Here is a 143011-nt window from a genome sequence, read left to right on the forward strand (position 1 = left end):
TGTTTTGTGTGCAATGTCAAAAACAAGCTTGGTCAACAAAACTTTAGCGAGACAACCTCCACAATCCACGTCAGCACTTTTCTGTAAACTCCACACTACCTCCTTTTGGCCAAGATTGTCATATGATCAAAGCACGGTTAAACAAAATACTATTACAATCCATGGCAAATTTGTAAAACTTAAGGTCTGGGGGCCAAATCTGGCACAAAACATCTTTGTGTGGCCCGGCAAAATAAATCAACGTCACGTCTTCTCTCTCTTTTTTTTTAATTATATAAACCTTACCAAATACCTCAATCTCAGTTCCGAATATTTTTTAAATCAGCAGAGTTACCATTTTTTTCACAGTACTTCAATACCCTAATCAAAGTGAGTGATAACCCTAAGGAATGCAAACAGCAGAGTCCAGAGGTGAGGGTGTGTAATGTATGTCAGGGATGCTCCCCACAGTCTTATCGCAATAATTGCTGTCCACTCAACAATGTCAAATAATCCAATCATTGCGACACGCGCAGGTTGACCGTGTTAATCATTCAACTGCCCGGTTCAAAAATCTAGCAGGAAATACCAGATCGCACTGGTCAGGTGTGTATAAAGGCAGTGGAAGGTTAAAAATATTTAAAAGGCTGTATTTTTTATAATCAACACCCTGTTTTGAGCCAATAATTGACAACAGTTGTGTATTTACAAGTATGATTGACCAGAATTGCGTTATTACGGGTTATATAGTATTTTAGGAAAAAACTCAAGTTAGCAAGTCTAAATTCAGTTTAAAAGCAACTGAAAGTGTTTTTGTTTTGACTTTCCTGCACAAAAATGTAACAGTTGGGAATCAAAAATAATGCTCAAAAGAGTTACCTGCAAAATTTTTAAAAGTTGCATTTTTCCTCTCCCTTTCAACTGGTACTATGGTTGGAACAACATATTGATCTGGTGGTATATCGTGATACTTTGTAGCCCAATAGGTTATCAGCATGCTCCCATAAAGAAACGAGCTATTGTTTTAAATAGATGTCACTGTTTAATAACTGGAACTAGCAGGTTTCTAGCAAAACTTCCCCCTGAAATTGTGCCTGTTAGCTCACTGCTTCCAATGACAGCAATAGACTAGCGTTTCCCAACCAATGTGCACGGCATATTAGAGTGCCGTTAGCAATGGTTAGGTGTGCCATAACAATTTACAACGATTGATAAATTGTAAAAAAAAATCTTAAGAGTTATGAGATTAAAATCGAACCTCTGAGAGGGTAAAATTGAAATAGGACGAACATTACATCATAGATTGTAATATTACAAGATTCAAATCGTACAATGTTAAAATTTAAGTTTATTTTCTTACTTATATTTATGTGCCATGAAACCCAAGTTGTTTCGTGGGCTTCAATTTTTGTCTGTGAATACAATATTTCTTTGCATAATGTTAGAAGGTTGAAGAAATAATAAGAGTATAAAACAAGTTGTGATGTTACAAAATTTGTTTTTCCCTCCCTGTTTTTACGTTACGTGAAATGGAAGTTGTTTGGTTTCAAGGCTCTCAACTTTTGGCAAAGTAACGTCCGTGTGAGCACAACATTGTTTTTCACGCCATATTAGGATAAGTAATATTGGTGAAAGCCATTAAATTATGAGATAAAAAAACGTTACATTACGTGAAATGGAAGTTGTTTGGTGTCCGTTGACATCAACTTTTGGTGACATTAGGTTGGTGTAAACATTTTGGATTAGTTTTTAGGGTTTATCTGATTGTTGCTGATAAAACTGATGAGAATGACTATCGTCAATATATGTAACATAGTTTTAAATTAAAATATTTTCAGTAGTGGTGTCCATAGAGATTTTTTTTTTAATGCAAAAAGTGTGCCGGGCTCAAAAAAGGTTGAAAGGCACTGTACAACAATCTATTTTGACCATGAGGGGCGAATGAAACTATTTGTATCCAAGTGTAAAAGGTACGGAGAATTTAGGTTACCTTGGCGACAAACGCTAACTTTGAGTACGCCCGTGCCCAGACAGTCTCCGGCAGGAACGCAGAACCCTTCATTGGCCGGGTTGTCTATGGGGCTCATGAGGACGTCACTGGGTGGCGCGAAGCGGTACGCCTGGATGCCTTTCACTTCCACATCCTTGACGTAGGCCAAATGGATAGACCTGCAGAGAATTATCAACACACTCAGTTTGGGAAGTCATTCGATCATTCTACTCCATGGTGCGTCCACATTTTTCACACAAATTCCGAGAAATGTCTATCAGCAAGCTATCCAGGAAAGTATCTATTTCTGGTTCTCTGACAGCAAACCGGGGAAGGGGGAGGACATCGGTTAGAGGGCACGTACCTGCAGAGATCAGCGGCAAAGATGTAAAGGAGTTCATTTCTGCTGATGAGCGGGTGGAACACAGCACCGTCTGTGCCGTTGATCATGTTGCTTTGGTTTGATGACCAGAAGGTCATCTCCCTACAGTCGAAAAAACAGATAGCAAGTTTGCATACTAATGTTGATAGATTCACTTTCATTAAAAGAAAGACGTCAAATCCATTTGATCGTAGACGGCGTTCACAAAACGATCGCATCTCTGGCGTTTGCAGTTGTCTAGAACCTCCCACAACACCTATCAGATTTGTACCCATAAAAGATGACAGCTTTCCCCCTCAAGTACTTTATTATTGATTTGACATTAAACTCAGCTCCCAGAAATCTCAATCCTGAAATTAAAACAATCCAAAGAAGAAGCGGAACTGACTGATTTCCTCTCATTTTTAACCTTGAAATAATTTTTCAATTTCATTTTGGGATTGGGATTTACGCCAGATTTTGATCTTTTATATTGTTTTTATAATGTTTAGAAAATATTGCTGGCTTTTTCTAAATGTATTTTTTCATCTTGATTTAACAGCGATGGCAGTTTTAGTTAGTTTGTGATATTCAAATGAAGCAGGCATGTGGTGTCTTTCTGACACACACTAGCTTGCTGTAAAATGGATTTTACGTAGTGTGACATGCGCTTGATTTATTGGCGCCTTTTCAAATCAGACGACCTGGATCCATTTAAAAGTACAAAGTTACAGCGGATAGCCAAACATTCCTTTTGCAACCTTGTTCCACTTTTGAATCCTGGGGGGCAAAGGACCCCATCGAGAAGTTGTGTAACTGCACAAATACAGAGAATTGCTAGGTGCAACTGTGGAGTAAAAAGAACGATCTGGTCATTCCACAGTTGGAGGACCTTTGACATCCCACCCTTCACATACAGAAACATGCAGTGTCTGGGTGATCTGAAAAATTAAACAGAGGGTGTCGCCCACCTCTGGCCCGGAGTCAGCTGGAATAGGCTCCAGCACCCCCCGCGACCCTGACGAGGATAAATTGATTCAGAAAATTAGATGATCCTCTGAGCAGTCTTTTGCCTAAGCAGAAAAATTCAAACAATTGCTGTGTTTCTGAACATTGACATTTTCTACTCTAAGATCAAAACCCTGCAAATTTGAGTTAAACGGGCTGATCCGTTATCCAGCTGGAGGAAAATTCCAATTTGGACCTTATTACTCAAAACCATAAGCATATTCCCAAATGATTAATGCCTATCCCCATCAATGACAGTAAATAAGTTAAACAAACTAGGTTCATTCAGTGAAGACTTAATTGACTTCTATGTACAGCTAGCTTCTAAGCCGGAGGGGGGGGGGGGGGGGGGATACATTAGAACCAATTTTTATCACAGGGACTTCCATACTCTTGTTATTGTGCCAATGCCAGGTATGTGATGTCTTCAATCAAAAGAAAATGTCAGCTTTGATCTAATCAAGTCTTTAATATTGAAATCTTTAATAGAAAAAAAAAGGGCTTTTGTTTTTAAATGTTCAATAATTTCAACACCAAAACATCTTATGATTCTAGAAACATTCTGAAGTCTTACCTAAGGCCGTTCCATGTGTCGATTTTGCCATAGTCCATGTAGTCTTGCTCACCAGTGTTGAAGACAAACTCCCCTTCGTGGGTTCCGTTTTTCTGCCAAAAGAGAAGCAGACGTGTTCAGACACCAAGCGTATGCTGCCGACGCACTCAGTCAGAACACGTTTGCCTCCGAGCGCTTAATGAGCAGCCAAATAAATGCCGCTTTGTGTCCGGGTGACGCCAACCACCGACTCAGCCCCCTCGACGCTCCAAATTTGAGGCGGGTGGGGGTTGGGGATTTTGCGGGATCAGTGGCATTTACCTTCCACATGAGGCCAAAGTACTCGTCCACATCGGGCTTCATGGAATGGATCTTAGTGAGGATGGGGTCCCGGAAACCCCAGAGGTACTCGTGTACCGTGCGTGTGGTGAACAGCTCGGCACCCAGGCTTTTGATGTAAATGGAGATGAAGCTACGTAGGAAGAAGGAGTACGAGTTGAGCTCGTTCATCACCACCTAGCGGTGAGGGAAACGTAGAAGGTCATCTCATATCCAAGTTAGTTACACTCATTCACTGTCCTTGGTGTTCTTATGTGCTTGCACTGGAATGGCTGACATTGAATCATCACTATCACGTGTTTGTGCCAATAATTGAAGGACCACTGCCAGCTCCTCCTGGTCCAAATGGATGGTTAATTTTTTAAATTTGGATAAAAGGCAGAATCAAGAGAGAACCAACCACCCCATTGACCACAAGGTATAATGAAGCATTATAATTGTCTATTTTCGTAAAGAAAAAATATATATAATTTCTATGTCAAAACAGTCATGAGTGGATAAAATGTCAAAATTCACAAATTTGATTTAAAAAAAAAAAAGATAACCACAACTTCAAGACAGTTTCAGGCCATTTTTACACCCACCTGAAACATTTTCCAAATAATTTAAAATCAATATAAGAGCCACACATAAAATTCTGTTATTTTAAATCAAATATTAATCTCGCAACCACACTGACTATTTTAAATACGAGGGAATTCATTACAATGGACAAGACTATTTTTTATTTCTATACAGATAACAGAAAAATAAGTTACTTCCCCTGTTTTTAATAAATATACAACAATAAGAAACATGAAATTATTTTTTTAGAACTATGGAAAAGTATTTAAAAAACATTTTATGAAATGGTATACTGATAGCAAAACAAATTGTTTACCCATAAATTTAACAGAAAATATAGAAATGTGATTTAAAAAAAATATATATATATTTTGGCATCTTAATAAAAAAAATTAGCGTAAAAATAAATAAATAGATACAACAATATACACATATATGTCCACCTTCCATTTGAAAATGTGAAAACTGGTTCTATTGTCAATTTAAAAAAAATAAAATCCTTACCACTAAAGGGATGTTGATGGTCCTGAGGATATCCACTTGGGGGTCGCCCACCGACTTCTCCCGCACGAACACGAAGGTTTTAGGGTTGAGGGCATACACTTTGGTACCGTTTTCCAAGAAGGTGACATTCTCCCTGGGCCGATACTCTCTGGAGCGGCAAATGACAGGTCGCAGGTCAAATGCCGTTCAACAAGAAGAATACATACGCAGCTTGGTATGATGACAATTAGGCTTTTGTCGAATCAATGATGATGACAAAGCGTATGTCTGATTATTATACATTATATACATTATATACAAGAGCCCTGAAGGACATGGTATTGATTACCTACCTGTAGGTGTAAGGTCCAATTTCCTGGACGACAGCCTTGCCGCCCGCTAGGAACACTTTGGGGTTGGTGACGTTGAAGAAGTAATACTCCATGTAGACAGGTGGGGGAGGGTTCTTCCAGGACTCGAACATTTGGCTCTTCTCCGTTAGGGTTATTTCCTATAGAAAAGGAAGACTTAATGTGGACCTTCGTTTGGAAACAATGTTAACATTTAGATTGTACGTATTGACGGTGCTCCACATCCATTTTGATTGGGAGATGCAAATGACAATTCTTAGGCTAAATGGGATGATATGAAAATTGGCCCTACATAGATGGGCGCACTGAGGCCATATTGGTTGATTCGATGACGAGGTATTTATGTTATGCTTCTGCCACGAGTTTAAATTAGGGCCTCCAATCCATTTGAGTTGCAAATGTGCATGAATCCATTGCCAACCCTACCTAATAGATGAACGAATTGGTGTCACGAGCCCAAACATTCATTGGTAAAACACTAATGATATTATAATTTAGTCATTTTATCATAAAATAAATAGCTCCTATGTCCTATTTTAGAGATTAAAGCATGATCAGAAAATCATAATCTTACAATTACTATCATTCAAGAAAATTTTGGGCCAAACACCATTCTGATGTTCAACCCAATTGCTGGTCTTATTTTGAAAGGCATCTATTTTCCATTGTTGTTCCCATTCCCACATGATCACTCAATGCCAGCCATGCAGGAGTTAAGGTTAAGGCAAGTGTGACCAACCCCGGTCATTGGGGTCTCCTATCCAGTCTGTTTTCAGTCTCCGTCCTCTACCACACCTGAATTAAATGGTCAACTTATCAGTGAGCTGTCCAGAACTTTGCCACCAGCCCTGATTATTTGATTCAAGTGTGATGGTGAAGTGAGACATGAAAAACAAACGGGAATGGGGGAGGGGGGGGGGGGGGGCCTTGAGGACTGGTCTTGGGCACCCTTGCCTTAAACTTAACCTTGACTCCTGATTGGCTGGCATTGAGTGATCATCTGTGCCTTGCCATTGACCTAGATAAACATCCAAACCATTTGGAACTCCAAGCCCCGAATGGATTGGACAAATATGGCCGCCAATGAGTTATTTGCTTCTTCCCTGCCCTTTCTGCCAAACACAGGATTAGAAAGAAAAAAAAACACTAAGGCGATATAAACGCACATCCCGGCAAGTGTGAACAAGAACCTGTGTGAAATGAGCACGCCTACAAATGCTGGCAGGTTGGTTGAAATCAGAGGAGCAGTCAACACAGGTCATGTTGGGGTTTTTTTTGTGTCAGAGTCAAAGAACAAATATGTCAGCAATAAAGTCACCATTCACTCGTCAATGCTAATGTACACAGACCACAAAAGGTTATTTTTAACCATGTGATTGTAATTGATGAGACATCCTTTGCTTTGCTGGAAAAGCCAAGGCTGCGTAGATTATACTGTACATTGTCTCTCGTAAGTACTTGCCGCTAAAGGCGTGGCCGTTGTTTCCTGTCAAGGAAAATTTATTTGGAAACATTGGAGAATGTTAGCGGACAAGAGATTGTTTGTATGGTGGCTTGCATCCTCATAACAACACTGAGGCATCTCAGGAAACAACTAACCAAAATAATCGGTCAGTTTTCCTGTTTAACTAGGATTTTTTTTCAAAAAGGTATTTTCATTGATTATATACATAGGGAAAATTTTATCTTTTCTCCCCCCTGCAAAAAACAATCTTGATATTGCTTTTATCAAAACTCTACAAATACACAATTCTATCAATAATTTCGTAAGGGCGTATTTCCTTTTTTTTAGTATGGTATAAAAAAATAAATGCAACATTTCATTGAATGTCTGGAAAATCTGGAAATTTCACTTAGGAAAAAAAAGGTACATTTTCCTCAGTTTTTTTTAATACAATACTAGTAAACAAGTGTATTGATAGCCAATACTCTGTTCATCTTTCCTCTATTAGTATGATATTAAAACAGTTCTAGAATTAAAGGACATTTCCTCACTGCAGTTTTTTTTTTTAAACTACAACAGACATTATGTTTCCTGGTTTGTAAGATATTTAAAAAAATATTTTTGTAAAATATGATAAATTACGTTATTTTTATCAAATTACAATGCAATTTCAGAAGATTTTAACTAGCATGGTTGGTAGTGAGTAAGTATATACACACAAACTACCATTTAACTCATTGCTTGCTATTGACAATGGTAGATACATTCATTTAAATTGGGAGGCCTGGCTTAGATTGATCATCTTTGAGTGCTCCTCTCTTTTAAAGCAACTCATGTTCATTTAAACACCATCAATGGCAGCTAATGAGTTAACAAACAAGTTTAGTTTGAATACAATTGCCCTGACATTCTGCCTTTTCTGATGCATCAGCTGCGGGCTTATTTTGTCAGCCTTTTTTTATTTTTTTAAATGTGCTGCTGTCGCAAGTTTGCTCTTCTACCACAATGAGGAACTCTACACTTAACTTTATCTATGAAGGACTTGCACAACAACAGTGACATGATAATAGACAAAGGAAAAACTGACAAAATGGTTTCTATAACTTACTGCTATAAAGGTTCAGCACTGAAAAAGTTAAAGTGAAACGATGATGTCACACACACTTATCAGTAGTAATGACTGATCACAGCACAAATCCTTGGATCCTTCCAAGGTTTCTTTAGCGGTGTGTAACATTTTTAGAACATCTTTAATCATTCACACCCAAGGACCCTAGTGGAAATTTAAAGAGAAGCTAAACCCTTTTATGTTAAACAAATATACGCCAAAAAGCCCTGCAACTCTAATGAGGATAAAGCGGTTCAGCAAATGAGATGAGACGTCAAAAAGTATTGGGGGGAATACATATGTAGAAATCTCTTTGAAAAGAACAAGAAATAGGAAATAATAGATTTAAGAAGAAAAAGGTTTTAAAAACGTATGTTTGCCCATTAACATTTAAAAATATAAAGCAAAAGAAAAAAATGATTAAAAAAAAAACACAAAGACCATTTTAGGCGAGGATACAAAAACATTTTTTTTCATTTGAATTGAAATTAGTCTTTTAAATAAACTTAACCCAATTTAATTATATTTAATATTTTGAGCTTCTTTTTTTACAATATGTCTGTATTCAGGATATTTTTAATCACTCCCATTTTTATGAACTTGTGTATATTTAACTTGACGTCGAATCCGTGATAAGTGACACTAACTCATACCAGAAAGAAAATTGGACACTATGATTTGACAACAGGCATTGTCAATGATGCCGAGAATTGAATGTAAATTTGACTTAGTGAATTTCTTAAAAAAATAAAAAATAAAAAAAAATTAAAAAGCTGCAGTAGGAAACTGTAAACGCGGTCAAACCGTCGGATTGACCGTGTTTACAGTTTCCTACTGCAAACATGGGGAAAAAATGCCTTCAGAGGTTGAAATTCCTCACATGATTTATGCTTCCTTCCACGCCCTACGGCAAGGATTTGCTAACTTTTTTAGGCCTCGAGACGCCGTTACAAGGAAGGACTTTTCCAAGGACTCCTTATTTGAGCTGTAATCAGTCATCATAATCATACAGAAAAAGAAATCAAAACAATAGTCTTATATTTGTGAAAATAAATTGCAGAAAAAACATTTTTTTCTCCCCATAAAACTATATTTTGCAACAGTTAAATTTCGATGTGATAAAAAAGCCATAATATTAAAGACAGAGGTATTATGGTTGTTTCAACAGTATAAAAAAAAAACTAAAAATTTAAAATATGTTGTCTTTCATTCTTACAAAAAAAACATAACATAGCAAATGGCAAAAGTGATGATCGTCGAACATCCATATCATATAAAATATCTTAATGTTCATACATTGTTTAACTTGGATTTCATTATAAAAGAAAGGCTTTCATTTATTATCATAAATCACCCCACTTTAATACCCGCAAATAAGTTAAGGCTGGATTCTTTTGGCCCGATTTTACCTCTAATTGGCATGTTATTATTTCCAAGTACTCACCAATATGGATCACGTCATTTTTGTGCTATATTGGTATAATAAATAAATTGCAGTGTTACCTCATTAACTGCCATTGAATGAGTCTATGAGGGAAGACATACTATTATAGAAGTATATTTAAAAAAAATACAACATCCTCATAACGTTTCCTTGTCCTCAGCAATGACTTCTCAACAAAGATGCGATTAGTGTTCTTTTTTCCCCCTTCGAGGTCCTCAAGGATTACGCGTTCCCCCACTAAGCAACTCCTCATTTAAAGATTCTCAACGGGGGAAAATTAATTTCCAGTAGAGGGAAGCTGGCTGGTTGGCTGCTTTGCTTCCTCCACAAGTAGTCCAGATGAGCTGGCGTTTAAAACAGCCACTGCTCATTCATGTTGCCAAGAGGAATGCCAGCAATCCCCAAAAGGTCAAAAGGAGTTGACGGGTATGGCAAAGTACCATATATATAGTGGCATCAACCTCCATTTTGTCTGTCAAAATGAGCGTGATTTTTTTTCAAAGTGTACTCAAATATTGGTGTGTTTTGAAGGTTCACCGTGTCCCAAAATCAACAAAAAATGAATTACGGACAAGAAACTAGCCCTCAAGGTAAGAAAATGTGAGCAGTGAACTCCCTTCCCCCTAGCCTTAGGCTTAAGCCCCGCCCTGGCCACCCGGCACATGACAACACGACTACGTTCATTCATTTTCTTTCAACCCTTAAAGCCATTAAAACTTTACTGCACCTTGAGGGCAGGCTTCCCTCGTACTTAGTTAAACATTTATCTGGTATGCATTAATCCGATGGTTGCCACTCAATCAACCCTACTAGTCAAAATGGATTGAACGTCTCTCCCCGTCCACTGCATTGGATTGGATAACTTTATTCATCCCATATTTGGGAAATTTCATTTTGATTTTCACAATTTTTCATAATGAGCAAATACTACTAAAGACAAAAAATGCCCGAGGAAATGGTTACCAAATTAAATCATTCATTCATTCATTAACCACACAGGTTATCGTCACAAGGGCCACGGGGGGTGCTGGAGCATATCCCAGCTAACCACAGGCACCAGAAAGCATACACTAAATTTGTTCCCAGCTAATCGCGTTGCACAAGAAGACAAACAACCCGTGAACAATTATTTGTGAATAATAGCATTATGTATATAAACCACTTGATTATAATTGGGGTCCATAACCAATGTATTTCTGTTTTCATTCATTTTAATGATAATCTTGAAAATGTTTTCATTCATTCAAAACATGATATCCACTAAAAAATTGAAAAATAATACACAGTAGTTTTCAGACAATAATACTATCATCATCGGTGTCACTAAAACATTGGCTTTTTCATTTAAGTAGTATCAAAAACATTATCTAGTAAATAATTCAAAATTTCAATCACAATGAGAGTAGTCTATGGATCTCTGCGGCTTGTGTGCGTTCGTTTGGCTATGATTGACGAAAAAGTACATTTCTGACTCTTTGTAATCCTTTACAACTTCATGGTTGGCAAATTAACTCAGTGGCTGCCATTGGTGGAGATGGAGGGCCAATCCATTTAAACTGAGAAGATTGGGAGCCTACATTCCCAGTCAATGGCTCTGAAACCTGATCATTTATTGCAATTTTTCTTCATTTATAGATGCCTCATCAAAAAAAATTGGTTCCAAACACAAATAAAAGAACATGCTTTAATATCTATGCAGCAACTATTTGAGACCCCTACATTTGATTTTTCTTTCATTTTCTGAATCACTTCAAGGGTCAAAGGGGTGCTGGAGCCCATCCCAGCTGACTTGGGGCCAGTGGCGGGGGCCACCCTGAATTGGGTGTTATTTTTTCATCCATTCATTCATTCATTTTCTGAATCACTTATCTTCACTAGGGTCATGGTGGGAGTGGGTGGTGGTTATGTAGCTTATTCCAGAAAACTATGGGCATTAGGCAGGGGACATCATAAATTGGTGGCCAGCCAATCGCAATTTGGGATAATTAGATTTAATATATTGATTCATACATTTGCTTTATCCTCATTAGGGTCACAAAGGGTGCTGAGGCCTATCCCATCTGACTACAGGCCAGAGGCGGGGGACTCCCTGAATCGGTGGACAGCCAATCGCAGGGCACAAGTAGACAAACAACCATTCACGCTCACACTCGTACGTCAGCGCAGTTTAGACTGTCCAATCATCTTACCATGCATGCCTTTGGAATGTGGGAAGAAACCAGAGTACCCAGAGAAAACCCACACAGACCTGGGGATAACATGCAAACTCTACACAGGTGGACCGACGTGGACCCCCACTGTGAGGCCGACCACTCATCCTCCAGCCTGCCCCACTGATAAATTTAAAGCGAAAATTTAACCAATAGTACACCCTTGCAGGAACCAAATTGGTGAATTGAACCTGCAATGCTTCTGGACCTTCTTTTGGGGTCCTCTCAAAATCAGCCATAGACAGCCAAACATAAGAACTAAATTCAAACTCTTTAAATGAGTTTATGAGGGCAGAGCATATACAAATGTTTATTCGCTGTCAGCCGTCCCACTTCAAAATGATTAAAGCTCAATGGTAGACAATGTTAAGAGCTGTCGGAAGAAAAATCATGCTTGGGTGGACCGCTAAAGATGCATTTTTCTGTCTTTTCGAGGACATAAACGAGTGTTGAATGGGAAGAGTCATAGTATGAGGCAATGTGTCAGTGGGTCATGCTGCCTCAGCCAATCTGAACCGAAAAACATTGCATTCAAACGTGGCTTAAAAGGGGTCAGAATCCAAAAGAACTAACCTTTTTCAAGCGGTTGTGTATGGTAGTCTGGAAGACTTGAGCCACCACCAAAGCGATCCCCACGATTAGGAGGTGGGCACACACGATGCCGGTGGCGTAAATGGCACACGATCTCCGGGTCATGACGGCAAAAAAGTGGAAAAATGGTCGTTTGGAAGCGTTTTTTTAGGAGAGGGCGAAACAAGGGCGTCCCTGGAGAAGAGATGAGAAAGCGGGGTGCGTTCGATTATTGTCCGGATTTCTCTGTTCTCGTTCCTCACCCGAACGTCCCCGTGTAAGGCTTGGGAGGTAAGGTGGCGTTTGTAGCGGGGTGAAGCGTGTTTTTGAAGCGGCTTGATGACGAGGAGGAGCCGATGTTCCAGCCCCTCGCGGTTCCGCTCTACTGGAATGAAGCCGGTAAGGCGGAGCGCCGTGTTTTTGGAGGCTGAGCCGGGCGGGGCGTCGCGGACTTCGAACAAAAACACACCCACTATCTACTATTTAAAAGTGATGCTGCTGCTCGTATTTTCTTTTTTGACAAACGTCGTACTAACGCCACGTCATCTTTAATCCTTTCATTACGCTTCAACAAGTACATAGCTTTGTTAGTCAACCCCCCACCCCCCTCCAACTTAAACATGTCATCTTTAAAGCCTTGGAATGGAAGCAGTAGCAATGTAGCGGCGTTCACGTTACTTCAAAAACCTTTATTTTATTTTACAAATTCAAAAGCATTATTTTATCAAGTACGGGTATTAATGTTCCTTTGTTACATGAGAAAAAAAAGTTACTATCTTTCGAGGATCAATCGGCGTGACGTCACAACCCCGGCCTACGACTGCTCCCCTCTGATGGCTTTCGTCTCGCGCATGCGTACGTTTCGGCCTCCCATTGGTCAACGTTCACCCGGACCACCGTCTCGACACTGGCCCCTCGGCACGTTGATTGGTTGGAGGCTGGTGGGCACGATGTCGAATTTGATCGACTGATTTCGGGGCGGAGCTGATATTTAAAGGGGGAAGCTAGCGGCGTGAGAGCCGGCAATGGGTGCGTGCATAGCGGGGAGGAGGATGCGAGGATGCTCACTGATGTTGAATGTAGGGGGATGCTTTGGGGCTGCTGTTCCGTCAGTTTATTTATTATACAAGTTTTAGTTGACATAATTTTAATCATTGAGTTGCAAAAAATCAACAACAAGGTATATCATGCCTTATATAATGTAAACTAAGGAAACACATCATTAACATTCCTATGTTGTTTTATCTTGAACGCAACACGACAATCCAATGACAGAGATCGATGTCCAATTCATTCTGAAGGGGGTGGTGGGTAGCCATCAATTGCAATGGACATACTGGCTTACTGGCAGACAAATAGTTGATACAGTAATGTAGCAATGCATTTATAAAATGAAATCAAATGGAATGTAACAGAATCATCAAATTTAATAACAAATACTTAGTTCAGGAATTAAGTATTAACCATATAGGGGCACATTTTTTATCTCAATTATAATCATGCATCGTTTTTGTATGAACCATGATCGTACTTTTCTAATGTTGTACTTCACTTTCTTTATTAATTATTATAGTATATATATATATATATATATATATATATATATATATATATATATATATATATATATATATATATATATATATATATATATATATATATATATATATATATATATATATATATATATATATATATATATATATATATATATATATATATATATATATATATATATATATATATGTATATATATATATATATAAACATATACACACATACATATCTATATAGTATATATTTTTTAAATGTCAACAAAAGCAACAATTATGAATTAAAAAGATTAAATATAAGGGCTCTCTTTAGCCCCTCCAAAACACACTGGAGTTGATTTTTTTCTCTCCTTAAATTTATTGATTTATTCATTCATTTTCATCAAGACACACAGTCTATCAGTTTTCAACTGGTTTACATTCATTCATCTCATCTCATTTTTCTAAACCACCTCATACAGGTCCTTTGGGGTGCTGGAGCCAATCCCAGCTGTCTCCGGGTCAGAGGCGTGGGACTCTCTAGATTGGTCGATAGTCAGTCCTAGGGAACACAGAGAGACAAACAACGACTCGTAATTATACTGCCACAAGCGGGAATTGAGCCCGCACCGAAGTCAGGCGAGTGAACAGCTACTCCATGAGGTAGCACTTGGTTTATATTGCAAATGGCCAAATAACAATACAAATCATTCTTATTTGTTATGTTATTTTAGCTAATTGACGACAATCAATGTCCAATCTATTTAAACTGGCAGGCATGGCTGTGAACGCTAATCTTTTAGTGCCAGGGATGGTGCCAGATTTTGAATCCATTTTGGGTGGGAGGTTGCAAATGAACAAGCCATTAAATGAAGCAAAACAAAAAAGAACAACAAAAACAATCATTATACAAACTTGTCACACCAAAAGTTGATTTGTAACTGAATGTGCAGGTCATAGTTAAGATTCTATCCTAATGATGCTATTTCTAAGGCCACATTCTCTATGAACAAACTCCTCATGGCCTTAGCATGCATTTAAATGCACCTGCTATTTATCCTTGATGTGTTATTTAGGGTACAAATGTGTCATTCGGGAACCAATGCGTCCTCGTTCTGACGCTAACATGTTTGTCTGCTTTGTTTTGTCAACCCTGGAAAAGCAGAAAACATGTCACAAAGGTTGAGAACATGTTGTCATTCTTTTTTCACCAAAGGACATTTTGCGGTGAGGTCAGAAGCCAACCGCCAATGCCCGAAGGGTGGGATTAACGCGTACAAGGAATGGGATTCATATCCCCTCCAATCAGAAAGTCTCTTTGTTGCACAGCGTGTGAAATGTGTTGGAGATTGGAACCCTGATACAAATGGCAAAAAATTCCACAGCTCAAAGTCCAAAACATAAACATGGATATTAAACCATCAATTTGTCACCAACTGCAATATTGATCCTTACACTGAAAAAATGATTAAATTAATGGAAAAAATGGTAAATTGCATTATAGTTGTAAGTATTTTAAGTAGAATTTGTATTGCCCACTTCAAACAAATGTAATTCAATGTGCTTTCATCATTCATTCATTTCCATTTACCGCTTATCCTCACAAAAGACTACATTTCATGTATAAATGAATGCCGAAAGCTGATTAATTTCTCTCATTTCCTCTTCTGAACCACCTATCCTCATTAGGGGGGTGCTGGAGCCCATCCCAGCTGACTTCGAGCCAGAGTTGGGGGACACCCTGAATCAGTGGCCAGCCAATGGCAGAACACCAGCATGCAAACTCACTCATATCGAGCGGCAATTTAGAGTTTCCAATCAGCCTACCATGCATGTTTTGGGAATGAGGGAGGAAACCAGAATACCCGAAGGAAATCCACGCAGGCCCAAGGAGAACAGGCACAGGTGGAACGACCTGCATTTGAACCCAGGACTCTGGAGCTGTGAGGCCTACGCGTTAACCACTCGCACCACTGGGCCACCTACAGTTCATTAATTTTGTTCAATTAATATTCTGACATGCCTATTTCCCAAAAGATCTACATCTTCCATGTGGAAAAATTTAGCTCCTGCTCTAAGTATTATTTCCACTGTATATACCCTTTAAAAACTGTTAAGTAAAGGTTAATTCATAAACAAAGTTCATCAAGAGAATTTACAACAATAATTTTTTTTTTGACTCTACCGAAATTTCGGTACTATAAATCATGTTTTTTTTTATAGTTTGGCTGGGCCTGCTACTTATGTTTTTTTCCCTCTCTCTCACCACGGAAAGCCAGTTATGTTTTTTTTAAATAGCTATAGTTATCTAAAAAACTGTTATGTAAACAGATTCCTATTCAGCCAGTTGTAATCCATTTTACTCTGTTTGTTCAATGTTTCTGATAAATAAATTACCCCACAACTATATATACATAAATAAATAAAGAAATATATATATATATATATATATATATATATATATATATATATATATATATATATATATATATATATATATATATATATATATATATATATATATATATATATATATATATATATATATATATATATATATATATATATATATATATATATATATATATATATATATATATATATATATATATATATATATATATAGTTTTTGGGGAGGGGGTCTTATAAGACCTTATCACTCTCCTGCACAGTGTGTTCTAATTTTGATTCATTATTTTTAACATATTTGTGCCAATCAAATCCATTAAAATTAAATTAAATATTTAATAGAGTTGAATATATGAATATTCCAAGGTATGCCTTCAGGGGTTGAAGAGGGTAATCCAAGCTCTTAACAGATTAAAATGTAATTTTTTCTAGAGTAAAAAAAAAATTAAGTATTAAGTTTAGTTATTTTTAAGGGAGATTAGTAGAAAGTAGTCATATTGTGAAAATCTTCGAAAAAATACTATTTTCAAACGTTTCAGTCAATCAAAGAACAATAGAAAAAAACGTTGGTGGCTTCCACAGGGTGCTAATGTGCTTTTCAAATTATTTTCTAGAAATTAAAAAGCAAAGGACAAATGTGCCACTCACTGTATGGACACGCACACTGTCATAAAAGAAAAGACATCAGTTTCACTCAACCGAGCAAACACAAAAAGCAGCCCTCAAAGCGTTTTGGGATTTTCTTCTAGACAAATGAGCGCAACTGTTATCCCCCCCACCCCACACACACACACATGCCGAAAGGTCTCTTGTGCGTTGCTCTTGTTTGAACAGATGCCGGACGGACCGACCCCTTCCCCCCATTTTCGGCCCCCGAATAGCCGGCCCCAGCACATGAAGTAACTGTGGCATTGAAAGTTCAGTATCCAAAAATGAAATGAATTGAATAAACCAAAAAATCAATGCAAGTCATTTTAAAAAAAATTGACGCTGAAAAATAACATCCAAACCATTTTAACCCTTTCAGGACAGTGGTCACTACAGTGGAAACCTATTAAAAGTTATCATTACCTTAACTGACTTACCGCCAGCCCAGGTCACATAGTAGGTATGTGTGGTGGTTGTTACTAAAAAAAAAAGGGGGGAAAAGACCTGGTGCGTCCAATCCAATCTGGAAAAGGCTGGAAGTGATCGTTCAATCACTTCTAGTCGTTCATCCCAGTTAAAAAAGACTTTTGCCATCAATGGTAGACAAAAGGTGAGAATATGTGAGGTAAAAAATAATAATAAATAAAATTCCCATTTCTGAATGAATATTTTTCTTCATTCTTTCATTTATTCCTTCATTTTCTGAACTACTTATCTTCACCTGTGCCATGGTGGTGTTTCTTTAGCCTGTCTGAGCAAACTATGGGACTAGCTAGGCAGGACACACCTTAAATTGCAAGGACCCAATTTTTTTACAGTTTGTTTTAATTGATTGATTCATTCATTAATTTTCTGAACCGCTTTATCCCAACTAGGGTCGTGGAGGTGCTGGAACCTATCCCAGCTGAATCAGTGGACAGCCGATCGCAGGGCACAAGGAGACAGACAACCATGCACACTCACAACCATACCTAGGGGTAATTTAGAATGTCCAACCAGCCTACCATGTATGTTTTTAGCCCTGGTAGGACATGCAAACTCCACATGGGTGGACCGACCTGGATTTGAACCCAGGACCCTAGAGCTATGAGGCCAACGCACTAACCACTCAGTCGCGGGGCAACCTTTGTTTTAATATATTACTTAAAAAATCAAATCATCTATTCAGAATAACTTACTCTTTGTTAGTCCCGAATTTATTTTAGATTTAAAAAAAAATAAAAAAAATTGTCCTGTTGGCCACAATTGGCCCTTGGACTACAAGTTCAAGACAAATGTCCTATATGAATATAGTAAAAAAACATTTCAGAAAAAAAAAACTATTCATGCATGAATGGGTTTGGTTATTTAGCAGGACTTGATGAAGGATGTGATAGTCGACAAGGTGCATCCTCTTAAATTTAGGTGTAGATGCAGGAAATAATTGTTCATTTTTCTTGACAATTTGCTCTGGACTCAGCAGGACACCTGTGATGTCATGTAGCAAAATGAGACAAAAGGGCAAGTTTTTTTAAATTTAGGTGCGGATCAGGAAATCTATTTGCCATTTTGGTAGACATTAATTTTCTTAATGATGTAGTTCCCGTCAGTTTGGCCGACGCGACGCCGGCCATTTTGGGTGCAGAGCCAGAAAATTGTTCTCCTTTTTCCTTGACGTCATATTTGTCCTCGCAGAAATTCAGCGGTACGTTTTACGGATGCCCCACAGGCCAAAGTACAGCTAAATTTAGGTGTTGATCAAGGAAATTGTTTCTCTTTTGGGCATTGTAATTCCAAATTTTTCTTCGTCAGCGCGCAGCGGATCGGACATAATGTACTTGATAGTTGGACGTTTTTTTTTTTTTTTTTTTTAGGTCAGAGGTGACATTGGCAGCATTTTATTGCACGGCAGAACTCGGAATATCTTGTCTGCTGGACACTGGAGACTTGAGAGAGGCCCACACAGCTAAGCTTATTTACAGACAACACCAACTGCGCATGGTAAAGCTAACGTATGAAGAGGCACGTCAACATCTCTCTCCCAGTTTAAATTTCTCGGAGATCTATTGTTTTCAATGGCCGGGACTGAATACAAGCGCAGTCAGTGACACTGAAACATGGTCATGGACTGATAGGTTTTGAACAATAATTTCAAAAACATCTCTGCACTAATATGGATGTTGATTTTGCATTGCTGGAGCCTAACCCAACTGAAAGGCAGAGAACACCATAGAATGGTCTATAGTCAGTTGCAGGACACCATCCACACTCCCAATCATACCGCCACCAGCGGGAATCGAGCCCGCGTCTGCCCCCACCGAAGTCAGGCGAGTTAACCGCTACACTACGTGGCGAGGAATTTGTTTTGGGAAATGTAACTTTTTAAATCATTTAGAGGTATATGAATAACTCATCTCATCTCATTTTCTGAAGCGCTTTATCCTCACTAGAGTTGCGTGGGTTGCTGGAGCCTATCCCAGCTGTCTCCGGGCAGGGGGAAACCCCGGATCGTTGGCCAGCTGATCGCATGGCACAAGGAGACAAACATCCATTCACGCTCACACTCGTACCTAGGTGCATTTTTTAGTGTCCAATCAGCCTACATTGCATGTTTTAGGAATGTGGGAGGATACCGGAGTACCCAGAGGAAACCCATGCAGGCCCAGGGAGAACATGCAAACTCCACACTGGTGGACGTGACCTGGATTTGAGCCCAAGACCCCAGAACTGCGAGGCCAACGCACTAACCACTTGCTCCACCGGGCCACCCTGTTAACAAATATATCACATTTAATAAATGTTTAGTCATATTACGTTACTGTATAAATACCTTCACCATTTCCCCTTGCAATCCTAGTGAGGGTAAAGCGGTTAAAAAAATGAGATGAGATCCACTTCTAAAAAGCGAAGCTAACTACGGGCACTAGGCGGGTGACACGCTAAATTAGTGGCCAAATAATTGAAGGGCACATGGAGACGGACAACCATTCACGCTCGCACTCATACTAAGGGCAATTTAGGGTTCAACCACCCAACCAATCATGTTTTTTGAGATATGGGAGGAAACTGGAGTACCCAAAGAAAACCCACACAAGCCAGGTCCAGACCTTGGATTAAATCCCCGATCTGAGAATTGGGGGGCCGACACCCTACAATTTTTTTGCTAATTATTTTCAAGCATTTTGAAAAATGATGCCCACATATATATATGTAAATCATTCAATCATTATCTGTACCGGACATCCTTGTAAGTGTTGTGACAGTTGCTGGAGCCTATCCCAGCTCACTTCAAGCGAAAGCAGACTATACCCTCAACTGGTCGCCAGTCCCCTGAAAACAGAGAGAAGAGCAACCATTCGCACTCACAATCCTACCGCCACCGGGCGGGATTCGGGCCCAAGCTCCCCTGCACCGAAGTCAGGTAAGCAAACTACCGCATGTTCTCGCATTTAAGCCATATTTGTAACTCAGAAAAATGATGACTGAATAAAGGGTACAGTTTATATGCGCACAAGACTTACAGCGTTGCTATACTCTTTTTCACCAGTGTTAGTCAGCAAATTAACATTTACTATTTGTTGGTTATTTTCTGTTTTGCAGTAAGAAAACAACCATTACTGGATGAATGACTAATTTCCTTCTGATATTGACCCTAATAATGTGCTATTGATTCATACAGTATCTCAGAAATCACACGCGATGATTTTTCTTACGATTTTCCCTTCAAAGTAACACATTTGTAACCCCTATTAAAACCATGAATATTGAGGTGAAAATTATGAATCAGGGGGCATTTATTCGCTAGAAACTGTACAATTCGACAATTTTAAGGCAATTTTAAGGGTGCTGCTTATTTGTGGGGGCCACCTTTATGCGAGAAAATACAGTACTACACCATCAGGTGGCAAACAGAAAATAGTTATGCCAAAAATGGAATGAAATATTGATTTTGTGTTTAGTAACTCATTGACTGTGATGGTTGTCCAGTTTGTAGTTCAAATGGATTTGATGTCTACTAATTCTAAACTCTAGATTGAGCAGTTATATCCATGAGTAGCAGCCAATGGGTTAAACACTATTTGAGTATATGTATGAAGTAAGTGTTTGACTAGTCTTTTCTATTTAATCCTCCATTGGGGCCTGCGCCGCAACGGTGCCTGGTACCACTTTTTGCATGGGCCCCCCGAGACAGGCGGGGGCAGCGGAGACTGATATACAAGCCAGGTTGTCGTGGCTTGAGCGGGGGAGCGAAGGAGGAGCGGCAGGGGCCTTTTCAGTGGTTGAGATAGATGTGTGTCGGGCAGGTCATTAAAAGTACAGGACAGGCAAATTTATCTGGGAAGACAAATTCACGGTTTCCTGGGAAGGAAAGGCGGCGGTGAAAGAACTTAAGTGACTAAGGAGAAATTCTATGGAGTCCATTCGTAGTCATGCCCCACCCCACGAAAAAATGCACTTGTAGTCAATTCTGTGCTCATTCCAAAATATTTCTTGTGTTAATATTTTTTATGCTTTGAAAATTATTTTGTGACCCTAAACTTTTTTTTTTTGCTAACAAGTTTGGTGATAGTGTACCTAAGTGTTTCTTGTGCACAAAATGTTGCTTTATCTATATCTACAATCCTTATAAAGCAAAATTTATGGATGAGTGTGTATGTGTGTAGTTATGTTAAGATTCTCACGTTGCATTTGTCCAAACCATGCATCGTAGACAGTTGAACTTCTTCATCATCTCTAAACTCAATCTTTTATTTGTTAAAGCTGAAAGCAGAGTTGATGTATGAATTGTTGTTTTTACATGATGTCCCATGAATAAAAATGTATAACGATTTGTTTTGATTTGTTCCTTTATAACAGACTGTTTTTTTTGTTTCAGTCATGTGACATTACATCTACCTTAGTATACCATTCGAAGACGTCAATTTATTTGAACTGCAAGGGCTGGTAGTAAACAAACGATTTTTAAACCTTCCCTGTTCAAATGGACTGGATGTCTATCACCGTCAATGGCAGCCAATGAGTTAAGGGCTGCAACAACAAAAAAAAAGGATGATGAACATTTTTGTAACAATTACTAAATAATTTAAGCCTAACACTAAAAACTGTTGTATTAGATTAATTTGACAATTGATGACTTTGACATTGCTGGTTAAGCGTCTCACAAAAAAAAAAATCTTTTTCAATAGGTGTTGTATAATAGACCTTTCTTACACACTGTGTACAAATTTGCAACGTAAACATCCCAAGGATGAAAAGAAATGTATACTTCTGCATTTCAAGGTGGAGCCCTGCCTGTGTATTCTACTTCCTCCAGGTTGTTTCGAAATGATGGGCTCACCATAGGATTGTTTTGTACTCTGGAGGTGTGGTTCATTTCCCACCATTCAAACGGCTTTTGTAAGCGGACCCAACGACTCATTGTTCCCACGTGTTCATCGAAGATGTTAAAAAAGCGTCACGCCACAATGGCAGAGAAAATAAAGCTGCAACTTTGAGGGCTTTTTTTTCTTTTCTACCCTTTCAGTATTAAAAGCTGTCCGCGGTGACCCGAGTGCGCACTCGCAGCTAGTTACACAACAGCAGAGCATTGTGAGCCGTCACAAAGCTCTCTGCCCGATTTGCTACGCTCCATTTTTCACAATGCGCGCCGACGTTCGGCAGATATGTCGCTTTGACTTGAGGCCAAAAATTTGAGATGAGAGTGCTTTAACCGAGGGGTGCTATTACAAGAAAATTAGATGAAGAAACTATTGTCATCTCATTTTCTGAACTGCTTTATCCTCAATAGGGTCACTGGTGGTGCTGGAGCCTATCCCAACTGACTCCGGGCCTGAATCAGTAGCCCGCTGAGTGCAGGACACAAGGAGACAGACAACCACGCATACTCACACCCATAGTTAGAGGCAATTTTAGAGTGTCCAATCAGCCTACCATGCATGTTGTTGGAATGTTGGAGAAAATACCACACCCGGAGGAAACCCACAATGGCCCAGGGAGAAAATGCAAACTCCACACAGATGGACATGACCTGGATTTGAATCCAGAAGCCCAGAGCTGTGAGGCAAATGCAAATGTATATATTTGCCAAAAGCTCGATACAGTAATCCCTTGATTATCGCGGTTAATGCAGCCTGGACATATCGAAAAATCGTGAAGTAGGGTCACCCCTATTATAACTTTTTTCTTCTTCAGTGTTGATTCCTATTAGCAAAAGTGACTTTCACTTACGGGTTTCAGCAGGGATTTTCACCTTTTTTTTAAATAATAAATAGCGAAAAAAAATGAAAATGAATTCGCGATAAATGAAGACGCGATAATCGAGGGATTACTGTACAACTTTTGTGTGCATTGATGTAATACGTTTTTAAATTTCCAAAATGATGCGAATTAGATAAAAATGGATGATTTTTTTTTCATTTAAAATTTTCTTGCAGTTTTTTTTGTGTAAGACCCTACATTTTTGCCATAATTGTAAATGTTTATTTCAGCGGGTGGGGGTGGGGGTCGTTTGGGCAAAATGTATTATGTTGAAAAGGATTCTCATTTTTGCAATGTTTCAAAGTTTCAATGGTGAGATTTGGTCAAAGTGCGCGTGCTGTCTTAAATGCCGAACGAGTGGAAGGGAAAGAAATAGGAATCTTTTTTTTCCTTTGCAAAGTGTTCCTACAATTAATGGATACATTTGGCACGGACATGAAAAAATGGAAATTGGTCACACCTTTTCAGCGCACCGGGAGATTTTTGCACATCCTTAGTGGCGCATTGTTTTCTTTTCCAGTTACCCCCCACGACCGACCGACATCCTCGAGAGGTGCCTGTTAAAAATGACCGTCAATGGCCTTTGAGTGGAAAGCATGCTGCCTGCCAGAGCCTGTGATTTTTTTGGGACCATAACAAAAACATTTCCCGTGTATGGCAGCGGTTTCCCCCGATTGTGCTCCTCCTGTCGATAAGAAGTCCAAAGTCTCGGGAGGGAAATTAATGTTCCACGGGGCCATTGTCTTTTTTTCATTTACTTTGAAGGATCGCGTGGAATAAATAAACTTCAGGAGATGGATCAAAGTCATCGTGGGCGAATAAGAAATTGGACTCGCGACAACATAGCAGGGTAAAGATCACCACATCAAATTTTTGTATTTTGTTTTCCGTGCTCTTTTTCAGCAAGATTTTGCCTTCAAAGTAACACATTTGTACCCCCTATTAATACCACGAATATGGAGGTTTAAAATTGTGAATCAGTAGGCCGCTTATATGCGAGAAATTGTAAAAATCAAAGTTTTTAAGGCAATTTTAAGTGTGCGGCTCATACGCGGGGCGGCGTAAATGCACAAAAATGCGATATACAACTCATCTTATCTTATTTTCTGAATCGCTTTATCCTCATTAGGGTCACGGTGGTTGCTGGAGCCACACAGGGAAAAAAAGATATCACAAATCCAAGCAACACCCCAACTAACCTTAACAATTTCAAAGAACATGTATACTGTAGCGGCCCTGTGACGCGAGTGGTTAGCGCGTTGGCCTCACAGCACTGAGGTCCTGGGTTCAAATCCAGGTCACATAAACCTGTGTGGAATTTGCATGTTCTCGCTGGGCCTATGTGGGTTTCCTCTGGGTACACTGGTTTCCTCCCACATTTCAATAACATGCATGGTAGGCTGATTGGACACCCTAAATTGCCCCTAGGTATGGGTGCGAGTGTGCATGGTTGTCGGTGTCCTTGTGCCTTGCGATCGGCTGCTTGCTGGCCACCGATTCCGAGTGTCCCTGGCCTCTGGCAGACAGCTGGGATTGGCTCCAGAACCCCACACTATCCTAATGAGGATAAAGTGGCTCGGAAAATGAGATGAGATATGACTACACACACGATATAGGGCAGTAAAAGGGCAAACACTGCTGCCGGGCGTGGCAGTTGTTGTAAAAGGGGGCAGAGCTTGTCAGAGTATCCTCATGCAGGCATTTAGAGAGTTGTTTGCAGACAAAGCCTTGTTTAACAGGACTCTTCTGTTACAATATTTACACACAGTCCAGGACATGCGAGAAGGAAATCCTCCTAAAGAGGAACTGGAACTACTGTGCTTCGGGCACATTAAAAAGAAACCCCCAAGTCAATGACCTTTCCGGGCTTTTTCCCTTCACTTGCAATCAAGCGAGAGAAAAATAGAGGGAGAGATAAAAATAAAACCTTAATCTGAGTACACATCTTCAACAACACACCACAAGTGCTCTTTTGTAAACACCAAACCCAAATATGTTACCTCCTTTAAGCATCTTTGTTTGTCAGTGGGATCACACCACGATGACCTCAGTGCTTTTCCTAGAAGGGGTGTGCCATACTTTTAATCAACAACTCTCTGAATCTTTTCTTCTGTGCGCTTGCCACTAAGCATCAAAAACTATTGAAGTATCGATAATGAAATCTTGCATCCTCATATAATATTTGATTGCAAAACTAGTATTATTAGTCAGTTATTTGTTTTTTCATGAATACTGGGTACCAGATATGTGTTGTCACATTGTAGGTTTGATTGTGAACTACTTTTGACACAAATGAAGCATATTTTGGCATATTTTCTAACAAACTCATTGGCTGCCATCGACGGTGCTTGACATCCAATGCATTTTTGACTGTGGGGGTTAAAATCAATCCTCCCAGTTAAAAGGCATAAGACATCTAGCGACATTAATGGTACTAAAAGATGAGGATTCACAATCAGGTTGAAGGCAGGCAAGTAGTTATTTTTGGGCCATTTGCTTTTTTTCTCTCTCTCTTTTACCTGCCCGACCAGACGTGACTTTTTAAATTACTTATTTATGTTTTCATTGGGAAACATGCATTTTTTGGAGTAACACAACTAATTTCGTTAAATGCAGCTGTTGTATAAGGACAATAAAGGCGTTAGACTTGAATTGCGTTAATTTTACAGGTCAATTTCAGTGGATTTGGGTCATTTCAGGTACATTTTGGGGGGGGTTAGTTCGTTTCGGATCATTTAGGGTAATCCTGGGTTAATTTCTGTTGATTTTGTACACTTGCCCTTGATTTTGTATCAATTTCTGATGAATTTGGGGCATTTTGGGTCACTTACTGTTAACTTTTGGGCAATTTAAGCTAGTGATTTTGTGAAATTCAATTTCAAAAATTCTATACAGTGTTTTTCATCGATAACGAGTTCGAAACTAGAGCACGAGTAGTCCATTAGCATCGAGCGAGTGGCACAATGACAAAGGTCACGTTTGCGACACATCGTCACAAATTTCTCACGTACCTAGTTGTGTGTCGTGCGTCTTGATTGAATAAATGTCTCCATTCAAGGCGCCTCGTAGCTGCATCATGCTGATGCTGTAGTTGTTGTTCCCTCAGAGCGGTCCTGTGACAGCACGAGGCATTCGTCTAAGGGAAGATAGACAAAGCTTCCATAGTCTTTACACTCAAGTGCTGGCATTGAAATGTCTACGATTATCCTTATTGCTTTTTTTTTAACACGTAATTTTTGCGTCAGTCGCAGTTTGCCGTATAAGATTACTGGGTCAGATTTGGAAGAACTTGATTATCGGTGAAAGATATCCATTCCATTTCGACTGGGAGGTTTGAGAGCAATCATTTATATGATGATCACCAATTTTATAAATATACGTTATTGTATATTTGTATATTAAATCATTTTATTTATTTATTAAATACAATTGGGAGCCAACTACAAACAATTCTCCTGTTTATGGTGTTTTGGTATTCGAATTAATACATTGGTTGAAGGTGGCCGAGTGGTTAGAGTGTTGGACTCCCAGTTCTACTCCACAGCGTGGCTGGCAATAAAAGGCCAAAAAGAAGAAAACCTAATGATATGGGCTCCTTGTTCATCTGATCTGAACCCCAAAGAGAACCTGTGGTCCCTAAATGTAAGGTTTGTGAAAGAGGGAAAGCAGTACACTTCTCTAAACAGTGTCTGAGAGGATAGAGTTGCTTGTGTTGATTGTTAACAGATCAAAACACTAACGAATCCATAGATGGCAGGCTTTTGAGTATCCTTGCAAATAACGGTGGCTATATTGATTACTGATTTGTTTTTAATGTCAGAAATTTATATTTCTGAATGTTGAGCTGTGAAAATAAATAATTGAAATGGATTTGTTTTTTGGTAAATTCCCTAATTATGCACAATAATAAGCATACACAGATATCCTCCTAAAACGGTTAAAATAAAAGCCAATCCACCTCCCCAAAATATTCACCTTTGATATCAATGAGTCTTTTGGGGTCATTAATGTAGTTGTTGTTCAATCATAAAATTTGTTCTCAAAAATACAACTATATATATATATATATATATATATATATATATATATATATATATATATATATATATATATATATATATATATATATATATATATATATATATATATATATATATATATATATATATATATATATATATATATATATATATATATATATATATATATATATATATATATATATATATATATATATATATATATATATATATATATATATATATATATATATATATATATATATATATATATATATGCAAAACATGCATATAAATAGATATATGGTAAACTTAAATAAGTAAGTCATAATTCTTTGACCCATTGAATAAACTACAAATTTGTGCTAGGCACACTGTGTAACCAAAGCTCATTCAAAGTGAATTTGTTACTATTGACAGGGGTAATAAGCAGACAAAGTGAAACCTGGGTGTCCCAATTGTAATTAATAGTCCCCAAATGGGACACTGGGCAGCTTCAGAACAAAACAATCACTAGTGTAGTGTATTAGTATTACAACTAAGTGTTTCATTAATTCCCTGTGAATCATTAGACACTGAGAGAGATAACCTGTGGCAAAGAGTGAAATCACTTTAGGCAATCGAGGAACAGCTGAATGTGTGACAAGGGCAAATAAAAGAAGGATTGTGTCAGTTGAATAACATACAGTCTTTATCCAAGTGTATGATGTTACAAAAATGTATTTTCATTATAATAATGCGCAAATCCTTTGGTTTAGTTGAATACTGTGTATGGCCAGTGAATTTCATTAATGAAATAAATATGTAGTAATAAAAAGTTTTAACAAAAGTGTATTCACTGCTACCCTCCCACTTCAAATAGATTGGAGGTCTATGTGTATTGAACTAATTAAGTCTTGCGAGTTTTTGGGATAAACTTTTCCAAGTTGGAACTGTGTCAAACGAAGAAAGTGGATGGGCGCCATAGCATGCCGAGAAAGGGTGTTTTTTTTCAACTAACACCCTAATTTCATATATGTGGAAACTTTCTTTGAAAAGAATACACACAATAAGGATGCTTTGTTACATAGGATGTTTTTTTTATTTGAATACAAATCCTTCAGTGTTTATTTTCATCGCATGGCGTTGTAAGATAAAAGCGGCCTATACAGTAGACAAAACAACGACAAGCTAGCAACTTCCTGCACTAGGATGAAACGCAAAATACACTTCCTGTTCAGACATTTTAAAGCCTCCTATGACCCGTGTCACGCCATGTCATATCCCTCTGACGCTTTTTGAGACTGGAATGTGTGTAACACCATTTCATTCCCAAGTCCTTGATGCCTTAAGTTTCGTTTAACAAATATACATAAATCATGTGAAGAAGTATGTTAGTATGGAAAAAATATTGTATTTAATGAAAAATGAAAATCAGACATAGGCATTGTCGTCATCATTGACTTGACAAAAAGCCTAGTAGTCATCATACCCTCAGCAGCGTATGACGAAATTGTATAGTGCTTCTCCACAAGTTCGTCTTCCAAGGCAAGACCCATTTATGACATTTATTTATGACATATTCATACTTGTTAGCTCTCCGCCTCCTTGAGCGCCATCAATCCGGCGACTGCAAGTTGCCTCACCGATGCCAACAAGAATAAGATGGATCACTTACCTCTCAGTCTTTTTACTTACCCTCCCTCAGTCAGCCTGTGGAAGACAGATCCACGCCAAACGAACTTCCTGTTACTTCACTGCGACTTAATTTCATAGAAGGGATTTGTGTTGTCGTCACGTCACCTGTTGCTGCAGGTTCAGAGTCCTATTGGCTGTTAGGAAAAAGCTGTCCTTGAGCCTGTTTGTCCGTGCTTTGTAGGACCTGTAGCGTCTGACAGAGGGCAGCAGCTAGAACAGGTTGTGACCAGGATGGTATTGGTCCCTGACAATGTTCCTGGCTCTGGTGAGGTAGCTAGGGCTGGCAATGTCTTCCAGTGATGGCAGAGAGCAGCCGACGATCTTCTGGGCAGTGTTAATCACCCTCTGCATGGCTTTTTTGTCTGCTGCCGTTCCTCCGGCATACCACACTGCAATGCAGTATGCCAGGATGCTCTCAACAGTGGCTCTGTAGTAGGTTGCCAGAAGCTTGGTGTCCAATTTGTTCCTTCTGAGTACCCTAAGAAAGTGGAGTCGTTTCTGGGCCTTCTTCACTACCACTGTGGTGTTTGTAGACCAGGAAATTATTAATAATATAATAATAATAATAATAACATTTAGATTAGATTCAACGTAATTTGCAGACTGTACACCTCATATTTTCCTGGGTTCCGACTTTTGTGTGTGGAATTTGTATTTTCTACCCATGCCTGCGTGGGTTCTCTCTGGGTAATCCAGCATCCTCCCACATCTCAAATACATGCAAGGTAGGCTGATTAACTTCTACAAATTGTCCATAGGTAGGTGACCCTTTGTTAGTCTTGATGTGCTTTGTGAATGGCTGGCAACTAGTTCAGGTGTATCCCACCTCCTCCCTGTTGTTACACCTATCACTTGTGAGGAGGAGTGGTTCAGAAAAATAATGGAGGTATTGAGATCGACTTTTATTACTGTCCAAATACTTATTTTCCACCATGATTTAGAAAAAAAATCTTTAAAAATGCAATTATTTATTATTGCAATTACTTTATCTTAGTTTTTCCTAGTTGAGTTAAACCTATAATGAAAAGCTAACCAAGTTCTTTTTGCCCCATTATGTGTGTGTATATGTGTATGTATGTATACATTATACATATACACACTCTCTCTCTCTCTCTCTCACACACACACACACACACATTTTTTAAATGTATTTTCCAAATTCAGTCCTCGTGAGGCTAAATATTTGCTTTTGTGTCTATTTAGTTGTTGGTACAATGGATGCCGACATGTTTCATGGTAGCCACCTCATGATGTAGAGGTTCACTCACCTGACTTTGGTACGGGCAGGCGCGAGTTTGATTCTCGCTGGTAGCACTATGACTGTGGATGGTCTTTCGTCTCTCTTTGTGCCCTGCGGCTGACTGGCAACCAGTCTAGGATGTAGTCTGGCACTTGCCTAAAATGAGCTGGGTTGTGCTCCAGCAACCGCCGCGACCCTTTCCAGAATGTGCGGTATGGAAAATGAATCAATGAATGTTTCATGGAAGTATTTTGGATTCGATGGAATATCAACGTATTACATGAGGCGAGCTGACTAGTTTTTCTGTTTAGTTGGATTGATTACAAAATGGAAGAAAGAGATGTGCACAACTTTTACCTCCTACGCTTTAGGAAGAGGAGGAGGACAACTCAACAGAGACGAGTAACATCTGGATGAGGAAAGACACTCAGTTCCAATGTCTTGAAAGTTTGGATGCCATTGACGGCATTTGACATCCAATTCATCAGAACTGGCAAAAAGCTACGATAAACAACCCCCATTGGACATTTAACAGAAGTTAAACATGTTTACTCAATATGAGCCATCATAGTTCAAATAGATTTGATGTCAATCAGTTTCAACGGATGTAAATTTAGTTAAATATGTCCTTTTAAAAAAATGCTCGCATCAATACCAGTATAGGATTTAAATTATGGCACCCTAATAGATGACAGTAAATAAACAATGATGGTAAAAATGTACAAGTTGACAATGTATTGAATTTATGGCTTGCAAAAATATACATGTACATTGAAGCGATAAGACTTGAGTATCATTTTGCTTGAGAATACAGTGTTACCTCGGTTATCGCGGTTAATGGGGACCGGGACCACCCGCGATAAGTGTTTTTTTTTTTTTTTTTTAATCCCCCCTGTATACTACAGTAAACCATATAGAATACGGGTATAGATAGTGGAATTCATGTTATAACAAAAAAAAACTGTAAAATATGTTGTCTCAATGTAATGTTTGTATTTTTTTTCCCCCAAAAAAACCCGCAAAGCTCTGAATCTTCGGTGGCTGAACCGCGAAGTAGCGAGGGAACACTGTATAGCTTTATGCAATACGGTGATACCAAATTGTACTTAATGTACAAGCCTGCTTGGTTAATTTTGACAACTTAATGTTTTTCAGGTGTGTTCTGGCTCAGAGGTGAGCAGAACATAGACGGGTGATCCGCGACCTGAAGTCTGTGGCCTCCTAGTGTAGAAAGTGTTCCTTTTCACGGTCATTGGACGTGACCCAAAGAGCCCCAAATGTAGACCTTGTAATAATAATCTTAAGTCAAATAGTAACAATACCTTGTACTGGTTAAGAGAGAAGAGCGACCACTCACTGTCTGTCATATTGCTGTTTGTGGAGAGAAAAAAAAAGGCAATGACGTTACTGGCTTGGTTAGCAAGATAATAGGTCAGATGTGCTCACCTGCCGCATGTTGTTTGCCGGCGGGTTACTTTAGCCTCTTCACTGTGGGGAAATCATTTAAATCATTAGATCAATTAAATTACTTGATGACTATAGTGGCAAATTAGTGACATACAAGATCAAAGCAGCTCAATTCACATCATACATGATTTTTTTTTATTTCATTTTTAGTTTGTAACTTCTAGGTTTTTTTGTGTTTATTCATTAATGGTAATTCATCACGTGGTTTAAAAATTAAAAAATGTAAATGAAAGATTTTTAAGTGATTAATTTTCAAAATTATTTTGGTGTCAATGTTTTAATTTTTTTTTGCCATTGCAGGCAAATAGAACATGAAAGTCATTTTAACTCATTCAATGCCATTGAACCTTTTGTAAATTTAATAATACAATTGAAATTTGTCATTTTATGTTGTATTAGTGAATCATGTATTAAAAATTTGGATAGTGAAGTGATTCATAAAAAAAAAAAACAGAATTATTGAAATTAATTAATGAAGTTTTGAAGTTTCCATTTTTTTAAAAAAACTGATAAAATCAAATTTGATGAACAATTTTTTGGGATGAAAAAAAAGATTACAAAAATTAGACAGATGTCTATTGCCGTCAATGGCAGCCAATCCATTGGTGCAACATACTCTACTCGGGCAAAACTGTTGAATCTGAATGCATCATGTTTGCCTTCTGCATTTTGTCTAGCAGTCAAAAAGATTTGGTGGAATTCCTCTCCACCCACTTTCATACAATGACTTGGTCTTTCTTCAACCTTATAGCATCACATGATTTTTTTTTTCTTTTTTGACCCCGGTCAGCCTGGGAACAAAGCTAATCCTCCTTGCATATCAAAGGGTGCGACGTACAATGCCGGTCTGTGCGTTCTCTCCGGAAAGGACCTCCTCCGGAGGGTATCGCAGTTAACATGCAGCCCTGGAAGGTTCTGCCTGTGGTTCTTCTGCTTGAAGAAAGAAAAGAGAGACAATATTAGGATAAAGAATATGGAAGAGTAATATTGTTAAATTAAAAAAAAGCACACAAAAGTTCACAGGCCGGCCCAGTAAGTCAGTTCATGGGGGTTCAAGGTTGCACAAAAAAATCCTCATAAAAAGGTCATAATTTCTGACAAATCCTCCAATTGCCACAAAAATATTCGAAAATTACCCATAATTGCCCCAAAAATTAACAGAAAGTGACATGGGATTGGCCCAATATAAACAGAAACTGACCAGTCATTACCCCAAATATATAAGTGCCCTGTAAATTCCCCCTAATTAACAGAAAGTGCCCGACAGACCAAAAGACTAAGCATCTTCACGTTCATTATTTCTCCGAAAATTGCATTTTCTTGTTCATTTATACAGATGTGGTCAAAAGTTTACATACACTTGTGAAGAACATAATGTCATGGCTCTCTTGAGTTTCCAGTTATTTCTACAACTCTGATTTTTCTCTGATAGAGTGATTGGAACAGATACTTCTTTGTTACACAAAAAAACATTTATGAAGTTTGGTTCTTTTATTTTAGGCAAAATAAACAATAAATAGCTAAATAAATGTTGAAATGTAAATGTTTATTTAAAAAATGTAATTTGAAATAAATGATTGAAACCAATAAAGACAAGCACAAGAAAAAAAAAGAAATTCAAATAGATGTTGAAATAAAAGTGTATAAATATATATTTATGCATCCCTATATAGCGAGCAGCCCGGCTGAGCAAGTGGTTAGCGCGTTGGCCTCACAGCTCTGGGGTCTCGGGTTCAAATCCAGGTTGGTTCTAATGTGTGGAGTTTGACTTGTTCTCCCCGGCCCTGCATGGGTTTCCTCCGGGTACTCCGGTTCCCTCCCACATTCCAAAAGCAAGCATGGTAGGCTGATTGGACACTTTAAATTGGCCCTAAGTATGGGTATGAGTGTGAATGGTTGTGCTTTCCCTGTGCCCTGCAATCGGCTGGCCACCGATTTAGGGCCCGGAGACAGCTGGGATTGGCCCCAGCGCCCCCCGCAACCCTAGTGAGGATCAAGCAGTTCAGAAACTGGCATTTAACTTACTAACTGCCATTGACTTTCAATGCTTTTAGCGATTAAAATGAGTATTCTTTTGCTGTCAGAACTCCGAGTTCATATTGATTGGACATGTAATAGTGATAACCTCATTTACATTTACAGTACAATGATAGAAAAAAAAACACACACACAATTGGTCCTCATCATCATCGTTGATGGCACTAAGAATTAATAACTCATTTTTATGTATTTTTGGCAATCCTCATCCCCACAATAAAAGCTGTACCATGTTCCAAAATAGAGGCATAGATTTTTGCAATGCAGTGTGTAGGTCAGAATAAAGCGCACGCTCAGCAGTGTGTAAAATCTTAACAGGGAACATTTTACGCATATCACTGAAGGAATCAGATAACCGATACAAGTGTAATACAGGGAGCAGAGGGGCCGAGTACCGTATTTTCACGACTATAAGGCGCACTGCATTATAAGGCGCACCCTCAATGAATGACATTTTTTCCATATAAAAGGCACACTGTCTATTTTGGAGAAAATTTAAGACTTTTAAGTGCGCCTTATATTCGTGAAAATACGGTAAATGCTATTGACTTCCAGGTATGAAGCACTCACTACAAAGTCACCTCTAGAGCCAGCCATCGATGATGTTTTGGATATTTTGGTATAAAATCTTACGGTGGGGGAAGAGCTATATGATGGAAGATGTTGTAAACTACGATGACATCTGCATATTTAACAGTATTGTTTCAGTTCAGGCGTTTATGTTTTTTTAATATCAGACAGTGGTGGTTTTTCATTTTTGGTTTTCAGTTTTTTCCATATATAAGGCGCACTGGATTATAAGGCGCACTGTCTATTTTGGAGAAAATTTAAGATTTTTAAGTGCGCCGTATAGTCGTAAAAATACGGTAATGTGTCGGTCAAGAAAAAACAGTGACCATTTTGGAGAGATGCCGAGCATTACCTTGCTTGGACCAAGATCATCGGGTTCAGGGATCGCAGAGTCCAGGCCAGGTGGAGTTTCATTTGCACCTTGGAACTCCTACGGGGGAGGTACATGCAACAGTTCTCACTATGTCCAGTTTATTTACTTTCACTGTTTATTTGACGCTATCCTTTCAAGGGTGAGGCCTTGGGAGTCTGTGATTTACAGTATGCATGGAAATGGATCAGGGTTGGGCGTACTTGTCCTCCCTTCGACCCTTTTGCTTGTCTCTACGTTTACTTCAGGAACTTTTATGCTTGCAATTAGTGCTGTGCTACAGGGGGGTTATTTGTATAATGTTTTTCATTCTTCAGTGAAATTTAAAGTGCCTTGTGAAATTATTGTTTAACTTTTAAGATATCAAATCAAAGATTTTCGTCAAGAGTCAACAATCATGAAATGGAACAAAATGTATTGGAAAGTTTGAACCTTTTAATAAATAAAAACCTGAAAAGTAGGCCGGGCAATACTATTCGGACCACTATCATTATTACTTTGTAGCACCACCTTTTGCTGCAATTACAGCTGCAAGTCGCTTGGGTATTGCTCTATCAATTTTACACACCGACTAAAATGCTTGCCCACTATTTCTTGCAAAGCAGCTCGAGCTCAGTAATGTTGTATGGGGAGTGTTTGTGAACAGCCCTCTTCAGCTCTCCCTCAGATTCTCGATTAGATTCAGGTCTGGACTTTGACTTGGCCATTTTAACACATGGATGCGTTCATTATTTAACCATTACATTGCAGATTTGGCTTTATCTTTTGGCTCTTTGTCCATTTGGAAGATTAATCTCCATCCCAGTCTCAGGTCTTTTAAAGACTCCAACAGGTTTTCTTCCAGAATGGTTCTGTATTTGGCTCCATTCTTTTTTACCATCACTTTTAACCATTTTCCCTGTCCCTGCTGAAAAAAAGCAGGCCCAAACAATGAAATTGCCACCAACATGTTTGACTGTGGGGATGGTATGTGCAGGTTGATGAGCTGTGTGGCATTTATGCCAAACCTATCATTTTGCATTTCTGCCAAAAAGTTCAATTTGGGTTTCATCTGACCAGAGCACCTTGTTCTACATATTTGGTGTGTCTCCCAGGTGGCTTGTGGGAATGCAATCTATAAAGAAGAATTATCATGGATATATTCGAGAAATGTCTTTCTTCTTGCCACTCTTCCATAAAGGCTAGATTTGTTCAGTGTACGACTGATTGTTGTCCAATGTACAGACTCTCCCACCTCATCTGTAAATCTCTGCAGTTCATCCAGCATGAACATAGGCCTCTTGGCGGCATCTCTAATCGGTCTTCTCCTTTTTCGAGGCGAAAGTTTAGAGCGACGGCCAGGTCTTGGTAGATTTGCAGTGGCCTGATACTATGTCCATTCCAATATGATTGCTTGCACAGTGCTCCTTGAGATGTTTAAAGCTTTGAAATTCTTTTTATATCCAAACCTGGCTTAATAACGTCTTCACAACTGTATCTCGGATCCACCTGATGTTTTCCTTAGTCTCAATGATGCTCTCTGCACTTTAAACAGAACCCTGAGACTATCACAGAGATGGTGCATTTATATGGAGAAATGATTACATAAAAGTCGATTCTGTTTATCATCATCAGTTAACATTGGATTTGCTTCACTGAAAATAAGCGGGCCGAATAATATTGCACGCCCTACTATTCAGTTTTTCACGTGTTAAAAAAAGTTTAAAATATCCAATCAATTTTGTTCCACTTACGATTGTGTGCTACTTGTTGATTCTTGACAATCAAAAACCAAGTTGGGCCAATGTCCAATTGACAGTACCGTCAAGTCCAGGATGTGTTTCAGTTGGAGTCGGAGGAACTCTTGTTCCTTCAGCTGAATGAAATCTTGACAGTTGGCAAAGCCCTCACTCATCTACAAAACAAAGTGAAGACAAGAAGCTTATTGATCCTGAAAAAAGACACGTCCAGCAGTTTCACCTTGTGAATGGTGGCCTCCAGCTGGCCTATCCTCTCTCTCAGATACTTGTCCTTAGAGCGGATGGCATCAAGTTGGCAAGCAAGTTGACTTTTCTCCTTCCTGACTAAGGCCAGCTCCTGTGCCTGGTGCTGACTTTGGATACTTTGGCAGGGCCGCTCATACCAAGAAAGTACTCTCTGTTATTTGAGAACTTCTTATCAGGTTTTGGGGCCTGTTTATTTACCTGATCCACATTCTCTGGTGTGACGTGGCATCGCTCAATGAGAGCGTTTTGCTGGTGAAGGCGGTAAATGGTCTGATTGCTCTTCTCCAATTGACGCATGAGGATCTCCACCAGCTGGTCTCTCTCCTCCTGTTTGATAGACTTGTTATCAACACCAGATAATTGTTGGCGTGAATTAAAAATGTTTGGTTTTGACGGCGCTAGACAATTAATCCATTTTGAATGGGACGGTTGTCAGCGATTATTTGAAGTCAAAATGGATTGGACGGCTAACACTGTCAATGATTTAAAAAAAAAGAAGAAAGGTAAACAAAGACAAAAAAAACAATAATAATCTAAGGTTTGTTATTGTACCAGGAATTATTCAATTAAAAAAAATAATTATAAAATACGTTTATTTTGGAAATTAGGTAACATTTAATTATAAATTATTGAAAATTGAATTCAGTGTTATAGATTTCAACAAAACGACAACAGTCAGTCACTGAAATTATGATGAATATTCATAACTTGAGCAAACATCTTCAGGAGTGTTTTATTGTGAATAAAGCAATTTTAAAAAGAACTTCAATTGCAATGTGTTATGAATTGAATATTTTAAACATTCAAGAAAAAGAAATTAAGAAAAATTTTGAAGATTTTTTTTTTCTTGTATGAAATACATTTACAAAATACATTTGAAAAGCTAATAAATGAAAAATAATCATACTTTTTCCTTTTATAATTTACCTATTTTACATTTTAAATTTGTTGTGGAAAAAATAAAAAATATATATATTTATCTTTTTTCTGGTCTCATTTTGAATAAAATAATGTAAAAGAAAAAAATTAAGAATTCAATGGGAATGTTTACTATTAACTGTAAATGTAACTGATGACACTTGGCATCCAATTCAGTTAAACTGGGAGCACTAGCTGTAAATGCTCAACATTCAGTGCCAATAATAAGGTTACTGGGAAGGTTGAGTAGAAATGGATGCACGTCTAGCGTCATCAATGGCAGCCAATCATTTAAATAAGTATTTTTACCTGACAGTTTTTTCGGCGGGTCTCATCTGTCCGAGCTCGTTGCTGCTCTCCTACTGGGCTCTGTTTCAAATCAGGAAGATCAGCACAGGCTCACCTCACGGAACCATCTTTCACACAAGAACTTCATTACAGTTCACTGACCAGCTGCTGCTGCAACGTCTTCCTGAAAAAAAGATTCAAACTTTGAAGTGTAAACTCAACAGCTTCTTAATATGTGTATAGTACTACCTTAAAAGTTCCAGTTTATCATTGATGCGAACCCCACTCTCTTTGGATGAGCTCAGTTTGCGGTTTAACATTGCCACCTCCTGGCCAACACTTGTAAACAGCTCTTCCATTCTAAAGCACAAATACAGAGTCAAATTCAACTTCATTGACGATGATAGACGTCCAATGATATGGTAGTTATTATCCTTCCGTGGGGAATTTTAATGAGTTTCTCACTAGCAAACTTCCAAAATATTTGAATTGGAGGCTTGACAGCGAATGAACTAATTGGACGTCTATCACCGTCAATGGCAGTGAATAAACAAGTATGATTGCTGTTTTTCTTTTCTTTTTAAATTAAATTACCTAAGGTTAGATGTGGATACCCTCTCCATTTGGATGTGCTTCTGTTTGGTTTATGCAAAAATAAAATTATAAAATAGTAAAAAGTTTGAAGGAGATGCCTTTAAACATGAAAAATCTCAACTAAAACAACATTAAATTGAAATATATTTAAAATGAAAAATTTCGTGAATTACTCGGGTAAAATTCTCTTTACGAGATAAACAGCCGATAAATCTGAAGTGTTACTTTGTGCGTTTGTGTCGGCAAATATTGAAACTGTAGTGCCGTGTCCTGGATCTTCTTTCTGGTGCGGCTCTGTGTGTCACTCTGACCCTGCTGGCGTCCATAGCCATTGCAAGATGGAACTGCTAAAGAAGAAAGAAGATTTACAAAATCAGGAATACTGTAGTTGACTTTTCTAACATCGTAGTCATTCCAGCCTTACAAGTGTGTTTGCTAAACTTTTCCAACGCAGCTTTGGTCGCTTGTTCCACCTCTCTCTGAAGCCTTTGCGTTTCCTGGGTGCACTTCTCGAGCTCTTTGCTGATTCCAACATATTATTTTGTTAGTTGCTAACTTGCTAGCTAAGGAAATACACAATAATAAAAACCAAAAGTCTCATGGCACGGTGGCCCGGTGAATGAGTGGTTTAGCGCGTCAGCGCGTCGGCCTAACGGTGGGGGACCTGGGTTCATATTCAGGTTGGTCCACCTGTGTTGAGTGTGCATGTTCTCCCAGGTCTGCGTAGGTTTTCTCTGGGTACTCCGGTTTCCTCCCACATTCCAAAGACATGCATGGTACGCTGATGGGACTCTAAATTACCCCTAAGTGTGAATGTAAGCATGAATCTTTTTTTTTTTTTGTCTCCTTGTGCCCTGCGATTGGGTGTCCAATAATTTAGGGTGTCCCCCGCCTCTGGCCCGAAGTCAGCTGGGATAGGCTCCAGCACCCCCCGCAACCCTAATGAGGATAAAGCGGTTCCTGAATAAAATATGTGCCTTGCCTAAGTCATACTTTGCAAACACTGATTAATATATATCTGACAAATAAAAAAATGAAAATGAGAAATGCCAAATTCAATGGAGACAAATAGAGCAGGTTTTGCTCATTTTTAGCCGAATGGGAAGAACTGAAAACGGAAAAACACAAATTGTACCTCAAATCCCCCAACACCAGGATGTTGAACCCCAGTCTGTCATTTCTGGCTGAAAGGGGATTTAGGAGACGTTGAAATATAGATACAATATTACTATTGCGGCTAGGCTAACTTTAGCTAAATATCTAAACAACGCAAGAACAGCAAAACACTTACGCACTCCCGCTTCTTGTCGGCCCATGTCCATGATATCATGCTGTCATGTCACGCAACATTAAGAAAAACACCAGGTATAACTCGTATGTTTCTTTCGGCTAATTCTTGCTAAATTGGAAGGTAACATAACAACAGAACTTTCAGTTAGTGTTCAAGTTCCATCACCATGGGAACTACAATAATGGCATCTCATCGCTACGCTACAGCATTTGACAACGTAATTTGTATTCCAGGATGCAATGTTTCATTTATAATAATATAGTGTGATCACGCATTTTAAAATCACGACAATAACATTGTAAGGTGTTGCGGGCAAATTTTAAATAATCTTCTTTAGAGGATTTATTTAGATGTCATTCACCGCAGTCACTAGCTTCATCGCCACCCTGTGTCGGGAAAATGAACTGTTTATAATAAATTCATACATGTTTAATATAGTATATTCCGTTTTCTTGTTAGCGCGTCGCCCTCATAGTTGTGGGGTTTAGGGTTCGACCCCGGGTTGGCCCTCACTGCGTGGAGTTTGCATGTTCTCCCCTGGCTTTTATGGGTTTTCTCCAGGTGCTCTGGTTTCCTCCCTCATCTAAAAAACATGAAGGTTAGACTGGTTTAACACTTTAAATTGCACCTGGGTATGAGTGTGAGCGTGTATAATTGTCTGTCTCCTTGTGCCTTGCGATTGGTTGGCCATCATTTCAGGGTTTCCCTTGCCTCGTGCCCGAAGCCAGCTGGGATAGGCTCCAGCACCCCCCGGGACCCTTATGAGCATAAGCGGAAAGAAAAAAAGGGGGGAAAAGAATGAATATTCAGTTTTTGGGGTGTTACTTTATAAAACTTTTTCCGCAATAAATGGCAAGTGGTTAGTTTTTTGAGGTATTAAATGAATTGTTTTGAGCTCTCCACACATCAAAATAGACACTTTTGCCCAGAAGTGGAACTAAAATTAGGATAAAAGAAAATCCCTATCTCATAGGAATCAATATCTAGTAAACGTGCATGTGATAATAAACAAATATAAATAGGGTGGGGCAAAAGACACGCCGTAAATTGTTTTAAAAAATCTATTTTCAGTTTGGTCATGGTGGTCCATGCTGGAGATTGAAGTTTACTAACCTATGTGATGTGTTTATCTCATCCGAAAATAACCCCTAATGAGCTATAACAACCATGTAAATGTTTTCATTATCCTCCTTAACACTGTACACTGATGCACTGTACACGTGAGCTCTTTAATGTCAACAAGTGTTTGCACTTGGAGGCCAGGTAAATCATTTAACCATTTTTAACGTCCTTTGACACTGTTTTGGCAGCCCGGCGGCTGAGCGGTTAGCGCTTTAAGTTCAGGTCGGTCCACCAGTGTGAAGTTTGCATGTTCCCCCTGGGCCTGCGTGGGTTTCCCCCCGGTACTCCAGCACCCCATGCAACCCTAGTGAGGATAACGCGGTTCAGAAAATGAATGAATGAATGACACGTCAGCTGTTCTCAATCTGCATTGGTCTATCATCTAGTAAACAATGTCACGTGAGGTTATTTTGAAGGATGGTGGTCTACTCCAGTGATATATGACACCCAGCAGGTGTGGCCTAGGGTAGATAATAAAGAGCTGCTTGAGCGAGTTTACTCACACCCACATACTTGTTCAGTGTTTTATGCATGAATAAGAGTGTTCTGAAAGCATGTTCTTTTCCAGGATGAGGGACCTCAGTGGTCTGGACAAGGCCTTGGTGAAAGATCTGAAATCTTGCTGTGCACGGGAGGGCTATTTCCTCCCCAGCAAATCTGGATTGAAGATGATCGAAATGTCTGAGGTAACCCATTGACCCACTTTTTCTCCACTTTTTTGCTGTTTGTCCTCCATTCGAATACAAATGTGACCTCAAATATTCAGAGAGGCGTGTCGGCTAAATGCAGAGATGCCCAAGTGGAGGAATTGTGGGGTCTGACAAGCTTTCATGGCTACAGCATGCAAACGTTTGTCCGAGCTGTCAACCTGCTGGATCGATTTCTTACACACGTAAAGGTATGAAAACACCAACAGTGAGGTAAAAAGATGCCATCACTCATTGGCGCGATACGTACAATCCATTTTGGCAGAGGGTCGAATGATTAGTGCACATGATTAACCTTTTTCAGTTTAATTGGATTGGAGTCTAGCACCATGGTAGGCAGGAATGAGCTAACGAGGTGACCTGAAAATGCCCCAAAATACGGAAGCTTAATGCATTCACCTTAAAAATTAAAATAGCCCAAGCTGTTTTTCAAAATAATGTATTTTTTATTATAATTTCTTTGGGGGAAACTCAATTTCAAATGTATTTATTTTCTGGGGTTGTTTTTTGAATTATTTCTTTTCTTCTTTGTTTTTTCAATTTTTTTTTATTTTCTGGGGTTGTTTTTGAATGATTTATTTCTTCCTTGTTTTTCAAATTAATTAATTTTTGGGGTTGTTTTTTTGATCCATTTATCTCCTTTGTTTTTTGTTTTATTTTTTTTCCTCAGCCCGGCAACACAGGGAATTTTTTTTTTTGGCGAAAACTGGCTTTTACCTTTTGTGCGCCATGATTTTGTGAAACTTTTAACATCAAATGTGTGGGAATTTGACAAAACTGTCGAACAATTAGCATTAAAGGGTTTTGCCTTTGGAAATGAATGGCACTTTTTTTGGCAGGACTGAATTTTATTCAACATCAGATATCATTTTTTCTCAAAATATGTTAAAAGAAGATTCCTGCTAGTCATGACCATCTTAATCTAGTTCCTGGAATGCCCCCTTTCCTGATTTAGCGCGTGATGATGAGACTTATCGCCCATGTGGGGATTGTGACAGGCCGAGCCCAAACACGTGCCACTTGCGTCCGTGTGTTGCTTGCACTTGGCGGCCCGCACCACGGAGGAGGCGACTGATGTGGCACCCACCCACCAGCCATTTGGCCGCTTCAGCGCGTCAGAGTTGCTCCGCATGGAGGAGGTGCTAGTGCTCCAGCTGGGCTCCGACACCCCCGCGCCCACAGCTTTCACCTTCCTGCACCTTTACTATTCAGCCTTGACTGGCGTGTGCCATGACGAGGGGTAAGTGTCCATACCAAAACACAGTGAGGTTTGACAGCAAAAGACCAATATATTGTCCACTAATGCAGTGGTCCCCAACCAGCTGTCCCTGGACTGGTACCAGTCCCGAAGCCACCCATTGGCGGTCCTTCAGAGTAAAAAATATTGACAATTCAATCTCGCCATCTTACTTGAAATGAGAAAAGTTGTTATAATAATAATAATGTTTTTTCTTGCTGTTGTGGGTGTTGTTCGTGCACCGACCCAATACCCAACATACAATTTGTCTTCAGTTGACGCTCTCCCCATTAGCCGGTCCGCGAGAAAATAGAGAGTTTTACCGATCCGCGGTCAGAAAAAGGCTGGGGGCCGCTGCACTAATGGACAACGAACTGATTATAAAATAAAACGGCAACTATTTCTATTGAATATTTATCACAGGGGTGGCCAAGTCCTCGAGAGCCCCTATCCAATCTGTTTTCCATGTGTCCCTCCACCAACGCACCTGAATCAAATAATCGGGATTGGTATGCAGCTTCTGGACAGCTTGCTGATTAGCTGATCATTTGATTAAGGTGTGGTAGATGTGGAGATATTGAAAACAGACTGGATAGAGGCTCTCGATGACTGGAATTAGCCACCACGGATTTCTCCTTTTGGTAAACTGACCTAGAAATTCTCAATAGCAAACATTTTCTTATTCAGTTCAGGCGTTTGTGTTTTTTTAATATCCGACAGTGGTGGTTTTTCGTTTTCTGTTTTTTTCCATATATAAGGCGCACTGGATTATAAGGCGCACTGTCTATTTTGGAGAAAATTTAAGACTTTTAAGTGTGCCTTATAGTCGTGAAAATACGGTAATTATTCATTCATTTTCAGTACCACTTATCCTTACAAGGGTCGCGGGGGGGCTGGAGCCTATTCCAGCCAACGATGGGTAACTGATATTGGGATATTGATACCGAATTGGTGGCCAGCTCCGCCCAAGGCACAAGGAGATGGACAACTATTCACGTTCAAACTCATACTTAGGGGAAGTTATGAATGTTCAACCAGCATGTTTTTAGGTAGTGGGGGGAACGTATAATACTCACGCAAGCCCAGGGAGGCCCAGACCCGCGATTGAACCATCAATCTTAGAACTGTGAGGCCGCCTTTATTAATTCTATTTATATCTTTTATGCGTATACTCAATTCCCTAAGTCTGGTTATGTGTTTTGGGCTAATGGGGTCAAAGGTCACAGAGCCCAATTGAATTTGTATGTTTCTACTCAAGTTAATGCAAGAATGAAGGATGGTATTACGTATTGTCAAACTTGCAGGATATGTTTGTCGTGTGGAAGGGAAGCGGAATCTGGGGATAATGAGGTCAAAAGTCATAGAGGTCAGGAATGGAATTTGGCAATAACTTGTTTCATACTTAGAGAGTGCCCACTCTAACAAATTTGCCCATGCTTTGGCTGCACACATTGCCTTTCTAGTTGTTGTTGTTTTTCAATTTATACATCATTTAATTAAAAATAAGAAGGGACCAGTGATTACTCTCTTATTCATTCATTTTTAAATTTGAAGTAAAATATTACAGAACGGAATTGTCACTTATTTCTGTAGTTCTCTTTAATTGAGGATTACATGGGGACACCCCGAATCGGTGGCCAATCCAATTGCAGATCACGCTCACACTCATCCTTTGGGGCAATTTAGATTGTTCAACCAGCCTACCCTGCATGTTTTTGGGCTGTGGGAGGAAACCGGCGTACCCGGAGAAAACCCACGGAATCCCGGGGAGAACATGCAAACTCCACACAGTGAGAACCAACCTGGGATGAAACCCTCAGAACTCGCAGGCCGACATGCCGTCCCATCAACGGTCCGCCCACTATTAGTATAGTACAGTGGTACCTCGACATACGAACACCCCGACATAGGAGCAATTCGAGATACATGTAAAATTTCAAGCAAATAATTATCTGGAGATGCAAGACAAATTTCGTGATACGGGAAAGCCAGGTGGCCAAGACATGAGAGGCTGTTTATGATTTTAGTGCACTGTGTTTTTTGCCGCATCTCTTTCGTGTATAACAGATATCTACGAGCACCGGGCGGACCGTTGCGCTTTTTTCAGTGTTTTTTTCCCGTCACTCAGCGTGAATGGCGTGGCGATCGCTAGTACGAGGGCTATATATTACTTCTCGTTGGCAAGTGGTCGTGCGTTATACTATTGTGAGGACATTTGTGTGCATCATTTTCGGAATATTTGGAGGGAATACAAAAGCAAACAGCCAATCGATTATGAAAATCAGTGTGGAGGCGGGGCAAACAGAGCTAATCCGGCCGGGAGAAGAAAGGTATAAAAACGTAAAACAAAATTAGAATTAAGTTTAGTGGACAGTGAGATTAAATTAATTTTTGAGTGTGTCTGCATCGTAATCCAATTTCATTTAAATGTGTTTATGTTTTATCACGATTCATAATATGTTAGGCTGGTTGTACAATCTAAATTGCCCCGAGGTATGAATGTGAGCGTGAATGGTTGTTTGTATTCTCGTGCCGTGCGATTGGCTGGCCACCCATTCCCGGGTTTTCCCCACCTCGTGCCTGAACTCAGCTGGGATAAAATCCGGCACCCTAGTGGGAAAAAACGCGGTTTAGAAAATGAATGGAAAAAAAATAAAAAATATTTTATATTACAATAGTTTATTTATACTCTCTTCAAAGAATAGTATCGCCAATTTTAATTTTTCAATTTTATCTCTGCGAATATCATGATTTCATTTCATGACCACACAAACCGATGTGACCTGTCAGACTGAGTTTGACACTTGTGTTTTTGAAGAACAGAGATGCCGAGTGTGGTCAAGCTTGAAGCTCAACTGAAAGCCTGCTTGTGTCGTCTAGTTTTCACCAAAGCAAAAGTAATGTATTTCCCTGATGCTTTTTACTGTAGTTTGGCACTTGCTGCCACTGACTCATCTGAGTGTCTCTTTCCTCTCCCCGCAGCCGTCCGTGCTGGCCCTGGCACTCCTGGCCCACGATTTAGGGAGCTTGCAGTCCCCTGCCGCGTCGGATGTCCTCCGGCAGCTGCAAAGACTAGCAAAGGTACGATGCCGACGAGGGCTTCAGCAATCAACACTTATCAATTGCCTATTGACAACTCTTAGCCAATGAGCATTTGTTAATCATCTTTCAGAATCATTGCTGGCAGTAAATGTCCAATTTATTTTAACCAGGAGGTGTGTATAAATGGGAGATGTTCAGTCGCCTCTGCCATTTAGTCGTTCATTCTCTGTACTGCTGATCCTCACAAGGGTTGCAGAGGTTGCTAGAGCCTATACCAGCCAACTCTGGGCAGTTGGAAAGTTACCTTGAATTAGTGGCCAGCCAACCGGCTGTATCTGGGCCAGAGGCGAGGGACACCCTGAATCGGTGGCCAGCTGATCGCAGGGAACAGGGGCAATTTAGAGTGTCCAATCAGCCTATCAAGCATGTTTTTGAAATGTGGGAGGAAACCGGAATACCCTAAGGACACCCAGGCAGGCCCGGCCGGGGAGAACAAACGTCACACAGATGGACATGACCTGGATTTGAACCTAGGACCCTAGAGCTGTGAGGACGACGCGCTAACCACTTGTGGCACCAGGCCACTCGCCACCTTGTTTCGAAACTCTTAACCTCAAAATTGTGAGGCTGACGCGCTGACAACTTCACCCTTCCCAGTCCAAATGAATTGGACGTCTGGCACCGTCAATGGAATATAACAAGGAAAATGCAAGAATATCCTCCATTAATATCTAGACTAGTACACAATCAAATTTACCCAATAAATACACTTCTTGATAATTGTATTTGTGTAGTACTTGTATTTATGTATTGGTGTGAAAACATGTAGTACGGTAGTAATAATAGGGGTGATCCTACTTAGCGGTTTTTCAATTATGGTGGCCATGAATGTCTACATTATTCCCGAAATTCAGGGAATTACTTTACTTGGGATTCTTTCTGCTGCAGGTGGGAAACAGCGATCTGCGCCACTGGCGGCTTCTGGTGGCTAAGCGTATGACGGAGTACTGCTCTACTCGGTGCCACAAACCAGATGGCAGAAAGCTGGTGTGGCCGCTTTCCAAAAGGACGATAAGGATTCTGCGCACCGCCCGCTGCACTGCCCCGGGCCTGCCCACCATACTGGAAGACTCGTGGGACCAAAGGTCACCATAGCACCATAACACATGAGGACAATGGCCATTTTGGTTAATACTAATCTCATTCCCTGCTTTTGGCCGAAAGCACCATTCGGTCGAAATTGAATTGGAGGTATAATTGTGATCAATTGCAGTGAATGAGTTCATAGTATAGACATAGGAGGTAGAAAATTCACTTATGAGCAGTTCTTTTCTGGTATGATGCTAAAATGTGTTTTTTTTTTCAACAGCGAGGATGACATCAGCAGCGCTGAAGACAGTCCATGCGGCTCTCTAGGCAGTGTTGGTGAAGGCTCCTTCTTTCCCTCTTCTTGTTTCTGATTTTTTTTCAATGTATTTAAATCCACGTTTATATATATAGTATGTATTTTTGTAATTCATAATGATACTGTACAACATGATGTTATACATCTTTCTATTGCATGTATTACATGTCTAAATGGTTATTCATTCTCTGAACTGCCTAACCTCATAAGGGTTGTTGGGGGTGCTGGAGCCTATCCCAGCTGACTTTGGTCCGGAGACGGGGGACAACACCCTAAATTGGTGGCCAACCAATCGCAGGGCATGAGGAGATAGAAAACCATTCACACTCACTCATACCGAGGGGCAATTTAGAGTGTCCAATCATCCCAAAAAGCATTGTTAGCATAGTTTTCGACTTTATGTTATCATGTATTCAATCTCTCTCCTTTAGGCTCTAATTGGCAATAATAATCACAAATGTAGGCGGTCCAGCAGCTGAGTGGTTAGCACGTCGGCCTCATAGTGGGGAAACTGGGTTCAAATCCAGGTCGGTCCATCTCTGTGGAGTTTGCATGTTCTCCTAGGGCTTGCGTGGGTTTTCTCTGGATACTCCGGTTTCACTCACACATTCCAAAGACGGTAGGCTGATTGGACACTCTAAATTGCCACTAGGTATGAGTGTGAGCATGAATGGTTGTTTGTATCCTCCTTGTGCGCTGTGATTGGCTGGCCACCAATTCAGGGTGTCCACTGCCTCTGGCCTAAAGTCAGCTAGGATAGGCTCCAGCACCCCTGCGACACTATTGTGGATAGAGCGGTTTAGAAAATAAAATGTAAAAAAAAATGAAATCATGAATGTGCACGGGATTTCTGGGTTCAAACCCAGATCGGTCCACCTGTGTGGAGTTTGCATGTGTGTGAGGTTAGGGTTAGGTTACAGCACCCCCACGATCCTAGTGAGGATAGAGTGGTTCAGAAAATGAAATAAAAGTAAAAGAATGAATAAAATCACGAATGTGCACAACCCCCTACTTTCATTATGTTATTGGACTCACGTGTGCGCGCACTCAGACTTCATCTCCTTGATGAAGGAGGAGGAGGTGGAGGAGGAGCAGGAGGAGGAGGAGGAGGAGGAAAGAAGGAAGAGAAAGGCAGCACTCGGGGGGAATGCCAAGCGTCCGAGCTCCATCCCCACCAACGTCTCCCTCCTCATCATGCAGCCGGAAAAAAAACAACCGAGATCGGCGATGAACCGCCGCGGATGAGCGCCCGAGCACCAGCGCTATGAGCAGCAGCGACGCCTATGATGCGCACGCTTGACCGGATTACGACGACGACGACGGCCGCTGAGTGAGGGACGGAGGCCGCATCCCTGGCCAAGATGGTCCGCGTAGCCAGCGCCCTGGGTTTGGTCATTCTGTGCGTGGCGGTACTCATCCTTTCGCTCATTAGCTACGTCTCCCTGAGGAAGGACAGCCTCTTTGGGACGACCGTCAGCGGGCCCAGGATCATGTTTCACGCGGGTTTCCGGTGAGTGATGAGCGGGGCTCGAAGGTGCACGCACGCGGGCAGGTGGCTGCTTGGTCGATGCAACACGCCGTGCTAGTGGTCGAAAATAAACTGAAGGTTGCACGCCACAATTTTTTTTTACCCCATTACAGGCAGAGTAACAATGTATTTTTGATTTAAAAACACGTAAAGGTGAAGACAGTATCTTTATACTCTCCTTTGCAGGGGAAATAATCTCCATCAGCTAATTGGCTACTATTGAATTGGTAGCAAACAAATGGCTATTGCTATTGATAAGATATTCATCTTTAAAATGTAATTTCAATAATAAACAAACTTTTCCATAATATTCTATTATTTCAAAATGCAATTTCTTAAAAAATATTCTATTCTAAAAAAAATAGATTATCATGTGAAAATATATATTGAAAAAAACCTTGTTAGGTGGCCTGCTCAAAGAGTGGTTCGCACATCTGCCTCACATTTCTCAGATCGAGGGTTCAAAGCCTTAGGGCCTTCCAGTTTGATATATGTAGGTACTCTGTTTTTGGTATGCGTGTGTGTACGCGCGTGTATGTGTGTGTGTGTGTATGTGCGTGTATGTGTGTGTCTGTCTGTGTGTGTGAGTGTGAGTGTGTGTGTGTGTGTGTGTGTGAGTGTGTGTGTGTGTGTGTGTGTTCACGCGTGCTTGCCTGGTTGTTAGTCCCCATGTGGCCTGCGATTGGCTGGAAAACAAATTCAGGATGTAAGTTGCCTATTTATTGCCTAGTGTTGGCTGCAATAGGCTCCATCACCCCTGCAACCCTCGTGAGGATCCGCTGCTTAGAAATGAAAAATTGAAAAACATTTCTTTGATTAATGTTTTAAATGATTGATCTACAGAAGAGAAAAGTTTTCCATGGTACTCAAATTTATGAATTTAGGAGGTATAGGAGTCTGTATTTGTGATAACATTTGTAAACAGAAACTACTTTGACAATTCCATTCAAATACATTGCTCTCTTTTGATATTTGGGCACTCTTTAATTTATTAACTACAGACATACAATGTATTTGGACTGGGACTGGCAGTGATCCTTCCCAATCCAAATGGATGGATGTATATTGCTGTTGATGTCACTGACTGAGTAAAATTAAATTCAAATAAACATGGAGAATAGGCAGTAGTCCATTGCAATGGATGAACATATTACAAATGCTTCCAGGCATCTTTTGTTGGTGGAGACGTGTTAAAAAAATGTCAATTTCAGATCACAGTTCGCCATGAACTTCCTGGACCCTTCCTTCATTCCACTGACCAACGCCCTGAACGAGGAGCTCCAGGGGAAACCGTCCAAGTGGAAATTCAACAAGACCGCCTTCTTCCAGCAGAGGTAAGATAGAGGGAGACGTTTGGGCTAAAAGGAAATGAGAACGATGGGAGAGAATTCGCAGACTGATGGAAACAGGGACATTCCAGCAAGATTGGCTTTATGGGGCTTCAAACTGGGAACACAGGTGCCAACTGAGGCCTGCAGAGCAATATTTTATGGCCCTGACTTGTCAAATTTCAGTGTTGTATGGCTATGTACATATAGAGGGTAGGTTTGTTGGCAAGGAATGATAATTTGATGGCAAACAGACGACACTTTAACTCTCCCCTTGTGCATCAGGAAGGACATCTTCAACTTCATCGACATTCCGCACAACTTCTCTCTGACTAAAAGCAGCGTGCGCGTCGGCCAGCTGATGCACTTTGACTACTCCAGCCACAAGTACGTCTTCTCCATCAGCAACAATTTCAAGTCCCTGCTGCCCGACGCCTCGCCCATCCTAGACAAGCACTACGGCACGTGCGCGGTGGTGGGCAACAGCGGCATCCTGACGGGCAGCCGCTGCGGCTCCGAGATTGACGCCGCCAACTTTGTATTCCGCTGTAACTTCGCCCCCACCGAGGTGTACGCCCAGGACGTGGGGCGGAAGACCAACCTGACCACTTTTAACCCCAGCATCTTGGAGCGCTACTACAACAACCTGCTGACCATTCAGGACCGCAACAACTTCTTCCTGCACCTGAAGAAGCTGGAGGGTGCCATCCTGTGGATCCCCGCCTTCTTCCTTCACACCTCAGCCACTGTCACCCGCACTCTGGTGGACTTCTTTGTGGAGCACAAGGGCCAACTGAAGGTGGAGCTGGCCTGGCCTGGGAACATTATGCGTGATGTCAATAAGTAAGACCGCCGTCCTCATCTCCTCTAATATCTAACAAACTACTACGTACATCAAGTAAATGTATTTCAAAGTCTTCAACAGAAAAATCTTAAAATTATTTGATTAAAAACATTACATTACTTATTTTTACATCACTTGAAGTTGTTCAGGGTCCGCAGATATCAACTTTTGGTGACATTACTTCAGTGTGAAAAATTAGATTTTGGAATAGATGGTGTTGTCCCTTGAGATTTTTTCAACGGAAATATTGTGCCCCAACTCAAAAAAGGTTGGGAAACACTGAAATAATATAATATAGTTGAATCATCTTTAGATTAATATTGTTTCAATGTCGTAATCCTCACAAATCTACACATTACAATTATTATTGGAACGCGTGTTAGGATTTCCTTCATTTTTAATCCCATAGCAGGTATTAATGCTTACAAATATGCCAATATTTAGAGGTCCTGCTTTATTTACATACTTAATAAACAGCTAGACTGACTAACGTAATTGATTGGGTGGATTAAATCAAATTATTTTTAAGATTAGGCATCATTTATTAAAGTGCAGTAAATGTATTTGAAACCATGTTGAGCCTTCTCCTCAGTTTAGCTAGCTCAGGGGTAGGGAACCTATGGCTCGGAAGCCATATGTGGCTTTTCTGATAGGTGCATATGGCTTTCCGCTAAAATGTGAGGTAAAATATGGGAACAGCTGTTGAGAGCTCAGTCCTGAATGCATCAATAGGAGCGTTACGTGATCATTGTGGAGCCGACACTACCTCTAGTGCGGCTTTAAACAAAATGTTTTCCATTAGAGTCTTCCGCATGCATGCTTCTATTGATTATCATGGATTAGCAACAGTGCGACAATGTTGTCAAAAGATCTCAGAAAACGTGTGTACTGTTGACATTACTAAAAATAGTACAGATGTTACTGTATTTTTACTTTGAAATTTTGATTTATGGCTCTAGGAATAACATTGGAAAATATGAATTGTTTATGGCTCTCTCCGTCAAACAGGTTCCCGACCTAGCTTCTACGCAACCCTTGCCACCAAAGTGGTCTGGGGCCTAATGGAGTCATTTCTGCACAACATTATAAAAATTCGATATACCCCGAACTACCTCTTCAGTTAATCGGATGCATACATCGACATTCACTGTTATTTCACAGTGCTTCTTACTAGGCTGACCTGTTTGATAGGTCAGTGTTTTTCAACCTTTTTTGAACCACGGCACATTTTTTACATTGGAAAAATTTGTGGCACACCACTAACCAAAAATTTTACAAAATGACACTCTTTATAGTATATTTACTACAGCACGGACACTGGACAATGACATCATATTTGCAGAAAACTATTAATAAATGTTAATTTTAAAAAAAGGATATTGGATAATTTCTCACGGCACACCTGACGATCTCTCACGGCACACTAGTGTGCCACGGCACAGTGGTTGAAAATCACTGTGATAGGTCATCTCATGACATTGTCTTTTAAAATTCAAGTAATAATGAAAAACACTCTGAATTGAACTGTAAGACATCTTTTCTCTTAAAGCCCCTGAAACGAGCAACAGGAAATGAGACTTACGCAGTGGAGTTTGTTCATTGTGGTGATTTCCTGTCTTGCCATGCAACCACAACTCTTTCTCAACCATCACTCCCGCTCAGCCATAATTCAATGTTTTTTCAATCATGAATTCACTGTTTTTCAACATTAGTCCATTCGTACATTTCGTAGCACCTCTAAGGATTTTTCTTTTACAATATATCCAACAATGATGGACACTTCACTCATCGCATCTCATTTTCTGAACTGCCTCATTAGAGTGATGGGGAGGTCCTGGAGCCTATCCCAGCTGACTCCGGGCCAAAGGCGGGGGACGCTTACAATCGGTGGCCAGCCAATTGCAGGGCACAAGGAGAAAGACAAACATGCACGCTCACATTCATACCTCGGGGTTAGAGTGTTCAATCAGCCTACCGTGCATGTTTTTGGAATGTGGGAGGAAACTGGACTACCCGGAGGAAACCCACAGGAGAACAGTCAAACTCCACACAGGTGGATGTGACTTGGATTTGAACCCAGGACCCCAGAACTGCGAGGCCACCCTTGATGGACACTATTTCTTGTGACCGGACGTTTGGTCGCCGGTCTTTTGGTCGCCGGTCTTTTGGTCGCCGGTCTTTTGGTCGCCGGTCTTTTGGTCGCCGGTCTTTTGTTCCCTTAAGGTCGCCGGTCAAATAGAGTTTAGTGTTGAAACCAGCTCTCAAAATTATATTCATGTGAGAGATCTTAATATCTAAATATCTACCGTATTCAACAGAACGTAGCTATTAAACAGTACTGAGATATTAAACTCTCTTAGATATTAAATTCTCTCTCGTGAATATAATTTTGAGAGTTGGTTTCAACAGTAAACTCTCTGTCACTATTTGACCGGCGACCAAAAGGGACCGGAAGACCGACGACCAAAAGACCGACGACCAAAAGACCGACGACCAAAAGACCGACGACCAAAAGGGACCGGAAGACCGGCGACCAAAAGACCGACGACCAGAAAACCGACGACCAAAAGACCGACGACCAAAAGACCGACGACCAAAAGACCGACGACCAAAAGACCGGCGACTAAAAGACCGGCGACCAAAATACCGGCGACCAAAAGACCAGCGACCAAAAGACCAGCGACCCCCCTATTTCTTGATTATTTAACTAATAGACATCAACGAAAGCCTGCTGTGAAGATTTTGTTAAGTGTTTTCCTGGCTCTGTTTGCAGATACTGGAAGACCAAGAACCTTTCCCCCAAGCGACTGAGCACGGGCATTCTCATGTACACGCTGGCTTCGGCCATGTGCGACGAGATCCACCTGTATGGATTCTGGCCTTTCGGCTGGGATCCCAACACGGGCAAGGACCTGCCCTACCACTACTACGACAAGAAGGGCACAAAATTCACCACTAAGTGGCAGGAAACCCACCAGCTGCCCAGCGAGTTCAAGCTGCTCTACAGGATGCACCGCGATGGCGTCACCAAGCTCAGCCTGACGCATTGCACGTAGAGGGGAAAAGTGGGTTACATCGGCACGGGTGTGAGGCAGCGTTTCGCATGCCGAGCGCTCATTTCGCACGTCTGTCTCGTTTGCTTTTTGTATCCTGGTGTGCATGCTCGCCAGTGGTGGGGTTGATGGGGGCACTGCAGTGGAACCTCTGTGAAAGAAGACCTTCGCAAAACCTAAAAAATACAAAAGGTAATTTTGAAACGTTTGTTACAGTGCAACACACACCCAAAACATTTCAAAATAGCCACCAATAAATTACTGAAATGGGCCAAATGATGGAGGTTCCACTGTAAATCCAAATTGTATTGGTTGCCATTGACGGTGATAGACAAACCAGATCTGCCACATTTGCATATTTACATTATTGACACCAAAAATGAGGAAAATGATTAAGAACTGTCTTCTTGCTATGACATTAGTATGTCATTTTATTCATAAACTCTTTGCTATTGAATAATATTTTAGATTTTTTTTTTTAAATGTACAAATGTTCTAAATCCTCCTACCTGAGCCCCTCAAGAGGAAAACTGAAAAAACGGAAAACAGTAAATATACATCTCTCTCATCTCATTTTCTGAATTGGGTTGCGGGGGGTGCTGGAGCCTATCCCAGCTGACTACCCGCATCCCTCTCGACCCTTGTGAGGATTAAGCAGTTCAGAAAATACATAAATGAATAGAATATTTAACCCCACAACCCTTAATAATACAAGTGGTTCGAAAAATGAATGAACCTTTACAGAAACACAGACTGGACATAGACTAATATAACAGTAAACAACATTTAGTTTATGACCTGAACTTGCAAAATAATAAATAAAATAAAATAAAATCTCGGGATCTAATGTTAACAACTCATTAGCATTGAAACATCATCTTTCAATGCCAGCCATCCTATTTAAAATTTGATGTCTATCGCAATCAATGGCAATGAATCAGCATGACACAACGTACGAAAAAGAAAAAAAAAGAATCACTGCCTAATCTCAGGGAAGGAGTTAGATCAGTGTTTTGAAATCCAAAGGGGCGCGGTTGACCACAAGATGAGTTATCCGACAATCTGCGCTAATCTTGTTTACAACACTTTGTGTCCCAATTCTAAACCTTTTTGGATAAATAACATTCCAAATAATAAGCCATACATTCACAGAGATAGGTCATATAATAGATATATATTTACAAACAAAATATTATTGTGTTACTCAATATTGTCAAGGTGTTAAATGCAAAGATGTTTTTAGTCTTTTAGGGTGACAAAATGAATGTCACAGTATAAATAAGAAATTATAGCGCAAGAAGAAAATAAATCAGCTTTTTGTTTTCCAAGAAAAAAAAAAAATAATATCGGTAGAATAAAATCATAGAAATAAAAAAACATTGAAGTTTTAAAAAGGAAACTGTTGTTTTCACATCTAAAGTTAGTTCCTCGTTTTTATATTGATAACACTTTTTTCAGGTCTTAATTGGGGAAAATTACACATTATCATCCTTTGAGCTTTATAAAATACTTGTTTAGAACCAAAAGACAGTTTTTGCGCTATTAAATATAGCCATTATAGACCATTCTGATTACATGTTTTTTTTCCATGCATAGAATGACCAATCCAACTAATCTCATAATATAACTTTTTCACTTAACATTCATTTCCAGTGCAATTACAACTTCGATCTAAAGAAAATGACATAAACTTTTGCAATTCAAAATGCAACAACTATTATGTTGTTGTCAATTTAAGACATTGTTTTAAGATGACTTTTTTTTTCTCATAAATTCACTCTGTGGTAAAATGACATCTATTTTCTATGTAAAATTATAATGTTCTCGTAAAAATTCTGACTTTATGCTGGTCTTAACATCAGCTAGTGTGACTAAATCTTAAAGTCATAACATTTTGAACCAAATTCAAATTTGCAGCTTGGATTCTGACCTTCTTGACGGCAACCCTCAATGACAGAAACCCATAAAGACTTGCTGCATCTTGTTACAATAGCATGCTCTACTCAACCTCACATGCATGCCAGAGGCACCTAACAATTCTTTTCTAAAATCTTCATTGAGGGGAGATACATTGCAAATGGCTATTTTTCTTAAAAGTACAGTGGTACCTTGAGGTACGAGCTTAATGCCTTCCGGGACTGAGCTCGTATGTCGATTTTCTCTTAACTCAAATGAACGTTTTCCATAAAAATGAACTAAAAACAAATACATTTGTTCCAACCCTCTGAGAAAACACCCAAAACAGGATATTGGATTGGAAAAATATTTTTATTTGGTCTAATTCGCCATCTATTAACAAAGTCACAAATAAGTATTGGTTTAATATGACTAGAATATGTTTAATAGTTCTAAAATTAGACGGATCGGCGGAGAGGGGGGGAGACTTTGCACGGCAACGTGCTCGTAACATAACATAAGCAAATTTAAATGAACTTGGATTACGATGCAGACACACAAAAATAAGTTGAATCTAACCTTACACTAAACTTACTTCGAATTTTGTTTAACATTTTGATATCTTTCTTCTCCCGGATTGGCTGCATTTGCTCCGCCTCCCCCCTGACTTTCAGATACCACATATCGAGGGTTGTTTGCATTTGTTTTCCCTTCGAAATATTCCGAAAATGATGCACACAAATGTCCTCAAAATAGGATAACGCACGACCACTTGCCAACAAGAAGTAGTATATACTCCTATCGTATTAGCAATCGCTCCATCATTCGCACTAACTAACCGAAAAAATCAAACACTGAAAAAAATGCTTTGCCCAGTAGAGATATTACATGAGGGAGTTGCGGGGAGAAAGACAGTGCCCATGATGTTCTTATGAGCAGCCTCTCACGTCCGCTGTCTGCTCGTTCATCAAAATTTGTCTTGTATCTCAGGATATATATTTGCTCAAAATTTTACTCGTATCTCAAATTGCTCGTATGTCGGGGCACTTGTATGCCGAGGTAGCCCTATACATAGTTTCAATGAGCTAATGTTGGCAAACTTGCACAAGACAAAGGATTTAGGGTTCAGATAGTCACTCTGTTCAGTGAAAATAATGAGAAAGTCGTAGGAATCAAGGTCCAACTTTGGCACATTAGTATGACAACTACATGCTATTAGAGGTGAAAACTTTACCCTTATTGATATGTGTATATGCTACTAATGCGCCACTGGATTTTCTGATAATTTCTCAGACGTATTTTTAATTTGAAGGAATTTCTTTACTCAAATTATATTTATTAATATTTGAAATTATATTTAATTATTATTTAGATAGTTCTGGAGATTCAAAAATAGAGATAAAACATGACAAGCACTCACACAAAGCAACAACCATTAATTCATATGTTATTGTTTGTATCCAAATTTAAAAGAATAAAATAGGGCCATAATTCAAAAGTTGACACTTTAACCTTTCTTACGGACATGACTTTTTGGTCATTAAAAAAAACCACAATTTGAGAAAGTATGTATTTTACTTCATAATTGTTAAGTATTAATAGATTAAATAAAAAGAAATGAAAATGGATAAAAACAAATAACGGTTATGGTTGCAAGTAACTCTTTTTTTTTTTTCATAGTATTTAACTCTTGCATGCCATTGGTGGTAATAGATGTCCAAATCATATACATTTGGAAAACTGAACGCTGATCTTTCAGTGCCTTTGACAGCGCTAAACGTCCAAGCCTTTTTGACTGGGAGGGGCAAATAGACAATTTAATTTGATATTTAGCTCCAGAAATGACAATAATTTAGTTAATTGCTGTTCCCTCCATTCCCCATAAAACAAAATGAATGTGTTTATTTTTGCTCAATTTCCTGACATCCCAGTGGCAATACAAGAGGTTTCTTGTGTTCTTCTGCTGTAAACTTCCCAAATCTCAAGCAGATCAATTCCCAAAGTGAGGTAGTAGGAAAACAGGACCACCCAAACGAGTCGTCGGTGGTCTTGTGGAAGGCACATGACCGTAAGCCACCTGACTAGAACCTTTGAGTGGATGGATGTCACCGGCACACTCAGATTGAGTTGTTGTTGTTGTTATTGTTGTTGTTGCTTGGACTCTTTTGCCTAAATCAGTGTTGTTGTTTTTTTAAATTAATATTGGATTGAGTTGAATGATTTTATTGTCATTATTCAAGTATAATGAGATTTAAAGCTTCATCATTTCCAGGTGAACAAAGGAATGTATGCAAAAAAATGGCTTTGAGGGAAATCATGTTAATTGGGTCTGGAATATCTAGCTAAAATGGTGTGCGTCACAAATATAGTTAAGAAATGTCAAGCGTAAAATTATCTTTGTCCTTTGATTTCATGTTAAAAAAATGTAAGAGGATAATGCCAGCCTTACATATTCTTTCCTTGCATGATTGCCAAGTCAATGTACAGAATTAGAGTAAAGAAATGGGAAAAAAATCCACGACACTCTCAGCACACGCTTATCAGAAATATTTTCCTCAAAGACATTTTTTTTTGTTTAGGATGATGTGATGACTGTAATCCAGACCAAAACTATGGAGGACCAGGAGTGCCACAATAAAATGAATCAAAAACAAATGTAAACATAACAATAAAATTGGAATAATACATTTTGATATAAAAAATTTAAAAAATCAATAAATGTATGTTCCCAAAAATGTTGAGATAAATATATTTTTAAATTTGAAATGACAAAATACATTAAAACAATAAACATTCAAAATTTGAAAACAATGAAATTACATAATTAAAACAACCAAATCTTGAACTACGTCTTTAGAATAACATGATTAATCATTGTGGGGAAAGTAAAATTCAATTAAGCTAAATATATAATACACCAAATGAATAACTATTAAATTAAATAAAAAATTCAATACATAACTTTTGAAATAGAAAACAGCCAATGACACATTTAATTATGTATATATTAATTTAATTTTGCTACCCTTTGTCCTCCATACTAAATTACTTTCTACATTAATAGAAGTAAAATAGCAAGAAATGTTTCATCTTATTTGAAATGATCAATTTTCTACCAATCTGTACATAGTACTTAAAGTGCCACCTACAAAATACTAACACAGTTTTATTTCTTGTTCTTTTTCCTGTGTGCATGGCTAACATAATTACTGAGAGGCCTATAAATATAAAGTCATCAGTGTCTGTTGTGTCCCTTCGACCAAAAACATCTGTATATTTCAATGACTTAATATATTCTATGATAAATATGTGCCTGCATATTTAACTCATCAATGACTCAATTTGTCCAATAAAAGCTTTTTTTCTTCTGACTGATTTTAACTCGTGAATATTTATATTGACTGTCATGCAGGTTGAAATACAGTGTTCCCTCGCTTATCGCGGTTAATGGGGACCGGGACCACCCGCGATAAGAGCATTTCCGCGAAGTAGGGATTCCCCTTCCAAAATGCTTAATTTGAATTTAATTCCAATTTTTTATTTTTATTATTATTTTGCTTTTTACCCCCCTGATACAGTACAGTGTTCCCTCGCTTATCGCGGTTAATGGGGACCGGGACCCCCCGTAATAGCTGCGTTTCCGCAAAGTAGGCGTGCCCCTTCAAAAAGGCTTAAAGAAACGTGTAACACGTGCACAAAAGCACCACCAAGCAAAAACATCATAGTAGTCCGGTTGGAGGATCTTCTGCAGTTTTTTTGCACGTAAGAAACATCGTTATTGGGAGTTGTGAACAGTTTTTTTGGGCAGTGAAGATGCGCCTGTAAACAGCCATGACGTCATCAATGCGATTCCTGAACTCTCACCATGTTATTGACCATTTCTTTGGCCTTTTTTTGATGCAATTACTAATTCTTATTGAATATTTTGTTTCTAAAACTTGGAAAATGAAGTAATTTATCATTTTAATTTAATATCTTTAAATTTTTTATTATTTTTTTTCCTGAAAAAAATCGGCGAAGCTCTGAGTCCGCAATAGCTGAAGCGCGAAGTAGCGAGGGAACACTGTCCACCATAAAGAATACGGGTAGAGAGAGTGAAATTCATGTGATAACAAAAAAAAACTGTGAAATATGTTGTTTCAATGTAATATATATAGATTTTTTTTTTCCAAAAAAAATCTGCGAAGCTCTGCGTCCGCGTTAACTGAAGGGCGAGGTAGCGGGGGAACACTGGAGATTGATGTCTCTATTACCGAAAATAGGAGCCATTGAGTTAATAAAACTGTTTTACATTTTTATTTATTATTGGAATGATAATAAACAGTAAAAAATCTGCATGGCGTCAGCAGGCACACCTTCTCCAAAGGGCAACATCTTGAGTTGCAACCGTCTGGCTGCCTTCGCCATTGCGCTCAGTTTCGGGGGCACTCTGCTCCATCCGCTTCATTACCATATCGAGTAAAGTCTGCACTGCTTTGTCCACGCCTGAGCCTGACAAGGCACTCGTCTCAAAATAGGGGATGCTGGGAATCAAAAGAATACACTTCAATATTGATGAACAAGGCTTTATAGCATGAAAAATTCGGTGGGTGATGTAACGCTAGGTCAGGAACATTTGTCCAATGTACAGTGGTTTCGTACCTTGGATTTTTCAAAAGGCATACTTTACATTCAATTTGCATCATTTGTTCCACAATCTTTAATACTAGCTCGTATAAACCAGCTGGGGACTGTCAGAGCCTTCAAGACCTTCTCTGCTGGCCTAAAGTGATATCTGAATCACAGACTGATGTTAATTCTGTTTTGTCCATGAATACTTATACTAAATAATTCCAAATTGTCTATCAGCTTCCTTTCATTGCTTTTCCCCTGGTTGAGCTGCTTCCAGATGTGTGTTTTCATATTTAAGCATCTATGCAATCACATTTCAGCCATTGTTTGTTGCCATTGTCAGAAATCTGCTTTGAGGCCTTCACAATCAGTTCTGCAGGCTCTGCCGCATGAAACAATGGTCGATAAAACTGTTGCTTTAACAATCAGATTTCGAGGGCGTAGGGATACGTCATTGCCTTCTCGCAGTCGTAGGGAAACGTCATCGCTTTCACCAACTATGATTGGCTCGTGATAGAGTGGACAAGCCAGAGCTTGCAAACTATATCTGGAGCGAGCTGCAAAAGCAAATATATTGTTGTGTTGATTTAATAGCGGTTTTGTCAACCTGCAATGGTTGAAGGAGGAGAAGGAATTGACTTCTTTGCAGATTCACTGTCAAATCCATTTTCAAGACGGACATTTCACAAAAAGCTGGAAATCATTAAGAAAGGTGCGATAACTCCGAAGCAAGCAAGCTTGTCACAACCGGGAATGAACATTTTCAACACTAAATCGAATAAAAACGTATGCCAGGAATACGACAGGACAGGCTCGACGTTCAGCATTAGCTTTGATGGCGATAGAAAAGAAGGAGGAAAGAAAGGAAGACGGATTTTCTGTACAGATAAAAACAACTTTTGGTGAGTAAAATATGGTGATATTCAAATAATATTTCAATTGAATGAGATTATTATGTTTTTATATATATATATATATATATATATATATATATATATATATATATATATATATATATATATATATATATATATATATATATATATATATATATATATATATATATATATATATATATATATATATATATATATATATATAATGTTTTATAACCATAAAATAGTTTTCGAGGATTGGATATAGAATTGAAGGCGTCGGATTTAAATTCACGGCCCGCGACTGGTATAAACCCTTTAACAATGCTAAAAGTAGTATAGCAACTTTGTATGAAACATGCACGCAAATGTATGTACAGTTGTGGTCAAAAGTTTACATACACTTGAGCAGAACAAGTGAGTTGTAGAAATAACTGGAAACTCAAGAGTGCCATGACATTATGTTCTTCACAAGTGTATGTAAACTTTTGACCAGAACTGTATGTAGAGCAAAAATATAAGAAAGCTATTTATTAAACCATTAAAATGATGCAACAACAATGAAGCAATCAATAGCAAATCAAAAGCAGCTCAGTTCAAACATGCAATTGCTGAAGGGGTTGGTCTAACTCAGGGGTCACCAACTCCGATTTAGCTTTGTCGCTTGGATAATATTGCTACGTTTACGAGGAGGCGCGTGGTGCAGTGAAAGAGTGATTACCATATCCGCCTCAGTTCTCAGTTTTCAATGACCAGGGGGTGTGGACTTTGCATGTTCTCCCCGAGAGTGTGTGAGCATGAATGTTTGTTTGTGTCATTGTGCCCAGCGATTGGCTGGCGACCAATTCGGAGTGTCCCCCGCTTACGGCTCACCATTGGCTGAGTGAGATAGGCTTCACCATCCCTGCAATACTTATGAAAATAAGCAGATTGGAAAATAGAATGAATGAATGAATGCTTATATGTTGTCAAGAGATGGGTGGTTTGACAGATTTAGGAAAAGACAAAAGATATCCACACTTAGGGACGATCATGTTATGCTTGTACGCTGTGCCCCTAAGAGCTAAGAGGTTGATTGAACTTGGTTCAATTGCTGCCACACCTTCATTAAAAATAAATTGGACACCTATGGCTCAAATTAAGAGAACACATCAACAACTTTTCTACTGTTCTATTTGTTTAAACATTATTTAATTAGTAATTATCTCGTTGGCTGCAATCAAACTTCGTTCAATTGCTGCCCCCCCCCCCCCCCCCCCCATTCCCATTAAAAATAAAATGGACGTCTATCGCCGTAAACGACATTAAATGAAATCATGCAATGCCTGGCATCCCAGTTGTAAACGACTTCATTTCGATTGCTATGAAAGTTGAAGAATCGTTCGATTGATTTGATCAGTCAGATAGTCTATGAAAGCCAGTCCAAATCACTGACCCATATTTGTCCGCCATATCTCGAGCCTGCCTGGCGTGCACGTCCCTAATGCTCCGGAGATCGCCCTTTGTGCCTACCAGTACCACGTCTGGGTTGTCGCAGTAGGCGTTGGCCTGGAGTTGACCTGAGGACAACAACCGTAAAAAAAGGGCCAAGTCCATTCAAAAGTAAATAAGAGAAAACAGGGTTGGTGAATACTATACTATGTAGTTTGTGGATATACACAATTTTAGTGGGTGTTTTTTTTTTTCAAACACATACTCATCCAGTTCCTGACATTGAGGAGGCTTTGTTGATTGGTCAGGTCAAACATGAGTAGAAAGCCCATGGCATCCCTGAAGAAAGCTGTCGTCAGACTTCGAAATCTACCGCAAAAAAAAAAAAGATATTATTTAACACTGTTTATTCATTTTAATTGCACATTTATTCACTATTAATGACCCATGTGTTTGTTTACTACCATATGCCTACATGCAGTAAATATAAAATCTCACATTTTTAATAGCTTTTCAAGGCTATTGTATGAAATAGATTCTGATTCTCCATGAAGTTATGTAACATGTCACAGTTCAATTGTGTGTATACAGTATTTTCTATAGATGTATCTAGTATACTCTTCCTATTAAATTCACAAATCTAAATGCCCAATTCTCTACAGCTTCTAAAAAATATGCATTGAGAGTTGTGAAACAAAGAACTCTCATATTGAAAATTGTGATTTCAATTTGTTTTGCTATAGTGGGTCATGATGTGTAAAATATTTATTTTTTAGAAAAAATGTAGCTGCATTTTTGGGGGGTAAAGTTTGATATTTGAACTGAAAAGATGTGGTTGTGTTTATGTAGCTTAAAGAAAGTTTGTAGTTAGACCATGGGTGGGCAAACTTTTGGGCCCGGGGGCCACATTGACTTTAAAAATTTGACAGATGGGCCGGGTCAGCACAAGATACGATACATATAAAAAACTGCATCCGTTAACAGTACATATGAAACATAAACAGAAAAAAGGACTAAAGTATTAACATACTCATCACTTATCATAAAAGTACAGAGTATAAAGTACAAAGTAAAGTAAAAAGGAATGTATTAAGAAATATTAAAATGTAATTTTATAAAAGATATAGGGGCTGTAAAACACGAAAAACAAAAAAGAGTGGACAGAGCTACTGCCACTGGCTTCTGTGTGACGGCGCCATCTTGGGGAAGAAAAAAAACATTATTTGGACAATATCAGCGGGCCGGATTAAAAGGCCTAGCGGGCTGGATGTGGCTTGCGGGCCATAGTTTGCCCATGTCTGGGTTAGACAATGCGGAAAACAATATAGGTGCTCCAATTAATTGTTTTTTGGATGACTGGTCAGCGCATCTGGTTTGATTGGGATTTCTCTAGGTACTCTGATTCCCGCCCGCATAAAAAATAAAATAAAGTAAAAAATACATGTATGGCAGGAAGGGTTGAACCCTCGTCGAAATTGTCTGTAGGTATGACTGTAAGTAAGCACGAATGGGTGATTGTCACCTGCCCTGGGATCGAGTGGCAACCATTTCAGGGTGCCCATACCCATAGTTGGCTGGGAGAGGCTCCAGCAGCCCCTGCAGGCCTTGTAAGTATAAGAGGGGGATAAAAATGAATAAATAATTCATCATTCACTTTACAAAGAGAGAATGGAAGACAGTGGCAAGTAATTGAATTGGATATATCATGTTAACATGTATACATATATAGAACCCAAATACATTTCATGCATAGAGTTTGGATGTAACCGTGCCTCTCTTGTCCAGCCGTGTCCCAAAGCTGAAGGTGGACTTTGAAGTTCTTCTCCGTTGTACCATCAGCATTTGTCCCTGTGTACATCTGCCAGAAATAAAGATAATGATTTTGGGGGTGAGACATTTTATCATTTTTTTTTTTTAAGACTAGCAGTGTAAATCAGAAAAAAATACCGTATAGGTCATACTTTATTAATAGTTTGGATGCACATGCAACCGTTAAGTCCAAGCCCGGACCCAATTTTGCGCACTATAAGATGTACCTTCAATACATAGATGGCCCATTTTAGAACGGGTCTATACAAAAGTCGCACTACATTATAAGGCACAGTAGATGGAGTAAAAGTAGTGGTTGGAGAGTTACGTTTTGATCCACGAGATCAAGGGTAAGCAAACCAGTCCTCAAGGGCCGCTGTGGTTGCCAAATTTTGTATCAACCGATCCAACACTACAGTTTAATGAATTAAGTTTTTGCTGAAACAAAAAACACCTGAATTGTTACATCAAATGTTACTCATGCGTGGTGTCATAGTTGGAATCAAATGCAGGGAAGCAATCGAGGACGTGGAATGGAGTGCTCTCACAAAACTTATAATAAAACAACAACAAGGCTATCACAAAAATATCAAATAACAAATCAAACATGACATGGAGGGGCGGCAAGGTGGATGAATGGTTAGTGGATCAGCCTCACAGTGGGGGACCTGGGTTCAAATCCAGGTCGGTCCACCTGTGAGTTTTCATGTTCTCCCCTTGTCTCTGTGGGTTTTCTCCGGATACTCCGGTTTCCTCCCACATTCCAAAGACATGCATGGTAGGTTGATTGGACACTCTAAATTACCCCTAGGTATGAGGGTGAGTGTAAATGGTTGTTTATCTCCCTTTGCCCTGTGATTGGCTGGCCACCAATTCAGGGTGTGCCCTGCCTGGTCCCCGAACTCAGCTGGGATGTGCTCCAGCACCCCACGCAACCTGGAGAGGATAAAGCGGTTCAGAAAATGAGATGAGGAACCTGACGCAAAAAGATATGGGGTAACAAGTCAAGTCAAAAGCCTAATTGTCATTACACAACATAATAACGAAAGTGGTGCTACTCCACAAAGTGTTTCCCAATGAAAATATAAATAAGTAATTTAAAAAAGGCACGTCCGAGAAAAAATATAGAAAAGGAAAAAAAGGAACTTGGCATGAATCAAACAACGTCGAAGATCCAACAATGAACACACAGGGTTTAAATAGACAGACAAGGGCTGATTATCAATCACGTGCAGCTGATTACAAGAAAAAAGGAAGGCCGGAGGGACACAAGAGCTAAGGTATCCATGGCAACACATTCGTAACCGAACTAAGAAAATTTGAATTAACTTGGATTAATGTATACAGACACTCTGAAACATATGTTTAACTTTACACAAAACTGAATTGTGATTTTTTTTATTTTTTTTTACCTTTTCCTGGCCGGGTTAGCAGGTTGCCACGCCACCACCCTACACGTTCGCTATCGATGAGCTGTTTGCTGTTGTATTCCCTTCAAAATATTCCGAAAATGATGCACACAAATGTCCTCACAATAAGATAGCGCACGACCACTTACCAATGAGAAGTATTGTATTTTCACGACTATTTGGCGCATCGAATTTTTAGCCGCAGTGTCAATAACGAGTGCTATTTCTGTATTTTACACAGACAAAGGACGCACCGTTTTTTTATGCAGCCATATATATATATATATATATATATATATATATATATATATATATATATATATATATATATATATATATATATATATATATATATATATATATATATATATATATATATATATATATATATATATATATATATATATATATATATATATATATATATATATATATATATATATATATATATATATATATATATATATATATATATATATATAATGTGTATATAATTTATGGATGATTATCAAACTGTAATAGCGCTGTCAACGGAAGCAGCCCCAGACACTATTTACGGTCCGACTGCTGGGATATAAAGTCCTTTTGTCAATACACCCAGGTTGACGGCTGTGATAACTTTGCACTAATAGTATCAATATAATACAACGGCGAACACACTAATTTGGTGCTACATGCACCAAATGCACGCTACACAGGCACGCTAAAAACACGTTTTTAAAAAGGCAACGGAAGCAAAACTTTCCTCATATCTCGAGCATCTCGTAGGTAGAACTGCTCGTATGTAAAGGTACCACTGTGTAATTTTTCTATTTTTTCTTCTCATTGTATTCTTTGGCTAATGCAACGTATAGTCCGATAAATACAGTAAATGAAATAAAAGTGTTAGAAAAAACTCAATAAGGTGAAATAAAGGGGGAAAATTTAGAGTAAATGAAAATTAAAAAACACTGGAATAAAAGAATGACTAACTTTAAAAATATGGACAATACATAAAAATTGAAATAAATCAACTTAAAAGTATAAACAGAAATAGAAATAAAGGTTGGAAAAATAGAAATGTACATACATTTTATGACATTAATTTAGAAACAAAATATACTAAAAATTTAATAAATGCAATGAGACATTTAACTTATTCAATAAACATTCATTCAAGTCAAAATGGATTGTTCGTCTAACACGCCGAATGCTTTGAAAGGATTACCATACACAGTCAGCCGCCCAATTAAAATGAATTGTAATGTTTATCATTGTCAATGACCGACAATGAGCAAATAATTGATGTATTTACTGACGTTTGGCTCTCCTGGTCCACTAGAGTCAAATAGACATCACTCACCAGCCGTTTTTCCCGAAAGTCGATACCCACAGTGGAGTTGAATTTGCGGCTGAACTTGTTATCGGTGTACCTATACAGGAAGGTGGTCTTGCCCACACCCGAGTCACCCAATGCCAACAGCTTGATCAGATAGTCGTAGTCCCACTCGGCCATGGTGCTGCTTAGCCTGCTTACCGGGGGGTTACAAAGTTGACGTAAGCTTAAGGCGGCATCTTAAAACTGCGATCAGAGCGCGTGACTCGGCCCGAGCTGCGTCCGCATGAGCAGTCAAAAGGGTTTTTAGATCTCCTGTTGGGCTAGACAGAAACCCTTTCATGAGGTGCATGTCGGCGCTTTCTCTTGGCGTGGCCAATCACATTTGGCTGACAAGCCCACAAGGCCATAATAACAGCAAAGTTTTGTCGGCTTAATGCCTTTATTTACAGGATCGCCCCATGGCTTCCAGTGAATGATTCTAAAGTCAGAAAGCATAGCCAATCAGCAGCTAATGAAACACAAAAAGAGCAAACATTATCTGTAAATGTCATCAATGGAAAGATCATACTGGTGTGTTCAATGAATAATCATCATAATTAATAGTAGTAATTCAGCACATCAAAGATTTTGAATAAAGTATAAAAAAAGTTCTTAAAAATGTCAAAATTCATGCTGAAATCCCAACCGAAAGACGAGGGATGAAAAATGGTGGAAATCAGAGCTATGCTTTTTCTTTGGCACTGAATTGGGTGGCACTCAGCGCCAAAGAAGAACAATTTCACCACAGTAGAAGAATGATGCGCCAAAGACAAAGAATTTCTCCGCAGAAGAATGATGTGACGAATATTATAAAGTCTGAGTCAGACCACAATTTGCCTTCTCCTGTTTTGTTGCGAGTGAATTTCCTGTCGCGTAAACTACCACTTTGATAAAGAATTCTCCGAGCCTTTTCCAGCTTTGTTTAGATTTTGAATCATCTTTTAAAATGCCTCAGAAAAGTCTTGCCAAATAATCGCGGTGACTTCCTGGATATTGAAAGATGAACTGAAAGTCCCAGAGTTCACATGGATCGCCTGACACTCATCATTAAAAGGCCAGCCTAAAAACTACAATTTCAACCATCCCCATGCTTTAAAAAAGAAGAACCAAGTCTAGCTACCTGTCTACTGGATGAGCAACCGGAAAGCCTAGATGCTGAAAGCCGTCACAAACTGTTTCATCCCGAACACGAAGCTGTATCATGCTGAAAGGGGGCTGCTTTTCAAGGTGTGGACTGTTTTATTGCTGGATATTAATCATTAAATTTGACTGTGACCAGATCATTTATGGGTAGTAGAAATGCACCTACTAATTGCAGGTGTGATACTGGTGTGTGGGCATAGCAAGCACTTCTAATGTTGCTCGCAGTGGTCCTTACTGTGCTCAGGGATATTGTTTGTATGCCCCTCATCTTCCATACCACCCATCCTCGAGAGGTTTGCGGGAGTTGCTGTAGCCTAACCCAGTTGTCTTTGGGCGAAAGGCGGACTACACCCTAGACTGGTCGCCACTCAGCCGTAGGTCACGCGGAGAGACAAACGACCATCCGCACCCCCAATCATACCGCCACCAGCAGGAACTTAGCCAACACCAAAGTCAGGTGAGTGAACCTCTACACCACGAGGCAGCGTTTGTATGCCCCGACATATCAAAAATTGACTGGCTCACAGTAGAGCTCCTCCACATTGAGAGGAGCCAGAGGAGTTGGCTCGAGCATTGGCTTAGGATGCCTTCTGGATGCCTAGGTATTCCGGGCATGGCTCACTGGGAGGACGCCATGGTCCCGACTCAAGACACATTGGCAAGACTGTGTCTTCTGGCTGGGCCAGGGAACATCTTGGGATCCACCCGAAAGAGCTGGATGAAGCGGCTGAGGAGAGGGAAGCCCGCTAAAGCTGCTGCCCCCGCAACTCAACCTCGGATAAGCAGAGGAAGATGAAGGAATTATATAATCTCATTTCATTTTCTCAACCGCTTTATCCTCGCGAGTCTTGGGGGTGCTGGAACCTATCTTAGCTGACTTCGGGCTAGAGGCTGGGGACACCCTGAATTGGTGGCCAGCCAATCACAGGGCACAAGGAGACAAACAACCATTCAGACTCACACTCAGAGCAGCGGGCAATTTAGAGTGTACAATCAGCCGACCATGCATGTCTTTGGAATGTGGGAGGAAACCGGAGTACCCGGAGAAAACCCACGCAGGCCCGGTAAGAACATGCAAAGTACATACAGGTGGACCGACCTGGATTGGAATTCAAGAGGCTTACTATAAGGCCAATGCGCTGGTTCCAATCCCGGCTACAACTTCCCTCTGTCGACATGGTCAAGCCCAAATGACTTGTGCATTACTAAAAGGTTCAACGCTAAACGCATTTTGAAAAGCATTGTGCAAGGTACAAAAATCATCCATTATTGAATATCTATGACAAAGTTCTACTTTAGGTCTAATATCCTTCTTTTATTTCTATGAAAAACATAAAAACAGTGAAAAAGCCCGAACCCAAAATACAGAGCTGCTTTGGGAACAATTAGAATAACTGATGAAATGAGTCAAGCTTGCCTGTTTTACTCAACAACAATATTCTTGGAATTTGGGTCAGAATGCATCACGTGAACATAAGCTGACTCATAAAAGTCAGATTGAACTTGATTTAACATTGTAGTTTTTATGGAGGCAATATGTAGTGATTTTCCATCATTTTATGGTGCCAGGAATATATTATTATTTATATATATTTTTTTTGTCCAGGAAATTAATTTGAGGAAAAAAGCTGTGTCTTGCCATGACTTTGTAGTGTCAGGAGACCAAGTAGAACTTAAGGAACTTTTTACTGAAGAGTAGTTTTGTGACCACCTTGTAGCTTTTCTTGGATTTTATAAGCATTCATTTGTCATCTCATTACATGGGCTTAAAATAATTCAACAAACTGTTAGTCTGGCTTATCTTTTTAGTGTTTTTCTTGTCGTTGGCCTTCTTGGAAGCAGCAGGGATTTTCAAAAGTGGCCTCTGCTGTTCTCATTCACTGAAAAGTTCCATTTGAAGTTTGACAGGGAGCTGGGAAAACACCAGAGGGTCCACGTTAGACGGCAGGCGATGTGTCGCGCTAAAGGTTTGGTGCACCACAAGATGAGGCCGATGGATGGGAGGCCGCCTCGAGAACAGAACAAGCGCTCTGTTTAGGTCTGACCTGATGTGGTGAGCAGAATTCCTCAACTGCGCCACCTCCATTTTCAGAGTTAATCTCAAAAGAAGTCAAATGGGAAGATGGAAGTTTCTTGTGTTTTGCTCAATATTATCATGAAAAAACTGTCGGCTTGTTTTTCCTATTTCACCCTGTCCTTTGCATCATCTTCCCCATACACAAGCTACTTTTAGATCCTTCCTCACTACATTTAATCAGTATCATCTTTTAGGCTCACAGGACTCCAAGACGAAATCATGGCTACTGGGTGTCAAACAGCTCTTGGCTGTGGTGGTGAGGCAAAAACCCAGAAATAGGTGATGCCTTGGATAAAAACTTCTGGACAGATACATAGCAATTTTGTTCACCATGGCTACGGCATCTGATTAGGATGAGTCCTGGAAGTTCGGAAAATCATTGGGAGTATGCCTAGGGAAAGGGTGGTCTGGCCTTCCCTGCTGCCCTCGCGACACAACCTCTGCTGAGCGGGAAAAAAATTGATGGACAGGTAAATGTTTTGGTCATTATTTGAATAATACAGTTTTGAAAGGCCAATTATGAAGACAACTATAATTGGATGACGCTTTACCTCGTTCTTGTCAACATTAACCGATATTATTATTATTATTACTATTATTATTACTGTTACTGTTACTATTTCTATTATTGTTATCATAATCATTATTATTATTATTATTATTATTATTATTATTATTATTATTATTATTATTATTATTATTATTATTATTATTATTATTATTATTATTATTATTATTATTATTATTATTATTATTATTATTATTATTATTATTATTATTATTATTATTATTATTATTATTATTATTATTATTATTATTATTATTATTATTATTATTATTATTATTATTATTATTATTATTATTATTATTATTATTATTATTATTATTATTATTATTATTATTATTATTATTATTATTATTATTATTATTATTATTATTATTATTATTATTATTATTATTATTATTATTATTATTATTATTATTATTATTATTATTATTATTATTATTATTATTATTATTATTATTATTATTATTATTATTATTATTATTATTATTATTATTATTATTATTATTATTATTATTATTATTATTATTATTATTATTATTATTATTATTATTATTATTATTATTATTATTATTATTATTATTATTATTATTATTATTATTATTATTATTATTATTATTATTATTATTATTATTATTATTATTATTATTATTATTATTATTATTATTATTATTATTATTATTATTATTATTATTATTATTATTATTATTATTATTATTATTATTATTATTATTATTATTATTATTATTATTATTATTATTATTATTAGTATTATTATTATTATTAGTATTATTAGTATTATTAGTATTATTAGTATTATTAGTATTATTAGTATTATTAGTATTATTAGTATTATTAGTATTATTAGTATTATTAGTATTATTAGTATTATTAGTATTATTAGTATTATTATTATTATTATTATTATTATTATTATTATTATTATTATTATTATTATTATTGCATAGATTAGATAACTTTATTCATCCTGTATTGGGGAAAAGTCACGCTCATAGTAGCAAGAAGGTGAGAATACAGACACAAAAAATACATTTTAGACATAAATAAATAAGTAAGTAAAGAAATAAGCACGTTGTATGTTTATATTCCTACTAATATATTAAAGCCACTGAAGAAAAAAAAGGCAAGTTGACTTTAAAAGCACAGTTCTAAGATTAAGGTTAGAATCGAGACTTTAAAAAAAATATTATTTTAAGTTGTCTTCAATTTACTTCATTCGACATAATATTTTTTCGCCTGTAAGATGCATAATTAGGGTGGCTCCCTGTCGCTAAAATGTAATTATCATTATGAACACCAGAGAGGGACATTATACCTTCTTTGTGAATGCCAACATTTATCATTGCTGTGACTTTGGATACTTTTTAAAATGTTTTTCCCCCCCATTATATTTATTTAACAGCAATTCCAGTGCATCGAAATGCCCTGCCATGAGGATTAAAGGAAAAAAAAGTTTATTGTTAAAACTTTGAGTGTTCTTTACCTGGCTTTGAGTTGATTTTTAGTAGAGGGACAGTGGGGGTGAAGAAGGAAGCGATAGACTCCCTGCTCCCGGTGAATGGAGCTTGAATTTGCAGGTTGCTGAAGCACACGCTGATGAGAGTCAGGTGAAACGGTGCAGCCGTGTCCCCCATTTTGGAAAAAAATTTCAGGCCTAAGGAGAGCAGCTGGGCCATGGTGTCACCACTGCTGTATAAATAATGTTGTGGATTTTAACACTAATAATCATTCGAAGGGGAACTTTAAAGCATTCTTACCTGAGATTATCTCGTGCCGAACGTGTTTGGGAATAAGACACTGACGAGGTTCGAGGTTTCCTGTCGTTGTTGTGCATCCTGGATTTAACACAAAAGTTTATTTGATTGGGGCGGAGGCTTTTTGCACGGCAACGAGCTTGTAACATATGGTTAACAAATTTAAATGGACTTGGATTAAGATACAGACACACTCAAAAATACATTTAATCTAATCTTTAGATCTAATCTAAACTTAATTCTAATTTTATTTGAAATTTTGATACCTTTCTTCTGCCGCATTGGCTCTATTTGGCCTACCTCCACCCTTACTTTCAGATGTAACCTATCGAGGGTTATTTGCTTTGGTCTTCCTTCAAAATATTCCCAAAATGATGCAGTCAAATGTCCCTACAATAGAATAACGCACGACCACTTGCCAACGAGAAGTAGTATACTCCTCTCGTATTAGCGAATAAGAGCCGCCATTTGCACTGACTAATGGGGGGAAAAAACACTGAAAAAATGCAAAGCTCCACCCAGTGCTCACAGAGACATTACACGAGGAGTTGCAACCTGAAAGACAGTGCCCATGATGCTCTTGAGCAGCTTCTCATATATCAAAATGTGTCTCGTATCTCAAGATAAATATTTGCCCGAAATTTTACTTGTATTTCAAATTGCTCGTATGTCGGGTTAAGCAAATTTTAGTTTCTGCAGTGCTTGTCCACTCATTCTGTTTAAAATTGTATAAATTACAGTGGCTTACTTTTCATGACATTCCTAGCCAAACGTAATGCTGGAGAATTTTGATGGATTTGGGAACTAAGTCTTATTCTTTGCGTAAATGTAACCAATGATGTGGTTGTAAACAGCGCCATCCTTTGACTGTAGAGAGTACTGCGATGTGATGCACAATATTGACCTTCATTTCTGGTGATAAAATTGTAACCATGATTCGTTTTGCAATATATCTTTAAATTTAAATGTTTAAATAACAAAATTTACGTTTTGAAAATGTATATTAACTGCCAACTGCCATCGAAAGCTTGGAAATAACGTCTATATTTACGCTAAGTGTTAGCGGATTGAAGTAGCAAGATATCAATGCTGCGATCTCAAACAGCGCCACTTATTGACATGGAGTGATTGACAAAGCTGCCTTTATTTTCTGGAGATAAAATTTGAATTGCGGGCTATACTGGTGAGATTTTGGAGGATGACGTGTTTAAACATCAAAATACACGATTTTAAAATGTGTCTAAACTTATGGAAAACCGAGCCCGAAACCTATATATAACTCGGCCCAGTCCGAAGAAGTCGACGCATTAGGATAATTACACTGCTGACAGGCGACCGTGTGGTTGATCAACGATGTTCCCATCGTCTGGCCTTTTCTCCCGGCTGAACTGTCCTATATCCCGGCGAGGCTGTGGTCGAGTCCATTGTTGGTACAAACATGCCGAGAACGTGCGCTGTTTAAGCACTAATTCTCCGCCGTCGTTGAGGTCTTCATTAGCAGGTGAGCGCCAGGTGGCAGTTGGAGTTACGTACTTGTTTCTTTTCAAACTTTTTTAAAAAACGAAACTTAAAAAAATAAAAAAAAACAGTTGTCACCTTGTCCACCACATTAGTTGTACTATTTAATACTACACGGAAGACAATATTTTTTGTGTGGACAAAATGAAGTATGTATAGGTATTTAATACCTATACATACTTCATTATGGGCATTATAATAATACTATTATTATAATGGAGTCGCCTTTCGGGCTAACGCTGGGAGATTCATCTGGTTTTGATAATGAAGTTGACTAACGTGTTATTTCATCTCATTTTCTGAACTGCTTTGTCATCACTAGGATCGCGGGGGGGGGGGGGGGGGTGCTGGAGCACATCCCAGCTGACAGGGGACACCCTGAATTGGTGGGCAGCCAATCGCAGGGCACAAGGAGAAAAACAACCTTTCCTGCTCACACATACCTAGGGGCAATTTATTGTGCAATCAGTCTACCGTGCATGTCTTTGGAATGTGGGAGGAAACCAGAATACCTGGAGAAAACCCACGCAGGCCCAGGGAGAACATGCAAACTCCACACAGGTGGACCTACCTGGATTTGAACACAGGTCCCCCAGTGTGACGCCAACGTGTTAACCACTCACCTGCGTGTAATATTTAGTCAAATTATTGATGACTTGGAAAATATGTACATTCATAAGCAGTAATCTCAACATTTAAATAAATTGGACATCTATCGTTATCAATATGAGGTAATGTCTTTAGCAAGACATTCCTTTGTTTACAATAATGTTGAATTGATGTCAGATGGACTGTTCACTTATCCGTTATGAAAACATTTCTCGAGTCCATCTCACAAAGAACTTTGAGACTGTTTTTCAGGAAGCTTAAAAAAATATATGCTGCAAATTGGATGATGGCTCTTCTCCCACTCATCACTTAACAATCCACGTTGAGCCATGGTGGGATGTATTGGATGTGTGCCAGTTGGAAAAAGAGCAAAAACATTGTTTCCGGTCGAAAAGGCGCTCGGAGATGTTTTTTGAATTGCTTTTCTAATTTGGAAATTGAGTGTGATTGGATTTCCCGAACCATGTATTCAGAAATATTGTTAAGGGTACATAGAGGATCCCAAACCTCCTTGAATCTGTGAGAAATTCAAATCCCAAATCAACTTAATCGGTGGGTGGTGTGGATTTGAATTATGTCCAACAACCTTTGATTCATGTTTAGGCTTTGTGTAATTTGATAAAAGCAACTGAATTACATTAGCCACTGTGAATCTCCTTGATGACAATGTGCAATTTCCCCCCTCCAAAATACTTAAGACACATGCTTTTGTCACAGGTGCTAACTCAAAGGCCTCATGTTGAATATTTAAACCTAAAATACCAGAAAAAAACTGTTTAATTTTGTGTGATAAAAGTGTGCCACTGTAAAACAAGTGTGATTCATTTGATTCCTTCCTTATAGGTGCCCATTACAGCCAGCCATCCGTCTGGGGTGTGTCGCAGGTCGCAGACGATGTCACAGATGACCTTGATGAGCTCCATCGCCTCAACAAGGAGATCGAAGTGACCAAGTACGAAGTTGAGCAAGAGCAGAGGCGCCTGTCGGACCACTGTGCCACGCACGTTGCCCCCACTGGGGCGGAAGTCCAAAACAGTAATGACAGTGGGTACGGACAAAGGAATACAGTCAAAGAGCCTTCCCAATCCAGGAAGTACGTGGTTGATAATTCCAGGCCAAGAACTGATATGGAGTACGACCCTATGTCAAATTTCACGGCCGAATTTGCATCCCTCACTAAGACATTAAAAGGAAAGGGCCTGCACCAGTGTGGTGGAAATAAGCCAGTCAGTCAGCAGACCTGCTCCAATGAAGTACAAAATCACACCGATGATGACGGCATACTGATCATCGACATGACATTATCACCTGACAGGAAGTCGGCTAAAGCAGATTTGGCTGACAGTGATTTTGATGTGCACGTTGGACCGGCACTTGAGGTTGGTATTTTTATTTCTTACCCAGTACTCTTGAATTGAATTCCCTCCTCTGATCTGATCAGAAGGCCCAGGAAAAATCCTTTGGAGTATCTGCCGATGCTCTGATTGACCTGATTGACCTGACTCAAAGTGCAGAAGACCTCGATGGAAAGGGTTCCGATACCTCCGTGTGTTCTCAGTCTGCCGTTGAAGGAACGGCACAACATCACATTTCAGACTCGTATGAAGAACCACTTGCTGTGGAACTTCCCGATCGTGTTGAGACAATGTGCAGTGTAGAGTGCCAACCTTCCAAGGAGAGCGTTGAGGAATTGGGCTCCACAGCTAACTGCACTATGCGCCCCAGCCACCAGGAGCCGACAGGGGACGACAACGTCATAGTCATCGATTCCAGCTCAGATGAGGACCATGAAGATCTGTACATGGAATTGTCTGACAGTGACCCTTTAGAAGAGTGCTACCGCATCTTCATGGAGGCCAACAACGAGGAACTGGAGCACCATGAGCAGCTGGAGCTTCCTGTAAGTTTGTTTTACGATAACTTCTCACACGGGCGGTGAAGCAAACAGTTTTTGTTCTGGCAGATGAAAAATACAGCTGTGGTTATGGCCAGCAAGGATGAAATTCCAGCGGTCCAGCCCCAAGAATGGCCAGAAAAGCGGGAGATCGTGCACGAGTCTAAAGAGATCGAGGTTGGGCAGGATGCATTCTTACTTATTGACAATTTGACTATACAGCAATCCCTCGATTATCACCTTCACTTATTGCGAATTCGCTACTTCGCAATTTTTTTCGGCTGTTAATTTATTTAAAAAAAATGCTTTTTAAAAAGTTCATAAAAATGTGAAAATCCACGCTGAAGCTCGCAAGTGAAAATAATCTTGCTACCAGGATTCAGGGATGAGGAAAGTAGTAATGGTGGTGACCCTACTTCGCGATATTTCGACGATTGCGGCCATGTCTGGTCTACATTAACCGCGATATTCCAGGGATTACTGAACTCACTCTAAAATGTCACAAACTGCTGCCAAAAGCTAGTCTAAATGGGAAAAGTAATGTTATCAAGCAAATATATTTGTGAAGCAAACAGTTCTTGTCCTTGCAGGTAAAAAATACAGCCGTGGTTATGCCCAGCAAGGTTGACATTCCTGTGGTCCGACCCCAAGAAGGACCAGAAAAGAGAAGGATTGCGCACGAGTCAAAAGGGAAAGAGGTTGGGCAGGACACATTCTTATCTATTCACAATTTGACTATACAGTGGTACCTCGAGATACAAGCTTAATGTGTTCTGGGAATGAGCTTGTATGCCGATTAACTCTTTATTGGCATTAAAAATGTTTCTTTACCAGATTCCTTTGGCAAAAAGGAAACCAGAGCCTCAAATTTTGGTTCCGTTTCGAGGACCAGCAAACACGGCGCCCACGTCTCAGCAGAAAATTGCAATTGTGAAGGCCACCGTGAAAGGAAATGGAGTCATCTACTCACCTGTCGATCAGAGAAAGCAGGATATCCAGGCTGCAACAGTTATTTCCACACCTGCAGCAGCTGTCACCACTTTGCCTACTCATCACAATGGTAAACATTATATTAACACATGTACAGCTTGTATACCATGATTAGGACGGGTGAAAGACATTTTCCCGTCTTCACAGCGTACGCCAACTACGTAGCTCTAGGCTCTACGGTTCTCAATGTGGGCAACAACTTGCACCTGATCCTGCCTCAGGGTGCAGTGCCAATCACCTCAAACTCCAGCGGTATCACTTCCGTTCTTACTCCAATCACCTCAGGATGCCCAGGCTCCGTTGTCGACAAGACTGCCAGCACGTCAGTGCTAAGGCATCGCTCAGTCACCCCAATGCTCATTCCTGCCACCCCACTGAGACCTTCCAGGCACTCGTTGGCAATGGTGCTTTCCACAGCTGCTGGTAATGCGTCTAGCCGGATGACTTCTAAGGTATGTGGCAATGTGATGTCATGTTACATTTTTTTTAATTAAAATAAAACAGTCTCTTCTCAATCTGGAAACCACCAGATTTAGTTCCAAAAAGCAGGATATAACACCATTATAGGTGACTTGTATACAGGAATTTTCAGACGATTTAAACTACTCCATTTTCTTTAATATAAACAATGACCAGGTTTTTGGATTATTACAAGATGGGTGTGTTTTTTTGCTCTAAATATTCCATATGGAAAATTGCAGCTTGTATATGAGCATATAAATGATTCATGTACAGTTTTGGGGATGTTTATAGTTGGGGATACCTTGTAGTAAGGAATTAGATTTTTTTTAAATAATTTAGCAAATCTGTTCACAACTGCATCAAAAGCTTTTTAGAAAAGCCAATATGGCTCCATATTATATTTTACACGAACAAATGCAGGAGTCTTTTTTTGTGGGATTTTTATTTAGAGACAACAAAGAGTATACACAATATTCATAGTAAATTGGAAAGCAATAGGCTAAATGGCTGACTAGAAACATACAAGCAGTCAAACTGGTTGGGGAAATGCATGAGCCAATCAACTATCCCAAAGTGTCCCAAACAATAATTATGCGATAACCCAGATTACGCATCCTGGCGTGTATTACATTTTTTTTGTTTTGTCTTTTGAAGCCTGTCGCCACGAAACGAAAAGGGAAGCAGCAGCAGCAGCTTTATGAGGCCAAAACTAAGGTTCCTCACGACATTCGACAACGCTACGTCACTCAGTTTACTGAAGCGTTCCTCGACACTGTCACCGATGTTGACGAGGCCTTCAAAAAGGTAATCCCGTTACCGGCTGGCAAAGTCCCCGTGTGACGTTTGTCTCGTGCTGCTCGGCAGGCGGTGGCCGAGGAGAAGGCTGTGTACAACCGCAGCATCAACAAACTCAAGTATCTCAGTGTAGCTGTGAATGCTCTTAAAAGGTTGAAAAGGCAAAATTGTGTCACTTCAAAAGGTAGGCAAGACCTACGGTTGACACTGAAAAGTTTTATTGTCTTAACTTGTGATATTCTTGATGTAGATGAAAAAGTCAATGGCAAAACAAGCAAAGGATGTATTCAGCTCAATTGGAAGAAGCTTAAACCAAATGGTATGTGTCATGCTCTCGTCCATATTAAGCAGTATAATAGAACATTTAAGAGCTTTCAAGATATTTGTGCATTAGTTTAAATTATTTTTTTAAGTCATTGTTCATGGAGAATGTATGGTGGCTGAGCAGTTTCACAACACTTCAATTTCAGAAAAGAAAATAACTAAAGGCAAAAGGACTTTTGCATATTCTCGCATTTTCATTCGGGATGACATAAGGAATAATGCTGAAATATTTCTTTATTGTGCTAATCAAATAGACAAAAAAAATCTTAATAAATTAACATTGTGGAAATCAGATGGACAAAAAGCTAGTGGAAAAATGTATCTTAATAACAGGTGAGCAAATATGTTTTGCACCTCTTCCCAGCTTTGGGATTTTGTTGGCGGTATTGTGTAGATTGGCTTTTTTGTTACACCAAAATCCAGAAATATTAGCGCACTAGGTCTACACCAAGGGGCCTGACCAAAAAATATGGATGAGCAGGCCTACTAAAAAGCAAAATTTTGTAAAATTTATTTTTTCATTTGTTCATTTCTTTTAAGGTGACTCTTCTTTGTATGACTTTTTGCGGGACTACATCCTGAGCGAAGAGGAGTTAGTTGAGAGGAACTTTCCTATACAGCACCCAGAAAAAGCCAGTTCTGCTGTTCTGTTCGCCAACAAGAAGGCCAGCAATGACCGTAAGATCACAGACTTATTCAGCGGTACCTCTACTTACAAATTCTTCATTCATTCATATATGTAAAATGTTTAGGTTACGAAATTCTTTGATATGCAAATTACTGTTCCGGGCTATGAAAATAGGTCTAAATTATGAAAGATTGAGTACAAGCAAACACTTTGATATATAGCAGGGTTTAAAAGAGTTACTCTTGAGTGCTATCTCTGGACTTTGAAGGCAAGACGGCTTCACTTACCACTCATTTCACTCACCACATCCAGGCAGCTTAGCCTCGTTGAAACCTATATTTATACAGTCATGGGCAATGTACCCTCTAATTTTTAATCGGTCTGGGCAGAAAGACAACCTCCCTGAGCGCACTGAGTACCAGTGTGAGCGACATCATCATTGCTCGCTATGGACACACCAGTATCACACCTGCCATAAGCAGGTGCATGTCAATGTTCCCTCTAGTTTTTCATGTAAAATATGCTGTAAAACATAAGTGGACAGAGCTACTGCCACTGGCTGCCGCGTAAACGGCGCCATATCATGGGAAAAGGGGTTAAAAAAAAGTTTGGATTTTATTTACTGCGCGCCATATGATCGCTGCTGCGCAGAGAAGACGAGAGTTGTGCGCCATTGCGCATGCGCACAGCTTAGAGAGAACATTGGTCACGGACAAGCATGGCTACAATACACTTTCTCTACTGGATATTTTTCCTTCTTAAATTGTTGTGCTGGAGTTGATTTCCTAGTGGCTCTATGAATCCGCAAGATTAGCTCACTATAGAAACCAGCCAGTTTAGCAGAGGAGCCATTGCGTCAGAGTAATTAGTGAGTCAATATATGGCACTCTCCTTGTCTCCTTTGTGGTGGATTCCTGATTCCTCACTGAGCTGTTGAGTTTTTCTTGTGTACTTTGAAGTTGTGGATTTCTATTTTTTTAATGTTAGTAGTTTTATTATTGTATTTTTGTTTACATTTTGTGTACAATTAGGGAGAGACAGGGCTGAAGAGCGTGACTCTTTTTTGATTCAGGGTTGTGTTGCCATTTCAATGGTTTAATAAATAATTTTCTTATTTTCGCATTTCTTGATCCATCCTCACATCTTTCATACCAAATTGGGGCACTGGTCATTATTTAAAAACTAGTTAGTTTTTTGAGGGCCATGGAACGATTGAGAGAATTTACATATAAGGTACTGCTCTACTTACAGAAATCCAAGTTTCAAAACATGTTCTAGAACTAATGAATTTTGTAAGTATCTGTACCACTCTACTGACTATTTTTGTCAGCAGTGCACTTTAACTGTACCATTTTGACTCTGCCTGAATTCAGCCCTGAAGAGGATTTGCTGTCGTTGTGGAGCCATGTACTCTGTCAACAAAGCGGGTAAACACACCCGAATGGAGGAGTGCAACTATCACTATGGCAAAGGAGTAGAGAAAAGAGGTATGTTACTTCAAACTAGAGTGCTTCCGTTGAAAATAGACGTCCAATCCATATTGACTGGAAAGGCTGTCAACACCAATCATTGAAAGTCAAAATAAAAATGGATATCTGTCACTGTCAATGGGAATTCCTGAGAGCTTGTTGCTTACTTCTAAGAAACAAACTCCAGTTTTTACCAGAATAATTCCTAGTTTACAGTCATTGTGCCATTGACATTTGTTGATGCTGCAGTACCCGGCGGAGTTGAAACTCGCTACAGTTGTTGCCAGGGAGTGATGGGAGCGCCCCCTTGCCAAATATTCAAGGTGGGAGGCACTTCGACGCTAGACTAGGCCGCCAGCTTTTGTTAAACAGTGTGTCGTCGCTTACAGTTGCACGTGCATGATTCCCTGGAAATGGATGGCTTTGTGTCCAGCAGTCCCCGACATCCTCAAGATAGCGGCTGCCCTGGAGTCTATGCACTCGACTGTGAAACGGTGACCTTTGCACTTTGATAACATCAAGAACTTTTTTTGTAATTGATGTTCCCCCTATTTTCCAAAAAAATGCTCGTTAGAATGATTTATCATTCAAAATTTATCTTAGTTGAGAGCTTTTTTTTGTGCGATTACATTCTGAATGCCAATTAACTTATTCAAGGCAGTAGATGGTGAATCCATTTTGACTGGGGCGTGTGGCATTGATTTACTTTTTAAATTATATTTATTTTAATTATGTATATTTTTAGGTTAAAAAACACACTGCCTGTTAAAATGAATCAGATTCAAATTTCTGTCAATGGCCCTGAAACACCTAAAAAAAAAAAAAACTAACAACATTTTGCAACTATTTTCTTTTTTTTTTTATATCAGAAGAAAATTTTACTGCGTCAACAAATTCATTTGATGTCTATTGCTTTTAATATCTCGAAAACGATTTTGTTTTATTTTTTTTTTTTTTAACGCATTTGCTATCAGTTCAAGTTCAAATGGATTGAACTCCTATTGACATCCTTGGCAGCCATTGAGTTAATTCTTGGTCAAAGCCAAGATAGAGAGAACCATAGCATACATAACAATACTGTCTTAAACCAATGACAAAGACAGCTGCCCAAACTAAAGTTTCACAAGCTCAATCTTGACTTATCTATAGCAGGGGTGGCGAATAAGTTAGACACAGAGTACATTTTAAACTGTCTACACACACAAACACACACAAAGGCACACAAACACACACATTTAAAACCATTTTATTCACCATAACATTTTCTTGCCTTTACAAAATGTTTCATTTCAAGGTAAGTGTACACCCTCAACACACCGCACACACAACACATCCAGACTTAACAGAACAACTATGAAGAAGAGAGCCACATTATATACAAAATATGATTAATATGCTCGAGTGTCGTGTCTTCACTATCCCTGATCTATAGCATCCTTTTGTCTTCAGTGTTACACCATTCAAGGCCTGGAGCTATTACGAGTGACCGTCGTGGATTCGAGCCTCCAAGTGATCTACGACACGTATCTCAAGCCGCGCAGTGAGGTCATTGACTACAACACCAGGTAAGGAAATCATTCATTTGATGTGTTCGAGAGGCTGCTGACAGGGCTGGTTTCCAGATTTTCAGGTATTAGTGAGGAAGACATGATGGAAATACAAACGTCAATTGCGGAGGTCCAGAAGACCTTGTTGAGCTTCATCAGAGCTGACACCATCCTGATTGGGCATGGTCTGGAAGCTGATCTCTGTGCCCTTAAGGTGACATGGATGTTTTCACCAAATAATGCTGTCACAATTTTGCTTGATACATTTTAAATACTCTACTGATTAAAAAAGCTAAACTTAAATATAAACATGTATGTTAATATAACAATTATTTCATTGCCCCTTGAAGATGATAGACACCCAACACTGTGTCTCTTAAAAACTAAATTCAAGCTAGTTAAAGAATTAATCATTTCAAATGGGAGGTGTAGCAGTAACTGATTTGCTGTTGCAAGTCCCTCTTCAAATGAATAGGACATCAAGCACCATAAGTGGCAGCCAAATTGTTATCAAGGAAAATACAAAATAATCCTCCATTATTACCAAGAGTAGCTCCAAATCAAATTCGCCTCACGGCAAAATTTGAAAAGCATTGGTAATGCAAAAACAAAAATAAATGAGAATCGATAAATTTGCAATTAAATATCAAGTCCGCATATATTCATCTATTGTTAATCCAATCATTTTGTCATCTCTAACACATCTCATTTTCTGTACCACTTCATCCTCACTAGGGTCGCGGGGGGTGCTGGAGCCTATCCCAGCTGACACAGGGCCAGAGCAGGGAACACCCTGAATCGGTGGCCAGCTGATCGCAGGACACAAGTAGATGGATAACATATACACTCACACCCATATCAAGGGGCAATTTAGAATATCCAATCAGCCTACCATGCATGTTTTTTGGAATGTGGGAGGAAACTGGAGTACCCAGAGGAAACCCACGCAGGCCTGGGGAGAACATGCACGCTAACCACTCACGCCACACCTCTAACATGCAATACATATGTATTATTATTATTATTGTTTTTTTTTTTTATAGGTCCTGTACCTGCTTTTCATCAACAAGCAACAGATTTCTGCATTAGTACCATTTTTGGCTAATTTACATGATTTAACGCATGGTAGTCCAATATTACTCATCTTAATTCAGACATTATATTTAAATGTGCTGCCCTTGATATGGGCTACATTCAAGCATTGTGCACATTGGTAGCGGAAATTAGAGTTTTAGTCCAACTAGACTGGATGGACCTTTTGGTACAGTCACAGAGTACAGATATCAGATTTTGCGAGATGGATTGAAACAACACTTGAAAGGAAGTTTCATAACCGATATGGACAAGTTGCTTGTTAGTCTCGACAGTCGTGTTGAGAAAAAAAACTCTCCTGGTTATTAATTTTTGTGGGCATGTTGCAATATGGTGTCACACACAGTTGTACTCCAACCTGTTAAAATGTTTATTTTTCTCATCTCATTTTGTGAACTGCTTTATCCTCAATAGCAGGGCACAAGGAGACAAACAACCATTAACACTTACACTCATACCTAGGGGCAATTTAAAGTGTCCAATCAGCATAGCATGCTTGTCTTTGGAATGTGGGAGGGAACTGGGGAATCTGGAGAAACCCCACGGGGGGGAGAACATGCGAACTCCACACAGGTGTATTGACCTGGGTTCGAACACTGCGAGGCTGCCGGGAGCCCTTCTGCTTAGTTCTGTATCCCTAAATAATCAAAAAGATCCCTAATGGCTTTTGACACAATTTACTCTAAAATCCTTTTAAAATAATAATTAATTCACAAATTGGTCTAAGAAAAAAACATTATGAAATGTAATAATTAATGTTAAAGATTAAAAGCAACAAAGTAATGTGTGTAGTACTGATTTTTAAAACATGAAACTGCTCTATATTACTTTATTGTATGACTCGTTGTCATTACCTCACATACATTGACACCCAATCCATATATAATTTCAGTGGTGCTAAATGCATTAATGTTTTACATCAAACAAATATCAAAGATACTCTAATTAGTATGCATAAAATGCAGTTTTATGCGTATAGCAAAAGAAATGGTTGCTGTCTCACTTGTAGTTGCTCCACGGCACGGTGGTGGATACAGCAGCCGTCTTCCCTCACCGCCTGGGCCCACCGCACAGGTTGAGTCTCAACAGACTCACAGCTGAATACTTGACCCGTATCATCCAAGAAAGCGGTGGGTCTCACAGGACTCATTAAAGAACATCTAAGGCTATTAATTGTGGCCATTGAACAAACGACAACAAAACATTCTCCTCTCTCTTAGTGTGCGGTCACGACACAGCGGAGGATGCTACCGCCTGCATGGAGCTAATGTTGATGAAGCGCAAAGATGCCAAAGGGAAAAAATGATGGAAATAATGCTACCCCATGACTAAACACAACAAGTTTTGAGTTATGTTGATACTATCCTTAATTTTCATGTTTGGATATTGTTTACCTGTTTCAAACCCATGATGTTAAATTTAACCCTCAACTGTAAAGTTGGAGATGGTCGAGCATGGTTGTTATTTTGTCATCATTAAGTATAAATAAAATGAAAATAAAAGTTTTTTTAGTTGTCACTTTGAGTGAGCCAATGAACTGCTGCTTTTTAATGAGCGCAGGTGGTGCAAATGCAATCAGGCCACACCTGTGGAGTATGATTGCTCAAAAGAGCATTCCACTTGTAATTTTATTAAAACTTACATTTTCCATGACAGTAGCTATGCAGTCCACATGCAGTAGTTGTATGTAATCTAACTCCTCTTTGTTGCACCATAAATCTAGCAAAAACAATGGTACAATGAATTTAAATCAATCTGGCTGTGCTCATAACTTGATGTAAATAAAATTTAAAGAACTTCATATTCTTAAACATTGAGGTAAGGAGTAACATTTATTGACTTAAATGCATAATGACTTTAAATTAATTTAATGTACTCTTGTCCGAAAGAAATTTTAATTCTTGTTTAGCAGTGCATATAATATTGACTTAAGAATGTAAATCTGTTACAATACTTGGAGGTAATCAGATTTCCACAACTATTACTTCAAATTTGTCCCATAGCCCAAATATTTAAATGTACATCCTTGATGGTATTGCAGCAAAGTTCTTTTTCAAACATTTCCACCCTTTTTTTTACTAGCTTTTTCATGGATTCATGTGTCCCTAATATTCTACTCTGGTGACTATAATAAAACATAAAATTCAAGTTACAGAAACTGCCATTTTCATTACTCTGCCTTCTTTTTGGTCTTTCTGCTTCGCCCACAACATCGCCGCAGACAACAGCGACACATCTGGATGACTATCAGCGTGGAAAGCAAGACGGCTGCCAGCAGGAACACGATCACATCCAGGCTGTGATACTGATACCAGGTGAGCTCATGGGAGCGCACCCTGAGGTGCTTGGCGCCCTTGTGTCTCATTGTAAACTCAATCCAGAATACAGCCTCATCCAGTGCCGTCATTGGTCGGTCGTGATGGATCACGGAGAGGCGCATGGCGTTCTCCTTGTACCTTTGCAAAGTGACAGGAGCGCCAACATTAATTGAATAAATTCATTCATTCATTTTCTTTACCGTGAGGGTCATGGAGCCTATCCCAACCAACTATGGGCGTCAGAAAGAGGGCATCCTGAATTGGTGACCAGCCAATGGCAGGGCACAAGGACACAGACGAGCCACAGACTCTCACACTCATACCTAGAGCCAATTTTAGGTGTTCAATAACCCTACCATGCATCTTTGTTTTATGTGTGAGGAAAGTGGAGTACACATAGAAAACCCAAGCCTGGTTAGAACATGCAAACTCCACAGAATGGGTACCGATCTGAGATTGAACCCTCAACTCCAGAACTGCAAGGCCAACACGCCAACCACTTGCAAACCGGGTTATTTAAATCGACACATATTTTATTAAATTTTATCAGTCCCTCCCCATTGAAATAAATTGCTTGTCAAAAGATAGTGGCAGTAAAACCTGATCATTCACTGAGAACGTTGCCAGTTCAAACAGATTAAATTTTCTGTATATATATTTTAAGATCAAACAAAAGAATTAAACATTTGAATTTTATAATTTCTTGATTTCAGTGTGCATTTTAACATTTAAGGATTCCATACTTTTATGGTTTTTAAAAAGTTTTTTTTAACGTGTCTGATCAAACATCAATATTGATTTATCTATATGTACCTTTTTAATTCATTCATCCATTTGTGCTGTTTATCCCATGAAGGCTGTGAGGGTGCTGGAGCCTATCCTGGCATTTATGGGCATTAGGCAGGGTTGTTAGCCAATTGCTTTTTCGTTGATTGTATTTTGTATAATTTTTTTGGTTTCATTTTCAATGTTAAATTCAAAAGTTAATTTCAATATTTATGTACATATACTTGTTAGTTTATGTATTTTTTAATCATTTTGACTCTACTTTTCCCCAGCTATTTAATCCTTTTATGGACTGTGGTGCCTGCAGTCACCCATTACGATCCCAGATAACACTTTTTATTCTTCTTCATTGTATTTAACTCATTGATTGCAAATAATGGCGATAGATTTCCAATTCATTTAAGATTTGATAAAACGCTTTTATTTTCCATGCTGTAAGTGCAATGAGTGCCCTATTAATTTAAAAATATCATAATTCATGCATGAAAGGGTTAATTTTATTTTTCATTCTCCCATTAAGCCCAGTAGGTGTGAACTAGGCGAAAGATAGTGTCAAATTTACAAAATTCAACGATCAAGGTAATCTCTTCTGATCCTATGTATTTCCCAAAACGGGCCTGTGAGTTCATAAAGTTAGTGACCCTAACTGTAGCAAAGCATCAAAACTTACGATTTCTCCTCAATGACGGTCCTGATGGCTTGGGTGAGGTCCTCTGACGTCATAAAATTGAAGTTGACGGTGATGGCGGCACCCTTGGCCTTCATGTGTACCATGTTGTCTGGCTGGTCGGCAAACATGGGAATGCCAACCATTGGCACCCCGTGATAGATGGCTTCGTAAATGCCGTTAGTTCCGCCATGGGTGATGAAAGCTCTTGTCTTGGGGTGACCTGGGCGGGGTAAGAATCAAGTTAAACTTTTGTTTCCCAATTGGGTTCTGAAAAGATTGCGGCTGCTAACCCAGTAGGTCGTTTTGAGGGATCCAGTCGTAGAGTCTCGTGTTGGGGGCTAAAGTCGAGGGTTTTTTTCCGCTGTATCGCCACAGCACCTATAAAATAATAATTTCATTGGCTAACAATTTTCATTTTCTGTGTTACCAGTGCTATTAGCCTGCAGGTGTACATGCCACTAAAGCCAGTCCAACCTTTTGGGGGATCTGCCCAAGGCCCGTAGCAATCATGTCCGCCTTTTCGCTGCTGACGTTCTTGACCATGGATCCCAAAGTGAAGACAACAACGCCATCGTCGCCTGAACTCTGCACAAACTCTTCAATGTCCTGTATAGAAGACAACAGTGCAAACTGGTAAGTTGAACACAGTGTAGTTCATTCTTCTTAATAGGAAACGGGCCTGGCAAAAGAGCTGGTATTAAAAGATGCTTAAGTTGCTCACTGAGTTGGAATCTGAGACTATACCGACATCACTTTTTAATCCTCATGTTTGACCCACCTGGGGTAGCGGTTTGGCGGGTCTGCAGTGGATTCCGCCCACAAACTTGAAGTTGGGCAGGAAAGGACGAGGGTAGTCAAAATCCCAGTAAGTCCTTATCAGCCAGATGTCTGCCCTGCCAACCATTTCACAGGCACTCGTGGGCTTACCTGTTAGCAAAAACGCAATTTCGTCCATTTGGGAAATTGACTCAGTTGATGTGTATAGATCACAGGTGTCAAAATGGCAGCTGAGGGCCAAATTTGGCCCGCCGCATCATTTTGTCTCGCACATTAAGCGTGTGGGTTTAGCTGGTGTATGTTTTTCCATGCCTGGCTCCGTCTATAAAAACGGTGCATCATTTGTGTGAGTAAAATACAGAAATGGCAGTCGTTACTGACACTGCGGCTTAAAATACGATGCGCCATACAGTCGTGCAAATACGTTATATTAAATTTCCTGATTTCCCCCCTTCTAAATCAATGATTGAAATAGTTTTAAAAAATCATTGTGTAAAATCTAAAAATATATAAAAATATTTTCAGTTTTCTACTTTAATATAGAACAAAATTAAAGAAAAATGTGTTTTCCTTTTGCATTGAAAAACAAATGATTAAAAAAAAGATTTTCCCTTACTAAGAGAAAAAAGCTCAAACAAACATTGTTTTAGATCTATAAAAAACTGAATATTCAGGGCTTTTGATCCAGACCGGAAACTGGAGCAAAAGGTTAATCTTGTGCATGGTAGGGGAGAACATACAAACTCCACACAGGAATTTACCAACTCTCGATCTTAGACTGTGGGGAGCACGTGCTAACCAGTCGTTAAACGAGCCGCGCATATATATGATTTTTATTACAAAATCTTAAGTTTCAAAGCATTATGCTAATTTATTTTTCAGTACTCTTTGACAGGAGCTTATAATTTAATTATCGGATTGTGTAAAAAGTCATGATAGTGGAACTTTAATAAAGGAACTAGGGATGGATGTTGATGGTGCTGGTTGTGTGGCTGCACCCAAACCCCAGACCTCTAGGAGGCGGAGGCCCAGTTTGTGGGCATTGAGGGGGCTTGGGTGGGTAAGGAGAGGAGAACAAAACATGTTTAACTCTATGCTAGGGTTCTGCTAACACTAATATAGCACAATATCGACCTAATAAATGTACAACAGTCTATTGTTGCTTATTCTTTCTAGGACAATGCAATCTAGCTGGTGTATCCTAAAAATGTATAAACAGATACTCAAGCCTGATTTTTAATTCTTTGCTACAGGGCTGAGAAATTACCAATCAATCAATCAATTACATACTTATTATTGCCTTCTGTTTCTGAGTTAACCAGTAGAGGGCATGCATGCTCTTGGTTGGTCTATTTTCTCTGGTCATTTAGGGAGTGAGCCGGGCGATCATCGTTTATTTTGAACTTGTCTGTTTTTAAACATAAATCTATCATGATCAGAGGTAATCTAAGAAATTTCCAATTTACATGCGTAAAAAATTGAGCAATCATCTTTCACATGAACGTGTGTGACAATTAGGCTTTTGTTGTTGATGATGAAGACAAAGCCTATGTCCGATGAATTATTATTATTATTTTCTACTAGTTGCGATCAATGCTGTTTTAAATGGTGATGTCTCAATTCAAATAGAGTTGACATCTATCGCTATGCCCCTCCTACCTTTGAATTCCGTGTAGTATTTATCCACCTCTGACCAAATTGTGAATTCAATGAAGGCGTCATTTAAAGCATAGAAGAGGAAGTTCCACAGTCTTTCAGAGAATGTCATGGTGTCGGTCAGTTTGCTCATAGCTGCAGGCACAAAAGACGGCGGTGATGGTAGTTGGCCACAGTACCGCTCCCAGTTGTAGGCAATGGTGAACCGTAGTGAGTAGACCAGTGGAATATCCAGAATCTCAGCCACTAGATCGCTGCCCGCGTATATGGGATCAGCCAAGAGGAGGTCATACTGGCCCTCCTTCAGCTTATTTAAAAGCTTGTCCGACTTGACCACTCCATCTAGATACTTGAATGAGTACTGCATGTCGCGCTTCATCAGTGCTGCAAATTTAACATAGACTTGGAAGTAGTTAAGGTAGTCCATCTCGTACATGGAGAAGGACAGAAATTCATCTATAAAGCTCTCGATCTCTGCCTGAGAGATGGAGACGTTGAAGGGCAAGTACTGGAAGCGTGACTCGTCGCTGGCGTTCATGAAGATCGAGGCGCTGGGAATCAGGACGGTCACACTGTGTCCACGCTCCACCAGCGTCTCCAGGACTGGCTTCATGTTGATCCAGTGGCTGGCTTCGGTGTACCACACCAAGATGCGCCCACCATGGGTGCCCACCGCTGCGCCCAGCAGCAGTAGACTGTAAAACACCACCTTCTCCAGCGCCATCCGTGCCGGGAGTTGGCGTGACCCAAAGCTTTTTTTTTTAAATAACCGTATCGTAGGAAAGGAATCATTAACTAGATACAACTGAACTCTGCCTTGTACTTGGACTCATAACAAGTGCTTATAGGTCAGAGTTGGTGACTTAACAGTCCATGTTGGGTCACTTCGACAATCTCTCCAAGTCGTTGTAGAACCGACGCTGCAGACTCGGGGAAGACTCTGTCATATTTCTTTTAGTTTTGGCCACTCTTGCTCAGCGGTAAAAAAAATAAAATAAAGTGACAATAGTAAATTTCTATACATAACATCAATGACTGGTTATTTTAATTTGGTTAATTATTACTTAAAAGAGGGTCGGGGGTGCTTTTAATGGCACAGTAAATGGTGATTAAGCTTTTTTTTTATAATGATGAGAACTTAACTATTACCAAAGGTAACTCTTAGGGCGTTTTCACAATAGAAAAGTCCATAGTTCACTTTCTTTGCTCCAGGGCAAAATACAGTTGGTCTGGAATTTTTTGTGCAGTTCATTTCACTGTTTTTGTAAGCAACCCAGTATTTCACAAACTATATATCTTCAAACATCTTTGAATTATTGGACAAAATGGTCTGAGTGTGGTAACATAGTAAAATACAGAAGTAAACAATCACAGAGCTTTAGCTTACGGTACTCGTACTCATTGATATGGTTCATTCAACTATTGGAATAAACATTGGCGAATCAGACGGTCGGTATTGATACAACTTCTCATCGCTCCATCGAACCCCACTTCATTTTAGACGACGTAACCATAACACGTTACGTTTCCCATAACACCAGTAGTTACTGGTTTACCGTATTTTTTAATACTAACTTATACGACTCATAATATTATTTTTATGCATGTTTTGGTGCGAGTATCGATGCAACACTAATTCTCATGGCAACAAATGTTAATTTATGAGATAACACTAAAACAGGAAAAATATTTGGAATTATATTGATGGTTTCCCCGAATTTAAGACTTATGACTGGTAATGTCAAGTTACAATGCGGGCAATTTAAAAACTTCCTTTTTATAGAAACACTGGTTCGTCTATCATTGTCAGTGAGTTGAAATTCCCAATAGGAGAAGGGTCTCTTATGGAAGGTTTCCCAAACCGCCCCCTTATTAACATTTTAGATTGTGTTCTTGTGTTACATTCATTGGCATTTGGGGGGAACAATATGCATTTGAATGCACTAATCCTACAGTGTTTGTGCGCTAAAGGGAACAAAACTTACTGCACATTTAGAAAAACAGCGAGTAATTAGCCTAGGTCTGTGGTTCTTCAATCTATGACCTCAAGCTAACTATAAGCAGTCGGCATGGGACACTAAATTTGCAGGGCACAATGATTGAAACAGGCACAGTTACGTAAAGACAATATGGAGAGTATTTTTTTTTTAAACACCAGGCTGCTTAGCAATATAAATGGCATTGGAATGTATGCACATTCACAGCTAGTTTTCACAATTTAAATGAATTTGACATTTATTATTGTCAATGGCAAAAAATGAGTTAAATACTGATGTTAAAATATGAATATGTATACAAACAGCTTTGCAGTGTTATTGGAGGCACTAACCTTCATACATTTTTGTTTTTATTAACATATAGCATTGTGTTTGTAATTATTCATGAATATATATTTTTCTTTTTTTTATTCATCCATTGTATGTACCCTTTATCCTCACAAGTTGCTGGGGTGCTAGAGCCCATCGCAGGGCAGGAGGGCAGGAATACCCTCAATTGGTTGCCAGCCAATCGCAGGGCACACTGAGACGAATGACCATTCACGCTCACAAACATAACTAGAACATTGTAGAGTTTAACTAGCCTAGCATGCCTGTATTTGGGATGTGGGTGGAAACCAGGGTACCCAGAGAAAACCCACATAGGCCCAGGAAGAACAAGTAAACTCCAATCAGGAAGGTTGGAAGCCAATGGGGATTGAATCCTCGATTTCAGAACATTATTTTATTTTTTTCTTTTCTTCCCTTTTGGATGTTTTGTAACTTGAACCGTTTTTCCAATCTTAGAACAAAACGTATCCAATCAAAGCTTTTCGTAACCTAAATATTTCATGCATTTTTTTCCCTCTTAACAATAAAAAGTAACTTACCCTGTAAAGGGTTGACGGATATTCAATGAGTTATAAATATTTTCAACTGATTTAGAATTCTCGTTTTTTTTTACATCATTATTTTACCAACTATTAAATCATTGGTTGCCATTGATCACAATAGCCCTCCAATCCATTCAAACTGGGAGGGCTCCATCTAGTTAAAAAAGATTTGACATTTATCACCGTCAATGGCACAGAAAGACAATCATTCACTGGATATATCCCTGTTTTATTTACAGAATCCAGCCCTTACCAAAACAGCAAAATAGAAAACAACATTTAAAAAAAAAAATGTGATTGGCTCCACTCTCCCCAAGCGTGCATACGGGTAATGCTCTATTGAGAGTGATTTTCCTTATCAGCGTCGTGCACGCCTCCTCAATCCGTTATCACAATGGGCCAGATCAGCGCAGGCGGAGAAAAGAATTTCTGGAGTTTTTGGGGCGCCGGCTGAGAGGCCCCCTAAAGCACATTATCCCCTCAAAGCCAGTTGGCTCTGGCCGCGTTGAAATATCCCGACTCGACCCCGGCGCCGGGTGGCTGGGTGGGTTGCAGGTGCGGGCCGTTGGTGGTAGGAGTGACGTGCCATTGTTGGACCGTACGAGCCCTTCTCTCCTCTAGAGCACCCCGTGATGGTGAAGGCTTCCTAATCTGATTATGCAAATGTCTACTTCAAAAAGCAAAACGCTGTAACCTCTCTCTCCGCCAGTGAGAGGGTGCCTACTGGGGAGGAATTTCCAGGCACGGTTGGTGCTACAAACTTTAATTTCATTCAAATCTAAGTTTTAAAACAATTTCAAAGTTAACTCATTTGTTGCCATTTACAGAGATATACTTACTACATCCACTCCAATCTGATGGGGGTGGGGGTTGGAACTAACAGCAATCATTCACCAGCCTTGCATTGAGCACTTCACTTTGAGAAAGTTTACTATAAACAAGCCCACTCACTGAAGTTCTAATGGATTTCATTTTTATATTAATCAATAGCATTTAATGAATCCGTCTAAAATTCATGCGCCCCTGGGCTTGAGTATATAGGATGTCGGCCTCACAGCTCTGGAGTCCTGGGTTCAAATCCAGGTCGGTCCACCTGTGTGGAGTTTGGATGTTCGCCCTGGGCCTGCGTGGGTTTTTTTTTCTGGGTACCCCGGTTTCCTCCCACATTCCAAAGGCATGCATGGTAAGATGATTGGACACTCTAAACTGCGCCTACGTATGAGTGTGAGCGTGAATGGTTGTTTGTCTCCTTGTGCCCTGCGATTGGCTGGCCACCAATTCAGGGGGTACCCCCGCCTCTGGCTCAAAATCAGCTGGGATAGGCCCCTGCAATGGGCCTAGTAAGGATAATGCGGTTCAGAAAATGTATGAATGAATGTATTCATCTAAATAATTTGCGGTCAGGATGTGTCCAGCACTTTCCAGTAGTACATAACAATTATGTCGTATAAAATAATTCCAACAATAAACAGATTGATGAATGATTGTATCAAGCAGACTTTGTGATGCCGAGCTCAGATTGGATATCCCGTGCGCTTTCAGTCGTAAACTCCTGTTCCACGGTGGTCTCCTGAGGCCCCCCCCTCTATCAAAATAAAAGGCGGTTGATGTGAACTGAGCCCAAGAGTAAACAGCTATTAAAGGGAAGCTAATGGGCTGTTCAAGGGAGCAGAGGGCAGCTGGACACACTAGCCAGCTTGTGAAATCTTACAGCTGACTCCTTTTGTGGAGCGCTTGAAACAACGTCACCCCATTCAATAAAGTATTACCAATGTTAATGATTCATCTTCATTTTACAGTGGCTAATCATCAATTTTAGTGTACAGTCTAAGAAAAATTGCTCACTGTGCCAATAGATTGGAAGTCTATTGCGAATAATTGGCAGCCAATGAGTTTATGTTTTATCGCTTTGCATTTTATTCATGATTTTTTGATATTCATTTGTTATTTATTGCATGTTATTTTTGTGTGTGATTACATACATCCTTTTAGTAACAACATTTGTATCCATTTTCGAATCTTATAGCCATTGTTAAAGACCTAAAAATGAAAACAATGTCTACTTTTTTCTTTTGTTCCCAACAAAATGATTGAGAGCGTTCTATCCATTTTTGGTGGAATTGCCAGGCAAATTCAAAATTAAGGTATTGCGAGATTTTTGCGGATAATTAGGTACACTAATACTTTTAGATACGAGCTTAATGGTAGCGAGCTCGTCTGTCAATTTACCCGTATCTCAAATCAATTTTTACCATCGAAAAAACTAAATACAAACTAATCCGTTCTCAACCTCTGAAAAAAAAACAACAAAAACATGACATTACAATGGAAAAACTTATTATATATTTTTTAATTCACCAGTTATTCAAAGAGAGATTGATAGCAACGCGCTCGTAACATAACATAAACTTTAAATTTAATTTAAATCAACTCAGATTACTATACACACGTTAAAAATAAGTTTTAATCTAACATACCTGTCAACTGGTACGTTCTCGCCGTAATTGGTACAACTGAAAGCCCATTTTTATATTGGTACGCTGTACACATGAAAATGGTACGCTAAACGGTGATTTTGAGAAAAAAAAATAAATTAAGGCACTTTCTAGCCATTTTTCACCATCCGCCATTGTTTCTTCCCGGAAACGCATGTCTGCCAAGTGATATATGTACCGGCGCCTCTGATTGGCTAAAAAAAAAAGATCATGATAAACATTTCGTTTTGTAACACTTTCACCATGTGATTTCCGTTTCCTGTTCCCTTGTTTATGTTTACTTTCATTTGATCAGCTGTTTCTGGTCTGTTTTGCAAAAAAGTAAAGTGGTAAGATTTTCCATGTATTTATACATATATGTAAGGGCGAAAACAAAATTTGGTAAGATCACAAATGGTTCGAGGTTGACAGGTATGATCTAACGTTACACTAAATTTAAACCTTCTTGTGTGATAACAGGGGCAAAAATATTAATGTATTCCATCACAGCTTTTAACCCATTAAATGGCATTCATAATACAATGAGAGGAAAATCTCTTTAGGGCTCCTTAGCCAGTTTATTTGAAATTAAGGGACAATACTTATTAATGAACATATACATTCATCTTTATCTAAATCAATAAGGCAATAGTAGTGCGGATGAGGGAAAAAATATGACAAAAGACTAGAAAGCAGGATAGAAAGGATGAGACATATAAAAATAGCACAGGTTTAGGCAGTGTTGTGATAACAATGTTGTTCATCCAGCAGCCAGGTTTTAAGATGATTGGCAAAGAGGTTCAGAGATGGGAGTTCATGTATGCTATTTGCTATTGAGTTCTAAGTATGTGAGGCATGAAATACCATGGAAAATGTCACTTTATTTCAATTGCTAGTACTGGTCAGTTGCCTTGTAAATAGGTAAAACCCCGCATTTAAGACAATAGCTGTCCAACCTATTTGGACGGGGAGGTGTCCTAGTCCAAATGGATTAGATTTATTTTGTTGTCAAAAATATTTATTTGCTATATGCATACAGAATACTCATTTGCAAAGCAATGGACTATTTAACAGGACAAGCAAAGAAAAACAACAACTTGTGCTTAAGAATCAATTTTGTTTTGAACCAGCCTTTTTGGGGAAATTCCAAAACTAACACTTTGAACCATTTGGCCTAAATAAGCCCCCACTGAAAGTACAGATTCTAGACAGAAGAGGAGTTCAATCTTTTCGGGAATTCTTTTTTTTTCTCTGAGCAGTATAAGGAACCCTGCATTGACTATCCGTGAGGTCACTGAGGGGTTAAACACTGGGAAGTTCAGGGGCTACAGAGGTATTCGAGTGGGCCGTCCTCCCACCCGTTTGCTTAACTGGACAGCGCTTGACTCTCAGGGTCACAAGTTAAGCTGCCTCTCTTCTAGCCCGCATGATCAGCTTTGTGTCCGGCCGGCTGAAGCTTTGTTGAACGCAAACAAAAAGGAGGTACCCTATGTTTGACTTTTGCTTAGTGCCAAATCAATACACCAGCTAATATTCAGTATGTTTCTCTTCTAAATTTTAGTTGTACTTGTATGATATTATACATCAGAAACTTTGTTCCCAGTCAAGCAGTGTAGTGGATTGAAATGAGAATTGAAAACGTCACTCAACTGACATCAACTTGAAGTGATGAAGTAAAAAAAAAAAATGAATATGTATATATATATATATATATATATATATATATATATATATATATATATATATATATATATATATATATATATATATATATATATATATATATATATATATATATATATATATATATATATATATATATATATATATATATATATATATATATATATATATATATATATATATATATATATATATATATATATATATATATATATATATATATATATATATATATATATATATATATATATATATATATACATATATACATACATACATACATACATACATACATACATACATACATACATACATACATACATATATATATATATATATATATATATATATATATATATATATATATATATATACATTTTTTTTTTCCATCAGTGAACAATACCATGCTTTAAAGAATTTCTCTCAATATCTTAAAATCAAACGCAACATATATTACTAACTTATTTCCTGGACAGAACCGTTCTGCTATCAAATTCAGTGGTATAAATGATTTAAAATGCCCTCTGGCATAAAACTTGACACCAAATCTGACGGCTATACCAACAGTTATACCTCTACTTAGGAAATTAATTGGTGCCAGAACTCTTTTTGTAACTTGAACATTTCGTAAGTAGAGCAGAACTTTATATGTAAATCTTCTACTTCGTTCTGCAGTCCTCACACAACTGCCAACTAAACCATTTAAAATAGGTCAATGTGTCACAATTTTTTATGAAAAATGTGAGAAACACACAAAAAGGAGAGAAAATTATCTTAAAAATTGTCTTAAAATGAATATAATGGCCAAAAATCCTTGGTGAAAATGTGTCTTGTGCCGCTGAAATAGTTCCCTCCGTGGCCTTTATAAAGGGAAACGTAAAACCTGTGTTTGTCCGCCAGGTGGGGGCAGGAGCCCATTCTACCAGGGACGAAAACTGTCCACTTTGTAGTACATTTTAGACTTATACGTGTGCCCTGTGTGTGTGAAAATATGTGCCGTGTTGGATTTGTACGGTTTTTAATCGATTATTCATGGGAATTGCAATCATTAATAAGGGGACCATTTAGTCGAGGTTGACAGGTATGTAAGAAAGAATCTTGAAACATAGATAGTGGTTGTTGTAAGACAGCCAATGAGAGCCCAGTAGAGGGTAGCAAGGTTCTAAATCAGGGGCCTTGAAACCGGTCTTCGAGGGCCGGTGTTGGTGCAGGTTTTTGTTCTAACTGATCCAGCACAGACACGTTGACCAATGAGATTTCTGCAGAAAACAAGAAACACCTGTCTGCAATCCACTGATTGCACTTGTAGGACACCAGATTGGTGAAAAAGTGTCCTCTTTCTGGGTTGGGATGAAAACCCGCACCCACAGCGGCCGTTTGTGGAATAGTGTGGAGACCACTGTTCTAAATTTTGTAACGCGGATATTTTTTGCATCTCGAGTCACGTATTTGCATATAAAATGAATTGTAACCTGAAAATTTCATACTTAGAGGCATTTGTAAGTAGAGGTATGACTGTATATGTTTGTATTAAAAATGCACTTGTGTTTTGACCACCAATAATACTCGAAAGCTGAATTAATTGTTATTATTTTTAAACTCATTCACTGTCATTAACAGTGATAGAAAACAAATCCATTTGAACATTCCAAAACTGGTGTCTGGTGTCAATTGTAGTGAATTGCGTTAATATTTATGGTATATACTGAAATGAGAGGGTCAAAAATGGTTAAGATGCTTTTCGTAACCATATGCATTCTAAGCAGGCAGCTATATTAATTAACAAACAATTTATTCAATAAATAGTTCAAATAAATAACATTTATCACAAGCGGGAACAAAAATATCTTACAAAAAAAGAGGTAAGGGATGCTAATTGTTCTAATTAGCTTCACAGTAAACAATCAGAAAACATGAATAAATCTTTGGCGAGATGAGATGCAAACTGTACAAATTTGAGTCCACAATTTTGAAAGAAAAAAATGACCGCACAATCCGGTCAGAGAAAGAGATTTAAAAGTGCTTTCGGAGGCCATCACAGATACGACAGCCAAGTTTTTAGTAAACAACACTTAACGGTACGAGTAAAACATCCATGCACGATACAAACACAACGCTGCTAATGTGCAGTCCTCCAAAGAAGTCCATTTGACGGTTCTACCAGGGCTCAGAACCGCCGCAGCTGGACCCGGGCGAGGAGGGCGCTTCGGTGTCGCTGGCAGGCGTCCAAGGCCGTGAAGGCGAGCGCAGCTGCTCCATGTTCCCGCGTAGAAGCGTTAGGAGGGCGGCAGGGGCGTGTGGGTGCGCGGTCCGCTTGCCATTGGCTCCGCCCTGGCTCTCTAGTAGGCGAGCCAAGAAGTCGATGTAGCGCATGGCCAGCCGCAGGATCTCGTTCTTGCTCAGCTTCTTCTCGGGTGGGTGTGTGGGGATGAGCTTGCGCAGTTCCGAGAAGGCACTGTTGACATTGTGCTGGCGCCAGCGCTCTCGCGTGTTGGTGAACACCTTCCGGGTCATCACGGAGGAGATGGGTTGGCTTTGGCTTCCTGTGATGGTACAAAAATGTCTATTAATTGGTGGCCATTGAAAGCGATAGTCGAGGCACAGTTTTTCTAACTATGAGTTATTTTGCTGTATAATCACATACATTGCATACATTTACATTGCAGACATTTATTCAGGGTGGCCCGGCGACTGAGCGGATAGTGCGTCGGCCTCACAGAGGAGGGACCTGAGTTCAAACCCAGGTCGGTCAACTTGTGTGTAGTTTGCATGTTTTCCCCGAGCCTGCGTGGGTTTTCTCCGGGTACTCTAGTTTTCTCCCACATGCCAAAGAATTGCATGGTAGGTTGATTGGACAGTCTGAATTGACCCTAGGGAGCGTTAATGGTTGTTTGTCCCCTTGTGCCCTGCGATTGGCTGGCCACCAATTCAGGGTGCCCCCCACCTCTGGCCTGAAGTCAGCTGGAATAGGCTCCAGCATCCCCATAGTGATGTTAAAACGGTTCAGAAAATGAGATGAGAGACATTTATTCAGAATACGTATACTATGCCTGATCGGAATAAAAATAGGCTTCGTGTACTTAAACCCATTTGGATTATTCTAACCAAATAAAACCCACGCAATTCAAGATTTTATTCCAAACCTATGTTGCATGAACATGCTAGTGTCCATGAAAGCAGGTCATGTGATCACAATTTCAAAATTCTGATTGTTTTAAACCGACTTGGTCCACGTTAACATCACCAGTTAAACTAAGGAAATACTTCAACAAACGTCCCAGTATGGCGTAACAGATTTAATTCTATTTTAGCAATTATATTAAGCAACAACCACCATCTGTACAAGTGCTCCTATGCAATTTTGCAACAATAAACACTGATAGACATCCAATCCATTTGAAATTGGCGTGAAGTTACCAATGAGTTGACATGTTTTAGTACCAATGACGTCCAATTCCTCTTCATGACATTTAGAAATGGTTTGAAAAATTATTCCTGCAGTTTGCGAATCATATTTTAGTTGATATCTTAAGTTACGCCAAGGTCAACAATTAACTAAAGACAAATTCATTTGAGCTTTAGTGCATTTGCCAGTGTGGCTCCATATTATGGAAGTTAATGTCACTGATAAAGATAAGGAAAGTATATTGAAATTGAGTGTATATTGTCAAGTACATTTTAACACCTGTACAATTGTTTGTTTTTTTTTAAACCCTCGCAAGGCACTTGTTTATCTCATTGGATACCATTGACAGCTGTAGATGTCCAATCCATTTAGAATTGAAGGGGCTACAGAAATATTCATTCGTTCAAAACACTGAAAGATGAATGTTGACAGTCACCCTTCCCAGTTTACATAAATTGGACGTCTATGGCCGTGAATAGCATACAATGAGTTAAATGATATACTATTTTAAATGACTTAAATATCTTTTTAAAATTTATTTTAATCAAATTTTTATGGATGTATATTTTGATTTAATTGTTTAAATATAATATGAAAATGAATTAGTGATTAACATCTGAAGGATAAACCAAAATCCAGTTAAAAATTTAAAAAAAAAATATATAGACGATTACTAATATTTTAGTTTTTTTTGGAATGACCAAAAATAGTCTTTTTTCACCCAAAATAAAATGTTTTGGGTGTCAACATTTGAATCGTTGAAACATTTCCTTGTTTTTCTTTTTCTCCCGTTTGCTTCTCTCTGTTTCAAATTCATAAATCTCAAATATTACGTATGAAAGTGAAACGAAAAAGCGTAATGGAAAAAAGGATCATTTAAAAAAAAAAATCATCACAATTTGCCAAATCCGAGTAAAACTGCCATGCATTTCCAATCAAGTACTCAAGAGTAATCACTACACATCAAAAAAAAAAAAAAGAATAACGAGTTGGTGGATCACTTTAGTTCTCGGTATCCGCATTGTTTTCTGGGGGTGATGAAAATATTCTTACCTGGTGGTCAAAGTTGTTTCCTCCAGATCATTAGCCGTAGAGAGAGGAAAGGGGAAATAATGCAGCATAATGGCAGCTCACCTTATATAGCGGATTTTTGTGTGACGTACTCATTGTGGATGGTGAGGAGGGGGAGATAGCAGTGGCGGGGGTCTTGCTCGTCAACGCCCCCCATTAACCCCATCACACCGCCCATCTATTAGAGACACAATAAGGAGTCAGACCACTTATCACTGTGTGAACACTTGCTCGTAAGCATTCTCACCTCCCTCTCCAAATTCAATTATTATTTCATAGCCATTTTTCCCACAGAATATTCCAATTAGCATGAAGACTATTGGTGTCATTTTTAAGGTTAAATTACAACCTTTAATGAATTAAAGTCATAAGTGTATTGATGTAGAAAGAAAACGTTTTGTTTTTGTTTTTAGGATAAATATTTAGTTTGAGTTTTTCCACCTAACACGATATTGGACTTATTTGTAAGGAAGTAGATTGTTTGTTGATCTCTGTCATACATAGCCTTGTCATTTTTTTTATGTTTCTTATGTTTAGGACAATATTTTATAATATTTATACACTTCTTTAAGTTACTTTGCTGTTCTTGCTTCATTGTCTTTTTTTCTTTATTATTTATAATATATTTGAATATGTTTTTTACATTTTGGCCACCATTGATGATATTAGACACATAATCACATGCCTCGTTCCATCTTACTGATGCGAATTTAAATGTGTTTGTCACTAGTAGATGCCCAATACATTTTAAAAGGAAATTGTGGCAGCAAATGAAAGAATGGGTGATAGTTTTAGCAATCATTTTCACTGAACCGCCATCCAATGGTGCAGTGGTTCTTCCGCCTGACTCTGGTGTGAGCATTCTGGGTTCGATTCCCACTCGGTGGCAGTGTAAGTGGTTTTCTGTCTCTCTGTGTGGCCTACGACTGACTGGCGACCAGTCTAGAATGTAGTCTGCCTTTTGCCCGAAAACAGGTGGGTTACGCTCCAGCAACCCCACAGACACTGGACAGCTATTCAAAAGTTTTTGCTTAGGACCTTGAACTGTTAATAGGGAGAGTGACTATTTTTGTCATTTAAATAAACTAAAATATGAGTTATTATTCATTTTCTAAACCACTTATCCTCAGAAGGGTTCACCGGGGGTGCCAGAGCCTAACCCCCGCTCGCTAATAAACCTGAATTGGTGACCAGCCAATGGCATGGCACAAGGAGACTGACAATCATTCACCCTCACACTCATAGGTAGTGACAATTTAGAATGTTCAATCAGCCTACCATACATGTTTTTGGAATGTGGGAGGAAACTGGAGTACCCGGAGAAAACCCACACAAGCCCGGGTAGAACATGCAAACGCCACACTTTGAGGACCGACCTGGGATTTAACCCTCGACCACCGAACTGTGAGGCCGATGAGCTAACCAGTTATTAAGCCATTGTTATTATGTATAATTTTTTAAATTATTCATCATTATTAGATTCTGTAATAATTATAAAGGGAAAATACATTATTTAATTCAACAATCCTGGAAATGTATTCATTCATAGAAAAATTAAAATGACAAACAAAAATACACACTGTTTGTCAACCCATTAATAAACACGGTATATCATAATTTTTAACTCATTGCTCACCCTAAAGGGCATTGTAGCTTAGTGGTAGAATAGTTGTTTTCCAACCCAGAAGGTGTTGGTTAGTTTCCTCGCCATAGTGACCTTTTTCAAGTGTCCTTTCACAAGATACCGAACCCCACGTTGCTTTTGATTCTGTGCCATTAGTAGGTAAAGAGAACATAGTATCCAATCGCTTTAAATGCTTTGAAGATGGAAAGGTGCTATACATGTGTAAATCCATTCACTATTGACAGCAATAGTTGTCCAATTCCGTTAAACCAAGAAGACTGTCCCAGTGTTATTGACTGCCGTTATTGCCGATGAGATAAATGCCTTTAAGTGATAAAAACATCTTAATTTGTGCATGAAAGGCTTCAACTGTTAGCATTTTCACATATTGTATTGCTCGGAGGTTTTGTTTTCATTATTTGTTTTTCTGCACGCGTGTAGAAAAAGTGACGTTTCCGTAAACTGAGACGTCGCACACTCTGATCCAACTGCAGCAGACATATCGGCCAACCCACCACACATTGGTCATCACGGCATTTAACAGAGCTTCGTTTTAATGTTACCCGAAAAGGTAAAAGTAGCACATCCAGTTTGACAGAAGAACAATGTGGGTTTTGTGCATTACTGTGGTAATCTTGTCCAGACCTGCACATAAATTAGCCAGGAAACGCTTGTCCACGCTTCCCAAAAAAAACCAGCCCTGCTTTCAGCGATTGTTACTGTTTTTTTTTTTTTTTTTTTTTTACACCCTTCAAGTGTCGTTTGAAAGACGTAGCCCTCTCCGCGTGGAGTAGGAATTTGCATAATCCGATTAGTGGAGCCGGGATTAGCCCCCTCGAGCCCGTTTTGGGGAATCAGCCATTCATGGGCAGCACCCTCACATCCAAGAGGCTGCACCTGCAGGTCCCGCGCCATCACGCTGACCTTTTTCGCAACTAAACTTTTAACATTATTTTACAGCTGTTTGCAGTTGTCCTTTTGGATGATATTTTAGAACAGCTCCCCAAATGGAGATTAATCATGGGATTAGTCAATATTTTTGATTGTTTTAGGTATTCCCAACCATGATTACAGTGGTATCTCTACTTACAAAATGAATGGGTTCAAGAACAGGTTTAGTGACTTGGATTTTGGTAAATAGTGCAATATTTTATATACAAATGCTCTCCTATAAAACAACCAACTAACTAAAGCCTTTAAAACTTACCAGTGTCCCTATTTTTTTTTATTAAAAGAAACGCACAAATATGAGACAAAATGATGAGAGAATTATTTTGTAATGTATTAGAATGTTCTCGTTAAAATAACAAGCAAGCTGGCTGGTGGTCTAGTGCAGGGGTCAGGAACCTTTTTGACACAGCGAGCCATAAACAATTCAAATGTTATTTCTTGTGAGCCATACTCAGAATTTAAGAGTAAAAATGTGAAAATTAGATTTTTTTGGGGGGGATCATTTTACCACTTTTAAAGAACAAAATGAATTATTTTGACAACACTTACGCAGTTGCTAATCAATGACAGGTGAAAAGTCTCAAAAAAAAAAACATGATTGCAGTTAGAGTTAGTTTCAGCTCCACAGTGCCGACTTGACGCTCCTATTGGTGCATTTGGGACTCGGCTCTGTCACCAGCGATTTAAATACATATTTTACCTCACAGGATAGCGAAGAGTCAACTGCACCCGTCAGAAGAGCCACATGTGGCTCCCAAGCCAAAGGTTAACTACCCCTGGACTAGTGGTTTACTTGCCTGACTTCGTTGGCGGGGAGGCGTGGGCTCGATTCCCATTGGTGGTATGTGAGTATGGATGATCAACTTGCTCTCTTTCTGTGCCCTTTGGCTGACTGGTGACCAGTCCAGGGTGTAGTATGCATTTAATAATAATAATAATAATAATAATAATAATAATAATAACAATAATCGGACATCAGCTTTGTCATCATCATCGACAAAAGCCTAATTGTCATCCTACCCAGAAACTGTGTATGACGAAATTGGTAGTGCTTCTCCATAAGGTGCGTTTTTTCGGCAAAAGACCCAAATAAGTGATAATTTCGGACTCGTAATTTGGCATTCTGCCGTTATGGATACATCCCATTACCCCTCCGAGAGGATCACTTACCTCTCACTGTCTTTCACTTACCTTCAGTCAGCCAGTAGGAGACAAATCACCGCCCAACGTCTTTTCATATTGCCTCACCCCGAAATTATTACACAGAAGGGATTCTGTGTTGTGTTACCGCAAGTTTAGAGTCCTGATGGATGTGGGATATAAACTGTCCTTAAGCCTATTTGTCCGTACTTTGTGGGACCTATAGTGTCTGCCAGAGGGCAGTAGCTGGAACAGATTGTGACCAGGGTGGTATGGGTCCCCGATGATGTGGCCCAAAATCTGCTGGGATAGGCTCCAGCAACCCCCGCAAACCTTACGAGGATGCGTGGAATGGAAGATGAATGAATGAATAATAAGGATGCACAACCATTTCTATTTGAGCAGGTGCATAAGTGCAAGGAAGAAGCTAATGTTAGGCAACAGCCAATGCACACGAACAAATGCACATAAACACACATCTAAACAACCTCAAATTATGAATTCAAAACAACTTTGGATTAAATGAGTGCTGTTTCAGAAATAATTGAAGATGTCATTATGTGCTGTAATTTCTTCGTCCTACATCTGATACTTTCCTCCAGCTGTTCTAGCCTTGCCTGAACATGATTCTTCAATTCCCTTAGACATTCTCCATCACCCTGCATTGTTTGTTCTTAGGTATCACTTGATTCCCTCTACTGTCTTTACATCCACAACTTATAACTTTACTGTTCCCCTTGAGATCTTTTTATTATTTTATTCTATTTAGTTTTTGCTCACCTTCATTCCTCTCTTTTCTAGAGCAGACCTCCACTTCCACCGATTCAGGGTGTGGACAGCCTCTGGCCTGAAGTCAGCGTGTATAGTCAGGCTCCAGCAACCCCCGCGACCCTATTGAGGATAGAGCGGTTCAGAAAATGAGATGTGATGAAACATCAAAGTGGCCATATCATTTTGTGCGGCCCGAGAAAGTAAATCATGGTTGCCGACCTTCCGTTTTATGATCAAATTCAGACGATCATTAGGTATAGTGAATATTTCCAGTTATTCCCCCTTTGAAATCAATAATTGCAAATATTTTAATCCCAAACTGTATTTTTTTTTCTTTTTGTGTTGTTTTGAGTTCAAAAAGCATTTTTTTAAAGACAACTAAATATTATATCGAAAATGTTTTGTCTGTCCCATTTTAGTTTTTACTGTAAATAAACAAATTTTTAAAAACAGTTAAAACAATAATATATTTAGTATTTGCCCTCTTTTCTGGGTTTTTTTAAATGTAAAAAAAAATCCACTACAAGAGAATATTTGCTAACAAGAAGCCCAAAGAGCAGACTAATTTTAATTTTCAAAAATGATCTGTCGATCAGCACGAACTCATTAATCGATTGATTTTGTTAGCCTAGTTGGGAGACATAACAGCCCTCCAGATGAAATCGAAACTACGACATGGCCCACAAAACAAAAAATGAGTTTGACCCTCCCTATTCTCACCATTATTCAGTATAGATAATACGTGAAAATATTGTTTTTCCTCTCAAGGTAGTTAACATGAATTTTTTTGTGTGTGTTAAGATCATGTCCCTCCCGGCAGCAGAATAATTGCAGTCTTGGAAAACGTGGACTTCAATTCACTTGTATCTCAAGGCAGCTTTTCAATGCACTTTCTCCCATCGTCACCTGCATTTTGATGGATGCCGCCGGACACTTTAAGTGCCCAGCGATCCACGATGGCCGATAAGAAGGTGACCTTTCCACAGGCGGCCTCTTTCCCACACAACGCTTCGGACAGGCGCCCCGCCCCCTCCCCGCGTCATTAAACAACATTGTCTCTGTCTTTTTTTTTTGTGCGTCACAGGCTCGTTAGTGGATTATTGATGCCGGGCAGTCAGTGTGGGATGAGCCCGTCCAGGCGCTCCCAGTCCAAATCCCCGGGGGGGACTCTTTGTCTGGAGGACTTGGGCTTGTTGGGGGGTGCTACTGTGGATCATTCCTCAGGGAGACGCTTGACTCTGCTGGCAGCGAAAGATAAGCGTTTTCTCTCCACATGCTTTGGTGGCGATAAGGGGATTGTTGGGCTCTGCACTTGAATCTTTTTTACCCACTCAGCTTTTTATTGTTTCATTGCACAAATCAAGTATGTAAAAATACAGTTTCATAAAAATATAAATTGTGTGACTGCGATCATGTCGTGAAATACAGTTTGCTGCATGTCAAATCATGGTGTGTTTTGTGTATTTTTCCTCATAGGCTGCCGTTATATATATATATATATATATATATATATATATATATATATATATATATATATATATATATATATATATATATATATATATATATATATATATATATATATATATATATATATATATATATATATATATATATATATATATATATATATATATATATATATATATATATATATATATATGTATATATATATAGAGATATATACAAATATAACTACTAATGTATAATGTCCGTTGGTCACGTGGTTTGGATGTCGGCCTGACAGTTAAGAGGTGAAGGGTTTGAACCAAGGTGGGTCCTCAGTGTGTAGGGTTTGGATTTTCTGCAGCTACTGCGGTTCGCTACCACATTCCAAAAACATTTATGGTAGGCTTGTTGAGTGTGGATGGTTGTTTGTCTCTTTGTGCCCTGTGATTGGCTGGCCATCGATTCAGGGTGTCCCCCGTCTGGTGTCCAAACACAGCTGGTATTGGCTCTAGCACCCCTGCGACCTTTGTAAGGACAAGCGGTTCAGAAAATGAATGAATAAATAAAAATCTATTGGGCCACCCGATGGTGCAGGGGTTCTTCTACCTGATTTCTGTGCAGTGACAGTCTGGGTTTTATTCGCACTTGGAAGCGCTGTGATTGTGAGCGGGATTGGTTGCCCTGAAATTCTGACAACAAAATGAATGAGTGAAAGAATAAATAAATAATAAACTAAAGTTCTCTGATACTTTTAGAGCCTTTTATGGGACAAATAAAATAATTTGACAGTGAAACAGGTCTCACTCCCCCTTGAGAGAACTGAGAACTGTACACTAACTTATTTATATATATATATATATATATATATATATATATATATATATATATATATATATATATATATATATATATATATATATATATATATATATATATATATATATATATATATATATATATATATATATATATATATATATATATATATATATATATATATATATATATATATATATATATATATATATATATATATATATATATATATATATATATATATATATATATATATATATATATATATATATATTAGGATCCCCTCATCTTTTGTTTGAAGGGTCATGATTCACAAAGCATTTGCGCTAAATAAAGGCTAAATGGCACAATAAAGCACAAATATTTTGAAAAAATATGCTATTTGAAAAAGAGTCCGTTGGACGGTTCTAGGCATTGATGTGGAATATATCTAATTGTAAGTTCTGGCACTCGGTGGATGATTGGTTAGCGTGCCGGCCTCACATTTCTGGGGTCCTGGGTTCAAATCCAGTTTGGTCCACCTATGTGGAGCTTGCTGGGACATTTTGGCTTTTATCAGGGTACTCCGGTTTTCTCCCACATTCCAAGAAACATCCATGGTAGGCTGATTGGACACTAGAGTGTTCCTATGTTTAGGTGTGAGCGTGAAGGCTTGTCTGTCTCTTCGTGCCCTACGATTGGCTGGCCCCCGCTTCATTGTGTCCCCTCCGTCGTGCTGAAGTCAGCTGGGATAGGCTCCAGCACCCCATCACTCCCCGCGACCGTAATGAGGATAAAGCAGTTCAGAAAATTAGATGAGATGAAAACGTTCTGGCACTCATGCCACGCCATGCCACTTAAAGCCAAATCCAGAGTGTAATAGTGCCACCTAGTGGTTGATTTTCTCACCTACAGTTTTAGTCGACTTTTTTGTGTCAGGGTTCTCTTTTAGAGCAGAGAACTCACTCGGTGACGTTTTCTAAGCACCCCCTCATAATCCAGACCTAAATAAAAATGTGTACCACAGAGATTGGGTTCAAATCCAGGTTGGTCCATCCTCCCACCTTCCACAAACATGCATGGTAGGCTGATTGGACAATAAACCGGCCCTATGTGTGCGTGTGAGCGTGAATGGTAGTCTGTCTTTTCGTGCCCTGCGATTGGCTAGGCACCAATTCAGGGTGTCCCCCCGCCTCTAGCCCGAAGTCAGCTGGGATTGGCTCCAGCACCCCTCTTCAACCTTAGTGAGAATAATGCGGGTAATAAAATGAATGAATGGACATTAATATAAAATAGGTGTGAGTAGATTTTATTTTGTTCTTTGGCTGGCACTAGTGATCATTTTTCGTGTAATTGTGACAGGCTAAAGTGTGCACGTTATTAATGATAGAGTGTGACATGCTAAAGTGTTTAAGTTATTAATGATTGCATGTGTGATGTAAAACTAGTTTTGGATTGGATGTTTATCAGTGTTCGATTATTGATGCCTTCATCCAAATAGTAAGAGGACATACCTGTCAACTTGTACGTTTTACACGTATTTTATAAGTTTTTTACCATTTCAAATCATGTACGCCGTACACCGACTTTTGTACGGGAAAATTTGTTTTTTTTTTTTTTTAAATTGCCAATATTTATGAAAACCAATCTCAACAAGACCGTTTTGGCTAAAATCCAGATAGTCTCGTCGGCTGGTAGCCAACAACGCTACTGTCACCGTTACTATTGTCACGGTATACCAGCAAAAATTATTCTCAATCGTATGTAATTGTTTAGCCGTGCGTACGGCAATATCGATAAAGGATGACATGCGCATACGTAGATATACATAGAGTAAATATCGTGGAAGCCAGCATGGAGGAGCCACCTAGTAAGAAACGAGTTACAGCGAGCAAACATGCATCGTACAGTGTTTGTACGGTTTTTGGGGGGTTTGTACGGGGAATCATATTCATTTATAAGGGCAGTTATCGGCAGAGGTTGACAGGTATGAGAGTAATATGTTAAAGTCTGTATCAGTATTTGATTGTTAATGTCTGGGTGCACATAGGTTGAGGCATGGGAGATTTTTAGTCATTACAGTAAAAGTTGGTTGAAGACAACAACTAATTGCTGTGTGATTATCTCTCTCTGTGTTTCAAGCAATAATGAAAATGCAGGGTTCAACATAATCCATTCTAACTGTTTTCTTCTGTCATTGTTTAATACATTGACATATGTATGTTGTATCTCAAGAACCGTAATAGATACAAACATGCTTGGTAGTGATAGTGGTATTCTCATTGTTTTTGCCGTTTTGACCTCTGAAACGATACTAAACTGCTGCCACAGAAACAATACCACCCAGTTTTTTAAAACTATGATTTGGGGACTTTTACTTACATTTTCAGTCAAACTAAATCTAAAATTATATGTTGGTAAACTTTTGTTTACCACGATATCAATCTCATTTTTGAATTTAAAATATGTGACCTTTTTTTGAATGAAACGTTAACGCCAACACATTATGCATCAAAAAAATATTTATTTGACTTCTAATTGGCTTTTTTTTCTTAACATGGAATTTTTTGTCTCTAATCTAAGTTTCAGTTACAATGAGATACATTTGCAATTAAAGGACAAATAAATATGACGTTAGCTTTAATTAGAGTTCAACTGTACTAACTATGGTAATATGTTAAGCAGATTAGATCATTATTGCAGTTTTTCTGCAGTACACAAAGATAAGGCACAAGTTTATTAAGCAAAATTATATTAACTCTCATTAGCTGATTATTCACTGCCAGAATTTGTCCAATTATGCTTTGGTTCATTTTTTGCGCTCCTCAATCTGCTCCACCTCACTGGACTCGTCCACCACTTTGCCGTTAATCATGGTTTGAGTGACCACCTTGACAATCTTCCTGGTGCGCACGTCGGGCTCTTCTGGCATGGAATAATATGACAAGATGTACAATTAAATTCATTCATTCATATTCCGTACAGAGCATAAACACGACAGTCAGCACTAGGGTAAAGTGGGGGATAAACGACCCTTTGCACTCACAATCATACCGCCACCAGTGGGAATCAAGCACGCACTGAAGTCAGGCGAGTGAACCACCACACCACATGTGTCAAAGTGGTGGTCCGGGAGCCATATCTGGCCCGCCGCATCATTTTGTGTGGCCCGGGAAAGTAAATTGTGAGTGCCGACTTTCTGGTTTTTGAATAAAATTAAAATGAAGAGTATACATCAAGGGTGTCAGACCCCACGTGGGCTGGACTATTTTACACACACACATATATATATATATATATATATATATATATATATATATATATATATATATATATATATATATATATATATATATATATATATATATATATATATATATATATATATATATATATATATATATATATATATATATATATATATATATATATATATATATATATATATATATATATATATATATATATATATAGAGAGAGAGAGAGAGAGAGAGAGAGAGAGAGAGAGAGAGAGAGAGAGAGAGAGAGAGAGAGAGAGAGAGAGAGAGAGAGAGAGAGAGAGAGAGAGAGAGAGAGAGAGAGAGAGAGAGAGAGAGAGAGAGAGAGAGATTTTTTAATTATAAATGGATTAAAAGAACTAGATTAATATTTTTAGATTTTACAAAATGATTTTTGAACTAAAAACACAGGAATAATTGATTAAAAAATTACAATTATTGATTTAAAAGGGGGTTAAATCAGGAAATATAATATACATCTATACAAAAGATGTATATTAAATTTCCACCAATTCATGGTGTCTCCTGCCCGTTCCCCGTAGTTAGTTGGGATAGGCTCCAGCACCCCACAACCCTTGTAAAGATAAGAGGTTCAGAAAATGAATGAAGGAATTAAAGTAAATTGCAAAAATATTGTCTTGTATGAAGAGTGGTTATTACTTCTGCATCACAACTCTGAGATTAAGTGTTCAATATCTGTTCCAGCCTTCATATGTACATGTTCTCCCCATTGTTAGTTGGGTAATGGCTCTGTCACCCCCACGACCCTCAAATGGATCAGAGGTACAGAGGATGAATTAATGATTTGCAGTTGTACATGTAGGGTATGTATTTTGACGTCATGGCTGAAGGAAGCAAATTGGTGACTTACTTTTAGGAGGTGGCAATATTTCTTTCACCCTGCAGGACAATAAAAAAAAGTTTTTAATGTTGCCATGCTTTACATAGCGTATGAGCACTCCCTTACATTTCCTCTCCTTCCAGCAGCTTCCGATAGGTGGCGATCTCCATCTCCAAAGTCTGCTTGATACGCAGCAGTTGTTCGTAGTCGCTCTTGTTGCGCTGCATGTCAAGGCGCAACTGCGACAGCTCGTCCTCCAGCTGCGCCAGGGCCGACTGCAGATTCTCCATTTCCGCCGAGTACTTGTGGGTCGTCTCCACCAGGTTGCCCTCCAGCACCGCCGTCTAACAAACACACCCGCCACGTATTGAATCGAATGTTTTTATTGTCATTATACATTATACAGTGTTCCCTCGGTTATCGCGGTTAATGGGGACCGGGACCACCCGCAATAAGTGCATTCCCGCGAAGTAGGGATTCCCCTTCCAAAATGCTTAATTTGAATTTAATTCCAATTTTTTATTTTTATTATTATTTTGCTTTTTACCCCCCTGATACAGTACAGTGTTCCCTCGGTTATCGCGGTTAATGGGGACCGGGACCACCCGCAATAAGTGCATTTCCGCGAAGTAGGGGTGCCCCTTCAAAAATGCTTAAAGAAACATGTAACACGTGCACAAAAGCACCACCAAGCAAAAACATCATAGTAGTCCGGATGGAGGATATTCTGCAGTTTTTTTGCACATAAGAAACATTGTTATTGGGAGTTGTGAACATTGTTTTTTGGGCGGTGAAGATGCGCCTGTAAACAGCCATGACGTCATCAATGCGATTCCTGAACTCTCACCATGTTATTGACCATTTCTTTGATGCAATTACTAATTCTTATTGAATATTTTGTTTCCACCTCTTGTAAAATGATGTAATTTATAATTTTAACTTAATATCTTTACATTTTTTATTTTATTTTTTCCTGAAATAAATCCGTGAAGCTCTGAGTCCGCGATAGATGAAGCGCGAAGTAGCGAGGGAACACTCCACCTATAGTTAGTATAGGCCAGAGTTGCTCTAAAAATAATCACAGTAGTTGGCATATTACCACTTACAATAATAATTTCATAGAATCATTCGGTAGACTCAGCTGTCATTTATTGTCCCATTATCAATCATTTTGACATCGTACAATAGCACTATGTAAACGCGACATACAGCCTATCTGTATAGTCAAATGATGTTCCAGAGAGACTCATAAAGCAAGCGTCCTGTTTGCTCAGCACAAACACCTTGTTAATCACAATGAGATCATTGTGTTGGCAGTTGTTGCCATGTTGCTTAACTCTGAGGTGAACAATGATTAAGGTATGTCACAGTGCAGAGCCTAATCCTATATTTGTTTTTTTTAATTAATTAATATTATTTTTTAACAATTACTTTGTTTCGATACAGCAACAACGTGATGTGATTTAAGGGACCATGTCAATGGCGTCACCAAAGCCCACTGTAACACATCTTCGAGTAGTATGACGACGTCTGTGCCATCTAAAATTGCAGCCATTTTGAGTATTTGTTTCCTAGAGCTAACATTTTTTAAATAAAAGAAATGAAAAGCTATATTGTACATGGCCTGTACCCCCCGATGAGGGGTGTGCTTTGGAAGAATGGACCCCCTGATCAGTTATCCAAGTGGTGTTCAATTGTTGGACTTCTGCGCTTGCTGTGGATTAACAATACATAATGAACACCAAGAAATGCTAGGCCGCAGTTCAATGATTGACTTTCTGGTCGTTTCATCGGATTTGCGGCCGCATGTCTTCTACATTTGTGTAAAGACTGGGCTCGTAGCTGTCAATCAATCACTTCTGGTGGTGAGTTGGCTACAATGAGGAGGGAAGATGCCGGCTTTGTGAAGGACACTTTTTTTACTCCCTATATTACTTTAATCTTCTAATCTTACGAAAAGAGCAATTTTGCGCTCACATAGACTTCAGCCAGGCTTTAAGATGATTGGCGAAGAGGTTCAGAGCTGGTAGTTCAGGTGTGGTAATTGGTATTCAGTTCCAGGTATGTGAGGCACAGACAGAGAAAGTGCTTTGTCTGAGTGCACTCTTTTTGAAGGGAATTACACAGTCACCTCTAGAGCCAGCCCTTGTTGATGTGTTGGATTTTTTTTGTACAAAATCTTGCAATGGAGCAGGGGCTTTGTGTTGAAAGATTTTGTAAACTAAGGTGGCATCTGCATATTTAATAGTACTATTTTTCCAGTTCAGGCGTTTGTGTTTTTTAATATCTGACAGTGGTGGTGCGTTTTTGAGGTTCTGTCCAATACTTTCAAAACTTGCTTGAAAATGGTTTCAATTGGTTTTAGTGTTGTTTTGCAGGGCGATGACCAACTTGTCAGGCAGTAAATGGTGTGATATGGTATATGTGGAACAACATGTGGGGTGTTGTTGCTGTTACCTGCTTGCGAAGACCATCCAACTCCACCTCTAGCCCCTGCAGGAAACGCCGCCTCTCGCTCAATTCTCCTTGGGCGCTGCGAAGAGCCTCATTGCTCTCCTTGACCTCAGACTGCACCGCATCTAGCTGTGCGCATGAGCAGCAAAACCATTAAAAAATGCTTAGATACCATATTGAAGCATCTCTTTGGTTTGTGCCTCTAAGATGTGTGGCCTAGTGGGGATGTTGTGTGAGTGTCTAGGTGTGATTGAGGAAAAAAGTAGTCCATATAATCTGACCTTCTTGAGATACCAGGCCTCGGCCTCCTCCTTGTTCTTGCGTGTGATCCCTTCGTACTGGACCCTCAACTCTGCCATGACAGCACCCAAATCTGGGCCCTGAGCGGCGTCCACCTCCACATTCAGCTGCCCGTTGGCCATGCGTGCCTTCAAAGAGTTCTTTTCCTTCATTGAAAAAAAACGACAAAAAGTAGATCCTTTCAACCTGCTTCACCTTCACCTTTGCGGTAAAACTAACAATTGCAATTATTGGGGAAAATCCCTGATATAAATATATATATATATATATATATATATATATATATATATATATATATATATATATATATATATATATATATATATATATATATATATATATATATATATATATATATATATATATATATATATATATATATATATATATATATATATATATACATATATATATATATATACATATATACACATACATATGTAGAGAGGGACATTCATTCATTTTCAGAACCTCTTATCCTTATAAATATACATCCATGTCAATTTATTTTTGAGAACCTCACACAGCATTAAAGTACACGATTTTGTTCTGTGTCAAAGTGAAACCACCTATTGATTACTTCCACCTTTGGATGACATTTATTCTATTTGCCATTGAGTCCAATCCGTTATGACTGGGCGTCATTTTAAAAAAAAAAGTGGAACAAGCTGCATGTCTTTCAGTTGTCTTCATTGATTGAAGGCATCATTACTGTATATCCTTGTTTTTTTCTGAATTTGTAATGACTAATTGGGCCTTGGACATTGCGTGTGTTTTTTTTCTTTCTCTAGTGGAAGAAGATATCGTTCGGACTGTTCAAAGTGGTAGCAAATTAATTTACGTAGCTGTGGCAACCTGGGCAAAATCCAAGAATTGTTCTCGTAATTGGCTGATTACATGGGACATGCCTTGTAAATACAATCAAACCAATAGCAACTTTTCGGATCGCAAATTGTCTTTTAATTAAACCATTGAGAACCCAGTTTGAACTATTTCCAACAAAAAAGACATGTTTTTTAATGTCTTTTGAAATATTGTATTATTCAATGAATAATTGAAGTCCAAATCTTAAATTTAGCTTTTTAAAACAACATTTTCCCAGGCATTTGTCGTCTTTGAGGGTTAAAGAGGTTAAAATCATTATTTTAGGTATAGATTAGCAGGATGAGCAATTATAGAATAGAATACAAAAATAGACAAACAGAGCCCAATAGTTCTACTATATTTCCCTGTTTGCAATGTTTAACGTTTCATTCACTGTAAGACACATATCCTGGACACAACCGTGTACCCGCCTTCTAGTTCTTCTTGCATTTGCCTCGTTGAAGGCGTGCCTGTACATACGTGATGTTTTTCAAGACTGTTCAAACAAGGCAGCTTTGCTCACAGCTGCCCGTATCTTTTGTATGTTACACAAAATCAGATTGTAATAAAATAGACAACCTCTCTGAAAAAAAAAAGTTTGGATTTTATTTACTGCGCGCCATATGATTGCTGCTGCGCAGAGAAGACGAGAGTATTGCACAATTGCGCACGCGTGGAGCTAAGAGGGAACATTGTTCATGTAAACTTGCTGTTTTAGACTGAAGGGAGCCACATAAATAAAATATGAAATGTGCCACTGACAGCGATGGAGTTCGAATCCATTTAAAGTTGGAGGGTTGTTCATTCGCTGCCAAACACCTACTTCAAATGGATGGGGCAAAATTCATGTAAATTCCCAGAAAAATATAACCCGAACTATATATGATTGGTTGTCTATCATCAAGAATGATAGCGAAAGGATGAATGATTTTTCTTATAACATATCTTTGACAATGTTGGAAATTATTTCCTGATTTCTAAGTAAAATAATCCCTTTTAACTAAGGGTATGTTTTTAAAATGTCATTAAATGTTTGGAGGAATGGGGTCAAAGGTCACAGAGGTCAGAAAAGGAATTTCTCGTCTACTTTCTGTGTTATACTACTTTTTTTTGGGGGGGGGGGATATATTATACACATTGTTCTACTTAATGTTTTGTATTTTTCATCAACTATACTGCTAGATTAGTTTGATTTGAATCTGTTTAAAATACACATTAAAGATCCTGACCTCATCGTGGTTCTTCTTGAGGTAATACAGCTCCTCCTTCAGGCTGTCCAAGTCTCCTCTCAGTGAGGAGATGATCTGGTCATGGTCAGACTTGGCCCGCCTCAAGGCCTGGCAGTCGCGCTCCACCGATTGACACAAGACGGCCTCCGCCTCCCACCTGGACACAAAAATATTATTGAATTCTTTTTACCAATGGCACGACGTAGCGAGTTGTCGCGAGCCGTGGTCACTAAGTGTTTGACAAGCCTGTGGAAAGGGTGGAGATGGAATGGAATGTTCAAAATAGATACCTTGTCCAGCTGTCATTTCGCACGCCGACGAAAAAGTCATAATTTGTAGGACTTGGCAGTCTGGCGCTCTAATGTGAAGGCTGAAACTAGGAGTCATTGTGTGTGTGTGTGTGTGTGTGTGTGTGTGTGTGTGTGTGTGTGTGTGTGTGTGTGTGTGTGTGTGTGTGTGTGTGTGTGTGGCATCTCACTTGACCCTGAAGTCATCAGCAGCCAGCTTGGCGTTGTCAATTTCCAACATGATGCGGGCGTTCTCCAGGGTTCTCTTCCTCACCTGAGAGAGACGGTCGTAACTCCTTTATTCTGATTGACTTTGATAGACAAATCATTTAGATGTAATTAGTTTGGTAAAAACAAGTACTTTGATGGAAATGTAGTCTGGCTCCGAGGTGGCTAGTTTAATTGGTGTGCTATAACTAATATACAAAACCACTGAGTTGAATCCACAACCAAGAAATCTTGTCTTCATCCAAGATCAGTGTGCAACAGGGATGGCCAAGTCCGGTCCTCGAGAGTCCCCATGCAGTCTGTCGTCCATATCTCCCCCCTCTACCACACCTGAATCAAATAATCAACTCATTAGCAAGCTGTCAAGAAGCTTCATACCGATCCCGATGATTTGATTCAGGTGTGTTGGTGGAGGGAGACATGGAAAACAGACTGGATAGGGGCTCTTGAGGACCGGACTTGACCACCCCTGGTGTGCAATGTATTATCAATGGGTGGGTTTTACGTTTGATTTTTGATCCAGACCTCTTGCCCGATGGCGTGCGCCTGCGCCATCATGTTGTCCACATCGTGTCCCTTAGGCTGCCTTTCCACCATCAGCTGCTTGATCTTCAGCTCCAGCTCGGCGTTGGACTTCTCTAGAGAGCGAACTTTGTCCAGGTAGTTGGCCAGACGCTCGTTGAGACCTTGCATGGTTTCCTTCTCGCTAGCCGCCGGCCCGTTGAGGGACAGGCCAGCGCTCAGCAGGTGGAGACCGTTCCCCACCGACACCGAGCGGGACAGAGACAGTACGCCGGCTGTGGACGCCGGAACTTTGGAACGGGCCCTCACCGAAGTGCTGGAAAAGGACGGCTGGCGTGCCGAGTAGCTTCGCACGGAGAGTGTGGATGCCATCTGGTACAGTTGTTACATACATAAATGCACCTGGGCCAATACTATGTAATATAAGAAATAGAACTTCATCTAAATCATTAAAGGTTAATATTTTTAGTAGATTAGATTAGATAACTTTATTCATCCCGAATTTGGGAAATTTCACTGTCACAGTAGAAAGAGGGTGAGAATGCAGACACAGGAAAATACATTTTAGATAATTACATAAATTAATAGGTAATAAATATGTTAATAAATAGATAAATAAATGAGTAAGCATGTTGCTGAAATATATATATATATATATATATATATATATATATATATATATATATATATATATATATATATATATATATATATATATATATATATATATATATACATATACATATACATATACATATACATATACATATACATATACATATACATATATATATATATATATATATATATATATATATATATATATATATATATATATATATATATATATATATATATATATATATATATATATATATATATATATATATATATATATATATATATATATATATATATATATATATATATATACATATACATATACATATACATATACATATACATATACATATACATATACATATATATATATATATATATATATATATATATATATATATATATATATATATATATATATATATATATATATATATATATATATATATATATATATATATATATATATATATATATATATATATATATATATATATATATATATATATATATATATATATATATATATATATATATATATATATATATATATATATATATATATATATATATATATATATATATATATATATATATATATATATATATATATATATATATATATATATGTATATATAGAGACATTTATATACATACATATATATACATGCATACACATAGATGCAAATTTATACATATGGTTCAAACTTGCTTGTGCTCAACAAAGTTGAAGATGCACCAATACAAGTGCAGAATATGTTTCTAATATGAAATGAAAGAGGTCATTAAATTTGAGGTCAAAAGTCACGAAGGTCTCAAATGTTCGTGATGGCGTCATAATGGGTTAGCCTATTTGAGTCAAATTTGCAGGGTAGGTGATGTGACGAGAAAAGAAAGGCTGACAAGTCATAAATGCTTTAAATTTGTATTGAAATGTATATAGTTATACATTTAAAAATGTTTTTAAACATTTTGAGTTCAGAGTAAACCAAATTGAGTTTTCAGCAACAACTTGAATTAGCAAATTTTTCAACTAAATATAGTTTGATTTGAAATTCCAATTGTTTTTTTCACAAGACCCCCTTCAAAAAAGTTACTTTGTTCTCAAATCCTGTATTGAGACTTATTTCCATTTTCAAACCCTCATTAGAAGTCCCATTTTTAAAAATCAATTTAACATAAGAACAAAATTGAAATCCAAACCGTGGGTTGAAAAGACTACCGTACAACCCTGAATCAGACAAAAAAACATAATCCTCTCTTAAAATCCTGATTTCGAAAGCTCATTAAAAAAAAATCCAAAGCAAACACCTTTAATATTGAACCCAAATCCTGTCTGAAAAGGACATTTTAACCAGTTTTATGAATTGAATTAATTTCAAACTGACCAATTACAACAACAACAATAATCTCCATAAGGTCCTATTCACTTTTTGTCATGATGAGACTTACGTTTTATTGAGGTTCTGGTTTTCCTGATGCGTCCTCTTCGTGAGAACCGGGGAGGTGCAGGTGAATGTACCAATACACAGACTAGCCTCTCTGTCCCTTAGGGTGGAGACAATGAAGAGGAAAGGATGCAACCTGACACCTTGGAGGTGGAGAAAAAAATGCTTCCCCTAAACTCAACTTGTTCAAATACTTTTATTATGTGTCTGCTTAAGAATGTTCATCACTTGAACCAAACTTGCTTTAAAAGGGAACCACAAATATGGCATTTTATCACCACGCTGAACCTACAGAGACACATTAAGAACCTTGCTATTGTACTAATCTTTTAGTAATTTTCATAATAGAAAGCCCTCCCGGTCCAAATGGACTGGACGTCTGTCGTCGTCAATGGCAAGAAACATGATCTTACATTTTTCCAGTTGTCACAATAATAGCCCGACAAGATGGGAGTGTGAGAAGCGATGCCGTGACGCCACGAACAATGGTGCCAAAGAATTAGGAGAAAGCAAAGACCCCTGGGAAATGGAGCAAAGGCGTTCCCGGCCAGGATTGGAAAAGCAGCCATGTTGACTCATCTTTGGTGATTGACTTACATTTCCTGTAAGGTATCCGTCAACACAAAGCAATGGCTGGCCTGAAAATTTTTATTAACCTATTTAGAAATGAGTTATGATTTGATCTATACTGTGATCCATCAATACTTTGTGGCTTCAACAATCACTCTTTCAAAACATCACATTTTTTTTATCTTAGGTATATATAACAAAGTTCAGAAAAATGACAAAATGCAAACTGAAACTCGCCAGCGGAGGACGGGGGCTAAAAAAAATGGCGGATGAAAAGTAAAGGCTCCCCTTCTTCTTTGGCACTGAATTGAATAGCAGTCCGCGCTGATGAAGCGATATTTCACCATAGAAGAATGACCAAGAAGGACGACATCTTGCCATTTCCTGGTATCTTCGGAATGTGTTTTGAATTGTGCACATTACCTGTAGAGAAAGAACCTATTCCAGCTTTGTTTGGATTTTGAGTTGGCATTAAAAATGCCACCTAAACATCCTGGCATCCAATGAGCCCAAGAAAAAAGAAAATATGATGACTGTGACCAAGAAAAAGGGACATTGCCAAGTTACAGGGCATGGCAAACCATTGTGGCCTAAGTGCACCAGCACCTGAGATACGGTCGTGAAGCTGCCATGATGATTGGACGTCACCACACTGCATGGGGCCACCCAGAAGGAGACTCCACCCGGTGATTGGTGACAACATGGTCGGAACCATTGAATTTAGCAATCGTCTTAAAGTGCCAAGAAAACAACAACAGCAATCTTTCGGGGGAAAAAAGAAATGGCGGTTGCCAAATTCCTTGTGTGCCGAAAACCTCTTGCAAAATCTCACCAAAAGCTCCCCTACGGCACCTCCTGAATATTCCATCAATGATCCAACGCCTCTCGAATCTGATGAAAAAGACTTGGGCTAACGCTCCCTAATAACCATTTTTTATTTTGTTTAAATTAAGCGGAGAGGAATATATGAACTATGAGTACAGTATTTAAAGTATTTACATTTTTTTCTATATAAATTATATGTACAAATTTATAAATGACAGTCTTTTCACATGCTTAGAGCGGAAATAATAAATACACTTCTTGATAATTGTACTTTTTTGGACTTGTATTCTTGTATTGACGCAAAAATATGTAAACTTGGTTGTATAATAGGGGTGATCCTACTTCGTGTTTTTTCAATTATCTCGCCCATGTCTGGTCTACATTATCTGTGATACTTGAGAGATTATGCCGTCATGTCTATTTTACATATATATATATATATATATATATATATATATATATATATATATATATATATATATATATATATATATATATATATATATATATATATATATATATATATATATATATATATATATATATATATATATATATATATATATATATATATATATATATATATATATATATATATATATATATATATATATATATATATATATATATATATATATATATATATATATATATATATATATATATATATATATATATATATATATATATATATATATATATATATATATATATATATATATATATATATATATATATATATATATATATATATATATATATATATATATATATATATATATATATATATATATATACATACATATACATATATACATACATATACAGATATGATAAAACGTGTAATAACAGTATTTGTTCGCTTTGCTTACTTTTGACCTAGACGGTTGGCTGTAGCGGTTTGTCGTCACGTCCGGTCCTTTTTAAATTCTTTAGCGCGGTTGTAGCGTTCTACGTCAGTTATTATTTTCCCCTCCGCTCCATCGTTTCGCTAAAGAAGAAGCAACATGGATCGGTAAGTAGTTTTAATGTACTTAAATTTCCACTTACATTGCCTTTCCCTTTTCTTGCCGTTCCGCGAGACATAAAAATTACTAAATTAAGTTTTTGTTTACGCCCTATTATTATCGTCCGGTCAAAAAACGACCCTCTCTCAATGATGGTTTAGGAAAGACCGAAAGTAAACAAGCTGGAAGAATGAATAAAACCAAGGAGCGCAATTTAATTTAAATAACTTTTTGTGAAATAACCCCAAAATACGTCCTTGCATTTATTTTTTTTCTAAATCGCGACCCAAATGACGAGCATTTTCAACTGCTCAAAAGACGTGCGTCTCTTGTTTTGTTTTTTGGATTGGATTGGATAATTTTATTATTATTCGGGATATTTTATTGTAACAGTCACAAGAGGGTGAGAATGCCGATACACATAGTTACAAGTTAGACAATACATTCGCAAAGGCCGCAAAACAACAAAGCAAGAAGCACTAAGTACAAAGCAATGTATATGGGATCATTAAGTCAGAAAAGCAGCAAAAACACAAAAACGAGCAACCGCTACCGGTTGACACCTGAGCGGTTATAATTTTGGTCTAAGTAGCAAAAACGGATACAGACTCAGTAGCAAAAACGGATACAGACTCAAGAAAAAGACGTTGTAAAGTTGAATAAAACTGGAACCACACACAGGAAGTCTTCCACAATAGATTTCAAATTTTTCCACCCACTAAAATTCTATTATTCAGTTTGATTTTTTTTGTCGTTAGGCTTTTTAATCTGGCCCGCCGACGTTGTCCAAATAATGTTGTTGTTGTTGCTTTATTATTATGCCAGTGGCAGTAGCTCTGTCCACTCTTATTTGTTTTTCATGTTTTACAGCCCCTCTATCTTTTATAAAATTAAATTTTAATATTTCTTAATACAAAGCAATGTTTTTTTTACTTTACTTTGTACTTTATACTTTTTACGCTAATGATGATTGATGAGTATATTGATACTTAGTCCTTTTTTTCTGTTTGTTTCATATGTACTGTTAACGGATGCACTTTTTTTTATATGTATCGTATCTTGGGCTAACCCGACCCATCTGTCAAATTTTTAAAGTCAATGTGGTGGCCCCCGGGTCGAAAAGTTTGCCCACCCCTGGCCTAGACCTTTTTTTGCTATTTGTGTATGTCTCATCGTTTCTATGCTATCTTGTATTTTGTCCTGTTTTTCCCCCTTCTATTGCCGTATTATTTTTAATTTGTTTTTTTTAACATCAACCTAAACAAGGGTATATTTATAATCTCTCATATTTGCATGGGTATGTTCATTGATATGTATTGTTCCTTTAATAAATAAATCAAACTATTTATTGTAATTTTGGGACTAGTGGACGAATGAGCAGGACCACCGGCAGGCTGTCCCACCTGCCATTGCGAGTGCAAGACCCTAGCAGGATGAGCACTGCATTCACAACTCCCCGCAGGTTGGTATTTTTTCCTATGAACAAAACAAACTTGAATAGTATTGTTACTTGGCTTGGCCATGGTGCTTTCAAAATAAAATCTCCTTTGTGATGTGGTTCAGAAAAATTGGAATCACAACATTTTTCATGGCTAGTATGTCAGTGTTACAGTTCAGGGGTCGAGAGTTCGATCCCAGGTTGATAACTTACTGTGTAGTTTGCATGTTGCTAGCCAATTTCGTTATACGCAGCTGTGTATGATGACTATAAAGGCTTTTGATTGATTTGATTGTCCATTCTCAAATCAACCATTGTAAAATGAGCTTTTAAATTTTATGACATTTGGGAAAAGATTTAATTTTTTTGGTAAGACAAATATTCCCCAAAATGCCTGCCCACAGACAGGTATGCTATTTTGTAACACAAACTTTACATAATTAATTATTATCTTGAGTAAATGATGATCATGACAATAAACAGGTCAAATGCTGGTAGAAAGTTTCGTGTCATTTTACCGATTTATATCGCATTGTATCTTGCAACACTCGTATACATAATAATGAAGCCGTTTCAACTGCAATTTTCAGTTTTGTCATTTTATTCCCCAAATTGACTACCATGAATACATTGCAATTTTCTTTAAAATGTGTTAAGCTTGATTTGGGAAAGTTAAAGGGGGCTGCTGGATAAAATGACAATTGTGTATCTTTTTCTTCTTTTTTTGGACAGTGAAAACTTTTCAATGGGAAAATTCAGCATTGGTAAACCACTGTTGCAGACATCTGAGAAGCGGACAAGCGTCTTTGGTCAACGGTATGTGAAGAATGGAAATGCTGTGTAAATGATCAGTGTCGATCTATGGAAAATTTAGCCATATCTGATTTTATAGAATAGAACAAACTGTAGCCTGTTGCATCCTTTATAGAAGGGGTCAGCAACTTTTGGTGTGAGACTTTACTGAGAACTGATGCATCAGTTAGTTTGATGTCACAGATAAACCTGAAATTGTACTAATGTTCAAGTAGTGCATATCCTAAGAGCTCCAATTATTGTGCCCTATTGTCTGTCAGGATGTGAGGTGTAAAAACTAAATTGTGAACTTCAGTACTCTATACATATTTACTTTTATTTTTTTATTTATTTTTTAGGGTACCAAGAAACAGTGGAGCTAGCATGCCACGCAACAGCTCCGTTTATGGTTTTGGAGCACCCGAGAAGCTCAAAGATACACGCCCTGTGCATGACAAAGCTTATGTTCAACAGTGCATCAGACAGCTGTATGAGGTAGGTTTGGCTTCAGCAGTGTAGATTGCTTCTGAATTGTAGGATGTAGCTTAAACAGCATTTGAATCTTTTTTTGAAATTGATAATTATTTCTCAATTCTTCAACATGAGTGTTTGTTTAAAAAAAAAAAAAAAAAGAAGACCTAGATTCTACATCTGTAGACATCATATTTTGGGTCTTATAGAGCACAATTAATAGTTTGTAGTTTGGAATTGAATTGAATGCGGCCAGAGACATTACACGAGGGAGTTGCGGGGAGAGAGCCAGTGCTCCTGATGTTCTTATGAGCAGCCAACGAGAAGTAAAATATACTCCTCGTATGAGCGATCGCTCCGCCATTCGCGCTGAGTGACGTAAAAGAACACTGAAAAAAATGCAACGCTCCTCCCAGTGCTCGTAGATATCTGTTATACATGAAAGAGATGCGTCAAAAAAGACAATGATAAAACAGCCTCTCATGTCTTGGCCACCTGGCTTTCTTGTATCTCAAATTTTGTCTCGTATCTAAAGATAATTATTTGTTCGAAATTTTACTCCTATTTCGAAATGCTCGGGGTGCTCATATGTTGAGGTACCACTGTATCCTTTTTTTTTTTGGTGGAACGAACTAATTTGTTTTTAGTTCACTCCTATGGCAAACGTTCATTTTAGTTACGAGTAAATTGACATACGGACTCCGTCCCGGAACAAAAGTACCACTGTAATCAAATTATAGTTCAGTTCAGAGCCCTAACAACCTTTTTTTTTAATTCTTTTTTTTTTTTTAAACATCAACTCATTATCTGCGTTTGATATCTATCATTCTTGATTCATTGAATAATTTAATGTATTTCACATTATATTTATACCGGGAATGGTTTTCCTTTAATATTTAAATGTGTGTATCCCCAAATTTAGGCAATCACAAATATCATAGTACTGTAGAATAAGCGGAACAAATAAATAATTGTACTGTAGTATCTTATTAACGTGACCGGACGTTTCGTCGACGTACAATTTGTAAGGTTAGTGGTTAGAATTAGGGTTAGGGGACAGTGGTAAAGGTAAGTAGTTAGGGTTAAGAGTTAGGTCCGGCGACGAAATGTCCGGCGACGAAGCGTCCGTTCGACGAAGTATCCGGCGACAAAATGTCCGTGTATCCTTATTAATGTTGTAGTGTTAAATTAGTAGAATGTCCATTTATTTTTTGCTTTTTTTTTGCAATTTAGTTCCTGTCAGAGAAGAGCTACAATGTTGCACTGAAGACCTTACAGTCACCTTCCACAAAGGAGTTTGTCAAGATCTTTGAGTTCATCTATCGTCAGCTAGACCCCACCTTTGAAATGCCAAACAGCAAAGTGGAGGAAGAAGTTCCAGCTCTCCTCAAGTCACTTGGGTTGCTATAGAACCTTTTTACTTAAAACAGTTCCTCTCTAAGATATGCCAATGAATTTACCTATGACATCTCCTCGTTAAGTGATGTGTTGATCTTGGACACTTCAAACGTGGACCGCAATTATGCTTCATTTCCGTGTCCTTTGCCCCCTCCCACCCAATTTACTGCTGTCCAAGAACTTGTTTGATTAATCCAGAGGTCTGTTCAAATATGCTGCACCTCTTAATCCTTAGGATATACTGATAATTGGGCATCTGTGAAGTGTTTTAAATTGCGTTCGACAGGTTCCATAATATCAACTTTTTCTAAATATGTATTCTATCTCTATCTCTGTGTTTCTGTTTCAGATATCCTTTTGTGCTGTCCAAGTCCTCCATGTATTCAGTGGGTGCTCCCCACACATGGCCTCAGGCCCTTGGTGCTCTTATGTGGTTAATTGACACCGTCAAGGTAAGCTACAGCCCCTTTGGCATTGAAAAATGTTCATATGTAAAAGTAATTGCATGAGACATTTCTCGAAATAGATTGAGAGGGTGGGAACTTTTGTGTCACCAGATCTTCTCAGGCTTAAATCAGCAGGATCTGCTCTTCAGAGACTTCTGTGAAGATAGCGACAATGTTGATGACAGCGCAGATTACAATAGGGTACTTTCAAGATCTCTTTGTGTGCTAACATCTTTGCTGGGATCTCACAAATTCTTCTGCCTGCAGCTCTTTCTCGACTATACAGCAAGAACGTATGAAAAATACATGCAAGGCATGGACACCTACGAGGAGGACGATGAAGCCTTTGCCAGTGAATTGAGTAAGCTCCAGTTGAGCCAATTATATAAAGTTCAGTGTATTTGAGAAAGATGGAATGCCATTGTGTGTCTTCTTCTCCTCTGTCCTTTATATTTTCCGCTTTTGGTGCTCGTGTTGGTACAATTTTTTTCCCTGTGTGTTTCCTGCATGCATTCACAGAGAAGATTTGCAATTATGATGAAGAAGCACTGGCTGTAATGGAGGAGAAGCACAGATTACTAATGGATGAGGTTGACCGACTGGAGAAGGAAAACCAAAAGGTCATTATGACGTAGCAATTAGACTATTCATGACTTTGCATACAAAGGGGTGTGCCATCAAGTATTTAGGCACTAATGAACATAAGATTTTTTGCTGTTGGCCTCTGAGTGTTTTCTCAAGACGATCGGCAAATGCATCTCTTCACAGGACCGTCTCGAATCCAAAAGGATGGAGATCATGAGAATGGAGTCAGACCTACAGAAGTTGCACGACTATCATGCTAATGTAGAAGCATACCAAACAAACCAAGAGAAAAAGTGCCTGGAGCTGGTCGATGAATTAAACCATGCTGGTAAATGGAAACCAAAGTGGTTTTCCCACCATGACATTATGTTCTTCATAAGTGTATGCAGACTTTTGACCACAACTGCAAATATGTATTTTTGAATCATTCTGTTCTCTGCAGTCAGCCGTCTGGAGTCTCTGAAAGTTGAGCAATGTGAACTGCAAAAGGTTCGGCAGAACCAAAAGTACACACCTGCCGACATAGAGAGGATCAACCAAGAAAAACGGGAGCTCCAACAAGGTGTCACTACTCATGGCAAGTCTCTAGAACAAGCCCAACAGCACAAGTGGAGTGAAGAAATCACGGTGGCCAAATTTAAGGAGAAGGTATTCCTGTTCAATGACAATGGAAATTAAGAATTGCGATGATAACTGGCATTATTTCAGTTTATAGATGCGAGCTCGCCATTTCATTTGCCCAGCGCAGATATGACCTGAAACATATCAGTGCTGTTTTATTCATGGGTTGTTAAGTTTTATGTACGGAACCTTTTTTTAAGCTATGTTATAAACAAAGTTGAATTGAATGGAGTTTTTTTTCTACTTCAACACCCATTTTTACTTGAACCAATGCTAAAAAATAAAATAAGCTAATAAATGGCTGCCTGCGGTAAAAAAAATATTACTAGTTTACATTGGCCATGCAAGCTATGACGTGCTGTCGGTTACAAAAAAAAAACCTGCATCTTTTCCTATGAACACGTTCCAGGTTGAGTTGAAGCTTAACGAGTACCACAAATTTGCCCGCAAGCTGAAGCTAATTCCGGCATCTGCAGAGAATGCCTGTGGGCATGACTTTGAACTGAGGCCTTTTGAATATGGCCCAGGGAACATTCAACTCGAGCCACAAATGCAGGTAATCAATTGATTTATTCCACTGAGATTTTTTTAGCTGAAATGCTGACCAGTTTGTGTGTCTCACTGTAGACTCTTTTGAGAAAACTGATTAGGGATGTGGAAGATGGACGCAGCAAACTGTCCAGTACCAATTTCAGCCTGAAGGAGTCTGTCGAACAGGTGACAAAAACAGTTTCTCATGGCATCTCCAAGTACACACATTTATTTCTCTTTTACTGATATAAACATGTTTTTTTTAATGAAGACACAACAATTTTGGCTTTTGTTTCCCTAACTTTTTTATCGTCACTGGACATAATATTCTTGACTTTTTGAAGTTACTTTATACTAAAAACATGACATGCACCGGACATTACCACTCTTGCACCAACTGATTAGCTTCCAGAAGGTTCTCCTTTTGGTATTGTTGACAGTATAGTAATCCCCCTTCAACTTTCATGATTTCACTACATCGCAGATTTTTTTCTGGGGGATTTTTTTTTGTAAGTTCATAAAAATCTGAAAATCCACGCTGCAACTCGAGAGCGGAAACCACTCCCCTGTCGTCCGCTTGCAGGGAGCAACTCGGCACGGAAGTAAAAAATATAAATACATTTTAAAAATGACAATTTTTTTAATGAATTCTTTGAAATGCGGGTGACCCTACTTTGCAGTTTTTCCGTTTATCTGGTGTATGTTAACCGTGATAATCGAGGGGTTACTGTACTCCTTCCACTGTCTCTGGGAGATTTGCTGAGGATGATGCACCTTTTTTGATTGATGAACCCTAAAGTGACAGCGCCTTTGCTCCTATTTTAGGTGAACTTAAACATCTTGGACAAGGAAATTGACCTGCAGGATCTGAATGAGCAGATCCGCAAGTTGGACGAACGCTGGGATGCCAACCAGAAGGTTCGAATAGGTGTCCTCGTACTAAACATCCAATACACTTAATTTGTTCACTCTTACCTCGATAGATGACTATTTTGAAAATGAAAGAGGTAAGATTTGCTAATTGCTTGAACTGCCTGTGGAACAAACTATTGCACCTTTTTATCAATTTGCTTTGTTTAAACATTTTTTTTTAAATTGAGACCAAAGAGAAAGCTCTATGTTTAACGGTTGATCTTCGTTTCTACACATATGTGGTCACGGGCTGTGAGGTCATGACTGAAAGAACAGCAGAACTTGGCGAGGCTATATGACGAACAACAGTGGGAATTGGTTGGTAGCAGAGGGGGACAATTACTGTTCAAAAGATTTTTACTAAACCAGAGAGATTGTGTGGTCTTATCTTAGCTGATGGTGAGACCTGGTTCTCATGTGACGCCACCTATAAAAACTAGGGCTGCCCCTCATAAGAACCACTGATCAATTTGTCGTTCACGCTTGCAGGAGATTGCTCGAGATGAACAAGAATGGGCGAAAGAAGTGGAGATGGCAGAAAGCGAATGCAATTTACTGGAGGAGAAGGGCAACTGCGGTTACGATGAAGCCATGCAGCAGAATATGTCGCTGCAACAACAGTGAGTGGATTGCATGAAAGACACTTGATTTATTACAGCACTGAGATCACTTTGAAACCTGGTCCCCTCCAGGTTGATGATTTTCAAAGAAGCATTCATTTGTAAATAATGGAAACATTCTTGTCTGACACTGTTAAGCAGTGCCAATGTAAATAGTCAACATTGTTTTAGTCAGGGCAGGCTTACTTTGTGTTTTTAATCTTAATCATTTATGCAGTTGTATACTCGACATAAAATGTTTTGTCCTTTTGTTTACTATTTCGACTAATATACTTTCGCCACGCCAAAACAACAAAAACGCGATGTTGTGAAGCCGCAATGATCGAATTATTACTGTAGTCGCACTGAGGTATAGGTCACATTTTTGGGTAATTTTGTATTATTATTATTATTTTATCAGAAATCAATAGCGACAACTCAATTAAAAATACTAAAAAGGAGAAAACAGGCTAAATTGGCATCTGGTTTTCAAATATCTATATCCTAAAAAAAAACCATGACAGGCTGTCGGTGGTCAAGGAGGAACAAAAATACATCTTTAAGTTGCACTTAAATATTTGTCCTCATGGACACAATTTGAAAAAGCAAAAAGGAAGAATTTACTTCGTCTTGAAATGTTGTACTCCTTCTTTTGGGAAGCCATCAAACTTTACATTTGTATTTGAATACAAAAAAAATCATCTTACAGTGGTACCTCGAGATGCGAGCTTCATGCGTTCCGGGACTGAGCTCGTATGTCGATTTTCTCTTAACTCAAATGAACGTTTCCCATAGAAATGAACTAAAAACAAATTAATTCTTTCTAATCCTCTGAAAAAAAACATCAGAAACAGGAGATTGGATTGGTAAAACATTTTTATTTGTAATAATTTGCCATCTATAAACAAAGTAACAAATAACTAGTGGGCTAGTACTAAAATTAGACGGATTTCGTGCAGGGGACTTTTTGCACTGCAACGTGCTGGTAACATACCATAAACCAATTTAACTGAACTTGGATTACGATGCAGACACTCAAAAATAAGTTTAAACTAACCTTACACTAAACTTAATTCCAATTTGGTTTACATTTTTATACCTTTCTTGGCTTTATTTGGCCCACCTCCACCCTTAATTTCAGATGCAACCTATCAAGGATTGTTTACTTTTGTCTTCCCTTCAAAATATTCCAAAAATGATGCACACAAATGAACTCACAATGGGATTACGCACGACCACTTGTCAACAAGAAGTATACGCCTCTCGTATTATCGAGGAAGCGCTGCCACTCTGCACTGACTAACAGTGGGGGAAAATAACACTGAAAAAAAATGCAACGCTCCGCCCAGTGCTCCTAGAGACATTACACGGTAAAAACAGTGCCCATGATGTTCATGATATGAGCAGCCTCTCGCATTCGAGGTATGCTCTATGTCAAAATTTGTCTCGTATTTTAAGATAAATATTTGCTCGAAATTTCAATGGTATCAAATTGCTCGTATGTCGGGGAACTTTTATGTCGAAATATTACTCTATCTCTAAATTTGACTTGTATGAATTGAGGTACCACCGGGTAGTGCTGGAGTCAAATGAGGAGAGACGTATGGTGGCCAACAACCTCACGAGCGTGTTCACCAAAGCCGCAGACCACCTGTCGGCCATGGAGGTAATTACTGGCCGCGTTTTGTTTCCTTAAGTAATCAAGAGTCCTTCTAAACTACTGTATTGTTATTGCCGCCGTTTCACAGGATTTAACAAAGAACTGGGAAAGCGACATGCAACTCATGTACACCAAAATGATGGAAGACAATGAAAAGTTTGCCCTCGAAATGTTGGAACTCAAGTCAAAGTTTGGTGGAACTTGAAAAAAAAAAATGTTCATTGAAGTTCAGTTTTTTGGTTGTTTGCAAAAAGTTTCTCGTGTACTGTTAATAGGTTGAATAAATGACACTTATCGAAAATATATTTCAGTGCTCTTTTGTGAAACTTTATCTCAAAGGTAATATAGTACTGTGCATCATTGCAAAGTACGTGCGCTATGTGACTGTATTGTTATGTCTGATTTCTATAATGGAGTACAGACGCTCCCCTACTTACAAACAAGCTTGTTCATAAGTTGAAATTGTTCAAATTGAAGTTGATTCAGTCCTATATTTTGTATTATAATTTATGTTTAAGGCCTATATGACTATATTGAAGGTTTATACAAGTGCATTTGTATGTTTAAGGCTTGTCTTAGTATTATTATTTATGTGTGTGTGTGTATATATATATATATATATATATATATATATATATATATATATATATATATATATATATATATATATATATATATATATATATATATATATATATATATATATATATATATATATATATATATATATATATATATATATATATATATATATATATATATATATATATATATATATATATATATATATATATATATATATATATATATATATATATATATATATATATATATATATATATATATATATATATATATATATATATATATATATATATATATATATATATATATATATATATATATATATATATATATATATATATATATATATATATATATATATATATATATATATATATATATATATATATATATATATATATATATATATATATATATATATATATATATATATATATATATATATATATATATATATATATATATATATATATATATATATATATATATATATATATATATATATATATATATATATATATATATATATATATATATATATATATATATATATATATATATATATATATATATATATATATATATATATATATATATATATATATATATATATATATATATCCATACATATACATATATGATAAAACGTGTAATAACAGTATTTGTTCGCTTTGCTTACTTTTGACCTAGACGGTTGGCTGTAGCGGTTTGTCGTCACGTCCGGTTCTTTTTAAATTCATTAGCGCGGTTGTAGCGTTCTACGTCAGTTATTATTTTCCCCTCCGCTCCATCGCTTCGCTAAAGAAGAAGCAACATGGATCGGTAAGTAGTTTTAATGTACTTAAATTTCCACTTACATTGCCTTTCCCTTTTCTTGCCGTTCCGCGAGACATAAAAATTACTAAATTAAGTTTTTGTTTACGCCCTATTATTATCGTCCGGTCAAAAAACGACCCTCTCTCAATGATGGTTTAGGAAAGACCGAAAGTAAACAAGCTGGAAGAATGAATAAAACCAAGGAGCGCAATTTAATTTAAATAACTTTTTGTGAAATAACCCCAAAATACGTCCTTGCATTTATTTTTTTTCTAAATCGCGACCCAAATGACGAGCATTTTCAACTGCTCAAAAGACGTGCGTCTCTTGTTTTGTTTTTTGGATTGGATTGGATAATTTTATTATTATTCGGGATATTTTATTGTAACAGTCACAAGAGGGTGAGAATGCCGATACACATAGTTACAAGTTAGACAATACATTCGCAAAGGCCGCAAAACAACAAAGCAAGAAGCACTAAGTACAAAGCAATGTATATGGGATCATTAAGTCAGAAAAGCAGCAAAAACACAAAAACGAGCAACCGCTACCGGTTGACACCTGAGCGGTTATAATTTTGGTCTAAGTAGCAAAAACGGATACAGACTCAAGAAAAAGACGTTGTAAAGTTGAATAAAACTGGAACCACACACAGGAAGTCTTCCACAATAGATTTCAAATTTTTCCACCCACTAAAATTCTATTATTCAGTTAGATTTTTTTTTTTTGTCGTTAGGCTTTTTAATCCGGCCCGCCGACGTTGTCCAAATAATGTTGTTGTTGTTGCTTTATTATTATGCCAGTGGCAGTAGCTCTGTCCACTCTTATTTGTTTTTCATGTTTTACAGCCCCTCTATCTTTTATAAAATTACATTTTAATATTTCTTAATACAATCCTTTTTACTTTACTTTGTACTTTATACTTTTTACGCTAATGATGATTGATGAGTATGTTGATACTTAGTCCTTTTTTTCTGTTTGTTTCATATGTACTGTTAACGGATGCACTTTTTTTTTTTATATGTATCGTATCTTGGGCTAACCCGACCCATCTGTCAAATTTTTAAAGTCAATGTGGTGGCCCCCGGGCCGAAAAATTTGCCCACCCCTGGCCTAGACCTTTTTTTGCTATTTGTGTATGTCTCATCGTTTCTAAGCTATCTTGTATTTTGTCCAGTTTTTCCTCCTTCTATTGCCGTATTATTTTTATTTTGGTTTTTTAACATCAACCTAAACAAGGGTATATTTATAATCTTTCATATTTGCATGGATATGTTCATTAATATGTATTGTTCCTTTAATAAATAAATCAAACTATTTATTGTAATTTTGGGACTAGTGGACGAATGAGCAGGACCACCGGCAGGCTGTCCCACCTGCCATTGCGAGTGCAAGACCCTAGCAGGATGAGCACTGCATTCACAACTCCCCGCAGGTTGGTATTTTTTCCTATGAACAAAACAAACTTGAATAGTATTGTTACTTGGCTTGGCCATGGTGCTTTCAAAATAAAATCTCCTTTGTGATGTGGTTCAGAAAAATTGGAATCACAACATTTTTCATGGCTAGTATGTCAGTGTTACAGTTCAGGGGTCGAGAGTTCGATCCCAGGTTGATAACTTACTGTGTAGTTTGCATGTTGCTAGCCAATTTCGTTATACGCAGCTGTGTATGATGACTATAAAGGCTTTTGATTGATTTGATTGTCCATTCTCAAATCAACCATTGTAAAATGAGCTTTTAAATTTCATGACATTTGGGAAAATATTTTATTTTTTTTGGTAAGACAAATATTCCCCAAAATGCCTGTCCACAGACAGGTATGCTATTTTGTAACACAAACTTTACATAATTAATTATTATCTTGAGTAAATGATGATAATGACAATAAACAGGTCAAATGCTGGTAGAAAGTTTCGTGTCATTTTACCGATTTATATCGCATTGTATCTTGCAACACTCGTATACATAATAATGAAGCCGTTTCAACTGCAATTTTCAGTTTTGTCATTTTATTTCCCATATTGACTACCATGAATACATTGCAATTTTCTTTAAAATGTGTTAAGCTTGATTTGGGAAAGTTAAAGGGGGCTGCTGGATAAAATGACAATTGAGTATCTTTTTCTTCTTTTTTTGGACAGTGAAAACTTTTCAATGGGAAAATTCAGCATTGGTAAACCACTGTTGCAGACATCTGAGAAGCGGACAAGCGTCTTTGGTCAACGGTATGTGAAGAATGGAAATGCTGTGTAAATGATCAGTGTCGATCTATGGAAAATTTAGCCATATCTGATTTTATAGAATAGAACAAACTGTAGCCTGTTGCATCCTTTATAGAAGGGGTCAGCAACTTTTGGTGTGAGACTTTACTGAGAACTGATGCATCAGTTAGTTTGATGTCACAGATAAACCTGAAATTGTACTAATGTTCAAGTAGTGCATATCCTAAGAGCTCCAATTATTGTGCCCTATTGTCTGTCAGGATGTGAGGTGTAAAAACTAAATTGTGAACTTCAGTACTCTATACATATTTACTTTTATTTTTTTATTTATTTTTTAGGGTACCAAGAAACAGTGGAGCTAGCATGCCACGCAACAGCTCCGTTTATGGTTTTGGAGCACCCGAGAAGCTCAAAGATACACGCCCTGTGCATGACAAAGCTTATGTTCAACAGTGCATCAGACAGCTGTATGAGGTAGGTTTGGCTTCAGCAGTGTAGATTGCTTCTGAATTGTAGGATGTAGCTTAAACAGCATTTGAATCTTTTTTTGAAATTGATAATTATTTCTCAATTCTTCAACATGAGTGTTTGTTTAAAAAAAAAAAAAAAAGAAGACCTAGATTCTACATCTGTAGACATCATATTTTGGGTCTTATAGAGCACAATTAATAGTTTGTAGTTTGGAATTGAATTGAATGCGGCCAGAGACATTACACGAGGGAGTTGCGGGGAGAGAGCCAGTGCTCCTGATGTTCTTATGAGCAGCCAACGAGAAGTAAAATATACTCCTCGTATGAGCGATCGCTCCGCCATTCGCGCTGAGTGACGTAAAAGAACACTGAAAAAAATGCAACGCTCCTCCCAGTGCTCGTAGATATCTGTTATACATGAAAGAGATGCGTCAAAAAAGACAATGATAAAACAGCCTCTCATGTCTTGGCCACCTGGCTTTCTTGTATCTCAAATTTTGTCTCGTATCTAAAGATAATTATTTGTTCGAAATTTTACTCCTATTTCGAAATGCTCGGGGTGCTCATATGTTGAGGTACCACTGTATCCTTTTTTTTTTTGGTGGAACGAACTAATTTGTTTTTAGTTCACTCCTATGGCAAACGTTCATTTTAGTTACGAGTAAATTGACATACGGACTCCGTCCCGGAACAAAAGTACCACTGTAATCAAATTATAGTTCAGTTCAGAGCCCTAACAACCTTTTTTTTTAATTCTTTTTTTTTTTTTAAACATCAACTCATTATCTGCGTTTGATATCTATCATTCTTGATTCATTGAATAATTTAATGTATTTCACATTATATTTATACCGGGAATGGTTTTCCTTTAATATTTAAATGTGTGTATCCCCAAATTTAGGCAATCACAAATATCATAGTACTGTAGAATAAGCGGAACAAATAAATAATTGTACTGTAGTATCTTATTAACGTGACCGGACGTTTCGTCGACGTACAATTTGTAAGGTTAGTGGTTAGAATTAGGGTTAGGGGACAGTGGTAAAGGTAAGTAGTTAGGGTTAAGAGTTAGGTCCGGCGACGAAATGTCCGGCGACGAAGCGTCCGTTCGACGAAGTATCCGGCGACAAAATGTCCGTGTATCCTTATTAATGTTGTAGTGTTAAATTAGTAGAATGTCCATTTATTTTTTGCTTTTTTTTTGCAATTTAGTTCCTGTCAGAGAAGAGCTACAATGTTGCACTGAAGACCTTACAGTCACCTTCCACAAAGGAGTTTGTCAAGATCTTTGAGTTCATCTATCGTCAGCTAGACCCCACCTTTGAAATGCCAAACAGCAAAGTGGAGGAAGAAGTTCCAGCTCTCCTCAAGTCACTTGGGTTGCTATAGAACCTTTTTACTTAAAACAGTTCCTCTCTAAGATATGCCAATGAATTTACCTATGACATCTCCTCGTTAAGTGATGTGTTGATCTTGGACACTTCAAACGTGGACCGCAATTATGCTTCATTTCCGTGTCCTTTGCCCCCTCCCACCCAATTTACTGCTGTCCAAGAACTTGTTTGATTAATCCAGAGGTCTGTTCAAATATGCTGCACCTCTTAATCCTTAGGATATACTGATAATTGGGCATCTGTGAAGTGTTTTAAATTGCGTTCGACAGGTTCCATAATATCAACTTTTTCTAAATATGTATTCTATCTCTATCTCTGTGTTTCTGTTTCAGATATCCTTTTGTGCTGTCCAAGTCCTCCATGTATTCAGTGGGTGCTCCCCACACATGGCCTCAGGCCCTTGGTGCTCTTATGTGGTTAATTGACACCGTCAAGGTAAGCTACAGCCCCTTTGGCATTGAAAAATGTTCATATGTAAAAGTAATTGCATGAGACATTTCTCGAAATAGATTGAGAGGGTGGGAACTTTTGTGTCACCAGATCTTCTCAGGCTTAAATCAGCAGGATCTGCTCTTCAGAGACTTCTGTGAAGATAGCGACAATGTTGATGACAGCGCAGATTACAATAGGGTACTTTCAAGATCTCTTTGTGTGCTAACATCTTTGCTGGGATCTCACAAATTCTTCTGCCTGCAGCTCTTTCTCGACTATACAGCAAGAACGTATGAAAAATACATGCAAGGCATGGACACCTACGAGGAGGACGATGAAGCCTTTGCCAGTGAATTGAGTAAGCTCCAGTTGAGCCAATTATATAAAGTTCAGTGTATTTGAGAAAGATGGAATGCCATTGTGTGTCTTCTTCTCCTCTGTCCTTTATATTTTCCGCTTTTGGTGCTCGTGTTGGTACAATTTTTTTCCCTGTGTGTTTCCTGCATGCATTCACAGAGAAGATTTGCAATTATGATGAAGAAGCACTGGCTGTAATGGAGGAGAAGCACAGATTACTAATGGATGAGGTTGACCGACTGGAGAAGGAAAACCAAAAGGTCATTATGACGTAGCAATTAGACTATTCATGACTTTGCATACAAAGGGGTGTGCCATCAAGTATTTAGGCACTAATGAACATAAGATTTTTTGCTGTTGGCCTCTGAGTGTTTTCTCAAGACGATCGGCAAATGCATCTCTTCACAGGACCGTCTCGAATCCAAAAGGATGGAGATCATGAGAATGGAGTCAGACCTACAGAAGTTGCACGACTATCATGCTAATGTAGAAGCATACCAAACAAACCAAGAGAAAAAGTGCCTGGAGCTGGTCGATGAATTAAACCATGCTGGTAAATGGAAACCAAAGTGGTTTTCCCACCATGACATTATGTTCTTCATAAGTGTATGCAGACTTTTGACCACAACTGCAAATATGTATTTTTGAATCATTCTGTTCTCTGCAGTCAGCCGTCTGGAGTCTCTGAAAGTTGAGCAATGTGAACTGCAAAAGGTTCGGCAGAACCAAAAGTACACACCTGCCGACATAGAGAGGATCAACCAAGAAAAACGGGAGCTCCAACAAGGTGTCACTACTCATGGCAAGTCTCTAGAACAAGCCCAACAGCACAAGTGGAGTGAAGAAATCACGGTGGCCAAATTTAAGGAGAAGGTATTCCTGTTCAATGACAATGGAAATTAAGAATTGCGATGATAACTGGCATTATTTCAGTTTATAGATGCGAGCTCGCCATTTCATTTGCCCAGCGCAGATATGACCTGAAACATATCAGTGCTGTTTTATTCATGGGTTGTTAAGTTTTATGTACGGAACCTTTTTTTAAGCTATGTTATAAACAAAGTTGAATTGAATGGAGTTTTTTTTCTACTTCAACACCCATTTTTACTTGAACCAATGCTAAAAAATAAAATAAGCTAATAAATGGCTGCCTGCGGTAAAAAAAATATTACTAGTTTACATTGGCCATGCAAGCTGTGACGTGGTGTCGGTTACAAAAAAAAAACCTGCATCTTTTCCTATGAACACGTTCCAGGTTGAGTTGAAGCTTAACGAGTACCACAAATTTGCCCGCAAGCTGAAGCTAATTCCGGCATCTGCAGAGAATGCCTGTGGGCATGACTTTGAACTGAGGCCTTTTGAATATGGCCCAGGGAACATTCAACTCGAGCCACAAATGCAGGTAATCAATTGATTTATTCCACTGAGATTTTTTTAGCTGAAATGCTGACCAGTTTGTGTGTCTCACTGTAGACTCTTTTGAGAAAACTGATTAGGGATGTGGAAGATGGATGCAGCAAACTGTCCAGTACCAATTTCAGCCTGAAGGAGTCTGTCGAACAGGTGACAAAAACAGTTTCTCATTGCATCTCCAAGTACACACATATATTTCTCTTTTACTGATATAAACATGTTTTTTTTAATGAAGACACAACAATGTTGGCTTTTGTTTCCCTAACTTTTTTATCGTCACTGGACATAATATTCTTGACTTTTTGAAGTCACTTTATACTAAAAACATGACATGCACCGGACATTACCACTCTTGCACCAACTGATTAGCTTCCAGAAGGTTCTCCTTTTGGTATTGTTGACAGTATAGTAATCCCCCTTCAACTTTCATGATTTCACTACATCGCAGATTTTTTTCTGGGGGATTTTTTTTTGTAAGTTCATAAAAATCTGAAAATCCACGCTGCAACTCGAGAGCGGAAACCACTCCCCTGTCGTCCGCTTGCAGGGAGCAACTCGGCACGGAAGTAAAAAATATAAATACATTTTAAAAATGACAATTTTTTTAATGAATTCTTTGAAATGCGGGTGACCCTACTTTGCAGTTTTTCCGTTTATCTGGTGTATGTTAACCGTGATAATCGAGGGGTTACTGTACTCCTTCCACTGTCTCTGGGAGATTTGCTGAGGATGATGCACCTTTTTTGATTGATGAACCCTAAAGTGACAGCGCCTTTGCTCCTATTTTAGGTGAACTTAAACATCTTGGACAAGGAAATTGACCTGCAGGATCTGAATGAGCAGATCCGCAAGTTGGACGAACGCTGGGATGCCAACCAGAAGGTTCGAATAGGTGTCCTCGTACTAAACATCCAATACACTTAATTTGTTCACTCTTACCTCGATAGATGACTATTTTGAAAATGAAAGAGGTAAGATTTGCTAATTGCTTGAACTGCCTGTGGAACAAACTATTGCACCTTTTTATCAATTTGCTTTGTTTAAACATTTTTTTTTAAATTGAGACCAAAGAGAAAGCTCTATGTTTAACGGTTGATCTTCGTTTCTACACATATGTGGTCACGGGCTGTGAGGTCATGACTGAAAGAACAGCAGAACTTGGCGAGGCTATATGACGAACAACAGTGGGAATTGGTTGGTAGCAGAGGGGGACAATTACTGTTCAAAAGATTTTTACTAAACCAGAGAGATTGTGTGGTCTTATCTTTGCTGATGGTGAGACCTGGTTCTCATGTGACGCCACCTATAAAAACTAGGGCTGCCCCTCATAAGAACCACTGATCAATTTGTCGTTCACGCTTGCAGGAGATTGCTCGAGATGAACAAGAATGGGCGAAAGAAGTGGAGATGGCAGAAAGCGAATGCAATTTACTGGAGGAGAAGGGCAACTGCGGTTACGATGAAGCCATGAAGCAGAATATGTCGCTGCAACAACAGTGAGTGGATTGCATGAAAGACACTTGATGTATTACAACACTGAGATCACTTTGAAACCTGGTCCCCTCCAGGTTGATGATTTTCAAAGAAGCATTCATTTGTAAATAATGGAAACATTCTTGTCTGACACTGTTAAGCAGTGGCAATGTAAATAGTCAACATTGTTTTAGTGAGGGCAGGCTTACTTTGTGTTTTTAATCTTAATCATTTATGCAGTTGTATACTCGACATAAAATGTTTTGTCCTTTTGTTTACTATTTCGACTAATATACTTTCGCCACGCCAAAACAACAAAAACGCGATGTTGTGAAGCCGCAATGATCGAATTATTACTGTAGTCGCACTGAGGTATAGGTCACATTTTTGGGTAATTTTGTATTATTATTATTATTTTATCAGAAATCAATAGCGACAACTCAATTAAAAATACTAAAAAGGAGAAAACAGGCTAAATTGGCATCTGGTTTTCAAATATCTATATCCTAAAAAAAAACCATGACAGGCTGTCGGTGGTCAAGGAGGAACAAAAATACATCTTTAAGTTGCACTTAAATATTTGTCCTCATGGACACAATTTGAAAAAGCAAAAAGGAAGAATTTACTTCGTCTTGAAATGTTGTACTCCTTCTTTTGGGAAGCCATCAAACTTTACATTTGTATTTGAATACAAAAAAAATCATCTTACAGTGGTACCTCGAGATGCGAGCTTCATGCGTTCCGGGACTGAGCTCGTATGTCGATTTTCTCTTAACTCAAATGAACGTTTCCCATAGAAATGAACTAAAAACAAATTAATTCTTTCTAATCCTCTGAAAAAAAACATCAGAAACAGGAGATTGGATTGGTAAAACATTTTTATTTGTAATAATTTGCCATCTATAAACAAAGTAACAAATAACTAGTGGGCTAGTACTAAAATTAGACGGATTTCGTGCAGGGGACTTTTTGCACTGCAACGTGCTGGTAACATACCATAAACCAATTTAACTGAACTTGGATTACGATGCAGACACTCAAAAATAAGTTTAAACTAACCTTACACTAAACTTAATTCCAATTTGGTTTACATTTTTATACCTTTCTTGGCTTTATTTGGCCCACCTCCACCCTTAATTTCAGATGCAACCTATCAAGGATTGTTTACTTTTGTCTTCCCTTCAAAATATTCCAAAAATGATGCACACAAATGAACTCACAATGGGATTAC

General features: G+C 38.4%; 11 protein-coding genes and 1 long non-coding RNA gene across 23 annotated transcripts in view; 6 read left to right on the plus strand and 6 right to left on the minus strand.

Annotated features, from left to right (window-relative positions):
* Window positions 1–12890, minus strand: part of scarb2a (scavenger receptor class B, member 2a) — an 18013-nt gene extending 5123 nt beyond the window's left edge. The window contains exons 1-8 of the mRNA XM_077714364.1: window positions 12688–12890; window positions 12428–12619; window positions 5631–5788; window positions 5299–5446; window positions 4213–4407; window positions 3913–4004; window positions 2334–2453; window positions 1970–2148 (exon numbers count right to left, since the gene is read on the minus strand). Coding sequence (XP_077570490.1) covers window positions 1970–2148; window positions 2334–2453; window positions 3913–4004; window positions 4213–4407; window positions 5299–5446; window positions 5631–5788; window positions 12428–12550 — 1015 coding nt within the window. The 5' untranslated portion in view covers window positions 12551–12619; window positions 12688–12890. The remainder of the gene's footprint in view (window positions 1–1969; window positions 2149–2333; window positions 2454–3912; window positions 4005–4212; window positions 4408–5298; window positions 5447–5630; window positions 5789–12427; window positions 12620–12687) is intronic.
* Window positions 12891–31074: 18184 nt separating this feature from the next.
* LOC144196122 (uncharacterized) lies at window positions 31075–40048 on the minus strand. 6 transcript variants are annotated; one of them, XM_077716129.1, is made up of 14 exons: window positions 39707–40047; window positions 39551–39599; window positions 38840–38937; window positions 38641–38762; window positions 38071–38181; window positions 37984–38005; window positions 37843–37902; window positions 36814–36942; window positions 36590–36745; window positions 36432–36524; window positions 34613–34690; window positions 32492–32586; window positions 31633–31674; window positions 31075–31557 (listed from the first exon to the last, which is right to left on the minus strand). In XM_077716129.1, the coding sequence occupies exons 4-14, from the start codon at window positions 38745–38747 to the stop codon at window positions 31338–31340; spliced, it is 1113 nt and encodes a 370-aa protein (XP_077572255.1). In that variant the 5' UTR covers window positions 38748–38762; window positions 38840–38937; window positions 39551–39599; window positions 39707–40047; the 3' UTR covers window positions 31075–31337. The 6 variants fall into 6 exon arrangements, with proteins under 6 accessions (XP_077572255.1, XP_077572254.1, XP_077572256.1 ...); XM_077716128.1 differs by lacking the exon at window positions 39551–39599 and having other exon boundaries at window positions 31075–31471; window positions 31544–31557; window positions 39707–40046; XM_077716130.1 differs by lacking the exon at window positions 39551–39599 and having other exon boundaries at window positions 39711–40048.
* Window positions 40049–41346: 1298 nt separating this feature from the next.
* On the plus strand, window positions 41347–48225 carry LOC144195425 (cyclin-G2-like). Its single transcript, XM_077715058.1, has 7 exons — window positions 41347–41514; window positions 41595–41726; window positions 42534–42775; window positions 45591–45669; window positions 45755–45853; window positions 46763–46959; window positions 47184–48225. Exons 1-7 carry the CDS (start codon window positions 41383–41385, stop codon window positions 47272–47274), a joined length of 972 nt encoding a protein of 323 aa, XP_077571184.1. The 5' UTR covers window positions 41347–41382; the 3' UTR covers window positions 47275–48225.
* A 78-nt stretch (window positions 48226–48303) lies between these two features.
* Window positions 48304–54548, plus strand: LOC144195424 (alpha-N-acetylneuraminate alpha-2,8-sialyltransferase ST8SIA3-like). The gene is made up of 4 exons (XM_077715057.1): window positions 48304–48729; window positions 49959–50081; window positions 50361–50918; window positions 53693–54548. The coding sequence occupies exons 1-4, from the start codon at window positions 48581–48583 to the stop codon at window positions 53973–53975; spliced, it is 1113 nt and encodes a 370-aa protein (XP_077571183.1). The 5' UTR covers window positions 48304–48580; the 3' UTR covers window positions 53976–54548.
* A 5601-nt stretch (window positions 54549–60149) lies between these two features.
* LOC144195550 (ras-related protein Rab-27B-like) lies at window positions 60150–67598 on the minus strand. Its single transcript, XM_077715268.1, has 5 exons — window positions 67346–67598; window positions 64558–64643; window positions 63051–63154; window positions 62790–62913; window positions 60150–60391 (listed from the first exon to the last, which is right to left on the minus strand). Exons 1-5 carry the CDS (start codon window positions 67496–67498, stop codon window positions 60211–60213), a joined length of 648 nt encoding a protein of 215 aa, XP_077571394.1. The 5' UTR covers window positions 67499–67598; the 3' UTR covers window positions 60150–60210.
* Window positions 67599–74025: 6427 nt separating this feature from the next.
* Window positions 74026–85766, plus strand: LOC144195336 (uncharacterized). Of its 2 annotated transcripts, none has more exons than XM_077714900.1 (18): window positions 74026–74421; window positions 75891–76426; window positions 76489–76947; window positions 77011–77118; window positions 77532–77639; window positions 77776–78001; window positions 78079–78383; window positions 79048–79197; window positions 79258–79372; window positions 79439–79507; window positions 80053–80190; window positions 81514–81627; window positions 81859–81932; window positions 81999–82103; window positions 83059–83174; window positions 83232–83370; window positions 85258–85378; window positions 85469–85766. In XM_077714900.1, the coding sequence occupies exons 1-18, from the start codon at window positions 74274–74276 to the stop codon at window positions 85552–85554; spliced, it is 3117 nt and encodes a 1038-aa protein (XP_077571026.1). In that variant the 5' UTR covers window positions 74026–74273; the 3' UTR covers window positions 85555–85766. The 2 variants fall into 2 exon arrangements, with proteins under 2 accessions (XP_077571026.1, XP_077571027.1); XM_077714901.1 differs by having other exon boundaries at window positions 76492–76947.
* A 71-nt stretch (window positions 85767–85837) lies between these two features.
* On the minus strand, window positions 85838–91201 carry LOC144195337 (UDP-glucuronosyltransferase 2A2-like). Its single transcript, XM_077714902.1, has 6 exons — window positions 90459–91201; window positions 88801–88949; window positions 88497–88628; window positions 88313–88400; window positions 88023–88242; window positions 85838–86704 (listed from the first exon to the last, which is right to left on the minus strand). The coding sequence occupies exons 1-6, from the start codon at window positions 91177–91179 to the stop codon at window positions 86419–86421; spliced, it is 1596 nt and encodes a 531-aa protein (XP_077571028.1). The 5' UTR covers window positions 91180–91201; the 3' UTR covers window positions 85838–86418.
* Window positions 91202–99256: 8055 nt separating this feature from the next.
* On the minus strand, window positions 99257–102068 carry tal2 (T-cell acute lymphocytic leukemia 2). Its single transcript, XM_077715292.1, has 2 exons — window positions 101941–102068; window positions 99257–100024 (listed from the first exon to the last, which is right to left on the minus strand). The coding sequence occupies exon 2, from the start codon at window positions 99993–99995 to the stop codon at window positions 99639–99641; it is 357 nt and encodes a 118-aa protein (XP_077571418.1). The 5' UTR covers window positions 99996–100024; window positions 101941–102068; the 3' UTR covers window positions 99257–99638.
* Window positions 102069–106507: 4439 nt separating this feature from the next.
* Window positions 106508–107667, plus strand: LOC144194950 (uncharacterized). The gene is made up of 3 exons (XR_013326015.1): window positions 106508–106698; window positions 107246–107415; window positions 107529–107667. It is a non-coding gene; the product is annotated as an uncharacterized LOC144194950 (long non-coding RNA).
* Window positions 107668–111236: 3569 nt separating this feature from the next.
* On the minus strand, window positions 111237–120936 carry LOC144195460 (keratin, type I cytoskeletal 18-like). Of its 2 annotated transcripts, none has more exons than XM_077715119.1 (9): window positions 120765–120936; window positions 118695–119063; window positions 118133–118215; window positions 117655–117811; window positions 115543–115707; window positions 115265–115390; window positions 112934–113151; window positions 112838–112866; window positions 111237–111610 (listed from the first exon to the last, which is right to left on the minus strand). In XM_077715119.1, the coding sequence occupies exons 2-9, from the start codon at window positions 119061–119063 to the stop codon at window positions 111498–111500; spliced, it is 1260 nt and encodes a 419-aa protein (XP_077571245.1). In that variant the 5' UTR covers window positions 120765–120936; the 3' UTR covers window positions 111237–111497. The 2 variants fall into 2 exon arrangements, with proteins under 2 accessions (XP_077571245.1, XP_077571244.1); XM_077715118.1 differs by having other exon boundaries at window positions 111237–111613.
* Window positions 120937–123043: 2107 nt separating this feature from the next.
* LOC144195972 (kinetochore protein NDC80 homolog) lies at window positions 123044–132918 on the plus strand. 3 transcript variants are annotated; one of them, XM_077715897.1, is made up of 18 exons: window positions 123044–123170; window positions 124529–124624; window positions 125333–125416; window positions 125752–125887; window positions 127097–127263; window positions 127611–127713; window positions 127819–127908; window positions 127975–128068; window positions 128227–128327; window positions 128476–128620; window positions 128735–128940; window positions 129323–129469; window positions 129541–129630; window positions 130270–130362; window positions 130428–130451; window positions 130846–130976; window positions 132519–132621; window positions 132704–132918. In XM_077715897.1, the coding sequence occupies exons 1-18, from the start codon at window positions 123163–123165 to the stop codon at window positions 132818–132820; spliced, it is 1935 nt and encodes a 644-aa protein (XP_077572023.1). In that variant the 5' UTR covers window positions 123044–123162; the 3' UTR covers window positions 132821–132918. The 3 variants fall into 3 exon arrangements, with proteins under 3 accessions (XP_077572023.1, XP_077572024.1, XP_077572025.1); XM_077715898.1 differs by lacking the exon at window positions 130428–130451; XM_077715899.1 differs by lacking the exon at window positions 124529–124624 and having other exon boundaries at window positions 123090–123170.
* Window positions 132919–133893: 975 nt separating this feature from the next.
* The window catches only part of LOC144195941 (kinetochore protein NDC80 homolog), a 9852-nt gene continuing 734 nt past the window's right edge, over window positions 133894–143011 (plus strand). Inside the window, exons 1-16 of one of the 3 annotated variants that reach the window (XM_077715844.1) lie at window positions 133894–134022; window positions 135356–135451; window positions 136161–136244; window positions 136580–136715; window positions 137924–138090; window positions 138438–138540; window positions 138646–138735; window positions 138802–138895; window positions 139054–139154; window positions 139303–139447; window positions 139562–139767; window positions 140150–140296; window positions 140368–140457; window positions 141097–141189; window positions 141255–141278; window positions 141673–141803. In XM_077715844.1, the coding sequence (XP_077571970.1) occupies window positions 134015–134022; window positions 135356–135451; window positions 136161–136244; window positions 136580–136715; window positions 137924–138090; window positions 138438–138540; window positions 138646–138735; window positions 138802–138895; window positions 139054–139154; window positions 139303–139447; window positions 139562–139767; window positions 140150–140296; window positions 140368–140457; window positions 141097–141189; window positions 141255–141278; window positions 141673–141803 (1715 nt within the window). In that variant the 5' untranslated portion in view covers window positions 133894–134014. The remainder of the gene's footprint in view (window positions 134023–135355; window positions 135452–136160; window positions 136245–136579; window positions 136716–137923; window positions 138091–138437; window positions 138541–138645; window positions 138736–138801; window positions 138896–139053; window positions 139155–139302; window positions 139448–139561; window positions 139768–140149; window positions 140297–140367; window positions 140458–141096; window positions 141190–141254; window positions 141279–141672; window positions 141804–143011) is intronic. The other 2 variants (XM_077715845.1, XM_077715846.1) reach the window with 2 other exon arrangements.

This window comes from Stigmatopora nigra, chromosome 4, assembly GCF_051989575.1.
Source record: "Stigmatopora nigra isolate UIUO_SnigA chromosome 4, RoL_Snig_1.1, whole genome shotgun sequence".
In the NCBI taxonomy this organism is placed as follows: domain Eukaryota; kingdom Metazoa; phylum Chordata; class Actinopteri; order Syngnathiformes; family Syngnathidae; genus Stigmatopora; species Stigmatopora nigra.

What these genes read in the sequence shown, in the direction of transcription:
- LOC144196122 (XM_077716126.1), bottom strand. Translation starts at nt 39,737, where the DNA reads ATGGACATGGGCCGACAAGAAGCGGGAGTGC. An exon ending in AGACGTTGCAGCAGCAGCTG is followed by an intron (nt 37,903 to 37,983) that starts GTCAGTGAACTG and finishes GATTTGAAACAG; the next exon opens with AGCCCAGTAGGAGAGCAGCA. An exon ending in CACCAGAGAATGTGGATCAG is followed by an intron (nt 36,746 to 36,813) that starts GTAAATAAACAG and finishes TCTTGGTATGAG; the next exon opens with CGGCCCTGCCAAAGTATCCA.
- LOC144195425 (XM_077715058.1), top strand. Translation starts at nt 41,383, where the DNA reads ATGTTCTTTTCCAGGATGAGGGACCTCAGTGGTCTGGACAAGGCCTTG. An exon ending in AGATGATCGAAATGTCTGAG is followed by an intron (nt 41,515 to 41,594) that starts GTAACCCATTGA and finishes TCAAATATTCAG; the next exon opens with AGAGGCGTGTCGGCTAAATG. An exon ending in GATTTCTTACACACGTAAAG is followed by an intron (nt 41,727 to 42,533) that starts GTATGAAAACAC and finishes GGATTGTGACAG; the next exon opens with GCCGAGCCCAAACACGTGCC.
- LOC144195424 (XM_077715057.1), top strand. Translation starts at nt 48,581, where the DNA reads ATGGTCCGCGTAGCCAGCGCCCTGGGTTTGGTCATTCTGTGCGTGGCG. An exon ending in ACCGCCTTCTTCCAGCAGAG is followed by an intron (nt 50,082 to 50,360) that starts GTAAGATAGAGG and finishes CTTGTGCATCAG; the next exon opens with GAAGGACATCTTCAACTTCA. An exon ending in ATTATGCGTGATGTCAATAA is followed by an intron (nt 50,919 to 53,692) that starts GTAAGACCGCCG and finishes CTCTGTTTGCAG; the next exon opens with ATACTGGAAGACCAAGAACC.
- LOC144195550 (XM_077715268.1), bottom strand. Translation starts at nt 67,498, where the DNA reads ATGGCCGAGTGGGACTACGACTATCTGATCAAGCTGTTGGCATTGGGT. An exon ending in GACACGGCTGGACAAGAGAG is followed by an intron (nt 63,155 to 64,557) that starts GCACGGTTACAT and finishes TTTTTGCGGTAG; the next exon opens with ATTTCGAAGTCTGACGACAG. An exon ending in GATATGGCGGACAAATATGG is followed by an intron (nt 60,392 to 62,789) that starts GTCAGTGATTTG and finishes TTTGATTCCCAG; the next exon opens with CATCCCCTATTTTGAGACGA.
- LOC144195336 (XM_077714900.1), top strand. Translation starts at nt 74,274, where the DNA reads ATGTTCCCATCGTCTGGCCTTTTCTCCCGGCTGAACTGTCCTATATCC. An exon ending in CAAGAAGGCCAGCAATGACC is followed by an intron (nt 80,191 to 81,513) that starts GTAAGATCACAG and finishes GCCTGAATTCAG; the next exon opens with CCCTGAAGAGGATTTGCTGT. An exon ending in CCGTATCATCCAAGAAAGCG is followed by an intron (nt 85,379 to 85,468) that starts GTGGGTCTCACA and finishes CCTCTCTCTTAG; the next exon opens with TGTGCGGTCACGACACAGCG.
- LOC144195337 (XM_077714902.1), bottom strand. Translation starts at nt 91,179, where the DNA reads ATGGCGCTGGAGAAGGTGGTGTTTTACAGTCTACTGCTGCTGGGCGCA. An exon ending in ATACTACACGGAATTCAAAG is followed by an intron (nt 88,950 to 90,458) that starts GTAGGAGGGGCA and finishes TTTTGCTAACAG; the next exon opens with GTAAGCCCACGAGTGCCTGT. An exon ending in CCCTCAAAACGACCTACTGG is followed by an intron (nt 88,243 to 88,312) that starts GTTAGCAGCCGC and finishes TACCCCGCCCAG; the next exon opens with GTCACCCCAAGACAAGAGCT.
- tal2 (XM_077715292.1), bottom strand. Translation starts at nt 99,995, where the DNA reads ATGACCCGGAAGGTGTTCACCAACACGCGAGAGCGCTGGCGCCAGCAC.
- LOC144195460 (XM_077715118.1), bottom strand. Translation starts at nt 119,063, where the DNA reads ATGGCATCCACACTCTCCGTGCGAAGCTACTCGGCACGCCAGCCGTCC. An exon ending in CGCACGCCATCGGGCAAGAG is followed by an intron (nt 118,216 to 118,694) that starts GTCTGGATCAAA and finishes CGTCTCTCTCAG; the next exon opens with GTGAGGAAGAGAACCCTGGA. An exon ending in TGGATGGTCTTCGCAAGCAG is followed by an intron (nt 113,152 to 115,264) that starts GTAACAGCAACA and finishes TGTGTTTGTTAG; the next exon opens with ACGGCGGTGCTGGAGGGCAA.
- LOC144195972 (XM_077715897.1), top strand. An exon ending in AACTCGAGCCACAAATGCAG is followed by an intron (nt 129,470 to 129,540) that starts GTAATCAATTGA and finishes GTCTCACTGTAG; the next exon opens with ACTCTTTTGAGAAAACTGAT. An exon ending in GCTGGGATGCCAACCAGAAG is followed by an intron (nt 130,363 to 130,427) that starts GTTCGAATAGGT and finishes TTACCTCGATAG; the next exon opens with ATGACTATTTTGAAAATGAA.